The sequence below is a fragment of the Oncorhynchus masou genome, chromosome 17, assembly GCF_036934945.1.
Source record: "Oncorhynchus masou masou isolate Uvic2021 chromosome 17, UVic_Omas_1.1, whole genome shotgun sequence".
Taxonomy (NCBI): Eukaryota; Metazoa; Chordata; class Actinopteri; order Salmoniformes; family Salmonidae; genus Oncorhynchus; species Oncorhynchus masou.
In genome coordinates, this window is record NC_088228.1 from 9120618 (window position 1) to 9264459 (window position 143842).

The 143842-nt window shown below is 44.3% G+C and overlaps 5 protein-coding genes, 1 long non-coding RNA gene and 1 pseudogene across 11 annotated transcripts; 4 read left to right on the forward strand and 3 right to left on the reverse strand.

Moving 5' to 3' along the window:
- The first annotated feature begins 13862 nt into the window (after positions 1-13862).
- Positions 13863-29656, forward strand: LOC135558398 (presenilin-associated rhomboid-like protein A, mitochondrial). The gene is made up of 10 exons (XM_064992176.1): positions 13863-13982; positions 17966-18194; positions 20831-20935; positions 23898-24030; positions 24617-24712; positions 24910-25059; positions 25172-25242; positions 25508-25609; positions 25862-25959; positions 27649-29656. The coding sequence occupies exons 1-10, from the start codon at positions 13903-13905 to the stop codon at positions 27797-27799; spliced, it is 1215 nt and encodes a 404-aa protein (XP_064848248.1). The 5' UTR covers positions 13863-13902; the 3' UTR covers positions 27800-29656.
- A 13530-nt stretch (positions 29657-43186) lies between these two features.
- Positions 43187-56934, forward strand: LOC135558400 (vascular cell adhesion protein 1-like). 2 transcript variants are annotated; one of them, XM_064992177.1, is made up of 10 exons: positions 43187-43386; positions 43480-43770; positions 48270-48566; positions 49105-49365; positions 49734-50066; positions 50395-50655; positions 51011-51343; positions 51672-51932; positions 53140-53406; positions 54574-56934. In XM_064992177.1, exons 1-10 carry the CDS (start codon positions 43344-43346, stop codon positions 54708-54710), a joined length of 2484 nt encoding a protein of 827 aa, XP_064848249.1. In that variant the 5' UTR covers positions 43187-43343; the 3' UTR covers positions 54711-56934. The 2 variants fall into 2 exon arrangements, with proteins under 2 accessions (XP_064848249.1, XP_064848250.1); XM_064992178.1 differs by lacking the exon at positions 53140-53406 and having other exon boundaries at positions 43192-43386; positions 54574-56921.
- A 6512-nt stretch (positions 56935-63446) lies between these two features.
- On the reverse strand, positions 63447-71105 carry extl2 (exostosin-like glycosyltransferase 2). Its single transcript, XM_064992179.1, has 6 exons — positions 70968-71105; positions 69926-70380; positions 68325-68395; positions 67338-67453; positions 64981-65427; positions 63447-64542 (listed from the first exon to the last, which is right to left on the reverse strand). Exons 1-5 carry the CDS (start codon positions 70970-70972, stop codon positions 65028-65030), a joined length of 1047 nt encoding a protein of 348 aa, XP_064848251.1. The 5' UTR covers positions 70973-71105; the 3' UTR covers positions 63447-64542; positions 64981-65027.
- A 95-nt stretch (positions 71106-71200) lies between these two features.
- zgc:110366 (uncharacterized protein LOC550476 homolog) lies at positions 71201-78661 on the forward strand. 2 transcript variants are annotated; one of them, XM_064992182.1, is made up of 8 exons: positions 71201-71369; positions 72210-72458; positions 74125-74226; positions 74339-74430; positions 74730-74912; positions 77573-77632; positions 78012-78110; positions 78532-78661. In XM_064992182.1, exons 1-7 carry the CDS (start codon positions 71297-71299, stop codon positions 78105-78107), a joined length of 855 nt encoding a protein of 284 aa, XP_064848254.1. In that variant the 5' UTR covers positions 71201-71296; the 3' UTR covers positions 78108-78110; positions 78532-78661. The 2 variants fall into 2 exon arrangements, with proteins under 2 accessions (XP_064848254.1, XP_064848253.1); XM_064992181.1 differs by lacking the exon at positions 78012-78110.
- Positions 78662-79464: 803 nt separating this feature from the next.
- LOC135558403 (gastrula zinc finger protein xFG20-1-like) lies at positions 79465-85070 on the reverse strand. Of its 3 annotated transcripts, none has more exons than XM_064992185.1 (7): positions 84958-85070; positions 83884-84086; positions 83153-83257; positions 82970-83065; positions 82745-82855; positions 82395-82521; positions 79465-82244 (listed from the first exon to the last, which is right to left on the reverse strand). In XM_064992185.1, the coding sequence occupies exons 1-7, from the start codon at positions 84986-84988 to the stop codon at positions 79747-79749; spliced, it is 3171 nt and encodes a 1056-aa protein (XP_064848257.1). In that variant the 5' UTR covers positions 84989-85070; the 3' UTR covers positions 79465-79746. The 3 variants fall into 3 exon arrangements, with proteins under 3 accessions (XP_064848257.1, XP_064848256.1, XP_064848255.1); XM_064992184.1 differs by having other exon boundaries at positions 79465-82298; XM_064992183.1 differs by having other exon boundaries at positions 79465-82521.
- Positions 85071-85371: 301 nt separating this feature from the next.
- On the forward strand, positions 85372-91119 carry LOC135558136 (uncharacterized). Of its 2 annotated transcripts, XR_010458312.1 has the most exons (4): positions 85372-85469; positions 87993-88131; positions 88566-88618; positions 90388-91119. It is a non-coding gene; the product is annotated as an uncharacterized LOC135558136 (long non-coding RNA). The 2 variants fall into 2 exon arrangements; XR_010458311.1 differs by lacking the exon at positions 90388-91119 and having other exon boundaries at positions 88566-88748.
- Positions 91120-133805: 42686 nt separating this feature from the next.
- LOC135558097 (piggyBac transposable element-derived protein 4-like) lies at positions 133806-136186 on the reverse strand (annotated as a pseudogene).
- Positions 136187-143842: the final 7656 nt, after the last annotated feature.

Below are 143842 nucleotides of genomic sequence, written 5' to 3' on the forward strand. Positions count from 1 at the left end.
GAGAGAGAGAGGCAATGAGAAGAGCCGAGCTAGGGTATATTTTGCTGCAGGCTGGAATAGTATAACCCGCCATAGGATACTGCAGGCCAGCCATCAGTCAGAAACCTTTCCCTCAGGTATATGCTGCAGTTCCGCGGAGGTATGGAGGTTTATAAAATAAAGAATATGGACGAGGTTTAAAATACTTGTCTCAGAAAGTGGAGTAGTTTAACAATGCCAGAAAGCTGCAGATATGCTACCCCCTCCTCATTTGCGGTGTATGAACAACAATATACGCTAAAAATCAACAGTCTGCAATGGTGCGAATCAATGTGCAGTATGGGAGCACATTCAGCGAATTTATTTTTATCATACTTTTGGCTAGAGGGCTTCAGAAAATGCAAGTCCAACCCTTACAACAACAACAAACATGTAAAATGTGCTGTTTCACATGTGGGAAAAAAATGTAATTTGCAGGTTCACTGTGTAAGAAAACAACATGTAAAAATCCCAATTCTGCACGTGAAAGTTTTTCACATATGAAACTGCAAATTAGATTTTTACATTATGATTGTTTTTCACATGTCAACTTGCAATTTACATGTGAGAGTGAACATCTAATTGCAGTTTCACATGTAAGAAAACTCCACATTGTTCAAAGTAAATGTAAACAGACACTGTATAGTCTAAAAACATTGTTAAAACTATAATTTTGATATCATGGATGGTCAGTCCTTAGCAGTTTAGTCTATGGATTTGAGAGTGGTTGCATTTCTGCAGCCCCATCCCTCAGCTTTTTAACGAAACTGTGGCGGGGACTGCACTTTGTTAAATGTTTCAAATATGATTGCTGCTTTAAACATATCTATTATAGTAATAGTGTTATTATATGGTGAAATTCTCTAGTAAGTTGAGTTACTTTTGTGCCATTAAATATTAAGCACAACTTCTGAAGTCTAGATCAAAATGATTTCATATTGCAATAAAAAATAATGATAGTAACCACGTTTACTGACAGTTTTTATGCGAGTAAAGTCATACTGACTTTTTTTTAAAATCATGACAGCTGTGATGGAAACAGGACGTTTCGGTACAATTAATTTTAATTAGTAATTTGTTCGTCGGACATGGTGGGATCTTTTTGTGATGGTGATATTCATTATGCGAGAAATTGCGTTTGAAACGCATCTATGAGCATCTATTGATATAAAAACCAGCATATCAAAGTCACACGATTATATGGTGTGTGGTCCTCCCACTATGACTCGGGAAACCTTACACTTTATTTGGTTACAGATTAAATAAAAGATGATGAACTTCACAGGATGGTGAAAGTGCCCTGTGATCTTGATGCACCTTTCAAATAAATAACGAGGGTCTGATTCTGGTGACATGGTGATCGATGCTTGAGTACAAATATTGTAGACTAGCCTACCCTCACAGTCTATCCACACTGTATCTGAGAGCTGTTGGATAGAGCACACGTGTCAAGACCAGAGTAGACACATTTACTATATAATGCAACAGTTTGTGACAAAACTGTTGGTAGGGTTGAAAATGCGATGAAAACACGTGCAAAAAAAGTATATTTTGTGTGCACGACTTCATCACGAAATGATTTTTATGTGCAACAAGTCCGTTTGGTGGAACACTCCATGATGGGAAAATTCTCATATTTTCTTTATGTATGAAAATCTGTTGCTAATTGGATGGAAAACTAGCTACTGAAAACCAAACATAAAACCCAAAGAATTGATAACAAAACAATATATTGCAAGGAAATACTTTTTACATGCAAGAGCTAATGAATTGTAAATGTATGCAACAAAAATCATTTCTGTGAAACATTTCTCATGATAACGCAATCAGCTACAACTCCTCCCTCTTGCCCTATCTTCGTTTATGTTATCCTGCTGGTCTTTGCTTTCGCTGCCTTTTTTCTTCTTCCAGTTTTGGCCCTTTTCATTTCAGCAACATGGCACCCTGCATCCCACTTCTGCATGGCTTGCCTCTAACATGGACTTGCTCCACAACATTAAGTATTCAAACCATAGGTTCACATACTGGCGGAGCAGTGAATGGAAACTGGAGGTTCCAGTATGAAGAACAACACTTGCCCAGTCGGCATTTTCTGTAAAAGCTGTTCACCACTGGAACCAACTAAAATGGTTGGCTAGTGTTTGTGAGCTCACACAATAAGTGAAAACGTAAAATGTGTGGCTAGTGTTTGTGAGCTCACACAATAAGTGAAAACGTAAAATGTGTGGCTAGTGTTTGTGAGCTCACACAATAAGTGAAAATGTAAAATGTGTGGCTCGTGTTTGTGAGCTCACACAATAAGCGAAAACGTTTAATGAACAGCAATATTGTATACACTTTTATTAACCCTTTATGTTTGCTGTTTGTAATATTTCATTGATTTGGTATTTTCTACTACTTAATTGTTTGTATTTTACTGTGTTTTCTTTTTGACAATTATTATTTGTTATTCAAATTATTTTTAACTTTCTTTTTTGTGTGTGTGAAAAGTTTGTGATTCTAAATGTTTTTATCTATCTTCCTAGGGACTATCTATCCTCGTCCTAGGGACTACAGATGAAAACTAGACAGCTGGCTAAATCTAGCACATTTATAGAAATGTTAATTAATTTGCATTGTCTCTGTCAAATAAATACATTTATAAATAAACTTTGATGCATGTTGTTCTTTCTCTGCTCAGGATTCATTTACAAAGGTGATGTTTGGGGTCACCATGACCTGTCAGATGTGCAAAATTATCATTATCTGGCTAATAGTCATCAACTGAACCCCTTCCTCTGTTGATATGCATTTCCTTTGCCCTGGATCCTATCTTTAACCTGTTAGAACACGGTCTTACTACAGTCATCTGCTAGGATCAGGAAGTCTTTAGTTAACCTGTCTCTATGTGATCCATCTTGAATGGCAGATGATGCATTTATGACAACGTTAGTCAATTAATAGCCTAGCAAAAGAGAACGTTTTGTCAGAACGATATCAATATTTGATGAATGAGGATCAATAACATTGTCTCAAGTCTATGGTCCCCATTACTCAACAGTAACATAGCACTGGAATGAAAAACTATTAGCAGATAAATGTACCGCACATTTTATCAAAGGACCTCCGTTTAAATGTGTGACCTTTAACCCCCTCTTGACCCCACTTCCCACCCTGAAAGAACATTAGTCTAATGTGTGTGCAGGGATCTCTTCCAGTGCACTGTACCGCAGTGTTTTTTATTTTTTATTTATTTTTACAATTCATCTTTTTCCTTTTACGTAATCCACATTCTCTGGTCTAATTGGTTGGATCTATCTTTCCGACCTCTGCCCACTACAGGCTCAACAACAAGACCAGCTCGGGATCCATTTTTTTAAAAACAACATTTTTTTTAAGGACTTCTGAAGTAGCCATACACATCAGCTATCCCTCAAGATCTTTATTTATTCATGTATTAAAACGAGTCACCACGTGAGGTATTAACTAACCGGCTCATTGATCAATGTCTGAGAAACCACCGCGTCAGCTCTATGTTAGGACACCAGGATAACAGATTGTGTTTCCTGATGGTATAAAAATACGTTTATTTCCAGACTGCTGAAATAGGTGGCCGAATCAAAACTCAAACAGGGCCTCAGTCTTTGACTACAGACCCTTCATGTTATGTACACTGAACAAAAATATAAACGCATCATGTAAAGTGTTGGTCCCATGTTTCATGAGCTGAAATATTCCATACGCACAAAAAGTCTATTTCTCTCAGATTATTTCTGTCAGTAATAAAACCCTGTTGTGGGGAAAACTCATTCTGATTGGCTGGGCCTGGCTTCCCCATGGCTGCACCCCTGCCAATAATAAAACCCTGTTGTGGGGAAAACTCATTCTGATTGGCTGGGCCTGGCTTCCCCATGGCTGCACCCCTGCCAATCATGAAATCCATAGATTATGGCCTAATGCATTTAGTTCAATTGACTGATTTCCTTATATAAACTGTAACTCAGTAAAATCTTTTACATTGTTGTTCAGTCTGTATAAAATATACATACAAATATATTATTTGCGTGAAAGAAATTGGTTTAGTATGTAGATTGGTCCAGAATAATGCAAAAAGAGCCTGATCCAAAGCAAGAAAAGTTCAGGAAGATATGGATTAACAATGTCGTATGTTGTGAATAGGTTCAGGTTGGTGCATAATGAACGACTAACACAGTCTGTCACTGGACATCATCACCCGTTACCATAGTAATGGACAAACTCTTGAAAAGGGTGGGGAGTTAGTGAAACAGTAGATGAAACAACAGTTGTTCCGGATCTGCCTCCTGTGGTCATTGTCACGCCAAACAGACTGGCCACAAGGCAAGGGACACACAGCCTTTATTGAACTTGGGTCTTGGGTGGGAGTGTCTGTCAGTCTGGTGGTGGGTGGGAGTGTCTCTCAATCTGGTGGTGGGTGGGAGTGTCTGTCAGTATGGTGGTGGGTGGGAGTGTCTGTCAGTCTGGTGGTGGGTGGGAGTGTCTGTCAGTCTGGTGGTGGGTGGGAGTGTCTGTCAGTCTGGTGGTGGGTGGGAGTGTCTGTCAGTCTGGTGGTGGGTGGGAGTGTCTGTCAGTCTGGTGGAAGGTGGGAGTGTCTCTCAGTCTGGTGGTGGGTGGGAGTGTCTGTCAGTCTGGTGGAAGGGGGGAGTGTCTGTCAGTATGGTGGAAGGTGGGAGTGTCTGTCAGTCTGGTGGAAGGTGGGAGTGTCTCTCAGTCTGGTGGTGGGTGGGAGTGTCTGTCAGTCTGGTGGTGGGTGGGAGTGTCTGTCAGTCTGGTGGTGGGGGGAGTGTCTGTCAGTCTGGTGGTGGGTGGGAGTGTCTGTCAGTCTGGTGGTGGGGGGAGTGTCTGTCAGTCTGGTGGTGGGTGGGAGTGTCTGTCAGTATGGTGGTGGGTGGGAGTGTCTGTCAGAATGGTGGTGGGTGGGTGGGAGTGTTTGTCAGTCTGGTGGTGGGTGGTAGTGTCTGTCAGTATGGTGGAAGGTGGGAGTGTCTGTCAGTATGGTGGAAGGTGGGAGTGTCTGTCAGTATGGTGGTGGGTGGGAGTGTCTGTCAGTATGGTGGTGGGTGGGAGTGTCTGTCAGTCTGGTGGTGGGTGGGAGTGTCTGTCAGTATGGTGGTGGGTGGGAGTGTCTGTCAGTATGGTGGTGGGTGGGAGTGTCTGTCAGTATGGTGGTGGGTGGGAGTGTCTGTGAGTCTGGTGGTGGGTGGGAGTGTCTGTCAGTCTGGTGGTGGGTGGGAGTGTCTGTCAGTATGGTGGTGGGTGGGAGTGTCTGTCAGTATGGTGGTGGGTGGGAGTGTCTGTTAGTCTGGTGGTGGGTGGGAGTGTCTGTCAGTATGGTGGTGGGTGGGAGTGTCTGTTAGTCTGGTGGTGGGTGGGAGTGTCTGTCAGTCTGGTGGTGGGTGGGAGTGTCTGTCAGTCTGGTGGAAGGTGGGAGTGTCTGTCAGTCTGGTGGAAGGTGGGAGTGTCTGTCAGTCTGGTGGAAGGTGGGAGTGTCTGTCAGTCTGGTGGTGGGTGGGAGTGTCTGTCAGTCTGGTGGAAGGTGGGAGTGTCTGTCAGTCTGGTGGTGGGTGGGAGTGTCTGTCAGTCTGGTGGTGGGTGGGAGTGTCTGTCAGTCTGGTGGTGGGTGGGAGTGTCTGTCAGTCTGGTGGAAGGTGGGAGTGTCTGTCAGTCTGGTGGTGGGTGGGAGTGTCTGTCAGTCTGGTGGTGGGTGGGAGTGTCTGTCAGTCTGGTGGTGGGTGGGAGTGTCTGTCAGTATGGTGGAAGGTGGGAGTGTCTGTCAGTCTGGTGGTGGGTGGGAGTGTCTGTCAGTCTGGTGGTGGGTGGGAGTGTCTGTCAGTCTGGTGGTGGGTGGGAGTGTCTGTCAGTCTGGTGGAAGGTGGGAGTGTCTGTCAGTATAGTGGTGGGTGGGAGTGTCTGTCAGTCTGGTGGTGGGTGGGAGTGTCTGTCAGTCTGGTGGTGGGTGGGAGTGTCTGTCAGTCTGGTGGTGGGTGGGAGTGTCTGTCAGTATGGTGGAAGGGGGGAGTGTCTCTCAGTCTGGTGGTGGGTGGGAGTGTCTGTCAGTCTGGTGGTGGGTGGGAGTGTCTGTCAGTCTGGTGGTGGGTGGGAGTGTCTGTCAGTCTGGTGGAAGGTGGGAGTGTCTGTCAGTCTGGTGGTGGGTGGGAGTGTCTGTCAGTCTGGTGGTGGGTGGGAGTGTCTGTCAGTCTGGTGGTGGGTGGGTGGGAGTGTCTGTCAGTCTGGTGGAAGGTGGGAGTGTCTGTCAGTATGGTGGTGGGTGGGAGTGTCTGTCAGTCTGGTGGTGGGTGGGAGTGTCTGTCAGTCTGGTGGTGGGTGGGAGTGTCTGTCAGTATGGTGGAAGGTGGGAGTGTCTGTCAGTCTGGTGGTGGGTGGGTGGGAGTGTCTGTCAGTCTGGTGGAAGGTGGGAGTGTCTGTCAGTATGGTGGTGGGTGGGAGTGTCTGTCAGTCTGGTGGTGGGTGGGAGTGTCTGTCAGTCTGGTGGTGGGTGGGAGTGTCTGTCAGTATGGTGGAAGGTGGGAGTGTCTGTCAGTCTGGTGGTGGGTGGGTGGGAGTGTCTGTCAGTCTGGTGGAAGGTGGGAGTGTCTGTCAGTATGGTGGTGGGTGGGAGTGTCTGTCAGTCTGGTGGTGGGTGGGAGTGTCTGTCAGTCTGGTGGTGGGTGGGAGTGTCTGTCAGTCTGGTGGTGGGTGGGAGTGTCTGTCAGTCTGGTGGTGGGTGGGAGTGTCTGTCAGTATGGTGGAAGGTGGGAGTGTCTGTCAGTCTGGTGGAAGGTGGGAGTGTCTGTCAGTCTGGTGGAAGGTGGGAGTGTCTGTCAGTCTGGTGGAAGGTGGGAGTGTCTGTCAGTCTGGTGGTGGGTGTGAGTGTCTGTCAGTCTGGTGGAAGGTGGGAGTGTCTGTCAGTCTGGTGGTGGGTGGGAGTGTCTGTTAGTCTGGTGGTGGGTGGGAGTGTCTGTCAGTCTGGTGGTGGGTGGGAGTGTCTGTCAGTCTGGTGGAAGGTGGGAGTGTCTGTCAGTCTGGTGGAAGGTGGGAGTGTCTGTCAGTATGGTGGTGGGTGGGAGTGTCTGTCAGTCTGGTGGAAGGTGGGAGTGTCTGTCAGTCTGGTGGTGGGTGGGAGTGTCTGTCAGTCTGGTGGTGGGTGGGAGTGTCTGTCAGTCTGGTGGTGGGTGGGAGTGTCTGTCAGTATGGTGGAAGGTGGGAGTGTCTGTCAGTCTGGTGGTGGGTGGGAGTGTCTGTCAGTCTGGTGGTGGGTGGGAGTGTCTGTCAGTCTGGTGGTGGGTGGGAGTGTCTGTCAGTCTGGTGGAAGGTGGGAGTGTCTGTCAGTATAGTGGTGGGTGGGAGTGTCTGTCAGTCTGGTGGTGGGTGGGAGTGTCTGTCAGTCTGGTGGTGGGTGGGAGTGTCTCTCAGTCTGGTGGTGGGTGGGAGTGTCTGTCAGTATGGTGGAAGGTGTGAGTGTCTGTCAGTATAGTGGTGGGTGGGAGTGTCTGTCAGTATAGTGGTGGGTGGGAGTGTCTCTCAGTATAGTGGTGGGTGGGAGTGTCTGTCAGTCTGGTGGTGGGTGGGAGTGTTGTCAGTCTGGTGGTGGGTGGGAGTGTTTGTTAGTCTGGTGGTGGGTGGGAGTGTCTGTCAGTCTGGTGGTGGTGGGAGTGTCTTTCAGTATGGTGGTGGGTGGGAGTGTCTGTCAGTCTGGTGGTGGATGGGAGTGTCTGTCAGTCTCGTGGAAGATGGGTGGGAGTGTTTGTCAGTCTGGTGGTGGGTGGGTGGGAGTGTCTGTCAGTCTGGTGGTGGTTGGGAGTGTCTGTCAGTCTGGTGGAAGGTTGGTGGGAGTGTTTGTCAGTCTGGTGGTGGGGGGGAGTGTCTGTCAGTCTGGTGGTGGGTGGGAGTGTCTGTCAGTCTGGTGGTGGGTGGGAGTGTCTGTCAGTCTGGTGGTGGGGGGGAGTGTCTGTCAGTCTGGTGGTGGGTGGGAGTGTCTGTCAGTCTGGTGGTGGGTGGGAGTGTCTGTCAGTATGGTGGAAGGGGGAGTGTCTGTCAGTCTGGTGGTGGGTGGGAGTGTCTGTCAGTCTGGTGGAAGGTGGGAGTGTCTGTCAGTATGGTGGTGGGTGGGAGTGTCTGTCAGTCTGGTGGTGGGTGTGAGTGTCTGTCAGTATGGTGGTGGGTGGGAGTGTCTGTCAGTCTGGTGGTGGGTGGGAGTGTCTGTCAGTCTGGTGGTGGGTGGGAGTGTCTGTCAGTCTGGTGGAAGGTGGAAGTGTTTGTCAGTATGGTGGTGGGTGGAAGTGTCTGTCAGTATGGTGGAAGGTGGGAGTGTCTGTCAGTCTGGTGGTGGGTGGGAGTGTCTGTCAGTCTGGTGGTGGGTGGGAGTGTCTGTCAGTCTGGTGGTGGGTGGGAGTGTCTGTCAGTCTGGTGGTGGGTGGGAGTGTCTGTCAGTCTGGTGGTGGGTGGGTGGGAGTGTCTGTCAGTATGGTGGAAGGTGGGAGTGTCTGTCAGTCTGGTGGTGGGTGGGAGTGTCTGTCAGTATGGTGGAAGGTGGGAGTGTCTGTCAGTCTGGTGGTGGGTGGGAGTGTCTGTCAGTCTGGTGGTGGGTGGGAGTGTCTGTCAGTCTGGTGGTGGGTGGGAGTGTCTGTCAGTCTGGTGGTGGGTGGGAGTGTCTGTCAGTCTGGTGGTGGGTGGGAGTGTCTGTCAGTCTGGTGGTGGGTGGGAGTGTCTGTCAGTCTGGTGGTGGGTGGGAGTGTCTGTCAGTCTGGTGGTGGGTGGGAGTGTCTGTCAGTCTGGTGGTGGGTGGGAGTGTCTGTCAGTCTGGTGGTGGGTGGGAGTGTCTGTCAGTATGGTGGTGGGTGGGAGTGTCTGTCAGTCTGGTGGTGGGTGGGAGTGTCTGTCAGTCTGGTGGTGGGTGGGAGTGTCTGTCAGTCTGGTGGTGGGTGGGAGTGTCTGTCAGTATGGTGGTGGGTGGGAGTGTCTGTCAGTCTGGTGGTGGGTGGGAGTGTCTGTCAGTATGGTGGAAGGGGGGAGTGTCTGTCAGTATGGTGGAAGGGGGGAGTGTCTGTCAGTATGGTGGTGGGCGGTATCCTCCTGATTCCTGCTTACAAGCAAAAACTCAAACAGGAAGTACCGCTCAATACGGAAGTGGTCCAATGAAGCGGATGCTAAGCTACAGGACTGTTTCACTAGCACATACTGGAATATGTTCTGGGATTCATCCGATGGCATTGAAGAGTATACCACATCTGTCACCGGCTTCATTAATAAGTGCATCGACGACATCCCCCCCACAGTGACCTATCCCAACCAGAAGTAATGGTTTACAGGTAACATTCACACTGCGCTAAAGGCTAGACCTGCTGCTGTCAAGGAGCGGGACACTAATCCCGCGGTTTATAAAAAATCCAGCTATGCCCTCAGATGAACCATCAACCCGGCAAAGCATTAATACAGGACTAAGATCAAATCCTAATACTCTGACGCTCTTCGGACGTGGCAGGGCTTGCAAACTATCATGTATTACAAAGGGAAACCCATACCCTAGCTGCCCAGTGACGCGGAGCCTACCAGACAAGCTAATTGCCTTCTATGCTCGCTTCGAGGCAAGCAAAACTGAACCATGAATGAAAGCACCAGCTGTTCCGAACGACTGTGTCATCATGCTCTCCGTAGTCGATGTGAGTAAGACCTTTAAACAGGTTAACATTCACAAGGCTGCAGGGCTAGATGGATTACCATGACGCGTACTCAGAGCATGCGCTGACCATCTGACAAGTGTCTTCACTAATATTTTCAACCTCTCTAATACCTACATGTTTCAAGCAGACCACCATAGTCCCTGTGCCCAAGAACGCCACGGTAACCTGCCTAAATGACTACCGCCCTGTAGCACTCACATCTATAGACATGAAATGCTTTGAAAGTCAACACCACCATCCCAGAAACCATGGACCCACTCAAATTCGCATACCACCTGAACAGATCCACAGACAATGAAATCTCTATTGCACTCACACACTGCCCATTCCCACCTACGTTAGAATGCTGTTCAGCGTTCAACACCATAGTAGCCTCATTGCTCATCACTAAGCTAAGGACCCTGGGACTGAACACCTCCCTCTGCATCTGGATCCTGGAATTCCTGACGGGCTGCCCCGAGGTGGTAAGGGTAGGCAACAACACATCCACCACACTAACCCTCAACACGGGGCCCCTCAGGGGTGCGTGCTTAGTCCCCTTGGCCTCCTGGCCAAGCACAACTCCAACATAAGCTAAGGATCCTGGGACTTAAACACCTCCCTCTGCAACTGGATCCTGGACTTCCTGACAGGCCGCCCCCAGGTGGTGAGGGTAGGTAGCAACACATCTGCCACGCTAATCCTCAACAGTGGAGCTCCCCAGGGGTGCGTGCTCAGTCCCCTCCTGTACTTCCTGTTCACCCACGACTGCATGCCAGGCACAACTCCAACATTATCATTAAGTTTGCTGACGACATGACGGTGGTAGGCCTGATCACCGACAACGACGATAAGACAGCCTATAGGGAGGAGGTCAGAGACCTGGCAGTGTGGTGCTAGGACAACAACCTCTCCCTCAACGTGATCAAGACATGGGAGATGATCGTGAAATACAGGAAAAGGAGGGCCGAGCACGCCCCCATTTGCATCGACGGGGCTGTAGTGGAGCAGGTTGAGAGCTTCAAGTTACTTGGTGTCCAAATCACTAAGGACCTATCATGGTCCAAACACACCAACACAGTCATGAAGAGGGCACAACAAAGCCTATTCCCCCTCTGAAAACGTATAGATCTTCAAAAGGTTCTACAGCTGCAACATCGAGAGCATTTGATTGCATCACTGCCTGTTGCGGCAACTGCTCAGCCTCCGACCGCAAGGCACTACAGAGGGTAGTGCGTACGGCCCAGTACATCATTGGGGCTAAGCTGCCTGCCATCCAGGACCTCTATACCAGGCTGTGTCAGAGGAAGGCCCTAAAAATGGTCAAATACCCCAGCCACCCCAGCCAGACTGTTCTCTCTACTACCGCATGGCAAGCGGTACCGAAACACCAAGTCTAGGACCTAAAGGCTTAGAGCCTGTAAGTAAGCATTTCACTGTAAGGTCTACTACACCTGTTGTATTCAGCTCACGTGACAAATAAACGTTGATTTGATTTGCTGAACAGTTAATCAAATGGCCATCAGGATTATTTACCCCCTCATTTTACTCGTATTTATTATGATTTTTTTTTGCACTTGATGTACTCTACCCACACACTCATTCATACTACACTGACACTCCAACACACACACAGACAAACACACACGGACACACACATGTATATTGATGCTACACACACACTGCTGCTACTCTATTTTTATTATCTATGTACCCCTTCCTACATGTACATATTACCTCAATTACCTCAACTAACCCGTACCCCTGCACATTGACTCGGTACCAGTATCCGTACCCCTTGTATATACTGTAGCCTTGTTATTGTTATTTTATTGTGTTACTATTTTTCCTTTAGATCATTCAGCACATTTTTCTTACTTGCTTTTTTAAAACTCTGCATTGTTGGTTAAGGGCTCTTAAAGTCAGCATTTCATGGAAAGGTCTACCTACAGCTGTTGTATTTACATACTGTATATATACTTTTTTTCTACTGTATTATTGACTGTATGTTTGCTTATTCCATGTGTATCTTTGTGTTGTTGTATGTGTCGAACTGCTTTATCTTGGCCAAGTTGTTGCAAATGAGAACTTGTTCTCAACTAGCTGACCTGGTTAAATAAAGGTGAAATATATATATTTTTTAATAAAAGTACTCGGCCATGTGACAAATAAAATTTGATTTGATACCCTCCCTGACCTTCAAACTAGACACCGTCTGTACCCTTGTGGGGATTATTGGGATGTGAGGGAGAGAAAGAAGCTAGAGATAGAAGTGGTGGCAAGCTATATCCATCCATTCCAGACACACAGGCTGTGTTTATACAGGCAGACTATTTTTGATCTTTAGCCACTATTTGGCCTTTTGACAAATCAGATATTTTTTCCAATAGTTGGGAAAAATAATAGAATTGGGTTACCTGTTTAAATGCAGCCACAGAGACACACCCAGACAAGACACTTCCTGTCACATGACTGATGCCATTGCCGGCCCTTATGCAGACAGAAGAGGACCCTGGTTGGCGTCTGTTGATGGCAGATCGATAAGAGGACCTGAAAGAAGACACCAGACCACTGCTGGGATAAATGCACTGTATCGATCAGGGAGGAGCCCAGAGTCCTCTACAGACTTTTCCACCACAGGGGGAGAGAGAGTGAAAGAGAGTGTGTGTGTCTGTTGTTGCAGTGCTGAAGGGTTGACTTGTGCGGTATAGTAATGCAGTGGTTCTCAAACCTCTCCACGGGGGATGGTTCACAATTTTGTTGTAACTCTGGACCAGCTCACCTGATTCACCTATTGAAGGGCTTGATGATTAGTTGCCAAGTTGAATCAGAATAGCTGTAGAATAGATCAAATACATGGAATGGCCGGGGGTCCCTGGGGAGAGGTTTGAGAACCATTGCACTAATGTAATCATGCATGCTTAATAGAGTTTAACAGCCAACCCTAAACCACCAACAGCTTTTACCTAAGTCTACTTCTGGGGCCTCTCAAATATTTATGCCTCTCCCCTCTGTTCTTTTCTTCTTCTCCTTTCCATCTTGACTTCTCCACTCTTTCTGTCGTTTCTCCTCCCCTGTACCTTCTCTCCTCTTTCCTCACCATCTCGCCTCTTTCCCTCTCTTCCCCTCTCCTCTCTTCAGGCCGAGACCTGCAGAATATCATCTAACTTGGCAGCGTGTCCTTGGGGTTTACACTCTCTGGCAAAGTTAGACTCTATCTCTCTCTACCCCTCGCTTTCTGTTTTTCATTTTCCTCTCTCACTGTCTCTGTCTTAAAGTATCTCACTGTCTCTTTTGTATCTGTCCGATTCGTTTCCAAACACAACAACGTTCCAACATCAACTCCTCTCGTCTTTCTTTCCTGTGTCTTTCCCCCTCTCAATTGCCTCGTATGTTCTTGTTCTCTCCCTATTCTCTTTCCTGTCCACAACAAACGAATACTAAATGGGGTACATTAAAGGTCAGCAGAGTGAAAGGATGCAATGTACAGTTAGTTACAGTAGCAAGCTCTGAGCAAGTCAAGCATGTGATGTGCAAGTTGTGGGGCGGCACAATGGTGTGGGGCAGTTCCTTTTTTCAAAGACTGCAGTGCAGCTATTCTCGAGGTAAATTCCACCTTCTTTCGCCTACCTATTTCTGGGATCTTTGGCAAGCTTTGTGAAAACTTTGTGGAGTCTGTCCAGGTGGCAATAATCAAGCCCAGGGCGGTCGATACTCTTAACCTCGTCTCAGTCGAGACAACACTCCTCTCCTGGTGATCCTATGAATAAAGCCTATACATTCACCCCCCCCTCTTTCTCACATATCTTTGGTCCTCAGCCAGATGCTGCACAGTCGTTAGAACATTTCCCACTAGGGGGCAGTAAAATATTATAAATATTACTAACATTAGGTGGTTAGACAGTCTACTACTCTTAGTTCTGTTTTCAAATGTTTTGGGGGAAATGCACAAAGATTTCACATTTGCACATGTCTGATTTCTACACGCAGGAAATGAATTATACTGTAAAGTGTAGCTCTCTTTTCAAGATAGACCAACTTACTCAGCACTGAATCCGAACAAAGATATTATAGAATTCTAAGATAACCTACCCTTCTACGCTACCGTCGAACGTAGGCTAAACTGTGTCTGTAATCTCGGTAAGCATAGAATCTTTATCCCAACCCGGCAGTGACCGTTGTGCGACGTTCAGTTGGGGTCATAAACATGGCGTGGAGAGGATATTTTGTCAAATGGACCAAAACAGAATGTATAAATTCTGTCGCCACAGTTTCGAGAGGTAGCAGGTGAGCAATGGAGAGACCCGGTTGCGCGATATATTCACTTTGGAACATTGTTGCGAACAACGACGAAGTTTCGACATTGGTTGTTGCACTGGTTACCTAACCATCTTCTGACTGTCATTTTTAGATAACTTTACTGCATTAATTGCGGTAGTTAAGTGTGTAAATACTATTGCTACAATTGTAGCTTTGTTCAATATCAAAGCTGTACGGTTGTCTCGTCATTTATTTTGAATGACACTGGCCGTGTTCGAGAGCATCAAATCCATGATGAATAATGGGTAAATGGTCACTGACTGACTGACCTACACACACAGAGTAGTTATTTATGATGCATGGAGATTTGTAGATCATTCAGTCGGCAGTCTCCTACACTGTCGGCTGTGATGTCGAACAAGCCCAATGACAGTCGCATTCAAATCTATTCAGCATAACGACACTTCACTGTATTTGGCATGGAAGGTTTCGCTATTGCTTTGCAAAATAGGCCTCGTCCGTCACAACGCTATTATTATGTATCCACGCTTTTTGATGAATAAATTAATGGTAAACCGTAAAGAAATATCTGCAACATAGGCTATGGAAAGATCTCAATTGCACACACCTCCCTTCCTCTCTCCTTCTCAAAACCCATTGGATGAGAAAGCCAGAGATCCCGCCCCTCTGACTTTCTCCTCCAATGGGTTTTGAGAAGGAGAGAGAACGCCAGGAGTAAGCAATAGTGGTGAGAAGGAGGAGTCTCCAGCTGTGTTGAATGCTTATACTAACCATACTATTTGTGACGTGAATTGAGTATAAAGTATGCTTATTTGTCATAGTATGGATATAGTTAGTATGCCAGAAGTTCCCAGATGTCGTACTAAATTTGCCAAAATATGAAGTATACAATCAGAGGACACTATTGCCATACTTTAAAAGGCCCATAATGCAATTCTTAATCATTATGGGCGTGGCTTCACATCGTTTTCAGATTTGAAGAAAATGGTGGAAAATATTCAACGAGTACAACGAGAGCGATACAAAATCCTTGCTTTAACTAATTAGGACAAATGTTGAGCAGTGTAATAAAGTAATGACTCCCTCCATCACAAAATCCTTCTGAGCCTGTGTAGGGACCTGATTAAAACAGAAAAGTAGGCTGATTTGAGATTTTCTATTGATAGTTTGAATTGATAAATTATATATATATATATATATATATATATATATATATATATATATATATATATATATATATATATATATATATATATATATATAATCATACAGTTTGTCCGCCACCTACTGTACAGGTGGGTAATAAAGATCCCAAAAGGAAAAAATGCAGGGTAAAAAACAAAACAAAATGTAATTATAATAATAGTAGTTTTTTTTATTATTAATTCAAACTATCAATTACAAAATTCAAATCAGGTGCCTACATAGGCTCAGAAGAATTTTTTGATGGCGGGACATTTCCTGGCGACAGTAGTAATTGTAGTGAAAAAATGTAATAAAATAAGTCCTTGCAGTGCTTCTGCCTGTGAAGTCTTGGAGGCCCAAAAGCTTATCGGCTGCAGATATGTTGTTTATTTGACTTGTGTGCAGTACAATTAATAACTGTGGCTATAAATGCTACAAAATCTATCTTCTTCACAATAAGTGTCTCCAGATCACTTGATTTTTGTTCCATTCTTGGACTTCACTGTTGTCCACTCATCTTTCTCGACAACTGTACTCGACATGCTTTCAGCTTCAAACGATACTTCTGCTTCCACCATTTCCACTCTTCCCTTACCTCACACTTGGACGGAGATGGATTGTAGTTTTTATGGCTTGATATCAGGAGATGGCAACAAAAAGTTTGATTAAACAATTCAGACTGAAACGAATAACTCAGAATAATTATTTAAGGTGAGCAAATCGATATACAATCCCGAAATCAGCTGTAACTGTCAATTGTAAAAAAACAAAGCTTAAAACGATGCTTCAATTAATCTGAAATCAGAATATGAATGGTGAATTCGCTTCCAGACACAGAAGCTGTGTTCGAATACTAACATGCTGTATACTACATACTTAATGAGTATATACTACATACTATTAGTTGATTTTAGTATACCGTAAACAAACAGTATGCCTTCAGTTGAGCGTACTAGCTCTTTGCCTGTCTACCGGAAGTTGATGCTGTTGCTATGCAACCTCTTGCTAGCTAGTTAGCATAACATAGTTGTTGGGAACACCATTATACCAAAGAAGACTATCCATCTCCTGAATTAGCCCAGCTGGTGCACATGCGCAGTAGGCCTTAGCTCGTTTTCCCTGGCTAAACTATGCTAGTTTTTGTCCTCATTGCCAAACTTCAGAAATACTGCACCCTCAACTTCAAAACTCTTTTGTTAGTTATACAATCCTCCTCACCACTCCATGGTGAACGTGCAAAAAAATAACAGAATTCAGATATGAGGTCCTTGTTTTAGCACTATCCACCCAGTTTTTAAACAAAGGCTCGCAACATTTTTTTTTCAAATTCTTTCAGTTTATTTCAACAAGTAGGCCAGTTGAGAACAAGTTCTCATTTACAACTGCGACTTAGCCAAGATAAAGCAAAGCAGTGTGACAAAAACAACACAGAGTTACACATAAACAAACGTACAGTCAATAACACAAAATAAAGATTTTTCTATTTGTGTACAGTGTGTGCAAATGTAGAAGAGTAGGGAGGTAGGCAATAAATAGGCCCTAGAGGCTAAATATTTACAATTTAGCATTAATGCTGGAGTGACAAATGTGCAGATGAAGATGTGCAAGTAGAGATATTGGGGTGCAAAAGAGCAAGAGTGTAAGTAATAATCTGGGGATGAGGTAGTTGGATGGGCTATTTACAGATTGGCTTTGTACAGGTACAGTGATCAGTAAGCTGCTCAGACAGCTGGTGCTTAAAGTTAGAGGGCGATATAAGACTCCAGCTTCAGAGATTTTTGCAATTCGTTCCAGTCATTGGCAGCAGAGAACTGGAAGGAAAGGCGGCCAATGTAAGTTTTGGCTTTGGGGATGACCAGTGCAATGTACCAGCTGGAGCGCGTTTTACGGGTGGGTGTTGCTATGATGACCAGTGAGCTGAGATAAGGTGGGGCTTTACCTAGCAAAGACTTATAGATGAAATTATTGGCATCTTGAAGATAAAATTGGTATCATGTATACTCTACTAATTAACATACAAAATAAGAGTGACGGAGAGAAATGTACAATACGGCAAACTTGGCAAAACTAGGAATTTGTGGTAAGTGCATGGGGGCCTCCATCTTTTTGCACCTCAGCTATAGAGCTCACAGCTGGTAGTTCCAAAACCTGGAAATGAGTAACCTCTGGTTCGTTCAGCCATCCGTATGGGGGAAAATGTTTTGGGATAAATGCTGAAGAAGTTTTGTATGAGATTTTGTTTAAAAAAAAATATCAGTCAGTTAACCTTTTATGAATTTGTGCTTTGTGCTTGTTTTGATTACATAAATGCTTCAAAATTCACAAAAAGTAATATTAGCTGATGTCATAGAACAAAACGTATAAGATCTCCTAAGCCTGTGTGTACCACAGACATTACTCATTTTACCATAAACATTATTCTCAGTGTTTTCCAAAAACCCTACAAAAACGGCATTCATTTCCCCATAGGCTTTGTCCAACAAACCATGGCAGAGTTAGTGCCTACAAAAAGACGCCATTACTATTTCCCTAGGTCTTAACGTTCATCCGCATTGTGGCTGCCAGGAACTTACCAAACGGGGGCATTAGCAGTAGAGACCTGAAGTACAATGAGATATAGTATTCTTGCAAAACGCATTTTGTCAGCGTTCGATGAGCTGTGACCTATGACCTACTCATCTGGATGAAACCAAGGAAAAGATTAATGAAAACATCCACACATCCGCATAATCTGTAGATCTATGGATCATCTGTTCCCAACCAATGTGTGTTAACAAGTTGTCTTCCTGTTTACCCTTCTAAAGGTTCACCCTCCACCCCCAGCAGAGGTGTGGTTTCCGGAAAGAAGCAAGGAAACCAGAGACATGGAAGAGGGACCGGGGCATCCCAGAAGAAACAGGCCCTCCCCCCTCTGAGGCTGCCGATGCGGTGGTGTCTCGGAAAGCGGTGGCCCCTAAATCAGGACCCCCACCCCCTGGCGCGGCTCCCAGGCGTACTGGGAAGCTGTTCAAGCCCTTTATGTTCACAATAGGGGTAGGTTCTAGCCTTTTTTATTCCCCAAAAATTGTCATATGGGAAGTCACCGTTCTATAGTTTTCATGCATTTGATTCATATGTATTCATTGAGTATTCATATTACACTTCCCGAATCATATACAGTTGAAGTCGGAAGTTTACATTTCACTTAGGTTGGAGTCATTAAAACTAGTTTTTTAAACCACTCCACAAATTTCTTGTTAACAAACTATAGTTTTGACAAGTCGGTTAGGACACTTAATTTGTGCATGACACAAGTAATTTTTCCAATAATTGTTTACAGACAGATTATTTCACTTATAATTCACTGTATCACAATTCCAGTGGGTCGGAAGTGTACAATAACTAAGTTGACTGTGCCTTTAAACAGCTTGGAAAATTCCCAAAAATGATGTCATGGCTTTAGAAGCTTCTAATAGGCTAATTTACATAATTTGAGTCAATTGGAGGTATACCTGTAGATGTATTTTGATTGACATCATGGGAAAATCCCCAAAAATTGTAGACCTCCAAAAGTCTGGTTCATCCTTGGGAGCAATTTCCAAACACCTGAAGGTACCACATTCATCTGTACAAACAATAGTATGCCAGTATAAACATCATGGGACCACTCAGCTGCCATACCGCTCAGGAAGGAGACTCCTTCTGTCTCCTAGAGATGAACGTACTTTGCTGCGAAAAGTGCAAATCAAACCCAGAATAACAGCAAAGGACCTTGTGATGATGCTGGAGGAAACAGGTACAAAAGTATCTATATCCACATAACCTGAAAGGCCGCTCAGCAAGGAAGAAGCCGCTGCTCCAAAATCACCATAAAAAAGCCAGACTACGATTTGCAACTGCACATGGGGACAAAGATCATACTTTTTGGAGAAATGATGAAACAAAAATAGAACTGTTTGGCCATAATGACCACCGTTATCTTTGGAGGAAAAAGGGGGAGGCTTGCAAGCTGAAGAACACCATTCCAACCGTGAAGCACGGGGGTGGCAGCATCATGTTGTGGGGGTGCTTTGCTGCAGGAGGGACTGGTGCACTTCACAAAATAGATGGCATCATGAGGGGAAAAATGATGTGGTTATATTGAAGATACATCTCAAGACATCAGTCAGGAGGTTAAAGCTTGGTCGCAAACGGACAATGACCCTAAGCATACTTCCAAAGTTGTGGCAAAATGGCTTAAGGACAACAAAGTCAAGGTACTGGAGTGGCCATCACAAAGCCCTGACCTCAATCCTATAGAAAATATGTGGTCAGAACTGAAGAAGTGTGTGTGAGCAAGGAGGTCTACAAACCTGACTCAGTTACACCAGCTCTGTCTGGAGAAATGGGCCAAAATTCAACCAACTTATTGTGGAAGGCTACCCAAAACGTTTGACCCAAGTTAAACAATTTAAAGGCATTGCTACCAAATACTAATTGAGTGTATGTAAACTTCTGACCCACTGGGAATGTGATGAAAGAAATAAAAGCTGAAATAAATCATTCTCTCTACTGTTATCCTGACATTTCACATTCTTAAAATAAAGTGGTGATCCTAACTGACCTAAAACAGACCTAAAACTAGGATTAAATGTCAGGAATTGTGAAAAATGTATTTAGCTACGGTGTACGTAAACTTCCGACTTCAACTGTATAACATTCAACTCGATGTCTTTAAAACTTCTTACGGCTGAAATCCCGTTAACGGGATTGATATGACAACAGCCAGTGAAAGCTTCAGTCCACCAAAATCTCATAATTAAAATTCCTCAAACATACAAGTATTATACACCATTTGAAAGATAAACTTGTTGTTAATCCCACCACAGTGTCTGATTTCAAAAAGGCTTTACGACGAAAGCATACCATGCGATTATGTTAGGTCAGTACCTAGTCACAATTTTTCCAGCCAAAGAGAGGAGTCACAAAAAGCAGAAATAGAGACCTTTGATGATCTTCATCAGATGACACTCATAGTACTTCATGCTACACAATACATGTATGTTTTGTTCGATAAAGTTCATATTTATATCCAAAAATCTCAGTTTACATTGGCGCGTTATATTCAGTAATGTTTTGCTTCCAAAACATCCGGTGATTTTTCAGAGAGCCACATCAATTTAAAGAAATAGTCATAATAAACATTGATAAAATATACGTGTTATGCATGGAATTATAGATAAACTTCTCCTTAATGCAACCGCTTTGTCACAGTAGAAGCCTGAAACAAGGTTCTAAAGACTGTTGAGATCTAGTGGAAGCCTTAGGACGTGCAATCGGACCAAATTGTACACTGTATATTGGATAGGCAAAGACTTGAAAACCTACAAACCTCAGATTTCCCACTTCCTGGTTGAATTTTTTCTCAGGTTTTTGGCTGCCATGTGAGTTCTGTTATACTCACAGACATCATTCAAAAAGTTTTAGAAACTTCTGAGTGTTGTCTATCCAAATCTACTAATCATATGCATATCCTAGCTTCTGGGCCTCAGAAGCAGGCAGTTTACTCTGGGCACCTTATTCATCCATGCTACTCAATACTGCCCACAGCCATAACAAGTAACTTAGAAGTAAATGTTAATCCAGTGAACAAAGCTGCACGGTGGGCAGTCCAAGAAAAAGGAAGGTAAGCTTGTCTGACTCCATGTTAGTTTACAGGGTGCTCCTTTGGTGCGGCCGCCATCTTGCAATACGAGTCCTTGAAGTCACGAGTGAAGACGGCCAAGGACGAGGCTGAGCAGGAGAAAAACGGAAAGGTAAGAGTGTGATGTAGATGTAGTATTTGTGTGACAAAATGCAGGGTTTTGTACAGGATGCTTGAGGTGCTTGAATTTGGAACTTAAATGCCTCAAATTTGACATTTTCTCAAGTTGGTACTTGAAAAGTACTTGAATTAAAAGAGGAGAACAGAAAATTGTCAAATATGTTAATTTGGAAAATATTAGAACAATTTAGTGGTTTTGCTAATTAATTTCCAGGCAGACTACTGAGTTTTATTTCCTCGTGTGTTTTGCACTCTGGTTGGGTTGCCAGGAGTGCTCATTCCCCCCACACTTCCACTCAACCAGGCAGGTACAGGACTGACTGATTAGGTGCCGCCAAAACTTCTCATCGATAGCTAGAATGTTGGGCAAATGTAGATTCCAATATTTTTTTTCTCGTCTTTAAAAAATATAATATTTTACCCCTATTTCTCCCTAAGTTATAGTCTTGTCCCTTCGCTGCAACTCCCGTATAGACTCGGGAGAGGCGAAGGTCGAGAGCTATGCGTCCTCCGAAACACGATCCAACCAAGCCGAACTGCTTCTTGACACACTGTTCGTTTAACCCGGAAGCCAGCCGCACCAATGTGTCGGAGGAAACACCATACACCTGGTGACCGTGTCATTGCGCCCGGCCCGCCACAGGAGTCGCTAGTGTGTGATGGGACAAGAACATCGCTGCCGGCCAAACCCTCCCCTAACCCGGACGATGCTGGGCCAATTGTGCACTGCCCCATGAGTCTCCTGGTCACGACAGAGCCTGGACCTCTAGTGGCACAACTAGCACTGCGATGCAGTGCCTTAGACCACTGTGCCACTCGCCAGGCCCCATAGATTCAAACCTGCCTGGCAGGATATTGATGTTTATGAATGGGTTTTGCCAGAACCAACCAGGGATGTAGTTGGAGGGTGAACATCGTTTACGCACCTTTTTATTTGTGAAATAGCGTTTAATCACCTTTTCTTTTCTTTTGTTCATTATCGTTTATCCACTTATTATTGATTTTCCCAGTGTTGATCATCGCTCAGAAGGATTCTGGAGCTGAGTTCTCGTTGCATCCCCTACCTCTACAAATGATTCATGTATTCTCGTTATGTTCGCCTGCTCCCTCCGGATTTTCTTTATTTTGAGCAGCACCTTCATTCTCCACTCTGTCCAAAGGGAAACTCTGCCCACGACATTGGTCAAGAGGTGAAATGAACTACCTCAGCCCAGACCTACAGTGGGCAAGTAGCAGAGAGACGCCGCTGACAATGGGAATTATTTTAACATCCCTCGACTCCAGCCGTCTCAACAGACATCCTTCAAACAACCCCCCTACAACTGGCAAATAGTTGCTGATATTTCAGTCAGATGTCTAGCTTGCTCAAGGGCTCTGTCTTTTAGCCAGCTAACTAGCTATAACTAGCTGGCTAGAAGGATGAAGTTGGAAGCTAACGGTGAACGGAGCCTGACCTCAGCAGGAGCAGTTGACTGAAATTAAGATAAATTAAGATAAGTCGAAAGATGGGCTGCTAGACGTTCTCACAACAAAATAGAGAGTAGTGAGACAAGACAGTGGTGAGTCAGGCTGCAATGAAGGAGGCAAAGGAGAGAGAGGAAGCATTGAAGCCAGCAGGCAGAGAGGTTAGTAGTACAGTGATTCCCAAACTAGAGGGCCAGGACCCATGTGGGGTCCCCTAAAATTTAAATAGGGTCCTCTGAGAGAATCTTTAATCTTATCAAACACATGACCTTGTTTCTCTTCAAATGGGTATAGAACACAACATTTCAGAGTCAACTAAGATACATTTTATACTGTCAGAATTCACTTTTATGTCATTATTGTGTTGGGACAGCCTGTGGGACCTAAAATGTAGTGAAATTTTAAGACTATTTAGACAATTGAATATGTACACTGAACAAAAATATAAACGCAACATGCAACAATTTTAAAGATTTTACTGAGTTTACAGTTCATATGAGAAAATCCGTCAACATCATCAGTTCTGACTTACCAGTCATATATGTAGTGAAACACGTATTATTGAGCAGTGGTGTAAAGTACTTAAGTAAAAATACTTTAAAGTACTACATAAATCATTTTTTCAGACTATCTTGACTTTACTATTTATATTTTGGACAACTTTTACTTCACTACATTCCTTAAGAAAATAATGTACTTTTTATCCCATACGTTTTCCCTGACACCCAGAAGTACTAGCGCCATTTTGAATGCTTAGCAGGACAGGAAAATGGTCCAAATCACGCACTTATCAAGAGAACTTCCCTGCTGCCTCTGATCTGGTTGACTAACTAAACACACGCTTCATTTGTAAATTATGTCTGAGTATTGGAGTGTGCCTCTGGCTATCTGTAAATAAAGAAAAATTAAATTGTGCAGTCTGATTTGCATAATAAAGAATTTGAAATGATTTATACTTTTATTTTTCATACTTAAGTATATTTTAGCAAATACATTTTTTGATACTTAATTATATCTAAAACCAAATACTTGTCGACTTTTACTCAAGTAGTATTTTACTGGGTGACTGTTACTTTCACTTGAGTCATTTTATGTTAAGGTATCTTTACTTTTACTCAAGTATGACGCTTGGGGACCTTTTCCTGCTGGCTTTTTCCTGCGCTTACTGACTTTTTTTTACTGGGTGACTCTCTCTTTTACTTGAGTCATTTTATGTTAATGTATCTTTACTTTTACTCAAGTATGACGCTTGGGGACTTTTTCCACCACTGTTATTGAGTCGAACTTGTTAGGTAGTGATGAATAGTAAACTTTTTTTTGTGGTGATATACTGCCATCTGTGGCGACTAGAAACAATTGCATAATGGGAACATTAAATACATTGATGGTCCTTGAAAATGTATTTGAAAGTCCTTGAATTTAACTTGCCACTGTCTGTACGAACCATGAAAATGACAAATGTGTGTCTCCTCTTGTATTTGGATCCTAAGGCATCACAAGACATGACATACTGGCACAACTGGTGGAATCAGCTAACAGACTTGCAGAAACAGGTCATCCTGCTCATGTCCTTTGTAGACGATTTCTGGAGCAGCCTGACTGAGGGTCAGCAGATGGCCACTGGTAAGGATCCCTGAAAGGGTGATGGATAACGGGGAGGAATGGGCGACTACGGCCCAGGAGGACCACAGTGTGTGCTTCAGATGTCGTTCCAGCCCAGCTCTAACACTCCTAATTTAAAGTGGACTATGGTTTAAATTTTAAAGGCCATGATTAGTTGATTTGTAGTGTGTTAGAGCAGGGATGGAGCAAAAGCTTGCACACACTGTGGCGGCTGGTGCTTACCCCTGAATTGAGGGTATTACGGTCAACAAGTGAGGCTGCCTTAGGACCAGCAAAGGCATAAATGTTCAAAGCATGAGTTGAAATTTAGTTGCATCATGACATGGAATCAAGGTAGTGTTCATTAGCACACAGCGTAGAACGAAAATTGACAATGAGCGTTTCTCATTGGACATGTTCAGATAGTAAAACGTTTGACATCGTTTTCTTCCATTTCGTTGCCTACCAAAACATGACCCTGTGCATTATACAGTCTGTGCTAGCCTATATCCATAAGTGTTCTCTCTGTCCAGATGTGACCCGTTCTCTGTTAGCTACCTTTTTTAATACCCTCTAACCCTTTGTTCCCATCATCTCTCTGTGATAGGGATCATAGCGGTCAATGCTGTGGTGCTCTGCTGTTGGCGAATACCCTCCATGCAACGATTCATGGTCAAGTACTTTACTGCCAACCCAGCCTCCAGTAAGTACTGTTTCTGTGTGTGAGTGTGGTGGTTGAGTCCTGGACTGCAGGCTGAAAGCCTGCATTATCAACACACATCAGGGGATACATTATCCTGGAGAGAAAGAGCAGATCTGTGCAAAAACATAATGTTAGCCTCCATTTTAATTTTGCTCAATGATAAGACTGACTCGCTTCTCACTTCCTGTTCCTCCCAGAGACGCGGTGCCTTCCCATGCTCCTCTCCACCTTCAGCCATTACTCTATAATCCACATGGCGGCCAACATGTACGTCCTGTGGACCTTCTCCTCCAGCATCGTCTCTCTCCTGGGGAAGGAGCAGTTCCTCGCTGTCTATCTCTCTGCTGGTACCAGCCTACATAGTGTGCGTGTGATGTCTGTTCATTTGCGTGTGTTTGAGTGTATATGTTAGGTTATTTTCAGAGACTGCTGTTGACTCTCATCTCTCTACATTGTCAGGCGTGATCTCCACTATGGTGAGCTACTTGTGTAAGACCAGCACGGGACGCCTGCATCCCTCTCTTGGGGCGGTAAGAGTCCTCACATGTCCCCCATTTGTGGTACACTTTACTATACAATACTGTCCACTTGTTCATTACTGTAGGACCAAAGAATATCGTACTGTGATTTCTTTAAACCAGGAAACATACACACATTATTACATTGCTGTTATGATTATTACATGACAAAATGGGAGTTGGTGGTTTAGTGATAATCAACATTACTCACGTCTCCTCTGTTTATTACCGTGGTCGGTCCTGGCTCTGACGTCACTTCCTGTGATTTGACTTCCAGTCAGGGGCCATCATGACGGTCCTGGCCGCGGTCTGCACCAAGATGCCCGAGGCCAAACTGGGAATCATCCTCCTGCCCATGGTCAGCTTCACTGCAGGCAACGTGAGTGATGTCATGTGTTTGTGGCAGGGATGCCTGCGTATGAACACGTCAAGCAAAGCAGTGGTAACGACATTCCATTCATCTTCACTGAGGGAAACAGGAGAGCAATAACAAGTGTCTGTGAAAGCAGTGTATATAACATAGTTAATCTGCGCTCAACACGTCTATTCATTGTAATTCAAGGTGTGTGTATAACATATATGTAGGGTTGTGGGAGGCAGAGTCTTACCGCGCGCATTGCTCTTTTTTTAGGCCTTGAAAGCGATCGTTGCCATGGATGCAGCGGGGCTCATTATGGGGTGGAGGCTGTTTGATCATGCTGCTCACCTTGGAGGAGCCCTCTTCGGAGTGTGAGTATTTGATCACTGCAGAAATGGGCGACTGGACTCACCAGAGGCCAAATGGCATATCTGTATCTGTAAAATATCTGTTAAGCAACTGATTTCAAGTATCATGCATAGCTGTATCCCCAAGCCAATATTAGTGAGGTGATTCATATCCTCAAGTGAGAGATGGGGAAAATGTGATTTCTGTTTGACTGTGAAATTACATATTACGTTTTGTATCCTTTTTCAATTACGACAACAATTTACACAAATAGGTGCACATTCAAAGACTGTTAAGACAGTGATTTCTGGACCTTTTAGGATGTAGATCTGGTCAAATTAGATGGGGGAATTATGAGGCTCTATGACACCAGACACCATATAATACCATAATATCCCTATGACACCTTATAATACCATAATACCCCTATGACACCATATAATACCATAATACCCCTATGACACCTTATAATACCATAATACCCCTATGACACCAGACACCATATAATACCATAATACCCCTATGACACCATATAATACCATAATTCCCCTATGACACCATATAATACCATAATACCCCTATGACACCATACACCTTATAATACCATAATACCCCTATGACACCTTATAATACCATAATACCCCTATGACACCATACACCTTATAATACCATAATACCCCTATGACACCTTATAATACCATAATACCCCTATGACACCATACACCTTATAATACCATAATACCCCTATGACACCTTATAATACCATAATACCCCTATGACACCTTATAATACCATAATTCCCCTATGACACCATATAATACCATAATACCCCTATGACACCTTATAATACCATAATATCCCTATGACACCATACACCATATAATACCATAATATCCCTATGACACCATACACCTTATAATACCATAATACCCCTATGACACCTTATAATACCATAATACCCCTATGACACCATATAATACCATAATACCCCTATGACACCTTATAATACCATACCATAATACCCCTATGACACCATATAATACCATAATTCCCCAATGACACCTTATAATACCATAATACCCCTATGACACCTTATAATACCATAATACCCCTATGACACCTTATAATACCATAATTCCCCTATGACACCTTATAATACCATAATACCCCTATGACACCAGACACCTTATAATACCATAATACCCCTATGACACCTTATAATACCATAATACCCCTATGACACCTTATAATACCATAATACCCCTATGACACCTTATAATACCATAATACCCCTATGACACCATATAATACCATAATACCCCTATGACACCATATAATACCATAATACCCCTTTGACACCTTATAATACCATAATACCCCTTTGACACTGGCCACCTCATTCATGATATCTCCATATTATCCTCCATGATTAGACTAGTTGTTTTGTGTTCATTTCAAGCCATCTAAATTAGACTGAATTTCACTGAATATAATACATTTCTAATAGTAATTAATAAAAATAGTCGTAAGTAATATAGATGTCCTGTGTGGCTCAGTTGGAACTTGCAACGTCAAGATTACGGGTTCGATCCCCAGGGCCACCCATACGTAAAACGCATGACTGTAAGTCGCTTTGATGAAAAGCATCCGTTATTATTATATTTTAAATAATATTGATGAATTAAATATAATCCATACTGTCTCTCCTGCAGGTGGTATGTAGCATACGGCCACAAGCTGATGTGGAGGAAGAGGGAGCCACTGGTCAAGGCATGGCACAGCATGAGATCTCAGGCCCCTGGTGGACAGGGCAGGCCTAGGGGTTCGGGCGGGGACGGGGGCAGACCTGGACCCCCAACATAGCACTCTGGGAAGTTGGCCCATAACCACTGATCAGGTGTCAGATATTCCTCACACCCCCCCAATTGGTTAGGATTGGCTGTAGGGGGTATCTGAACCTAAATCTGTGGTTAGGGGGAATCTTCTACCTCAAGAAGCCTTTTTTTGGTACTTATGCCTGGTGATATCCAGCTGACAGCTGTGGAGGGCGGGACCCAGCAACCCAAACCTCTTCTAATTGGCGCGTTCCTCTGCCCAGGCGTTGCTGATGCATGCCTTATCTGACGTCTGGATAGGTATTTTAAGTATCAGCCAACCACATCATATGTTATAGCAATCTGGAGCCCGACGGCAGTCAATGACGTGGCACGCAACCATTGGTTGATGCATGCAACATCTGAGCAGAGGAACGCAACCAATCTAATCAGAGAGAGTGGACATATTTGCGACTTAAGATGGCAGTCTTGTTTTAGGAGGATTTCAGACAGTACTCTATTGTAACTAAGTCCTAAGGGATGAATGATTAATTTGGTTTGATAACAGTGACTGTACTCTAGTACAGATGTTGGCTTTATCATTATGGGGTAGTTTCTATGAAGATGTGAGATGTTACCATAGAGATATTGTATTACATAATGTATTCATATTCTATGTCTATGGTTGATACAGTGACTGCTTCCTGTTCTCTGAACCTGACTTCCTGTTTGTAAGGAAGTGGTTAACGGAGAATGACCATCCTGGACTAAAACAACAAACTTCCTCATTGACCATAAGAACTTCAACTTCCTTGTAGTTTGTAGGTGTGCTGGCGTTGCCAGAGGTTTCTGAAAGGTTGAGATGCTTATCTTGGTAAAACATTTTGTAAATCCTGAACCTTACAAAAAAGGTACATAACACGCCAAAAATGTCATCAACACTGCGGTACTCTTTTATTGAAAAGGTCACCTTCATCCTCACTGGGGTAGTACATTTGGGTTTTTAAGGGATACTTCAGGATTTTCCCAGAGTCAAGATGAACTCATGGATATCATGTTTATATCTGCATGCAGTAGAGGTAGTTTTGCTGCACGCAGCGCTGGCACAAGGCAGTTTCTCTGGACCCCTGTAAGGTCGGAGTTCGTCCCCCTCCTCCCTAAAATAAAAATCCATTCACAAAGTATAGACTACAGATTGCTGTCCGTGGTGCTGAAATTGCGACGTGTCTATGCAGCGGGCCGATCGAATCAACCTGGTCTCGGAGCATTTCGTATTGTTCTGTATGTAAATCCAAGACACTCCATTTAGTATGATATGTTACGAATTTGCAGACGTACAATGTTAAAAATGAGTTAAGAATTCTAGCTAGGTGGCTAACATTAGCTAGGCTAGGGGTTAGGGTTAAGTTCAAGAGTTAATTTAAAGGGTTGGGAGAAGGGTTAGCTAACATGCTAAGTGGTTTCTAAGCAGTTGCAAAGTAGCAAGTAGTTAAAGTTGCTAAAATGCTAAAGATCTCCTCGATGAGATTTGAGCTCACAACCTTTGGGTTGGTAGACATTCGCGTTATACTCCAAGTAACCATCTTATGTAACCATACGAAACGGAGTGTCCTTAGATTTACGTACAGAATAATATGAAATTCTCTGAGACCAGGCTGATGGAATTGATGATAGGGTTTCTATTGTGCCCCAGCATGTAGCCTATAGCGTTGCTTCAGCTAATGGATATGTTTATTAGGCCTATTTGGTTGTCATTTTTCCATATTTGGTTGTCATTTTCTCATGTTAAGCCTAACATTTCACTAAGCTATACAGGGTGTTACAAGGCTGCCATGGTTTAGACTGATGGCTGGCGGCAATAATGTAATGACTTGTTCTGTAATTAAAGTTAGAATTTCAAACATTGCAGATTGGTCAAATACATTTTCGGTACAACAGAATACTAATCGGCAACCAATTGATTGAATAATAATAATAATAATACAATTGTATAGCCTATCTGAGCCTGCATGACATGAGGGTCCCTGGTTCGAGCCCAGGTAGGGGTGAGGAGAGGGTCCCTGGTTCGAGTCCAGGTAGGGGTGAGGTGAGGGTCCCTGGTTCGAGTCCAGGTAGGGGTGAGGTGAGGGTCCCTGGTTCGGGGCGAGGTGAGGGTCCCTGGTTCGAGCCCAGGTAGGGGTGAGGAGAGGGTCCCTGGTTCGAGTCCAGGTAGGGGTGAGGTGAGGGTCCCTGGTTCGGGGCGAGGTGAGGGTCCCTGGTTCGAGCCCAGGTAGGGGTGAGGAGAGGGTCCCTGGTTCGAGTCCAGGTAGGGGCGAAGTGAGGGTCCCTGGTTCGAGCCCAGGTAGGTGCTAGGAGAGGGACGGAAGCTATACTGTTACATACATACTTTTCCTCCTCCTCCACAGTGATCAGGGGGCTCTAGGACTTTTCAGAGGGCCCCCGCAACACATCAACCTCCTGACTTTTCTGGCTTAAGCATAATAAGAGTAGAAAATAAATGAACGACTGGCATAATGTGGGCATGCAGGACACGACAGAACAGTAACGCGCAGTAAAATGTCTTTTAACAATTAAAAAATACTGAAAATGTCTGATCGTCTCACCATTACTTACCATGGAGCACACCCAAATGGAGCACACCCAAATGGAGCACACCCAAATGGAGCACACCCAAATGGTAACAAAGACATGTTGTCTCCTCGGTCCCGTCATGTTAGGTATATGTATATATATATATATTTCACCTTTATTTAACCAGGTAGGCCAGTTGAGAACAAGTTCTCATTTACAACTGCGACCTGGACAAGATAAAGCAAAGCAGTGCAACACAAACAAACGTACAGTCAATAACACAATAGAAAAATCTATATACAGTGTGTGCAAATGGCATGAGGAGGTAAGGCAATAAATAGGCCATAGTAGCGAAGTAATTACAATTTAGCAAATTAACATTGGAGTGATAGATGTGCAAAAAAGTTAATAAAAACAATCTGGGGATGAGGTAGGTAGTTGGATGGGCTATTTACAGATGGGCTATGTACAGCTGCAGCGATCGGTAAACTGCTCAGATAGCTGATGCTTAACGTTAGTGAGGGAGATATAAGTCTCCAACTTCAGCAATTTTTGCAATTCATTCTAGTCATTGGCAGCAGAGAACTGGAAGGAAAGGCGGCCAAAGGTGTTGGCTTTGGGGATGACCAGTGAGATATACCTGCTGGAGCGCTTGCTACGGTTGGGTGTTGTTATGGTGACCAGTGAGCTGAGATAAGGCGGAGCTTTACCTAGAAAAGACTTATAGATGACCTGGAGCCAGTGGGTCTGGTGACGAATATGTAGTGAGGGCCAGCCAACGAGAGCATACAGGTCGCAGTGGTGGGTGGTATATGGGGCTTTGGTGACAAAACGGATGGCACTGTGATAGACTGAATCCAGTTGCTGAGTAGAGTGTTGGTTGCTATTTTGTAAATGATATCGCCAAAGTCGAGGATCGGTAGGATAGTCAGTTTTACAAGGGTATGTTTGGCAGCGTGAGTGAAGGAGGCTTTGTTGCGAAATAGGAAGCCAAGTCTAGATTTAATTTTGGATTGGAGATGCTTAATATGTTATGTACTTGAGTGAAGACCCAAAAGCGGTTTAACAGAAACAGAGTTCTTTTAATGAAAAAACAGGAATGGCATAGATCCTCTTCCGACGTTGTCAATGGCACAATAGAATACCCGCAGAGAGGGTGACAAATGAAACATAAAGTCCCTCTGATGAATAGCTGGGTAGCGGCGACAGGCTGCAGGTCGCTCTGGGTCGGTGCGGGTCACAGAGGAACGGTGGTAGCTGATCACACGTAGCATATGATGAACTGGACACGGTGCAAACAAAAGATAGTTAGTAGAGTACAGGATGCACCTGCCAGGCAGACTCCGACAGGATAGGACTAGGAGGAAGCAAACGAGACGATAGCTTGCTTCTGGCATGAGAAACCCAAACGAGAATCTGACACCGAAAGTAGCAGGAACAGAGAGAGAAATAGAGACCTAATCAGAGGGAAAAAAGGGAACAGGTGGGGAAAGGGTGAACGAGCTAGTTAGGGGAGATGGGGAACAGCTGGAGAAGGAGAGAAAGAGAAGGTAACCTAATAAGACCAGCAGAGAGAGACAGAGTGAAGAGAAAGGACAGGAACAGACATAATAAGACATGACATAATATGAGTCTGGAAGGAGAGTTTACAGTCTAGCCAGACACCTAGGCATTTGTAGTTGTCCACATATTCTAAGTCAGAACCGTCCAGAGTAGTGATGCGGGCCAGTGCGGGCAGCAATCGGTTGAGGAGCATGCATTTAGTTTTACTAACTTTTAAGAGCAGTTGGAGGCCACGGAAGGAGTGTTGTATGGCATTGAAGCTTGTTTGGATGTTTGTTGACACAGTGTCCAAAGAAGGGCCAGATGTATACAGAATGGTGTCGTCTGCGTAGAGGTGGATCAAGGAATCACCCGCAGCAAGAGCGACATCATTGATATATACAGAGATAAGAGTCGGCCCGAGAATTGAACCCTGTGGTATACTCGTAGAGACTGCCAGAGGTCCGGACAACAGGCCTTCCGATTTGACACACTGAACTCTGTCTGAGGAGTAGTTGGTGAACCAGGCAAGGAAATCATTTGAGAAACCAAGGCGGTTGAATCTGCCGATAAGAATACGGTGACTGATGGAGTCATAATCCTTGGCCAGGTCGATGAATACGACTGCAGAGTACTGTCTTTTATCGATGGCAGTTATGATACCGTTTAGTACCTTGAGCGTCGCTGAGGTGCACCCGTGACCAGCTCGGAATCCGGATTGCACAGCGGAGAAGGTACGGTGGGATTCGAAATGGTCAGTGATCTGTTTGTTAACTTGGCTTTTGAAGACTTTAGAAGAGCAGTGCAGGATGGATATAGGTCTGTAACAGTTTGGGTCTATAGTGTCTCCCCCTTAGAAGAGGGGGATGACCACGGCAGCTTTCCAATCTTTAGGAATCTCGGACGATACAAAAGAGGTTGAACAGACTAGTAATAGGGGTTGCAACAATGGCGGCGGATAATTTTAGAAAGAGAGGGTCCAGATTGTCTAGCACAGCTGATTTGTACGGGTCCAGGTTTTGCAGCTCTTTCAGAATATCTGCTATCTGGATCTGGGTGAAGGAGAAGCTGGGGAGACTTGGGCAAGTAGCCAGGAGGAAGCATGGCCAGCTGCAGAGAAATGCTTATTGAAATTCTTAATTATCGTGGATTTATCGGTGGTGACAGTGTTACCTAGCCTCAGTGCAGTGGGCAGCTGAGAGGATGTGCTCTTATTTTCCATGGACTTTACAGTGTCCCAAAACTTTTTGGAGTTAGAGCTATAGGATGCACATTTCTGTTTGAGAAAGCTAGCCTTTGCATATTGGTTCCTGACTTCCCTGAAAAGTTGCATATCGCGGGGACTATTCGATGCTCGTGCAGTACGCCACAGAATGTTTTTGTGCTGGTCGAGGGCAGTCAGGTCTGGGGTGAATCAAGGGCTATATCTGTTCTACATTTTTTGAAAGGGTCATGCTTATTTAAAATGGTGAGGAAATGACTTTAAAAGAACAACCAGACACACTCTACTGTTGGGATGAGGTCAATATCCTTCCAGGATATCCGGGCCAGGTCGATTAGAAAGGCCTGCTCGCTGAAGTGTTTTAGGGAGCGTTTGACAGTGATGAGGGGTGGCCGATTGACCGCGGACCCATAACGGATGCAGGCAATGAGGCAGGGATCGCTGAGATCCTGATTGAAAACAGCTGAGGTATATTTGGAGGGCAAGTTGGTCAGGATAATATCCTGCTGTTAAAAATAATCCATAGGCCTAAATGTTCAAACTCACACACTTCTGATAGATTTAAAGGGGCAATCTGTAGTTGCTACATCAATTTATATATCCATTGATTCTTGAAGAATATAACTTAAATGCCTCATGAGCTTAGTTCAACTGTCACACCCCATCAAAACCCAAAATATAAGCTTGTTTTACTCCAATATTTGTAAACATAAAACAACACTGTATAGCCTCATAACATGGTAAAATAATTTTGATATCATGGATGGACAGACATTTCTCCAGGCACATCCCTCAGCATTTTACCAAAACGGAGACCGGGTGGCCCGTTTTGTTATTGTTTCATCTGTGGATTTGCCTTTGAAACAGCTGCATATTATCAAGATATGAAAGTGTCACCAACTAAAAGGTAAACAATAGGACTATAGCAAATGCAGCATATGGTATTCATTTATCACATGTAAATAGCACTTTTCAGTAGTGCTCAACGCATGCCATTCCATGAGTGCAGCATTTATTTTTCAACTTGACTCAATGAACCCAGTCAGTCCTCCATGACTACAAAATCATAAACAACAGAGTAGGGCTGGCAAATAAGATATAATTTAATCGTATTATTATGTGTAGTAGAAAGCGATGGGTTAGAAGAAGCCTGCATAACCAACCCATAAAGTACAATTGAACATCCATATATGGCCAGCTAGGTACACTTTAAGATTGATTTGTCCTGCAATAGTCCTGCAACCAATTGTCGTTCAATTGGTAACATACATTTTTGTCTTCTTCTAATGCCTCTTTTGGTTGTCATCTAAAAGTAAGTGAATGTAATCAGATTACATTAGAGTTTGGGTAATCAAAGATACATTTCTGATTACAAAAGGACAGGTAACTAGAAACTAACGGATTACATTTAGAAAGTAACCTATCCAGCCCTGGTTGTCTGTGAATAGCCGTATATATGACACCTGCTGGGACTGCCCCAGCAGAGCTTCTGACAGATATTCACTATGGTGCATTAAGTTTGTTGAAACCTCTCCAGCGCACTGACAATAAACAATGATTCATTGACTTTGAGTGTCCCTGTCTAAGAATTTCCACGACAAACCCATTTTGGTTCCATGTAGAACCCTCTGTGGAAAGGGTTCTACATTGGCGACAGCCGTTGAAACCTTTTAGGTTCTAGATAGCACCTTTTTATCGAAGAGTGTATGATCAGGCAGCCATGGGCAGCTGGTAACATATCTCTTGGAGAATCCAGTCAGACTTGATGCAGAGAAAAAAATGCTGATCACAATAACTTTAGAAAACACTGTCATTGTGTCAACATTTGGTCATGCTAGCTGTGTGTGAGAGAGAGAAAAAAGAGAGAGAATGGTTGATGAATAGACATGTAGGAAACATTGATTGTGTGTGAGAGATACATTTTAAGCTAGCCTAATTCTTGAAACATGTGTCCCCCAATATGGATGTGAATTTGTTTCCTGATTCATCAGGGATCTTTGTATTTTTTGGTATTTTCTATTTGACAATACGATAAATGTTGCCTACCCCCCCAACACTCATTCTAACGTTACACCTGTCATCTGCAGTTTTCAATTCTTGATTCTCTTTTTTTTTCAGGAATCTTCTAGCTTGGATGGAAGAATCGAACAAAGGGAAGGATGACAGTTATCCTGCTGACTAAGAAATGGACATCTCTCTCCGTATGTCTGCCAGATTGCTGAGGGGCGACAAAGTCAATGTACTTGCTAGGCTAAGTCTAACTTAGGGAAGACCTTAGGTAATGGTTAAACACGATCTGTCTGTCTTTAAAGCTCCTGAAACATGTCAATGATCTGATGCATGGCCTCTACAGCAGTGCTTGGCCCCACACTCAGTTACCAGCGATCTATTCTGCCACATCCCAGGGAAAGGAGGGAGCGGAACCACCCATCCTTAAATCCATAGTCATTGGCAGTAAGTTATGTGTGCAAAATGTTTTGTTTTTTTCTTCTGTTTGATACTCGGATCTTCAATGTCTATTGATTCCTACTAACCAGCTTGGTAAGACCTAGGTTTGTACTAGCTATGCTGATGAACATTCAGGAGGGCTTCTTAAAGAAAAACTAACAGGTCTGTGAGAGCCGGGATTCTTACTGGTTGGTAGGTGATCAAATACTTATGTCATGCAATAAAATGCAAATGAATGACTTAAAAATCATGATATTTTCTGGATTTTTGTTTTAGATTCTGTCTCTCACAGTTGAAGTGTACCTATGATAAAAATTACAGACCTCTACATGCTTTGTAAGTAGGAAAACCTGCAAAATCGGCAGTGTATCAAATACTTGTTCTCCCCACTGTACATGCACAATACCCAACAATGCATTGCAAAACAGTTGCCAATTACCATAATAGCACTTCTCCATGCCAATAGAATGTATTTCCAATCGCGGTGTCACGCCCTGGCCTTAGTATTTTGTGTTTTCTTTATTATTATGGTCAGGCCAGGGTGTGACATGGGTATTTATGTGGTGTGTTTTGTCTAGGGTTTTTTTTGTAGGTTATGGGATTGTGGTTTAGTGAAGTAGTCTAGGTAAGTCTATGGTTGCCTAGAGTGGTTCTCAATCAGAGGCAGGTGTTTATAGTTGTCTCTGATTGGGAACCTTATTTAGGCAGCCATATTCTTTGAGTGTTTCGTGGGTGACTGTTCCTGTCTCTGTGTTTGTTGCACCAGATAGGGCTGTTTTGGGTTTTCACGTTTATTGTTTTTGTATACTATTCGTATTTTCATCTTTATTAAAGATGTTTATGAATAACCACACTGCATTTTGGTCCTCCTCTCCTTCGACAGAAATAAATTGTAACACGCGGAAAGCAAACAATAATGTACAATGCAGCGTGGACACAGCTGCCAAGCTGTCTTCCCACAAGAGTGCAGTACTACGCTGCGTATGATAAGAGAAATTAGTATTCAATAGCAACGAGTTGTTTATGGCAACACTGTAGCTACGTCACTACTCAACCATTGGTCAAGGTCTGCCCAACCTCATCAATGTAATGCAAAGCACCTCTTCTATCACATTAGACAACATTAAAAACAATAAAATTATATTATAAACCAAACACTTTCAATCACATCACAGAAATCAAGCAGTAGACTTGGCAGCAACGCCAATATAGAAAATCACATCAATGCCTATTGCTGACATTTGCCACGCATTTCTAAAAGCTAGAAAATAACAAAATGATACAAGCCCAGCCAGGCTGCCTGTTCTTACCCAGATTCAAGAGTTTCTGCCGCCTTGATGCTGTGTTGAACCTCCTCAGCGGTCTCTCGCTCCACCCACGGAATTTGCTTGTAAGATCCCTCTCAAATGCCAGTTGAATCCTCTACTCTTTCCTCCTGTGCAACATGCTCTGTCTGTGCTCACGGAATACGTTTTTCAATGATGAAAAAAGAGTTCTCGCAAGTTGCCGTGGATACTCCAAATGTTTAATCCCAGTTTCAATGCCATCATCACAGTAGGCGTTGCTGTTAGAGGCCCGGAGTTTGTTTCCAAAATACTCTGTAGTCCATTTTTCTTTTCCAGATCGGGCGATTTCAGTCTGTAGAAACTGGCATCTGCCAGTAAACTCAGCCTCCACCAAGTCCAGCAGTGGTTTCACCTTTTCCACATCCATAAAGGTTTCATTCTCTGGGTGCAAGGCACACAGGGCCTCAACAAGTTGGCTCTTTCATTCGTTAAATCTCGCTGACATTTCTCCCAGTACAGCATCCAGAGTGCTGAAAAACAATCTTTTGCACTCCCTCTCATGATCCTCTTCTTGCTGGCCCATTGTTGTTTCGACCACATATTCTTTCAGATTACTACTCACTACTCTTTGTTGCTTGGAGTGGGGGTGTCCGTGTGCTTGTATTTCTCCCATAACTCATCAAACTCGCGTAGCAGTTTTTCCACACAATTGGCCTTGGCCTCTGGAGCAGATTACTCTCCCTCCCCGCCACTTTGATCTGATGCTGCCGGTGTGCCCTGGCCAATTTCTAATATCCATCATGCTGTCAGCTACTTACCTAACTGTTATCATTAGCTAAATTCTGTCCAGCTGCACGTTGAAACGGTTTATTATTATGATTTTTTTTTTTACGTAGTACGTAACTTTGAAAGTAAACTTAAAACGGTCAAATTGACCCCACCATTCTACTGTGAAGGCCAATTGTTTTTTTTTCAACTGGTAGGATGTGTATGACGTTCGTATGCTGCATGCAAGGCAGTTGCATGAATGAAGCATACACAACAAATCGGTTGGGCATGACGGAGGGGGCAGATTGTGGGACAGAATAGGGATACACAGAACTGAGGGGGCATTGCCCCCTTTTGCCTCTTCGTGGCGCCGGGCCTGGATGGGTGACCGGTACACCAGTGCACGCAGAGACATAAAAGTGATATCCACAAGTTCTTTAGGGAAGTAGCGAGTTCTTTAGTGCTAGTAACCAAAAGGACGCTGGTTCGAATACCCAAGCCGGCAAGGCGAATCGATGTGTCATATTTTCGGCTATCTGGTATTAGTACATAAACCTAAATGTAGGGTTTAACTGTACGCATGCAAAATAGCCTATTCATCCAAATAATGCTTTTGGCTGATAACATTAACACCAATCCACAGAGGTAAAAAGGACATTGTCGAAGTTGAATTCAATAAGATAAAAGCTGCAAAAGGAGAGTTGAAAATAAAGAGGGGGAGGGTGGGGTGGGGGGGGGGGGCAGAAAAGTAATGTTTGGGAAAGATGGTAAACGAGGATGATAGCAGTGCCGGCGATGTCACGTGACGATTGTGAGGCGCTACACAAGTTCAACAGTCAAAAGATGGAACTTCAAATGGCATATCAAGGCAGCTGTACGGAAACTGAAACGTGGACACTGTAGATCTATAACCGCTCACATAGACTTAATAATAAGCATTTCTTGCAGTAAAATTATACACCCAATGTAGGGAAACAGGAGTGAATAAACATTTATTTATATCTGCATCTTGAGAGAACGCAATGCTCAGATACAATCTATTTAGGTGCTGTCTTCATCATAAAAGCTAATAGTATTTTAACCACATAAAATATTCATCAAAGCCGAACTGCAATCTTATCAGAGACCCTTTGGGTCCTTTTCACAGTTTTCTTTTTCCTTACAACCGGTCAAACTGATGTCATTTGGAAATTCTGCAGAAAATCTTTCACATTTTTTGCTGTTGCGTTTTTGTATTTGTAAATGTCTTTAGGGGGACTGGGGAGAAAGATAACATAAAAAAGCATTACCGATGTCAACTAGATTGAAGCATTCCTTCTATCGATCTATTACACTATTCTGTTGAGAAAGGATTTATTTAGTCGTCTAGGGCAACATATAATGACAAAAGAGAAGATGCATGTATCTAATTATATTGACTAACAAATGCCCTACCAAAATGTCAGAAATTATAAGCAGAAACATATCTAAATCAGGTTAAAAAAATGTATCCTTTAGCCCCTGTCAAAAAAATCGCTCTGCCATATTTGACTGCCAATATCTGCGGGTTAGGGTTGGGTGCCTTAGATTTTCACTTTATCACATATAGTCGGGCGGTGGCGGATGGGTTATATACAATTGCATGCTGGTGAGGGTGAAGAAAGAGCTGACCCAAGGACCACTTGTAGTGGACACCGGTACACAGTCTTCACTCCCTGCCTGCCGAACACTGTTTTCCCACAGTTCTGTTAACGTTACCACAGCATGTAGTAACCACAGCATGTAGTAACCACAGCAGGTAGTAGTAACCACAGCAGGTAGTAGTAACCACAGCAGGTAGTAGTAACCACAGCAGGTAGTAGTAACCACAGCAGGTAGTAGTAACCGCAGCAGGTAGTAGTAACCACAGCATATAATAACCACAGCATGTAGTAACCACAGCATGTAGTAACTACAGCAGGTAGTAGTAACCACAGCAGGTAGTAGTAACCACAGCAGGTAGTAGTAACCACAGCAGGTAGTAGTAACCACAGCATGTAGTAACCACAGCATGTGATGGTAACCACAGCAGGTAGTAGTAACCACAGCATGTGATAGTAACGGCAGCATGTGATAGTAACGGCAGCATGTGATAGTAACGGCAGCATGTGATAGTAACGGCAGCATGTGATAGTAACGGCAGCATGTGATAGTAACGGCAGCATGTGATAGGAACGGCAGCATGTAGTAGTAACGGCAGCATGTGATAGTAACGGCAGTAGGGGTGTTAAACCCGGTGTCCTGGCTAAATTCCCAATCTGGCCCTCGAACCATCATGGTCACCTAATAATCTCCAGTTTACAATTGGCTCATTCATGCCCCTCCTCTCCCCTGTAACTATTCCCCAGGTCGTTGCTGCAAATGAGAACGTGTTCTCAGTCAATTTACCTGGTAAAATTACGGATAAATAAATATATATATTTTTTAAATGGTGATAGTAACGGCAGCATGTGATAGTAACCGCGGTCTGCAGATGGACCCTACTCGTCTAGTGAGATGTTCTATAACACACTGGAATTTATCCTTAAAATGATCCCTGCCATAGGAAATCATTATGTGAAATCTCTATTTCCCTTCCTATGTGGAAAATCCCACCCCCCGAAACCAGTCCTTTTTACTTTCTGCAGGGAATTCAGAGAGTTTACTTGAAATAACTGGAGCTTGTCTCCAAATGAGACAATGCAACGTATAAACATGGGGAAAACCCTAATGTTCCGTGATACTTTGAATGTGCCAGAACGAAAGTGAAAGCTGCGAATGTAGGGCAGAGGGTGGGGGAATATGGTACAAACACATGTTTTACTAGTAGCCTGTAACCTTAAAATCATAGCCTTTTACATTGAAATAATACTTCTCCCACAGTCTCCCTCTGTATATGTGTTGCACAAGGCTGCTACCAAGACATTAAAACCCTGGCATGTAGAAGAGCCTTCTATCTAAACAGTAGCTGTACAGAATAATACATTTCAATAAAATGATAACCTTCCTGGGGCTAATAACACTGCTGTATAGTAGCAAGGTAGGACTGGCATGTGGAGTGTGACCCGGCTGTCGTCGTCGATGATGATGATAGATAGAGAGAGAACTTATCCATAGGACCTCAAACGACCAGTCTTCCTGATAGGTGTCTCTGTGACCCCCCCGAGCTTATCTTCATCCCTGGATGACTTGACATCAGTTCATTAACTAATATAAAGACGATATGTGGTTCCAAAACTAAAGGACGAGCCCCATATGAAAATGGGGTCGTGGGAGAATTTCCAAAATCCTGAACAAACAAAAAACTATATTATAATAGTGTCTTTGTATCTCAAAATCGTTGTAATATGGTTAACTTTAAAAATCTAAATGAAGATGATTCAAATTAAAACGATAAAATACAACAGGGAAAAGGCCGCTGTCACGCCCTGACCTTAGTTATCAACCAACCTAAAGCTGTTAATGTAACGTTACCTAGTAAGCTAACGTATCTACAGTTGAAGTCGGAAATGTACATTCACCTTAGCCAACTACATTTAAACTCAGTTTTTCACAATTCCTGACATTTTATCCTAGTAAAAATTCCCTGTCTTAGGTCAATTAGGATCACCACTTTATTTTAAGAATGTGAAATGTCAGAATAATATTAGAGAGAATGATTTATTTGAGCTTTTATTTCTTTCATCAAATTCCCAGTGGGTCAGAAGTTTACATACACTCAATTAGTATTTGGTAGTATTGCCTTTAAATTGTTTAACTTGGGTCAAATGTTTTGGGTAGCCTTCCACAAGCTTCCCACAATAAGTTGGGTGAATTTTGGCCCATTCCTCCTGACAGAGCTGATGTAACTGAGTCAGGTTTATAGGTCTACTTGCTCGCACACGCTTTTTCAGTTCTGCCCACAAATTTTCTATGGGCTTGAGGTCAGGGCTTTGTGATGGCCACTCCAATACCTTGACTTTGTTGTCCTTAAGCCATTTTGCCACAACTTCGGAAGTATGCTTGGGGTCATTGTCCATTTGGAAGACCCATTTGCAACCAAGCTTTAACTTCCTGACTGATGTCTTGTGGTGTTGCTTCAATATATCCACATCATTTTCCTCCCTCATGAAAGCCATCTATTTTGTGAAGAGCACCAGTCCCTCCTGCAGCAAAGCACCCTCACAACATGATGCTGCCACCCCTGTGCTTCACGGTTGGGATGGTGTTCTTCGGGTTGCAAGCCTCCCCCTTTTTTCTCCAAACACAATGATGGTCATTATGGCTAAACAGTTATTTTTTTGTTTCATCAGACCAGAGGACATTTCTCAAAAAAGTATGATCCCATGTGCAGTTGCAAACCGTAGTCTGGCTTTTTTATGGAGGTTGTGGAGCAGTGGCTTCTTCCTTGCTGAGCGGCCTTTCAGGTTATGTCAATATAGGACTCATTTTACTGTGGATATAGATACTTTTGTACCTGTTTCCTCTAGCATCTTCACAAGGGCCTTTGCTGTTGTTCTGGGTTTGATTTGCACTTTTCGCATAAAAGTATGTTCATCTCTAGGAGACAGAACGTGTCTCCTTCCTGAGCGGTATGACGGCTGCGTGGTCCCATGGTGTTTATACTTGCGTACTATTGTTTGTACAGATGAACGTGATACCTTCAGGCATTTGGAAATTGCTCCCAAGGATGAACCAGACTTGTGGAGGTCTTCACTGATTTCTTTTGATTTTCCCATGATGTCAATCAAAGAGGCACTGAGTTTGAAGGTAGGCCTTGAAATACATCCACAGGTACACCTCCAATTGACTCAAATGATGTCAATTAGCCTATCAGAAGCTTCTAAAGCCATGACTTCATTATCTGGAATTTTCCAAGTTGTTTAAATGCACAGTCAATTTAGTGTATGTAAAATTCTGATCCACTGGAATTGTGTTAGTGAATTATAAGTGAAATAATCTGTCTGTAAACAATTGTTGGAAAAATTACTTGTGTCATGCACAAAGTAGATGTCCTAACCCACTTACCAAAACTATAGTTTATTAACAAGAAATTTGTGGAGTGGTTGAAAAACAAGTTTTAACGACTCCAACCTAAGTGTGTGTAAACTTCCGACTTCAATTGTAGCTAGCACTCCTGTCAGGTAGCTAGCAACAATTACCCATAGCTGGCTAGCTAGTTTTATAGTTTGGTCATTTATTCCAATAAATTTCAGTTGCAAAAAAATTGTTAATGAATCTAGCAACGTTTTATAGGCTCCTCACCACGAGACGAAGCCAAATTGCCAATGCAAAAATCAATGTGTATATATATATTTTTTTTTAAAGCGAGCTGGCTTCATACTTTTCTGACATGCTGAAAATGCAGCCTTTTTTAAATTAAAATGTACGCTTCGCAGGCACCAGTTTGACATATAACTACAGTTTGCATTGAATTGTAGGTCATATCAACCCCGCAAGTGACCAAAATTGTTCACTCGCCGAGAGGACAAAGTTAGTAAATTTGACCACTTAAGATGCCAATCAAACTGCATCCGATTTCTATGGGGATTTTCGGAGGGAAATTGGCTTGGGCAAGGGTTCAGGACTGCAGGCCTCGCCTATGAGACAAGGGCGCATGGAATAATGGGCTACAAAACTTCTAAGGGGAGTCTGCAACGGGAACCCCCCCAATAAAATGACACGTATAAATATCAACATGGGCCAAGGACAGAAGGCAATGTCTCTCAACGTTTCTTCAAGAGAAGAACTAATTTAGCTGTAATTTATCAAAACAGATCATGACTGCGTTCGCGCTTTGGATAGTATTGCTGCCTACTGCAGGTAAGAACTTAACATTTTTCCTAAAATGCTGCAGTTAAGTTTTATATAAGGTCAAATATGTTTAATTTTGACAAATTATTATCTCTTTTAAAGCGTCGAAATTTGTCCTAAACCTCACACCGAAGCATCCCATGGCTCGAGTCGGCGACAGTCTGGTCCTGACGTGCAAAGCCAGTGGTTGCGCTGAAGCCGTCACGTTCACCTGGTCTTCATTGATTGACCGGTCACTCTACGGTAAAACGGAGACCAACGGGACAGTGTCCCTGCAAATATTTAACCCGTTGGAAATTCATCACATTAACACGGTCGTCTGTAAGGCCACATGCAGAACCAAAGGAGAAGATACACAAAACGCGCAAACGTCTACTAAGGTGAACGTCTACGGTAAGTTTTGTGCGTCTTTGTTTATTGTAGGCTTTTATAGTAGAACGTCTTCATGAACAGTAGCTTTTTGTTTATTGTAGGCTTTTATAGTAGAACGTCTTCATGAACAGTAGCTTTTTGTTTATTGTAGGCTTTTATAGTAGAACGTCTTCATGAACAGTAGCTTTTTGTTTATTGTAGGCTTTTATAGTAGAACGGCTTCATTAGCAGTAGTTTATAACGTCTTCAGATCATGCGCAATTGCTTTGAAGTTTATAATATTAAATTAATCCACTAATATACACACTCTCGGGTTCCTCCCAAATAAAACAACATTCCAATTCATCTAAAGTGTTTTAAGCAGGGCTACTGTATGTCGATAGGCATCCAACCTACTGTATGTAGACTATAAGTGGCGTGGATTCATGGGGGCCAAGGGAAGCCAGGATTCCTCGACAAATGTATCTTTGGTCTCTTTGTGTTTTAATAATTGTCCTTCAATTCGCAAGGGGCTGAATGTATCTCACAGGAGAAAGCATCCGAGCGAGCGAAACAGGGGTACTCCCTCTCTGTGTATAGGCCATGTATCTGATGCTGTCTGGTCATAAAGAGTATGACATTGTTGCCGCCCGTAGCATTGGATGCAAGGGAAGCCAGAGAGCATTTTGGGCTCCTTCGAAAATAAAAAGAATAAAAACATTTGCCAATAAGCGTTGAGCTAAACTGTGAATGGTCCTGGAAGCGTAAAACAAAGTGTAAATGGAAGCCTGCTTGGATTTGGCGTCTCCTATCAAATCGCTTTGAGAGCATAATTTACATCATTAACAGAAACAACTTGAATTGTTGCATCTCGTTGTGTTGTTGTCCTCCTGTGTCGAGCTAGCTAAAACGGTCCCTTTCCTAAATTAGCCATGGATGGAGATAGGGATTTGGACTTGTGGTTTTACTTAATTCTATGTACTGTACAATGATCATAAAGGCGATTCTGATGTTGAAATTTTGAAGTTGAAATGGTCTTGGAATAGGGAGGCAGCTCCTGCGGTAACTCTACGTGGTTCCGATGGGAGAATTATGCTGTCCAGGTACATCACCCAATTTAATTATATTACTCTGTCTGCAAACCAGAATGTGTAAGATCCTGGTAGAATGAAATAGACGGAGGCCCAGCGAAATGGTCAAAAAGGTTTATTCACGGAACGTTCTGAATTCAAGAATACAAATCGATTCATTTTATACTGACTTCTCACGCCCACACATACACACAAACGTAAGCACACACATGTCCTCAAATCAAATCAACATTTATTTGTCACATACACATGGTTAGCAGATGTTAATGCGAGTGTAGCGAAATGCTTGTGCTTCTATTTTTGACAATGCAGTAATAACCAACAAGTAATCTAACTAACAATTCCAAAACTACTGTCTTAAACACAGTGTAAGGGGATAAAGAATATGTACATAAAGATATATGAATGAGTGATGGTACAGAGAAGCATAGGCAAGATACAGTAGATGGTATCGAGTACAGTATATACATATGAGATGAGTATGTAAACAAAGTGGCATAGTTAAAGTGGCTAGTGATACATGTATTACATAAGGATGCAGTAGATGATATAGAGTACAGTATATACTTATACATATGAGATGAATAATGTAGGGTATGTAAACATTATATTAGGTAGCATTGTTTTGTAACGTCGTTCTTCGTTTGTCGAAAGAAAGTCGGACCGAAATGCAGCGTGGTGGTTACTCATGTCTTTAATGAATGAATCGCGGTACATGAAATAACTGATACAAATACAAAAACAACAAAACAGAACGTGAAACCTAATTACAGCCTATCTGGTGAAACTACACAGAGACAGGAACAATCACCCACGAAACACACAGTGAAACCCAGGCTACCTAAATACGGTTCCCCATCAGAGACAACAAGAATCACCTGACTCTGATTGAGAACCGCCTCAGGCAGCCAAACCTAAACTAAACACACCCCTAATAAACTACAATCCCAATGCCTACAAAAACCCCAATACGACAACACAATAACATAAACCCATGTCACACCCTGGCCTGACCAACTAATTAACTAAAACACAAAATACTAAGACCAAGGCGTGACATGTTTAAAGTGGCTAGTGATATATTTTACATCATTTCCCATCAATTCCCATTATTAAAGTGGCTGGAGTTGAGTCAGTGTGTTGGCAGCAGCCACTCAATGTTAGTGGTTGCTGTTTAACAGTCTGATGGCCTTGAGATAGAAGCTGTTTTTCAGTCTCTCGGTCCCAGCTTTGATGCACCTGTACTGACCTCGCCTTCTGGATGATAGCGGGGTGAACAGGCAGTGGCTCGGGTGGTTGATGTCCTTGATGATCTTTATGGCCTTCCTGTAACATCGGGTGGTGTAAGTGTCCTGGAGGGCAGGTAGTTGGCCCCGGGTGATGCGTTGTGCAGACCTCACTACCCTCTGGAGAGCCTTACGGTTGTGGGCGGAGCAGTTGCCGTACCAGGCGGTGATACAGCCCGCCAGGATGCTCTCGATTGTGCATCTGTAGAAGTTTGTGAGTGCTTTTGGTGACAAGCCAAATTTCTTCAGCCTCCTGAGGTTGAAGAGGCGCTGCTGCGCCTTCTTCACGATGCTGTCTGTGTGAGTGGACCAATTCAGTTTGTCTGTGATGTGTATGTCGAGGAACTTAAAACTTACTACCCTCTCCACTACTGTTCCATCGATGTGGATAGGGGAGTGTTCCCTCTGCTGTTTCCTGAAGTCCACAATCATCTCCTTAGTTTTGTTGACGTTGAGTGTGAGGTTATTTTCCTGACATCACACTCCGAGGGCCCTCACCTCCTCCCTGTAGGCCGTCTCGTCGTTGTTGGTAATCAAGCCTACCACTGTTGTGTCGTCCGCAAACTTGATGATTGAGTTGGAGGTGTGCGTGGCCACGCAGTCGTGGGTGAACAGGGAGTACAGGAGAGGGCTCAGAACGCACCCTTGTGGGGCCCCAGTGTTGAGGATCAGCGGGGTGGAGATGTTGTTGCCTACCCTCACCACCTGGGGGCGGCCCGTCAGGAAGTCCAGTACCCAGTTGCACAGGGAGGGGTCGAGACCCAGGGTCCCGAGCTTGATGACGAGCTTGGAGGGTACTATGGTGTTAAATGCCGAGCTGTAGTCGAGGAACAGCATTCTCACATAGGTATTCCTCTTGTCCAGATGGGTTAGGGCAGTGTGCAGTGTGGTTGAGATTGCATCGTCTGTGGACCTATTTGGGCGGTAAGCAAATTGGAGTGGGTCTAGGGTGTCAGGTAGGGTGGAGGTGATATGGTCCTTGACTAGTCTCTCAAAGCACTTCATGATGACGGAAGTGAGTGGTACGGGGCGGTAGTCGTTTAGCTCAGTTACCTTAGCTTTCTTGGGAACAGGAACAATGGTGGCCCTCTTGAAGCATATGGGAACAGCAGACTGGTATAGGGATTGATTGAATATGTCCGTAAACACACCAGCCAGCTGGTCTGCGCATGCTCTGAGGGCGCGGCTGGGGATGCCGTCTGGTCCTGCAGCCTTGCGAGGGTTAACACGTTTAAATGTTTTACTCACCTCGGCTGCAGTGAAGGAGAGTCCGCATGTTGTCGTTGCAGGCCGTGTCAGTGTATTGTCCTCAAAGCGGGCAAAAAAGTTATTTAGTCTGCTGGGAGCAAGACATCCTGGTCCGTGACTGGGCTGGTTTTCTTTTTGTAGTCCGTGATTGACTGTAGACCCTGCCATATACCTCTTGTTTCTGAGCCGTTGAATTGCAACACACCCACTGTCTATCTCACTTCCCAGCCGACAGAGATAGTGACTTTGTCCTTGAGACGTACTCCCCGTTCTCTCCCAAATCTCTAGTCAGGTCGGCACCAAGCTCAGACAGTCTGTGTTTAAAATACCATAAAGACATATTGTTTTACCCTAATTCTGACTAGGACTACACATTCATTGATTATGATTTCATACATTCTTATCAATTCCATTCAATTATATGTTTCAGGGCGGAATATTATAATCATTCAATTAACAGACAATTCTCACCTATCAAATTCTAAATCAATAGTTGTTTAGTGGTCCAAAAATGTCAGAAACATTGACTTGCTTCACCGGACAGAGGCTGCTATCCGGTTTTGTAATAAAACAAAGGTGTGGTTGAATTTATTCTTCCACTGTGTCTTCTTATTGCCTCTTTACCCGTGTAACGCTACTGATACCTATATGAAATGGGCCTGACAGATCAAGATGGACTTGATCATTTGATTAAAACATGTATGAATGAATTGATAAATAAATAGCTAAATTAATTGTTACAGTAGTGGGTTAAAATGCAACTTGGACACAAGTTAGTTTGTCTGTAGCTGTATAGATCTTCTCATTGGCTACTATCTGTAGGTCTTATTGCAAATTACTGCTACAAAACATTGGGTTGTAGCATTCCAGAAGACAATGTGTTTTGATTAACCATTAATTGATTTGTCATTGACAGCCTTACCAAAGGATCCCACCATATCAAGAAGTGACCTTTTGACTGAGGGTCAGGAGAGTAACCTCACCTGTACAGTTCCAGATGTGTACCCAGCTAAACGTCTAATCATTGAGTGGCTACTGGGAGATGAAGTTCTCCTCAAACAAGATGAACATCTGGAAGTCCAGACTGTCACCTCAGTGTTGAAATACAGACCGACAGCCCAGAACAATGGACAGAATGTTACCTGCAGAGCCACGCTGGACATTGGGATTGACAAGAGAACCAGAGAGACTGTCGCATCAATGACCGTTCAATGTAAATACATATCTGTCAAGAGTTGTTCAATCATTCTCATCGGACAATGTTTCAAAATACAGTTTTGGGTACAAGTTAAAGAAGCTATACAGAACGTATGCCTCTGGGGTGCTCTTGAGACAAAAGGGGTCTCCTAATATTGTATTTTTATTTAACCAGGCAAGACAGTTAAGAACAAATTCTTATTTCCAATGACAGCCTAGGAACAGTGGGTTAACTGCCTTGTTCAGGGGCAGAATGACAGATTTTTACCTTGTCAGCTCAGGGATTTGATCTAGCAACCTTTTGGTTTCTGGCCCAATGCTCTAACCACTAGGCTGCCTGCCGTCCTCAGAACGGACAGAAATATTCTCCAGAAATTACCTCATTGGACAGAAAGGAGCATACCCATGAGCAAAATAATACATTCTTTGCATAAAACTAAGGGTTTGTTTAATATTATGTAATAGGTATATCAACCATACAGCCGTCATTTGACATGAGCAATTAGCAACTAATCATAATGTGTATCTAACAACCATTATTTTCCCCAATGTAGATTCCCCCAGAAATATCACTATCTCAGAGAACACTCAGGTGAAAATCGGAGACAGTTTTACACTGACGTGTCGTGCTGAGGGGAACCCTGAACCTACAGTGTTGTGGAGAAAACTGGACCAAGATGGCCGCTCAGTCGTGGCAGGAGAGGGTGCGACCCTATTGGTGGAAGAAGCGTCATGGTCCCACGGTGGAGAGTATGAATGTGTGGCCCACAACGTCGTAGGAAACCTTACAGCTCACATGACTGTTAATGTTCAAGGTGAGTCAAATAAAAGCAAACTATATCTGCTTGTGATTTGTAGTTATAAAAAGGTATATCCCATTGCGATCCCATTTCCAGTTGACAAATACTGACTGTAAGACACAGAATAGCCAAGTAGGATTATAATTCAATAGGACAAAAAAGCGTGCTTAATATTGTGTCAGCGTTGGAACCATGTAGTTAATTTTACTTTGTGAAATACCTTATTAACATAGTTTACCATAATTATTATTCCCCTTTTATGTTGACATTTTCCTATTTATATAACATTATTGATTTTTTTTATTGATTTTTTTTACCTTTATTTAACCAGGCAAGTCAGTTAAGAACAAAAATATGATTATGTTACTCATTGCCCCTGGCAGGTCCTCCAGAGAAGCCTGTTCTTTACCTGAGCCCATCTGGTAAGCTGAAAGCGGGGGACAGTGTGACCATTACCTGCCAATCAGAGAGTGGGCCGCAGGGGCGTGTGGCGTTACGTCAGTTGTCCGGCACTCAGGGGGCGGAGCTACAGTCCAACCAGGGCCACACCTCCATCACTGTCCAATCGCTGACAGCTAGAGACTCGGGACTGTACGAATGTCAGGCTACCAATCCCTATGGGAAACAAACATCTTCCATTAACATCACAGTCTTCGATGAGCTTTATACAGAGACCCAGAGAACCACAGCGACTGTCGCATCAATGACTGTTCAATGTAAGTACATTTCTGTCAAGAGTTGTTCAATCATTCTCATTAGACAATGTTTCAAATACAATTTGGGTACAAGTTAATGAGGCTATACATTACTTTTGCCTCTGGGGTGCTCGAGATAAAAGGGGTCCCATAAATGGACAGAAATATTGTCCAGAAATTACCTCATTGGACAAAAAGGAGCACATTGTTTGCCTAAAACTAAAGGTTTGTTTCATATTATGTCATAGGTATATGAACTATACAGCAAACAAGCCAATATTTCATGTAAACCATTTGCAACTTAACTTCCATAATGTATATCTAACAGCCATTATTTTCCCCAATATAGATTCCCCCAGAAATATCACTATCTCAGAGAACACTCAGGTGAAAATCGGAGACAGTTTTACACTGACGTGTCGTGCTGAGGGGAACCCTGAACCTACAGTGTTGTGGAGAAAACTGGACCAAGATGGCCGCTCAGTCGTGGCAGGAGAGGGTGCGACCCTATTGGTGGAAGAAGCGTCATGGTCCCACGGTGGAGAGTATGAATGTGTGGCCCACAACGTCGTAGGAAACCTTACAGCTCACATGACTGTTAATGTTCAAGGTGAGTCAAATAAAAGCAAACTATATCTGCTTGTGATTTGTAGTTATAAAAAGGTATATCCCATTGCGATCCCATTTCCAGTTGACAAATACTGACTGTAAGACACAGAATAGCCAAGTAGGATTATAATTCAATAGGACAAAAAAGCGTGCTTAATATTGTGTCAGCGTTGGAACCATGTAGTTAATTTTACTTTGTGAAATACCTTATTAACATAGTTTACCATAATTATTATTCCCCTTTTATGTTGACATTTTCCTATTTATATAACATTATTGATTTTTTTTACCTTTATTTAACCAGGCAAGTCAGTTAAGAACAAAAATATGATTATGTTACTCATTGCCCCTGGCAGGTCCTCCAGAGAAGCCTGTTCTTTACCTGAGCCCATCTGGTGAGCTGAAAGCGGGGGACAGTGTGACCATTACCTGCCAATCAGAGAGTGGGCCGCAGGGGCGTGTGGCGTTACGTCAGTTGTCCGGCACTCAGGGGGCGGAGCTACAGTCCAACCAGGGCCACACCTCCATCACTGTCCAATCGCTGACAGCTAGAGACTCGGGACTGTACGAATGTCAGGCTACCAATCCCTATGGGAAACAAACATCTTCCATTAACATCACAGTCTTCGATGAGCTTTATACAGAGACCCAGAGAACCACAGCGACTGTCGCATCAATGACTGTTCAATGTAAGTACATTTCTGTCAAGAGTTGTTCAATCATTCTCATTAGACAATGTTTCAAATACAATTTGGGTACAAGTTAATGAGGCTATACATTACTTTTGCCTCTGGGGTGCTCGAGATAAAAGGGGTCCCATAAATGGACAGAAATATTGTCCAGAAATTACCTCATTGGACAAAAAGGAGCACATTGTTTGCCTAAAACTAAAGGTTTGTTTCATATTATGTCATAGGTATATGAACTATACAGCAAACAAGCCAATATTTCATGTAAACCATTTGCAACTTAACTTCCATAATGTATATCTAACAGCCATTATTTTCCCCAATATAGATTCCCCCAGAAATATCACTATCTCAGAGAACACTCAGGTGAAAATCGGAGACAGTTTTACACTGACGTGTCGTGCTGAGGGGAACCCTGAACCTACAGTGTTGTGGAGAAAACTGGACCAAGATGGCCGCTCAGTCGTGGCAGGAGAGGGTGCGACCCTATTGGTGGAAGAAGCGTCATGGTCCCACGGTGGAGAGTATGAATGTGTGGCCCACAACGTCGTAGGAAACCTTACAGCTCACATGACTGTTAATGTTCAAGGTGAGTCAAATAAAAGCAAACTATATCAGCTTGTGGTTTGTAGTTATAAAAAGGTATATCCCATTGCGATCCCATTTCCAGTTGACAAATACTGACTGTAAGACACAGAATAGCCAAGTAAGATTATAATTCAATAGGACAAAAAAGCGTGCTTAATATTGTGTCAGCGTTGGCACCAGCGACAGTTGCTTCAATGAGTTTACCATTGCTCATGTAAGTACACAAGGCATTCCTAGTGGGAAAAACTGGTTGCAATGTCATTGAAACACATCAACCTTTATTTGTCACATGATACTTTACCGTGAAATGCTTACTTACAAGCCCTCAACCAACAACGCAGTTCAAGATCTAGAGTTAAAGTATTTACTAAATAAACTAAAGAAAAAACAAATATGTAAAATGTTTTAACTGGTTGTAAAAAGGATGTTTTCGTCTTTTTAGCTGCAAAGTGAAAAATATGTCTCAATCAATTTAATTTAGCAGACACACTTATCCAGAGTGACTTACAGTTAGTTAGTGCATTCATCTGTCATGGTGAGGTGGGACAACCACATCTCAGTCATAGCTAGGTGGGACAACCACATCTCTCAGTCATAGGTAGGTGGGACAACCACATCTCTCAGTCATAGCGAGGTGGGACAACCACGTCTCAGTCATAGCGAGGTGGGACAACCACGTCTCAGTCATAGCGAGGTGGGACAACCACATCTCAGTCATAGCGAGGTGGGACAACCACGTCTCAGTCATAGTGAGGTGGAACAACCACATCTCTCAGTCATAGTGAGGTGGGACAACCACATTTCAGTCATAGCTAGGTGGGACAACCACATCTCTCAGTCATATCGAGGTGGGACAACCACATCTGTCAGTCATAGTGAGGTGAGACAACCACATCTCTCAGTCATAGTGAGCACATCAATAAAGAAGTTAGCAGCAAAGTCAGTGCTAGTAGTAAAATAGTTATATTCTGGTTATCACCAGTCTGACCAGATAACAACCAGAATGTTTCCATGACGTCTTGATGTCATGAAGTGTAGGTCAAACTGGTTGTAATGTGATATGACGTCTTTTCAACCATATAATCAGTTTACAAATAGCATACGACGTCACGTGCCAAATATTTTCATGTCAACCTAGAGGCTGTGTGTATAGGGAACATACGGCAATCCTTCATTTCAATTTGCTACCTTCCCCCCCCCCCCCGAAGCGCCGCCCACAAACCTGTCTGTGGAGGTGTTCCCGTCTGCTGAGTTTGAGAAGGGGCAGAACGTGACCATCTGGAGCTGGGCTGTGGGCGTTCCCACCCCCTCCGCCACCCTGGTGAGGCTGCGGGATGGGGTGGAGCTGCACTCCTCTGACGGAACCTTCCACCTGGTCCACCTGGGCCCGGAGCACGCTGGGCTCTACCTGCTCAATGTCACCAATGTAGTGGGACACCAGAGCCTCAGCTTCAGCCTCAGCGTCAGCATCCAGGGTGAGACCACTGAGAGATACTGGGTATTCGAACTAGCAACCTTTCCGTTACTGTCCTAACGCCTTAACCACTAGGCTATACACACATACAAAGGCATCTGAGTGTACACCAAGACTCGGGCATTGCAACAAATCTCAAGCTCCTACACACGGACCAAAAATAGAAACGCAACATACAACAAAATCTGTCAATTGAAATAAATTCATTATGCCCTAATCTATGGATTTCACAGATATGCATCTGTTGATCATAGATACTGTAAAAATGGGCATAAAAATGGACCTCAGGATCTCATCACGGTACAGTGCCTTGCGAAAGTATTCGGCCCCCTTGAACTTTGCGACCTTTTCCACATTTCAGGCTTCAAACATAAAGATATAAAACTGTATTTTTTTGTGAAGAATCAACAAAAAGTGGGACACAATCATGAAGTGGAACGACATTTATTGGATATTTCAAACTTTTTTAACAAATCAAAAACTGAAAAATTGGGCGTGCAAAATGTTTGAGCAGACACATGCACATTTATGGCCTGCTGGAGGTCATTTTGCAGGGCTCTGGCGGTGCTCCTCCTTGCACAAAGGCGGAGGTAGCGGTCCTGCTGCTGGGTTGTTGCCCTCCTACGGCCTCCTCCACGTCTCCTGATGTACTGGCCTGTCTCCTGGTAGCGTCTCCATGCTCTGGACACTACGCTGACAGACACAGCAAACCTTCTTGCCACAGCTCGCATTGATGTACCATCCTGGATGAGCTGCACTGCCTAAGCCACTTGTGTGGGTTGTAGACTCCGTCTCATGCTACCACTAGAGTGAAAGCACCGCCAGTATTCAAAAGGGACCAAAACATCAGCCAGGAAGCATAGGAACTGAGAAGTGGTCTGTGGTCTCCACCTGCAGAACCACTCCTTTATTGTGGGTGTCTTACTAATTGCCTATCTTTTCCACCTGCTGTCTATTCCATTTACACAACAGCATGTGAAATGTATTGTCAATCAGTGTTGCTTCCTAAGTGGACAGTTTGATTTCACAGAAGTGTGATTGACTTGGAGTTACATTGTGTTGTTTAAGTGTTCCCTTTATTTTTTTTGTGTATGAAAAGAACTAAATTTTAAAAAAAGTATGAAAAAATGGATATGGAGTCTGCTAACTTTAAATCTCATCCCTCCAGATAAATCCGTCAATCCAAAGACGGTCATCATACCTGCAGCGTGCTTCGTTTTCATGACCGCTGCTGCCACGACTCTGGTGCGATTCCTGAAGAGAGCAAAACAGGCAAGTTCATATGAACTTGCAAGGACAGTTTAGACTCCCCCCATGGAGGGAAGAGAGATGGACTCAACATCAGTCTGCAATTGAGCACTGTAACAGTCCACTTCTAGCACAGAGGGGGTGTTTTCCTCAGAGGTGGACAGAGCTGTGCTTTCGGCATGTAAGAGACTGTATTCTTCGTTGCTATTGGTCAAGTGAAGCTCAAACACGCATGCACTGAAATCATGGTCTCGATTCAATCCGTATCTTGGAAGTTGATTGAAATGTAAATGTTTTCCAGTTGAGCCGACAAATGCAGCGGTTACCGTGAATGCAGTCTACGGGAACATTGCCTTTTAAAATTAAATTGCGCTACAGCGATGAACCTTCCGCGATACGGATTGTATTGAGGCCTAATTGTTTGTTTATGCGTGTTCTCTACTGGTGGATGTACAAAGCCATGAATGTAACTGATGATTTGCACAGGTATGACTTCAAGCATCTTGTAATACCTTTAGTCAACCACCAGCCCAGGACATTGCGTCACTGTAGCATCAGACCTTCTTTCACTGGAGTTTATATTATTGTTGTATATAATTTAAAAAAAAAGTGAATGAATATGTTTTGTACAGACTTATTGTAATAAAGATGACAATGAAAAGGTGTACCCTGCCTCCTGTTTGAACAGACACACATGGTGTTACAGGGTTTAGGTAAGAGTTGGAGGGTGCGGAAGAAACAAGGAAACAACAGGCATACCTCCAAAACAAACAAAGACCAAATAGACTTGACTGAGGATATGGCACTCCGTATCAAGGAAACCATCTCAGAATCAAACACCCACGTTCCACAAACTCTTCTGGGAAGTGTGAGACTGATCTTCCAGTTGAGATTGTGTTTGTCGAGAAAAAAATACATAAGTACAATACCATATTTGTCCCAAGGGCTCAGTGAATGGGAGGAGCAATTTGGAGTTCATTGTGCTTACAGACACCAGTCCCAAATTATCCCTGATTGGCTTCCCCTTTAAAAGCTTTCAGCCAAATCTGTGAAAAGACACACACAAAACTGAGGAAATCTTAGGGGGACAAACAGTGAAATCGAAATTATTGCGTTTTCTTTTTGTTCAGTATACATATCATGAAATTAGATGCTTCTGTTATATTTTTTGAGTCATTAAATTGACAAATAAATTAGGCCCTAATCTATGGATTTCACGTGAATGGGCAGGGGCACACTCATGGATGGGCCTGGTAGGGCGTAGGCCCACCCACTGAGGAGCCAGGCCCAGCCAGTCAGGATGAGTTTTTCTCCACAAAAGGGCTTTATTACAGACAGAAATAGTCCTCAGTTTCGTCAACTGTCCGGGTGGCTGGACTCAGACGATCCCACAGGTGAAGAAGTCAGATGTGAAGGTCCTGGGCTGGTGTGGTTACATGTGGTCTGCGTTTTTGAGGTCGGTTGGACGTACTGCCATATTCTCTAAAATGATATTGGAGGCGGCTTATGGTAGAGATTAACATTCAATTATCTGCCAACAGCTCTGGTGGACATCCCTGCAGTCAGCATGCCAATTTCACACTCCCTCAAATCTGTGGCATTGTGTTTCGTGACAAAACGGACCATTTTAGAGTGGTCTTTGTCTCCAACACAAGGTGCACCTGTGTAATGATCATGCTGTTTAATGAGCTTCTTGATATGCCACACCTGTAAGGTGGATGGATTATCTTGGTAAAGGAGAAATGCTCACTAACAGGGAGGTAAACAAATTTGTGCAAAACATTTGAGAAGCTTTTTGTGTGTATGGAACATTTCTGGGATCTTTATTTCAGCTCATAAAACCAACACTATACATAATGTGTTTATATTGTTGCTCAGTGTAGTAGGGAAAGTGTTGTGGGTATTGGGTAATGATGATGTAGCAGGAACAACATGCATCCCACTATCAGTAACACTTCTCGTCTGGGTCTAGAGATTAATAGTCAGGTTGACCTCATCGCCATCCTCGGGTCATAGGTCACATATACGGATCAAAGTAGAGACATATTTCCACCTACAGCCTTAGACCAGATGCCTAATATCCAAATACTTTTACACACGTTGAGTCATGGGATGTTTTTACCCACGTCTTCTCAGGGCACAAACAAGTTAAAAGTGACAAGGACAGTGTTTTTTTTTAAAGGAAACAGCTAAGTAATGCCCTTTTTGTATTGGCTGAGCTCATCTAAGAAGCACTGTGGAGTCTGTGAAGGGGTTTGTTTGTTTTACCGTCTCCAGTGATGGACAAGTGTTGGTTCGCCCCTCTTCACAGTTAATAAGGTATGTCCTCCAGTCAGAAGTAATCAGATGTCTTTGCTGTGACCTGTAGATCTGTGCGTCAGGATGTTTGTGTGTTAGGGTGATTGTGTGTTAGGGTGTTTGTGTGTTAGGGTGATTGTGTGTTAGGGTGATTGTGTGTTAGGGTGATTGTGTGTTAGGGTGTTTGTGTGTTAGGGTGATTGTGTGTTAGGGTGTTTGTGTGTTAGGGTGATTGTGTGTTAGGGTGTTTGTGTGTTAGGGTGATTGTGTGTTAGGGTGATTGTGTGTTAGGGTGATTGTGTGTTAGGGTGATTGTGTGTTAGGGTGATTGTGTGTTAGGGTGATTGTGTGTCAGGATGTTTGTGTGTTAGGGTGATTGTGTGTTAGGGTGATTGTGTGTTAGGGTGATTGTGTGTTAGGGTGATTGTGTGTTAGGGTGATTGTGTATAATATATGTGTAGAGGCATCAGTTCAGATAAAAATTAATACTCATTTGCAAAACCTAACCCGTGTCTTTCATGAGAGGAACATTTATTTTGGGGTCAAAACTGCGATGTTCATCACATAGTCGTTCTGATATTATGATTAAATCTTTCAATACACAATTAACTTCATACAGTGGTTTAGAACTTCCTTCCTCTACTGGATAGAATTCAAACTGGTCATAAACCAACCGGAGAGAGAGGTAGTCTAATCTAGTCTATTACAGGCACATTGTGTCTCTTCCTTTTTGTTCCCAGTAAGTTCCCCTTGAAAATTACAACTTCCCTGCCAATACACACACACTTTTGTAAACCGTGCAATATGGTTGACAAAGATAACATAAAAAGCTGTTTTTCTAAACTGCCCCCTACTGTTAGAAACCAAATGCTATATGTTCTCAAACCGAGGTGACATGAGGAAATAAGAGGGACGATACGGGCTGCATTGTGCAACAGTAATGCAAAGATGGATTCTGAAGTTGGTTGGTTCGTATTCAATCAATAAAAAACAAACTAGAACAGGAAGGGGCTAGTTGGACTTGTCTAATAAGAAAGGCTCATTTTAGTTTTCCATTACAACATGTTTTTCCATGTGTGCCCCAATGACCCTGGTCTATTGGAAGTTCCAGGGAGTGGGTTTGTTATGTTTAAATTTCCTCAGATGTGCCTCATTACAGAGATTAAATGATGATTACAATCTTAAAAGGTCTGAACTAAAATGATGATTTTAGTCCTGGGAATTTCCAGAATGTGTTGAAGTATGGGGCAAAGAGGAAACAAAACGGAACCAGCATTTTGTTTGATTATTCAGCCTGGGATCCATTAGACCAGGTGTTCTTCAACTTATTCAGCCTGGGATCCATTAGACCAGGTGTTCTTCAACTTATTCAGCCTTGGATCCATTAGACCAGGTGTTCTTCAACTTATTCAGCCTTGGATCCATTAGACCAGGTGTTCTTCAACTTATTCAGCCTGGGATCCATTAGACCAGGTGTTCTTCAACTTATTCAGCCTGGGATCCATTAGACCAGGTGTTCTTCAACTTATTCAGCCTTGGATCCATTAGACCAGGTGTTCTTCAACTTATTCAGCCTGGGATCCATTAGACCAGGTGTTCTTCAACTTATTCAGCCTGGGATCCATTAGACCAGGTGTTCTTCAACTTATTCAGCCTGGGATCCATTAGACCAGGTGTTCTTCAACTTATTCAGCCTGGGATCCATTAGACCAGGTGTTCTTCAACTTATTCAGCCTGGGATCCATTAGACCAGGTGTTCTTCAACTTATTCAGCCTTGGATCCATTAGACCAGGTGTTCTTCAACTTATTCAGCCTGGGATCCATTAGACCAGGTGTTCTTCAACTTTTTCAGCCTGGGATCCATTAGACCAGGTGTTCTTCAACTTTTTCAGCCTGGGATCCATTAGACCAGGTGTTCTTCAACTTATTCAGCCTGGGATCCATTAGACCAGGTGTTCTTCAACTTTTTCAGCCTGGGATCCATTAGACCAGGTGTTCTTCAACTTATTCAGCCTGGGATCCATTAGACCAGGTGTTCTTCAACTTTTTCAGCCTGGGATCCATTAGACCAGGTGTTCTTCAACTTATTCAGCCTGGGATCCATTAGACCAGGTGTTCTTCAACTTTTTCAGCCTTGGATCCATTAGACCAGGTGTTCTTCAACTTATTCAGCCTGGGATCCATTAGACCAGGTGTTCTTCAACTTATTCAGCCTGGGATCCATTAGACCAGGTGTTCTTCAACTTATTCAGCCTGGGATCCATTAGACCAGGTGTTCTTCAACTTTTTCAGCCTTGGATCCATTAGACCAGGTGTTCTTCAACTTATTCAGCCTGGGATCCATTAGACCAGGTGTTCTTCAACTTTTTCAGCCTTGGATCCATTAGACCAGGTGTTCTTCAACTTTTTCAGCCTGGGATCCATTAGACCAGGTGTTCTTCAACTTATTCAGCCTTGGATCCATTAGACCAGGTGTTCTTCAACTTATTCAGCCTGGGATCCATTAGACCAGGTGTTCTTCAACTTATTCAGCCTGGGATCCATTAGACCAGGTGTTCTTCAACTTTTTCAGCCTGGGACCCAAATGAGAAATTCTGTGTTTTCCTGGGACCCAAACTTAGGAAAATATGCAACTATACATAAATATCGGTACATTTAATTGCCCTTATGCCTTAAAACAAATGTAATATAGACAAAAACAAATAATGAAATTAAATATCCATATAAATATCTATGAATGTTATTTTCCCCCATTAAAACACTTACATATCTGTATGGGTTGGAACTGTTGCTGTTAAAATACAGTAAATAATTTTCATTCTGAACTGGAATAAACTGATTGATCACATCACACAGATGAATAACAGAACAGCACACGCTGTCCTTTTCTGGTCTATATCTGTGTGAAGTGATCAATCCATTTATTCCAGTTCAGAATAAAAAAATATGTATTGTATTTTAACAGCAACATGTCTATTCTGGTCTCTGTTTTAACAGTGTAACACTGAGGTGATGCTCAGCCTTGAAACTGTTTCTGTACTTGTTTTTGAAGTATGTCAGAGTTGAGAACCCCGACTCACATCAGTATGTGGTGCCAAACTGGACCAGAACATCTACTGCTTTCTCAGTCAGGCAGGAGACAGCTTCCTGCTGCAGATGAACAACCCAGAACTATGTGGGTTTACCTCGAAAAGCATCTTGCTTCAATCAGTTTATTCCAGTTAAGTATAACAATTATTATTGTATTTTAACAGCAACAGTTCCAACCTAGACTAGTTCTCAACAATCATTTCTACAGTAAGATGTACAGTGGGCCTGATCATTTCTACAGTAAGATGTACAGTGGGCCTGATCATTTCTACAGTAAGATGTACAGTGGGCCTGATCGTTTCTACAGTAAGATGTACAGTGGGCCTGATCGTTTCTACAGTAAGATGTACAGTGGGCCTGATCATTTCTACAGTAAGATGTACAGTGGGCCTGATCATTTCTACAGTAAGATGTACAGTGGGCCTGATCATTTCTACAGTAAGATGTACAGTGGGCCTGATCATTTCTACAGTAAGATGTACAGTGGGCCTGATCATTTCTACGGTAAGATGTACAGTGGGCCTGATCATTTCTACAGTAAGATGTACAGTGGGCCTGATCATTTCTACAGTAAGATGTACAGTGGGCCTGATCATTTCTACAGTAAGATGTACAGTGGGCCTGATCATTTCTACAGTAAGATGTACAGTGGGCCTGATCATTTCTACGGTAAGATGTACAGTGGGCCTGATCATTTCTACAGTAAGATGTACAGTGGGCCTGATCATTTCTACAGTAAGATGTACAGTGGGCCTGATCATTGTTCACCTTCATCTGTACTGTTACTTAGGGTTGCACTATCAGTAGCTTGCTTGCTTTAACTAACATTAGCTATTAGCTGTGTACAAAGCCAGGGGATTGTTTGAAAGAGAAACTCACATCTACTATGAGAGTTAGTACTCCCTTATTTCTGCTGATCATCACCTGTTATATAATGACTGTCTTGCTAGTGGATTTATTTTTCCACTGTCGAGGCACTGTTTCCTGAAACATTCTGCCCTGTTCTGAAAGAACTTCCTGGGTTTACCATCATGCTGTGGATGTTTGGTCAGGACGTGTTGTTTTATTACATTTGTTTGTTTTGCGAGATTCATTACTAAGCACTTCCATACACAAAACACATTGTGGGCGCTCCTCGTTATGAGTGTGTGTGAAACAGAGAAACTCATCGCTGTATATGTGTTTCATGACAATTGAGCTCAGTCAGAACTTGTCGCTAGCATTAGTCCAATTGATGACAGCGGTGAATGGTGGCAAGTGGGAATGACAAGTCAGTGACTGACAGCACATCATCTACAAAGGGAAGCACAGCCGCGAGTTGCCGCAAGCTGCCCAGTGACATGAGCAATCCTGCTATGCCCTCTGATGAACCATCAAACAGGCAAAAAGTCAATACAGGGCTAAGATTGAATCATACTACACAGACGTTCGTCTTATGTGGCAGGGCTTGCAAACTGTTACAGGTTACAAAGGGAAGCACAGCCACGAGCTGCACCAGTGACACAAACCTACCAGATGAGCTAAATCACTTCCATGTTTGCTTCGAGGCAAGCAACACTGAGGCATGCATGAGAGCATCAGCTGTTCCGGATGACTGTGTGATCACGCTCTCCGTAGCCGACGTGAGTAAGCCCTTTAAACAGGTCAGCATTCACAGCATTCACAGGGCCAGACGGATTACCAGGACGTGTGCTCCGGGCATGTGCTGACCAACTGGCAGGTGTCTTCACTGACATTTTCAACATGTCCCTGATTGAGTCTGTAATACACACATGCTTCAAGCAGACCACCATAGTCACTGTGCCCAAGAACACAAATGCAACCTGCCTAAATGACTACAGACCCGTAGCACTCACATTCGTAGCCATGAAGTGCTTTGAAAGGCTGGTCATGGCTCACATCAACACCATTATCCCAGAAACCCTAGACCCAGTCCAATTTGCATACCGCCCAAACAGATCCACAGATGATGCAATCTCTATTGCACTCCACACTGCCCTTTCCCACCTGGACGACCCATACTTTAAGAAAGTGGTTTAATAGAGCCTTTCTAATTTTTTACATTTGATATATTTCACCTTTATTTTACCAGGTAGGCTAGTTGAGAACAAGTTCTCATTTGCAACTGCGACCTGGCCAAGATAAAGCGTAGCAATTCGACACATACAACAACACAGAGTTACACATGGAATAAACAAAACATAGTCAATAATACAGTAGAACAAAAGAAAACACAACGTCTATATACAGTGAGTGCAAATGAGGTAAGTTAAAGCAATAAATAGGCCATGGTGGCCATTACAATATAGATATTAAACACTGGAATGGTAGATCGGCAGAAGATGAATGTGCAGGTAGAGATACTGGGGTGCAAAGGAGCAAAATAAACAAATACCAGTATGGGGATGAGGTAGGTAGATAGATGGGCTGTTTACAGATGAGCTATGTACAGGTGCAGTGATCTGTAAGCTTCTCTGACAGCTGGTGCTGGATAGATGGAGATGCTTCATGTGAGTCTGGAAGGAGAGTTTACAGTCTAACCAGACACCCAGGTATTTGTAGTTGTCCACGTATTCTAAGTCAGAGCCGTCCATAGTAGTGATGCTGGACGGGCGAGCAGTGATTGATTGAATAGCATGCATTTAGTTTTACTTGCGTTTAAGAGCAGTTCGAGGTTATGGAAGGAGAGTTGTATGGCATTGACGCTTGTCTGGAGGTTAGTTAACAGTGTCCAAGGAGGGGCCAGAAGTATACAGAATGGTGTCGTCTGCATAGAGGTGGATCAGAGAATCACCAGCAGCAAGAGCAACATCATTGATGTATACAGAAAAGAGAGTCGGCCCGAGAATTGAACCCTGTGGCACACCCATAGAGACTGTCAGAGGTCCGGACAACAGGCCCTCCGATTTGACAAACTGAACTCTATCAGAGAAGTAGTTGGTAAACCAGTCGAGGCAGTCATTTGAGAAACCAAGGCTGTCGAGTCTGCCAATAAGAATGTGGTGATTGACCGAGTCGAAAGCCTTGGCCAGGTCGGTGAATACGGCTGCACAGTAATGTCTTTTATCGATGGTGGTTATGATGTCGTTTAGAACCTTGAGCGTGGCTGAGGTGCACCCATGACCAGCTCTGAAACCAGATTGCATAGCGGAGAAGGTATGGTGAGATTCGAAATGGTCGGTAATCTGTTTGTTGACTTGGCTTTCGAAGACCTTAGAAAGGCATGGTAGGATACGGTGGGATTCGAAATGGTCAGTAATCAATCTAATCAGAATCATAGCCTGTTCAAAAGGAGTGCAATGTAAGAGAATGTTCAGATAGACAGCCAGCCGGTTGTCTAACATAATAGTCCATATGCTGACATAAACCCTTTTATTTTATAACATAAAAAAATAAACACAAAATGCATATTAAAACCTTTAATTGTTCGGGCTTAGTGTGCTGTGCAACAAATGATTTGCAACAAAGCTCTACCAACAGCATTTGCAAACGAAGCCACAATCACAAACAAAACAACAAATCAATGAGAGAATAAATGTTCCAGTGGTCTACATGTCATGTAGAAAAGAAACATTGTTTTTCCGTTTGAGATGCACAATAGTAGATTTTTTTGGCAGACAAACCATTTTAAGGGAGATAATATGAAATCTGATTGAAGGACAAACAGTTTGAAGTGACAGCCTTTTTTTCAATGCATTCAGGCTCTCAATGCAACAGAAATGGTAAAAAAAGAGAGAGGATACTTGCTACAAGTCCTGTAGATATTCACCCTGAAACAGTCATGTCAGGGAGGCGATCGCCAGAAACAGCACCAGTTCTCACCAGAACAAAGGCAGCGTAACATTCACATAATTCCAGTAAGTACCGTTTAACGCTGCAAAGTTTGAGCCGAGCAAGAGCAAAAAGCATCCATTATTCAAGTCATGACGTCATAATAAATGTTTAAACCAGTAGATATAAAAAAATATATAAAAAATAAATGTTCACTTGATCTTCCAATGCTATGCATCTCAGAATCAAAAGGAATATTCTCAGTTGTCTTGTGATTGTATGAGCACCTATGTATGTGTCTCTCATCACATGTAATCATTTAATCAAATGCACATCTGAATACCTGGCAAGTTAAGCCTGTCATGGGAGTGCAAGTACTGACACAAAATAAGGCAAAAGTAAAATTGGACTTTTGAACAGTTACAGTACAATGTGCATTTTGCAATGCTGACATCAGCTGGCAGTAAAAGCCATTGCACTAACTAAAGTCTATCTATCTACAGTGCCACGTAATATCCTATGATTTTGGCAACAGCAAAAGTCCTCTGGTTTAATACTGATATCTTGTCTGTCAGATTGTCAAGAACAGGATTAACGTAAAGAGTCCATCTTTAGTAAGGCCCCGCTTGTTGGACCATCTGCCGTGTTGTCAGTGTTTTTGGTCCTGGGAGGTCACCGTCTCAGAGATCTAGTCCCGATGAGGTCATAATAAGGAATCCCTTCGCTCTCCTACAAAAAGACAATGGAATGAGAACCTTACTTTAGGGTATCCCAAAAACCGAACCATTACCCAAGCAAAATCCTCACATTTTACAGTAAGTGGGGAGGCAGTGTAGCCTAGTGGTTAGAGCATTGGACTAGTAACCGAAAGGTTGCAAGTTCAACTCCCCGAACTGACAAGGTACAAAATCTGTCGTTCTGCCCCTGAACAGGCAGTTAACCCACTGTTCCTAGGCCGTCATTGAAAATAAGAATTTGTTCTTAACCGACTTGCCTAGTAAAATAAATAAAGGTAAAAAAAAAAAACTCCTCGTACTTCAATTCAGCTTTACAGTATTAAAGTATTATTAGCTATTCTATTCCATTAACCTTGGCATGCAATCTACTCTGTTTCCTCACCCAAAACACTCATCAAATCCACATCCCAACACCTGTACATTAACCTACCTGAATGCCTGCTGTGTTCGACACCAGTCCGTGCCTCCCTGTGCCAGTCAGCCCCTGCCCTTGTGGTTGGCATAGCTTGGGAAGCCAAACTGGCACAGCATCATGTTCGAGTACCTCAGGGGCATTGCGCCGTAGATCTGTGCCAGCCGGTTCAGGCAGTAGGAGCGCTGGAGCAGGTGTTCGGGACGGTGCCACATGCCTAGGTACCCACTGCTGGCGTCCCTCTCCAGATTGCGCATATCCACGGGCTTCACAAAGATGCCAGAGGGTCTACTTTTTATGGTCCCAGAACCTCGCCGTAGCTCCGCTGCCACGACGAAGTTCACGGCGATGTCGTCGCAGTTCTGCGTGTCATCCACCAGGGCGTGCACTTCGGGCGGCTGCTCCTGGAAGAGCTGCAGGTAGCGGTGGTGGAAGAAGGCGGCGCCGATCAGGACCATAGAGTACCTGCAGCAGTTTGGAAAGCAGGGCCCACATTCAGATTGTTTAAAAAAACAATGCATCAGGGCACAAGACACAGATGAACATGATTTAGAGCAACAATGTCTACATCTAGGCCTTCAGTGTCTAGATATGGCAAATTTCTATAGTTAGTTATGCAGTTATAGTGTCTTCAGAAAGTATTCACACCCCTTGACCCAGATTGTGTGTGTTACAGCCTGAATTCAACATGGATTACATAGATTTTCTCTCTCTCACCCATCTACACCCAATACCCCATAATGACAAAGTGAAAATATGTTTAGACATTTTTTCTAATTTATTGAAAAAAGTATTCACACCCCTGAATCACCTTTAACAACTGTGCTTATTTCTGGATAGGTCTAAGAGCTTTGCACACCTGAATTGTACAATATTTGCCCATTATTATTTTCAAAATTCTTCAAGCCCTTTCAAATTGATTGTTTATCATTGCTAGACAACCGTTTAAGTCTTGCCATAGACTTTCAAGTAGATGTAAGTCAAAACTGTAACTACAGTTGGCCACTCAGGAGCATTTAATGTATTCTTGGTAAGCAACTCCAGTGTATATTTGGCCTTGTGTTTTAAGTTATTGTACTTACCAAAAGGGGAATTTGTCTCCCAGTGTCTGGTGGAAAGCAGACAACCAGGTTTTCCTCTAGGATTTTACCTGTGCTTAGCTCTATTCTGTTTCTTTTTATCATAAAACAACTCCCTAGTCCTTGCCGATGACAAGCATACCCATAACATGATGCAGCCACCACCATGCTTGCAAATATGGAGTGGTACTCAGTGATGTGTTGTGGTGGATTTGCCCCAACATAACACTTTGTATTCAGGACAAAAAGTAAATTTCTTTCCCACCTTTTTTGCAGTTTTACTTTAGTGCCTTATTGCAAACAGGATGCATGTTTTGGAATATTTGTATTCCGTACAGGTTTCCTTCGGTCATTTAGGTTAGTATTGTGGAGTAACTACAATGTTGATCCATCTTCAGTTTTCCCCACATCCATTAAACTCTAACTGTTTTAAAAATCACCATTGAGCGGTTTATTTCCTCTCTGGCAACTGAGTTAGGAAGGACACCTGTATATTTGTAGTGACTGGGTGTTTTTTTTTATTTCACCTTTATTTAACCAGGTAGGCTAGTTGAGAACAAGTTCTCATTTGCAACTGTGACCTGGCCAAGATAAAGCATAGCAGTGTGAACAGACAACAACAGAGTTACACATGGAGTAAACAATAAACAAGTCAATAACATAGTAGACAAAATATCTATATACATTGTGTGCAAAAGGCATGAGGTGGTAGGCAATAAATAGGCCATAGGAGTGAATAATTACAATTTAGCAGATTAACACTGGAGTGATAAATGATCAGATGAACATGTGCAGGTAGAGATACTGGTGTGCAAAATAGCAGAAAAGTAAATAAAATAAAAACAGTATGGGGATGAGGTAGGCAAATTGGGTGGGCTATATACCGATGGACTATGTACAGCTGCAGAGTGTATTGGTACACCATCCAAAGTGTAATTAATAACAAAACCATGCTCAAAAGGGATAGATAATTGTATGTATGTGTGGGGTACAGAGATGAGGTAGTCATTAAAAATTATGTTAAACACTATTATTGAACACAGAGAGGGTCACATTTTTACTACTGAACTTATTTAGGCTTGCCATAACAAAAGGGTTCAATACTTATTGATCCAAATATTTTAGCTTTTCGTTAATTAATTAGTAAAAATGTCTAAAAACATAATTGCATTTTGACAATATGGGCTATTGTGTGTAGGCCAGTGACACAAAATCTCAATTTAATACATTTTAAATTCAGGCTGCAACACAAGAACATGTGGAAAAAGGGGTGTGAATACTTTGAAGACACTGTACCTGTCACCTCCTCCCATCTCTGGGTCCTGGAGTTCAAAGCTGCCGTAGCTGTAGACCCCCGTCACCGTGGTAACGTGTTTACGGGGGACAAATCCAACTATCTGATCTGGGAATTGCTGTTGGAGGATGAGAGTAGGGGACAACATTGAGGAACATTCCAATAGTAATACAGTATAAGCTATTATGTAGAAGAGGGCACAACAAAACCTATTCCCCTCAGGAGTCTGAAAAGATTTTGCATGGGTCCTCAGATCCTCCAAAGGTTCTACAGCTGCACCATCGAGAGCATCCCGACTGGTTGCATCACTGCCTGGTATGGCAACTGCTCGGCCTCCGACCGCAAGGCACGACAGAGGGTAGTGCGAACAGCCCAGTACATCACAGGGGCCAAGCTTCCTGCCATCCAGGACCTCTACACCAGGCGGTGTCAGAGGAAGGCCTAAAACATGTCAGAGACTCCAGCCACCCTAGTCACAGACTGTTCTCTCTGCTATCGCACGGCAAGAGGTACCGGAGCGCCAAAGTCTAGGTCCAAGAGGCTTCTAAACAGCTTCTACCCCCAAGCCAGAAGACTACTGAACATTTAGTCAAATGGCTACCCAGACTATTAGCATTACCCCCCCACCGTTTACACCGCTGCTACTCTCTGTTATTATACATTTAAGTCATTTAGCAGACGCTCTTTAATGGTTTTATCTATGTATAGTCACTTTAATAACTCTACATTTACATATGACCTCAATTACCTCGACTAATCGGTGCCCCCGCACATTGACTCTGCACCAGTACCCCCCTGTATATAGTTACGCTATTGTTTTTACTGTTGCTCTTTAAATTACTTACTTGTTACTTTTATTTCTATTCATATTTTTTTAAATGCATTGTTGGTTAGGGGCTTGTAAGTAAGCATTTCACTGTAAGGTTGTATTCGGCACGTGACTAATAACATTTGATTTGATTTCAATGTGTATTGTTGGAAGTACATACCTTCCACACAGAGAAGGCAAAACTGATATCTGGAACGCTGACCAATGTGTCATCATCCAGCATCAACACAGCTGAGGAGAGAAGTTGAACACAGAGTATACCATTAAATGATGAAATACTTTCAATACACAGCGTTGTTGTGCCTGTATAGTCGACTGGCCAATTTTGCGACGTAGCTGAGTAAAGGAGACGAGGAAAGGAGACGAAGAAAGGAGACGGGGAAAGGAGACAAGGAAAGGAGACAAGGGAAGGAGACAAGGAGAGTGTCTGTCAGTCTGTGTCTCAGTGGAGGCTGCTGAAGGAAAGGACGGCCATAATAATGGCTAGAATGGAGTCAATGGAATGGTATCAACCACATGGAAACCACATCCTCAATGTGTTTGATGTCATTATTATTAGTGGTCCTCCCCTAAGCAGCCTCCACTGGTCTGTCTGTGTCTCTCTTTCACACTCAACACCTCACAGTCAGTATCTATCTTCGGTTGAACGGCTAAGTGAGGTAGACACTTTGGAAAGCCACCTTAATACCATCTGTCTGACCCACTCACTCACTCACTCACCTACCTCACTCACCTCACCTATCTACTACCTCACTCACTCACTCACTCACCTATCTACTACCTCACTCACTCACCTATCTACTACCTCACTCACTCACCTACCTACTACCTCACCTACCTACCTACCTACCTACTACCTCACTCACCTACCTACTACCTCACTCACCTACCTACCTACCTACTACCTCACTCACCTACCTACCTACCTACTACCTCACTCACCTACCTACCTACCTACTACCTCACTCACCTACCTACCTCACCTACCTACTACCTCACTCACTCACCTACCTACTACCTCACTCACCTACCTACCTACTACCTCATTCACCTACCTACCACCTCACTCACCTACCTACCACCTCACCTACCTACCTACTACCTCACTCACCTACCTACTACCACCTCACTCCCCTACCTACTTACCTCACTCCCCTACCTACTTACCTCACTCCCCTACCTACTTACCTCACTCACCTACCTAACTACCTACCTACTACCTCACTCACCTACCTACCTACTACCTCATTCACCTACCTACCACCTCACTCACCTACCTACCTACCTACCTACCTACCTACCTACCTACCTACCTACCACCTCACCTACCTACCTACTACCTCACTCCCCTACCTACTTACCTCACTCCCCTACCTACTTACCTCACTCCCCTACCTACTTACCTCACTCACCTACCTAACTACCTACCTACCTACCTCACTCACCTACCTACCTACTACCTCACTCACCTACCTACTACCTCACTCACCTACCTACCCACCTACCTACTACCTCACTCACCTACCTACCTACCTACCTACCTACCTACCTACTACCTCACTCACCTACCTACCTACCTACCTACCTACCTACCTACTACCTCATTCACCTACCTACCTACCTCACTCACCTACCTACCTACCTACCTACCTACCTACCTACCTACCTACCTACCTACCTACCTACCTACTACCTCACTCACCTACCTACCTACTACCTCACCTACCTACCTACCTACACACACACACACACACACCTCACCGTCGGTATCGATCTCAGCAAATGGCTGCAGGCGGTTGCGCATGCGGTTGACGCTCTGCTCTTTGAACACCACGGGGATGGGATGGGGCCCCAGGTTGTCCCAGAGCTCTTGGGGGGTCCGCTCCCCAATGTTGTTCCACACGATGATGACCCGCCGCAGGTGTGGCACCGCCTGGTAATGGTTGAGCAGTTTCAGCAGGACGTCGGTGCGGTTATACGTCTGTATGACTATGGTAAATGCGGTGGCGTCCTCCTCTTCCGCGTGGCGCCCGGGAATGGCGTTGGCATTGCTGCCGGCGGTGGCTCTATGGCGAAGGGCTCCCATGGCCCCGGCATGGCCCCGGTCCTCGATGGAAGGGAGGAGGGCAGTCAAGGCAGCACCGACCAAGAGAAGGAGTAGTATGGGAGCAACAAGATAGGACCGCCGAAGGCCTTTGCAGCCACGGAGAAGGACTCTGCACTCAGGAGAAAGACAACAATGGACATATATACTGATTCCCAAATCAACCCCTAGCCCATACTCCCTATGCGCTTGTGGAGATCTGAGATGATTAGATAGACATAAACAATATGGACATAGGTCTACCTTGCCCTCTGTAATAGGTCAGGGGGAATTTTCGCTATATTGCTAATCCACACAGATCACAGACCTTCAGTGTTCAGGGTGCTGCAGCTAGGGGTCGATTGGAGGAGCCATATTTTACAGACTAGGCTTGGGAACTAAGAAACTATTTCACAGAATAGGCTTTTTAAAAAGATGGACTATTTGTCAAGCGCATACATTGTAAACCACGACATCCCAATCACAACACCCTCCATGATAATAATCGACGACAACATGTTGCGCGCATGCATATGCAAAATTAATTTGATTGGGCCTATTAGGCTATGGCATCATCAAAAAGTAAACTTTATTAAACTGTACTTTAACGGCGTTAGTGACTTTTAAAGTAACCCAATGAAAATGGGTTACAAACCTCGGCCTACAATAGACTAGGCCACTTAACAGTACAACAGTGAGGAAAAACACTAAGCTACCTACCTCATTGTTGTATCCTTATAACGCACATTCCAAAACAATTAATGAATCTACTTTAGTTGTTTTCTCCCTCTTTTCCCATTCCACCCAGAGTTCTGATGATTTACGTAGACGCAACGTAGACTTGCAGGAAAGTATTTGTAGGCAAATTCGGGAAAGTCAGGAAAACTACAATGACGCACAACTGTACTGCTTTATGGCGAGGGTTTTCGCCGCAACGCTTTTAGTTTTACGACGTATTTGGAAAATTGGATACGAGCGGCACCCTGGAAACGTCCTATTGAATATAATAAAACGCATTAGTTGGTTTTACAAGTCACAGTTGAACAAAAATGAATTCTATTGTAACGAAATGTCCGAAAGTTTCTCTTTCCAATGGCCTGCAAATTCCAATTCTTGGACTGGGTAAGATAAAAGACAAACAAATCGATGATACTGTTCAAAGCTTGTCACCTTTTAAAGAGAAATGTAAAATTATTTGCATAAGGTGACGATTTTGGAACAATGTTTGACTCATCCTTAATACAGTCGTAAACATTGATGCAAAATCGTCCCCTTATGCAAATACCTTTACATTTCTCTTTAATATATATATATATATATCACACACACACACACACACACACTGTATGGAACTACTCCGATGAATTTCTGCTGAAACATCGCCACATTGTGTCAAACTAGCCTACATAGAGGACTGACTGTTGTAGCATGAATTCCACCAAGAACACAACCTCGAACTTTTGAACTGAACATGAAAACACAGACCAGTGTGAAAGTAGTGGGCTTCTCAATAGTGGCTAACCAAAAGGTTTTGTAGACCAGTCATCAGTGTGAATGAAGAGACACAGTATCAGTAGTCCACAGAGGCATCCTCTCTGATTCCCCTGTAACTTTTCTGCTCTGTGGATTGGTAGGCCAATCCTCCAAATTGCTTATTTTATGTTGTTATAGGAGTGCAGATGAAGGAGAAGATTCTAGAAAAGATTGGGGCGGCAGGGTAGCCTAGTGGTTAGAGAGTTGGACTAGTAACTGAAAGGTTGCAAGTTCGAATCCCCGAGCTGTCGTTCTGCACCTCGTTCTGTTCCTAGGCCGTTATTAACTGACTTGCTTGTAAAATAAGGGTAAAAAAAATAATTAAAAAGGAGAGTGAAACACCTCAGACTATTGAGATGGCCCCATTGAAAGGAAGAAGTTTGAAATTCTAAATCAGGGAAAGTGATGCATCTTTCTTTTCTTCCCAAGGAACATCGCATAACGGCGGGTACTCACATGACGCCGTGTTGTATGCACTCCGCGAGTGTGGCGTGCGGCACATCGACACAGCGAAGCGTTACGGCTGTGAGGAGCAGCTGAGGATAGCCGTGCAGGAGAGCGGAGTACCGCGGCAAGACCTATGGCTTACAACCAAACTGTGGCCTGGAGAATACGGCTATACCGCTGCCAAAAAGGCCTGCCGCGACTCGTGTTCCCGCCTTGGGGTGGAATACCTTGGTAAGGCTCAAGACAATATGGTCTGAGTACTTTTTACTTATCTGATAGATAAAAAGTATTCAGTCCTTTTTGAAATAATAGATAAGGGAAACCTATTCAGACTTTATTGAACCTGGTCAATTGAAAACCGGTTCTCATTTCCAAGAGACAAAGTCCACAACAAGATGATCACCCCCAACTCATACCAAAGCTCTTCCACTATAGGTAATAAAAAAAATGTTTTCCTCTCTTTTTACTCTCACCCACCTTGGTGGGATGTCTACCGTCTCCTTGGTGTGGTGGGATGTCTACCGTCTCCTTGGTGTGGTGGGATGTCTACCGACTCCTTGGTGTGGTGGGATGTCTACCGACTCCTTGGTGTGGTGGGATGTCTACCGACTCCTTGGTGTGGTGGGATGTCTACCGTCTCCTTGGTGTGGTGGAATGTCTACCGTCTCCTTGGTGTGGTGGGATGTCTACCGTCTCCTTGGTGTGGTGGGATGTCTACCGTCTCCTTGGTGTGGTGGGATGTCTACCGTCTCCTTGGTGTGGTGGAATGTCTACCGACTCCTTGGTGTGGTGGAATGTCTACCGACTCCTTGGTGTGGTGGGATGTCTACCGTCTCCTTGGTGTGGTGGGATGTCTACCGTCTCCTTGGTGTGGTGGGATGTCTACCGACTCCTTGGTGTGGTGGGATGTCTACCGTCTCCTTGGTGTGGTGGAATGTCTACCGACTCCTTGGTGTGGTGGAATGTCTACCGTCTCCTTGGTGTGGTGGGATGTCTACCGTCTCCTTGGTGTGGTGGAATGTCTACCGTCTCCTTGGTGTGGTGGGATGTCTACCGACTCCTTGGTGTGGTGGGATGTCTACCGTCTCCTGGTGTGGTGGAATGTCTACCGTCTCCTTGGTGTGGTGGAATGTCTACCGTCTCCTTGGTGTGGTAGAATGTCTACCGACTCCTTGGTGTGGTGGAATGTCTACCGTCTCCTTGGTGTGGTGTAATGTCTACCGTCTCCTTGGTGTGGTGTAATGTCTACCGTCTCCTTGGTGTGGTGGAATGTCTACCGTCTCCTTGGTGTGGTGGGATGTCTACCGTCTCCTTGGTGTGGTGGGATGTCTACCGTCTCCTTGGTGTGGTGGGATGTCTACCGTCTCCTTGGTGTGGTGGGATGTCTACCGTCTCCTTGGTGTGGTGGGATGTCTACCGTCTCCTTGGTGTGGTGGGATGTCTACCGTCTCCTTGGTGTGGTGGAATGTCTACCGTCTCCTTGGTGTGGTGGAATGTCTACCGTCTCCTTGGTGTGGTGGAATGTCTACCGTCTCCTTGGTGTGGTGGAATGTCTACCGTCTCCTTGGTGTGGTGGAATGTCTACCGTCTCCTTGGTGTGGTGGAATGTCTACCGTCTCCTTGGTGTGGTGGAATGTCTACCGACTCCTTGGTGTGGTGGAATGTCTACCGTCTCCTTGGTGTGGTGGAATGTCTACCGTCTCCTTGGTGTGGTGGAATGTCTACCGTCTCCTTGGTGTGGTGGAATGTCTACCGACTCCTTGGTGTGGTGGAATGTCTACCGACTCCTTGCTCTCCCTCTAATTGTATCAATCCTCTTTTTTCCCTTTCCCTCCCCGCTCACTCCCTCTTCCACTCTCCCCTCTCACAACCTCTCTCACCCTTCTCCCTCTCTCAGATTTGTACCTGATGCACTGGCCAGATGCCATGGTCCAAGGAAGGTCCAATAGGGAGGTCAGGGTGGAGACCTGGAGGGCCTTGGAGGAGCTGTATAATGAAGGTGACACAGAAAAGTATTTCTTATAGTCACACATCGTGCTATAAGCCTATAGGATTCTGCATAGGTCTCTTATCTAGAGCCCTCTGTTTCTGTCTCGGTGAACGCGGGGCAGGCGTGTGTCGTGCCATCGGCGTGAGTAACTTCCTCGTCTCCCATCTGAAGGAGCTGAAGGAGGACTGTAGTGTGGTGCCTCACGTCAACCAGGTGAGTGATGCATTGGGCTTCGTTTCATTCCAGTCTTTCCTGGCCTAGTTCACTCCCTGAAGGGACTGGATGGGTGATTGCAACATGGATAAAACGAGTTGTAGCTTCCTGTCCAGTGACCACCTAGTCATCTTAGATCTGTGACGGGGACTGAATGAGGGCAGAGGGTAGGCGATTGATATTTGGAATGGAAATGCGGCCAGTGTGTCTGTGGGACATGACCTATTACCTACATTTGCCCACCAGTTATAAGCGACAGGAAAGGACAGACCGAGTGATGTCCCTTTCCCACCTCTCAGGTGGAGTACCACCCGTTCCAGCAGCCAGAGGAGCTGGTGGAGTACTGTCGCCAGGAGGGCATCGTGTTCGAGGGCTATTGCCCCCTGGCCAAGGGTCAAGCTCTCAGCCACCCCACCATCCTCCAGCTGGCACACAAGTACGCCCGCACGCCCTCTCAGATCTGCATCCGGTGGAGCATACAGGTACCCCCATCTCTCCTGATGCCTACCTACAGTGGGTTACAGCCTTTAGATTTTGTGTCACTGATCTGCACACAATACCAATATGATATCAGGGGAATTCAGTGTCAGTGCGTGGGTAAAATCACTGGGGAAGCCAAGCCATTAAAAAAAGCCATATTACAACCTGTGTGTTTTGATAATTGCGTCATCTGCTCTATTACCTGTTCGTTCGTATGCCTTGCGACCGTGATATATAGGCCTCAAGGCCAAGACAATAAAGACAGTGGCAGAATAAATTCAACCACACCTTTTGTTTTATCACAAAACCTGATAGCAACCTCTATCTAGTGAAGTCCACAACGCGCATTGCATGTAACAGACAGTTACATGAACTAGATGCAGTGTTTCACAAACCCTGGTCCTCCAGTAGCCCCAACAGCCCAACCCTGGTCCTCCAGTAGCCCCAACAGCCCAACCCTGGTCCTCCAGTAGCCCCAACAGCCCAACCATGGTCCTCCAGTAGCCCCAACAGCCCAACCCTGGTCCTCCAGTAGCCATAACAGCCCATCCCTGGTCCTCCAGTAGCCCCAACAGCCCAACCCTGGTCCTCCAGTAGCCATAACAGCCCATCCCTGGTCCTCCAGTAGCCATAACAGCCCATCCCTGGTCCTCCAGTAGCCATAACAGCCCATCCCTGGTCCTCCAGTAGCCATAACAGCCCATCCCTGGTCCTCCAGTAGCCATAACAGCCCATCCCTGGTCCTCCAGTAGCCATAACAGCCCATCCCTGGTCCTCCAGTAGCCCCAACAGCCCAACCCTGGTCCTCCAGTAGCCATAACAGCCCATCCCTGGTCCTCCAGTAGCCATAACAGCCCAACCCTGGTCCTCCAGTACCCCCCAACAGTACAGTTTTGTTGTAGCCCTTGACAAACATACCTCATTCAACTCATTGAGGGCTTGATGATTAGTTGACAAGTTGAATCAAGTGTGCTCGTCTTTGGCTAACACTGAGAATTAAGTAAAACCACAAGGCCAAATTCCGATCTCCATCAATGGCTAATTTAGGAAAGGGCCAATTTTAGCTAGCTAGACACCGGGGGACAACGATATATAACAAATCCTAATTGCTAAATCGTCCATAAATATTGCCAATAAAATAAAGTAATTTAATATTGATTTATTCAAGTGTAATATCAACTGGTTCCATTATATGGTGGAACAGAATCTTAATAAAGGCAGTATCCTCAGCGGTGGTCCTTGTAGAAACCTATGGCTGTTTAATGGCATAGTTCTGTTTATTTAACAGACAAGACGCTCTTATCCCTTATCACAGTCAAGACATACCTATTTTATAGTAAAAAAAATCATGATGTAATATAACAAAATGGAACAGAATATAGACCTGTTTTAGCATATTTTCAGTTTGGAACCTCTCTATGTTCAATCAACCAGTCCATTTGGAGTCCTCATTTGGCAAGGAATGTAGCTTGTGTATCCCATCAGTTACACTGAACAAAAACATAAACTCAACATGTAAAGTGTTGGTCCCATGTTCCACGAGCTGAAATAAAAGATCCCAGAAATGTTCCATATGCAGAAAAAGCTTATTTCTCTTTGCCAAGATAACCCATTTACCCAACAGGTGTGGCATATCAATATGCTGATTAAACAGTATGATCATTACACAGGTACACCTTGTGCTGGGGACAATAAGGCCACTCTAAAATGTGAAGTTGTCATACAACACAATGCCACAGATGTCTCAAGTTTTGAGAGAGAGCGTGCAATCTGCAGGAATGTCCACCAGGCACAGCCAGAAGAGGACTGGTCACCCCTCATAGCCTGGTTTCTTCCTAGGTTCTGGCCTTTCTTGGGAGTTTTTCCTAGCCACCGTGCTTCTACACCTGCATTGCTTTCTGTTTGGAGTTTTAGGCTGGGTTTCTATATAGCACTTTGTGACATCAGCTGATATAAGGGCTTTATAAATACATTTGATTGATTGAGCTGTGTTCAGAGAATTGAGTGTTCATTTATTTACCATAAGCTGCCTCCAATGTTTTTTCGGAAAATTTAGTAGTACATCCAACTGGCCTCACAACCGCAGACCCCGTTTATAGCGTTGTGTGGGCGAGCGGTTTGCTGATGTCAATGTTTTGAACAGACTGCCCTATGGTTGCCTACCTTCACCACCTGGGTGGCCCGTCAGAAAGTCCAGGACCCCAGTTGCATAGGGAGGAGTTCAGTCCCAGGGCCGTGAGTTTAGAGGCACTATGGTATTGAAAGCCGAGCTGTAGTCGATGAACAGCATTCTCACATTCATTCCTCTTCTACAGGTGGGCGAGGGCAGTGTGCAGTGTCGTCCGTGGACATATTTTTTAATAAAAATTAGCTCAAAAATATTTATAATCACTGAAAATGACAAATTACCCAATGGATCATGATACTTTTCTAGTAAAAAAGTGGGGTTGCAAAAACATAGGTCTGCTTCATTGCTCAGGCTGGATATGATTGGTAAAGGGGATGTTTGAGAGTGTTGATTACTTTTCAAAGTTCCATACAGTTACTCATTCTTATGGAAAAAGATATTCCTTAGTACACTGTCATAGTTATACATTTACATTAAGACACTGAAAATGCAAATCTTTATTTAACAGTGTGCTTTGTCCCCCTTCCCTCTCAGAATGGAGTTGTCACCATTCCCAAGTCCACCAAAAACGAGAGGATCCTGGAAAACTGTCAAGTGAGTTGGAAGGGAATTGTGTGCATGTTTTTAGTGGAGTTCTGTTTGAGCATGTGTTGAAGTAGATCTAGCTCCACCTAATATTAAAAAGACAGTTCACCCAAATCGTCCAACTGAGTTGAAATAGGCTCTAAGAGAACCCCATTGTTTTAGGGTAATCAATGCCAACGTGAGTCTGTGAAGGCTGAAAAGGGACATTTGGGTGTACTGTCACTTTAAGACTCAATAAATGTCAAATGATCATCACAAGTTCTAGAATGGATCCTGTCCAGAGTCCTGCCCCCAGCTAAAAGGACGTATCATCTCTATCAAACCACCATGTTTGCCCTCTCAACTTCCACCCCCCCCCCTTGCTGGTCCTGGCTCCTCCCACTCCTAGGTCTTTGGGTTCCAAATGGAGGGGAAAGACATGAAGGTATTGGGCAAGTTGCATGATGGGAGACACGTGAGCTGGGATCCCACATGTGTGGAGTGACAGGTGCAGCATGTGTTCACCATCACGCCTTGCCTCTATGGATAGAATAGTAAAGAGCTGAAGCTCTGCTAACTAAATCATTCTCAGCCACTCACACCCCCCCCTCTCTTCCTTTCTGGTCTTTTTCCCTGGCTTGCAGTCTTCCACCCTACAAAATTCATCCCCGGTCTTTGATTATCATGAATCATATTTGCATACAACGTATTCGCTTTTCTCCTTTTGTTTCACAAACCCTTTCATCTGATTTCGTGTGTATATTTGGCTGCCCCTATATCTTGGCTTGCTTTTAGTTGGTGTGAATGGCTGCTTAGTTAAGAGGTAACTAAGCAGAAAATGAATGGCCGTGCCTCAATTTAAAATACCATTGAGATCTGGGGAGGACTGTTTTCTCTGAGAGTGATGTCACTCATAAGTGTCTCCTCAGGTCTTCGGGTTCTCCCTCTCAGTTGAGGACGTGGATCGCGTCAGGAGACTCCACAGTGACATGAAGCTCATTCATCTCAGCTGGCCACTCTGGAAATGATTATCATCTTAAATAAAATACAAAACTTTTAGAGATGAGATCTGTGTGTGTTTATGGCTGTGAATAGGAATGGTGGGTGACTCCGGTGCTTCAACCAGAATTGTGAAACCATAGTTGCTGCTAGCCTCACCCAACTGCCTTACTTTGAGCTATTAGTGCCTATCCTCCAAGTTGATGTGACTGGTAGGATACTTGTTAACATTGATTTTTAGAAAATCAGCCATTACTGTATGCCTAGACACAACATTGCCTTAATCCACTGGTCCTTAAAGAATTTTAGGGAGGCTATGCTGCTTAGATCAATGCTATTTTTGTACTCAACTATTGCTAATGCTAAACTGGAGCAAAGTAAACTAAATAGTCGAACACCGAGGTTAAGATTATTTTAAATTGTAAAAAAAAAGGATCCTTCCTCCAGGATATTAATTGTAATTAACAGATCATGTCGTTGGTTAAAATAATTTTAAAAAGAGGAACACTGAGTTCTGCTCAAATGCGGTTTTATTCATCTCAATTTCAGTTTGCTTTTATCATTTTATTCTCAAGGTTCCGTAATATGTTCTGCAATGATTACATTTTTATTTTAATCTATACTCTTGAGAAACATTCCGAATTTGAACCAGAAGGGCATTATAAAATCATGAACACTGCATTGATTATTTTTCTTGGGGTGTAAGTGAACAAAAACCATCCTGAACTTAAAGACAACTATATATCGGATGCTCATATGGGGTAGAAACTTTATAGCTAAACATAGCTGGGTATACCATGGTGCTCTTTGAATAAGATCAGCTGAATCACTTGGAGAAAAAAAGGGGGGTAAACAACAGCCACTCGTAATAATTGCACCGTTTATTTTCAACATATATTTGCCACTTTTATAAAGGATTTTCACAATGGGCTGCTGTGCTAATCAATACTTAATGAAAAAAAAATCCTGCATATTTGACATGTTCTTTAACGTGTACATTCAAAAGGTGAAGGCTACAGTCTGGATTAGAACCTACACCTCGTTACGAGCTAGTAATGTGGAGAATCTTGACAAAAAAATATATTTAAAAAAAAATCGAACACTTAAACGTGTACATCCTGGAAAAAAAAGGGAGTCAAAGACAACTAAGAACATGAAGCTAACTGATGTTTTCTCAACAAAAGTTTCAGTTGAAAAGTCTTCCCACAAGCCAAACACTTATGAGGCCTCTCCCCTGTGTGAGTTAAAATATGTACTTTTAGTTGCGACTTAATGCGACAGCGTACTTTACAGAGAGGGCACGCAAATGGACGTTCTCCTGTATGACTCTGTTGATGGGCCTTCAGATTACCCTTCGAAGAACATCTTTTGCCACAATCTGGGCAAGAGAACGGTCGTTCTCCCGTGTGTACACGTGTGTGTACTTTCAATGCATACTTAGTTCTGAAATCCTTACCACATGCATCACATAGATGAGGTCTGTCAATATGCGAACGAACATGGATGTATAATTTATATTGTTTAGCAAACATCTTGCCGCAAAATCTACATGTGAACCCTTCCCCTGTGTGACATAGCATGTGTGTCTCCAGTTTATTTTCACTCGTGAACCCTTCCTGACAATGGGGGCAAGAGAAGACCGGTTTAACTTCGGTAGGAGCATTCTCATGTACAACGAGATTACGGTGCATTGAGCCACAACCTGTTTTCCTGGCCTGATGTCTTGTCAAATCGAAAGCTCGACCAAAGCTCCTTGAACATATGGTACATGTGTGGGGTCCCTGACCCTGTGAGTGACGTCTCCGATGTTGAAGCAAACTTGCTCTGTTAAAGAATGTCTTATAGCACACCAGACATGTTCTAGAATTTAAAATCACGCCAGTGGGAGGAGCTTTGGAAGTTGTTGGGTTCTCGGGTGACGTGCGATGGCTGTGGAGAATCTCTGTCCCATCCTCCCTTGGAACCAGACAACTACTTCTGTGTGCTGGATCAACTGCCTCACTCCAGTCTTGCTGTCCTCTCTGAAAGTTAATCTCACACTCCTTTGGCTTACATTGCTGCAAGTCATTTGAGTAGTCAACATCTGTGTTGCAGGACTGCGGGATCGCCATCTCGTTTTCTGCTGCAACTAGTGGCCTATCTGTCTGGTGTCTAAGGTTCACTTCCTGACTTGTCTTTAACTGCTGCGGTGTCCTATTCCTGCACCCCGGACACTTTCTGGAGTCTGGAATGTTTTGACCTGAACACTTGTGTATCCGCAGATCCGATATGCTTGGGAAACTTTCCCCACAATTGATGCATGGGTAAGGATGTACATCATGTTGACATTTTAGGTGTATTCTCATGTTCGCTGCAGTATCGAAAGTTTCATTACACAGAAGACATGTTCTGTAATTACTGGAGGACTGTATCAGAGCACTGAAGGGCAGAGCACTGAAGGCTGTTGCATTATGGGGTATCGCTGTACCATTTTCTATGAACTGCTTTTGGTTCCCCTCCGAACACTCATTTGGCTCAAAGGTCACACCGCACAGAGAGCAAGGGTGGCGTTTCGTCTTCTTCAAGCACTCTTTTACGTGTTTTTTCAAACTAGGATTATTCCCAAAACTTGCCTCACAGTTGTAGCACTTGTAGGGGAGCAGACCATGAACGGATTTCAGGTGCCTTCTCAGCATAAATACATTACAAAGAGTCTTGTGACACACATGGCATATTTGTCTGGCTTTGGAAGGCTGGAAGGCTTTTGGAGTGTGATGAACATAGGGACCTCTTTTGTTCTGAGGTAAAGTGTCATGGGGGTGGGATATCTCTGTCCTATCTCTGTCATCCTCCACAGATGTCATAGACATGTTATCCTCCTTAAAAGATGCCGTAGACATGTTGTCGTCTTCTGGTTGAGCTGCCCCCTCACACACATTCTGCTGATGTTTCTGTAAGTCCTCATGGTGTTCAAAGTCTTGTCCACACTGGGTGCACTTGTAAGGGCTCTGCTCATTGTGACATCTCATGTGTGCCGTCAAATCCTTTGATTCGCTGAAAGTCTTTCCACACAAGGAGCATTTTTTGACACGCTTGCTTCTTTTAGGCTGCCCTGTGGTAAGGGATGGGTCAGGGGCCAGAGAATACCGAGGTTGACCATCAGAGGGCTCTTCATTCATATTCCTTTCACTCTTTTGTGATATGACCTGTCCTCTTCTCTGTCCTTGGGATCCTACTTTGTCAATCTGAAGCCTCTCTCTCCTCGGTGTTGAAGAGACCTCCGTCATAGGTAACAGCATATCACTAATGTCAAGTCTGTGTAGCAGCACTTTGGGCTGACGGAGCCGACAGGAAGTAGATAAACTAGAAATGTCCTGCACTTCCTGTTGGCTGCTGTGGGCTTTTCCTTGGATTTTCAGCCCACTGTCATTGTGAAAGTGGTGAAAAGATGTATTGTTTTTCGCTGTTGTTTTCTTGTGTCGACATGCTACCTCCAAAATAGCAGGCTTCATCTCTTTATTCAAAGGCAACAGTTCACTCTCCATGTGTTCCAACAAAGAGGCCATCTTTGGCTCATTGTCAGATGAGACAGGGCTCATACATTCCTGCTCAGGTTCTGATTGGACCTCTGGGTCAGCTTGGTCAGTGAAGGCTTCATCTATCACTAAGGAAGAGAGAGACATTGAAGCGAGGATCTGATTGTCCCCATAAGACAGAGCTAGAGACAGTTGAAGAAGAAAAGTCAATATTAAAACCAAACATGTTATAGGCTTTCTGATAACATTATTTCCTGTCAAAAGTCTATTTCTCCTACCATTGGTGTCTACATGTCCACATGTGTTGTTGTGGTGCTGGAGAAGGGTCTTCAAAGGCTGAGGGTGGGATACACACTGCACACACTCCTCCAGGACAGAGGGGTCAGGTAGGAACCAAGATGCAGTCTAATGGGAAGAGAGAGAATGGCTTTTAAAAAGACCAATGTATCCATTTTGTATTATAACATATGCAATTGTTAAACAACATGTATGACAGTATGCTGATGAAGGTAATTAGATGTTAGCATGGTCCCCGATGAAGGTAATAAGATGATAGCATGGTCCCCGATGAAGGTAATAAGATGTTAGCATGGTCCCCGATGAAGGTAATAAGATGTTAGCATGGTACCTGTTGAAGGGTTGGTGCTGGAAGCAGCTTCTCCAGCCTGGAGAGGAACTCCCACACCAGAGTCTGCAGTGCTGAGTTATACTTGGGGCCAAATTCCTCTGGAAAAATATTCTAAGAAACAAGTACAGGATATTCAGTACTTTCTGATTTACAGAATTATTTACACCTGCCTCATAAAATAAATCGCCCCTTAGTTATAAGCAGCTCCTTCGTTACAACACTGACCTGAAAGAAGTGTTCCTTCTCGACTGGGTCTTCCAGCAGAGTTTGAATCAGCTTCAGGAAGTTTGATTCTGACGCTTCCACCTCCGGATCAGAAATCTACAGCAAGTATGGATAGCTCAGTCATAATAAATTCAACTAAGTAGCAGCGTTACAAGTCTTGATCTGTTACTGGGTAGTACTCACCTCCTTGTCCCTATGAGTGATCATACAGGTCTTCATCCTGTTCAGGTGTGGCTGGATGGTCTCAGGGTTGGCTAGGTGATCAGAGCGACACAACTCCAGAACCAGCTGAATGAGTAAAAGTTAAATTTGTTATGAATGCAAATAAAATTGGACTTGTGGGTGGGCCAACAAAAATAGAAACAGTATATTGACATCGGGAGTGTATTCACTAGGAAGCAAATGGGCTGAAACAGGGAGGGACCCATAAGAATGTGTCCAATAAGAAAGTTGATTTTGTTGCAAAAAACATTTAGCTAAAATAAGATTGTGGGATGAATAAAGTACTGAGGGGAAATTTCATTGCACAAGCCAACACATCACCAATAAATACACACTAAAAGTAGCACATCAATGATTAATATAATAATAATTATTAGGGTGTGTGTGTGTGTATATAGACCTGTTCCACTGTACAAGAGGGTAACCTGTACAAGTGTGAAATGGAAATGTGTTTTTTTGCATATCCCACTGAGACACCCCCTTAGGGTTAATTGCCTTGCTGATTCAGTTACTGGCCCAAAGCCCCTATAACCCGCCAGGCTACCTGTTGCCCGTAAGGGTTTGTGTTTAAAAAGCCTCAATAGAATATGGTAAGGTACTATGGTGTACACACTAATGAATACACCTCAGGAGATGAGAGTTGAAGAACTCTGGCCACTCCCTCATCTCCACCAATCAGCACCATCTCTCACCTGTGCTCGCAGCCCCATGATGAGTTGGACTCTCTCCCTGTAACTCATCATATCAGGAACTATCTCCAACACAGTGGTGACAAACTCCTCCACCAACCCGTAGTCCATTACGTCTCTCTGCTGAACAACTTGCCATAGAGCTGCAGACACCAGCCGCAGTGGAGGAATCAACAGACGCAGAGATGATAGGGGGAGAGGGAGACCTACAGCAGACACACATTCAGTTAGTTAACAGAGATGATAGGGGGAGAGGGAGACCTACAGCGGACACACATTCAGTTAACAGAGATGATAGGGGGAGAGGGAGACCTACAGCAGACACAAATTCAGTTAGTTGGATAACAGATGATAGGGGGAGAGGGAGACCTACAGCAGACACACATTCAGTTAGTTGGATAACAGATGATAGGGGGAGTGGGAGACCTACAGCAGACACAAATTCAGTTAGTTAACAGAGATGATAGGGGGAGAGGGAGACCTACAGCAGACACACATTCAGTTAGTTAACAGAGATGATAGGGGGAGAGGGAGACCTACTGCAGACACAAATTCAGTTAGTTAACAGAGATGATAGGGGGAGAGGGAGACCTACAGCAGACACACATTCAGTTAGCTGGATAACAGAGATGACTGGGGGACCTACAGCAGACAACAATTCACTTATTTGGATAACATATATGATAGGGGCAGAGAGGGACTTACAACAGGCACACATTGTTATTTGGATAACAAAAGCCATGTCCTCTTTGATAACACTGACAAGTATCCTTGCTATTCTATAGCTTCCAACGTTTTAGCAAAGTATTATTGTTTTTCTTCATATAATGTCATTCCTTGAAAACGAGCTACAATATTACATAGAAAATCAAGTGCTATTTCCATGTGAAAATGCAATTACTTCGTTCAGCAAACAAGCTACGTTTTTGTTTGTGGCACATCTTTTACAACGTGTGGCTAAACTGTCTAATAGCTTGCCTAGCTAGCTAGCTAGTCCCTCACGTTTTTAATTAAATACACCAGCTAACTAGCCTAGAAATGTTGACAACGCCAAAGAGAAGGCCACTGCAACCATACCTTCTTCAATCAGGATATGGTGTTTTCGCATTTCGAGCTTTCAGTGCCAGTATACTTGGATTCAAAATAAAATAATGTGAGCTTTGTTCGTGGATGTGTTTCCTTCCGTCTTCCTTTTTTTAAACGTCACTTCCGGTAATCAAATAAGAAACCCTTTTATTTTTAAGGTTACATTTGAGTAAGGTTTCTAAACGTCTCTGGTTTGGTTTGCACAGTCATAAAATCCCAAAGAAGAGGAACAAGAAAAAAACTGACATTTCTAGTCACTGACATTTTTAGAATAAATAAATGTAGTTAATTAAGTAATGAGTGTAGTTAATCATTAATTAATGAGGGGAAAAATTATAATAAAGACCTCTTCGGACCAATAACCACAAAACACAATATTGTAAAGATTCCGCAGAGAAGTTACCTATCCGTCACACACAGACATTCACACATTATCTTGTGTCTTTCGTAATTCCACGTGTACAAGTGTCAGCCATAGAAGACAAAAGAACAGCGTAAACAAGGTAACTAAAGAAATGTTATATTTCAGTTGCCTCAGGCCTGTAGTGTGATTTAAAATGTACATGTTTAGTAATTTACAGGATAAATTAAGGTTAAGAGCCTTGCTCAAGGACACATTGACAGATTTTTCACCCAGTCGGCTCAGGGACTCAAACCAGCAACCGTTCAATTACTGGCTCAATGCTGTTAACCGCTAGGCTACCTGCCGGCGAAAGTACCTTGACACCACAATGACATTGACGTTTGATTTTGATACTGTATGTTCATTCATACTCTGGGGCGCGTTCAGGAGGACACGTTTGGACAGTTCATATATAAATATGTTACATAGAACAAACATGCCCCTCTGACATGGACATATAAATCATGTAGGCTCTATTTATGACATTTCTATCTGCAACGTTAGAGAACATTTGAACGTGGCCCTGATCTGTCTACTGCAGTGTTTCTTGATCTTGGGGACACAAAAGGGGTGCACATTTTAGTTTTTTTGCCCTAGCAAAATATGCACCCCTTTGGGGTCCCGAGGACCAGGATTAAGAAACACTGCTCTCATGTTGCCTAACAACTAAAGCTTTACTGTCACCTATTGGCTGTTTTAACACACCGGTACAATGAATAGCCCATATTCTCTTCACCGTTCTTTGATTTGAGTCAAAGGTGAAGTAAGATGTTCATCTCCAGCCCAAAAAGCTGTGCGCTTGACAATACTGCGTTAAGCAGACCGAATGGGGATGTTTGTTTTTGTATGGGAATCTATGAGTGTCAAATTTGATCTACCAACAAAAATGTAATTGCTAATTTTCTATGTGAGGCTTATTTGATTGAACAGAAGTTTCGTAATGATTAGGGTGTTAGAAATGTAATGATATAAGTGGACACACGTGGCATTCCAGCAACTTTGAGAAAAACTTTTCATGTCTAAGTTGTGTCAGTTGTTCACGCACTTATCTGCTCTCTCTCATTGGCTAGAATGTTCCCACCTGATTTAGCCTTGTCCACCTTTGCAGACATGTATTTCCATTATTAGAACCCACTGGGCACACACCTGGTTGAATCAACATTGTTTCTGTGTAATTTGAACGAAATGACCTTGAACCAACGTGGAATAGACGTTGAATTGACTTCTGTGCACAGTGGGAAAGGTTAGTCAACTATCTTGTCAATATAATAGATCATCTTTGTTTGAGTGTATGGAGTACCCTGCCCTGAACCTTAGACACTGTCACTAGTGGGCTACCACCCGGTACTCTACCTACCCTTCACCATAGAGACTCCTGCCCTATGTACATACAGTCATTGAACAAATGGTCATTTAAAAAATGTTTACATTCTGTTTTACCCACTGTAGGTTTTCACTCCAACTCCAGTTGTAACTAACCTGATTCTTATCATCAACTAGCTAATTATTAGAAATCAGGTGCGCTACATCAGAGTGGAGCAAAAACGGTAGCTCTCCAGGAACAGGGTTGAAGAGCCCTGGTCTATACACACCTCTATATTCATATACTGTCTGTACACAAATTTTCTATTCATATACTGTCTATACACACCTTTCACATACTGTACATATTTATATTCCGGTTTCAGATATGTCTAAATTTCTTGTTCTTTCTTTTTGGTTTATGTGTGTATTGTTATTGTATTGCTACATTGTTGGCGCTAGAAACATAAGCATTTCCCTGAACCTGCGATAACGTCTGTAAATATCTTTGTTGTTTTTACACTGCTGCTACTCGCTGTCTATTATCTATGCATAGTCTGACTCAGTACTGGTATCTCCATACACTATATAGCCTTGTTATTGTTATGTAATGTTCTTGTTACATTTTTTACTTTAGTTTATTTAGGGCTCGTAATTAAATTGTAATTAAGCATTTCACGGTAAGGTATTTTCCGGTTGTATTCGGCGCATGTGACAATGTGCGTGCTAACACAGCCACTAGGTGGCAGTAGAGCGTTTACTTGTTAGGATACAGATTGGAGAATGAATTAACATGTATTTGCAGAACTATCATGCCAACTATCAAACTGTCATGTACTTTCAGGTACATTCAAATCGCACTTAACACACTACATAGACTGAACTTCTTGTCTTCCTAAAATGAAAAGAGGATAGCAACCTTAGGAGTTCCTAAGGAAGGATTCACATCGAGTCTTTTTTTTTAGAGGGGATGAGGGGGAGTTTGTGAGAGAGGGAGGATAAAGTTAGAGAGAGAGAGCCACACACATCTTGCATTTCTCACAATATATGCTAACTAATAAAATAATCTCTAACTAATAAACTAATATCTCTAATAAAAGGTTACACAGCCAGTCTCAGTTCTTGTATAGCAGGGAGACATAACGGCAGAACCCTGACCTGCTGTGCAGTCTACGGTTCCAGTCATTAGAGAGTTCCAGAAATAATAATTAGTACAACAGCAGCGGAGCATTAAGATTTGATTAATGCGTCACTGCTGACATATGCTTGTCACCGACACTTTAATGTCGTCCATAATGACGATTTATTTCTCTCTCGGCAGGGCAGCAGAGCGGACAAAGACAGGATGTCACAAAAAAAAAAATAGACACGGCTATCTTTTGGCTTGCTGTAGAAATCAGGATGCACTCGACTAAAAGTCGTATTTCGGGAGTGAGGTGAGAGCCTTCTCTTGGTTACGGGTAATTATCACTAATTGTTCTACCCTTTTAGTGTGTGTGTGTGTGTGTCTCATGCATGCAGGCCTGTGTGTCTGTATTATAACATACAGTGGGGAGAACAAGTATTTGATAACCTGCAAAATCAGCAGTGTTTCCTACTTACAAAGCATGTAGAGGTCTATAATTTGTATCATAGGTGCACTTCAACTGTGAGAAACGGAATCTAAAACAAAAATCCAGAAAATCACATTGTATGATTTTTAAGTAATTAATTTGCATGTTATTGCATTATGCACAGTACATGAACATTTTACAGTATCATGTCTTTTTTTTAAAGAGCCTTATTAATCCTAATGGCACAAATACATGTTATGCGTATAACTTTCATCAAGAGGAAAAACATTTCATATTAAACAAAAGCAATACATTTACTAAATGGTCCATTCCTTCTCTAGGTTCATGTGTACTGGATCATGGTCTGTGTGTGCATGGAGGGAAAAGGCATGAGGTGTGACTGGATTTCAAGTCCAATAGGTGCCATGGCACTGTCTGATTTTGTTTATCGTCAAGCATTGTAATCGCCCCATGGCAAAATGATGTGCATAAACTCAGCAAAAAAAGAAATGTCCTGTCACTGTCGACTGCGTTTATTTTTCAGCAAACTTAACATGTGTAAATATATTTGTATGAACATAAGATTCAACAGACAAACTGAACAAGTTCCACAGACATGCAACTAACAGAAATTGAATAATGTGTCCCTGAACAAAGGGGGGGGGTCAAAATCAAAAGTGACAGTCAGTATCTGGTGTGGCCACCAGCTGCATTAAGTACTGCAGTGCATCTCCTCCTCATGGACTGCACCAGATTTGCCAGTTCTTGCTGTGAGATGCTACCCCACTCTTCCACCAAGGCACCTGCAAGTTCCAGGACATTTCTGGGGGGAATGGCCCTTGCCCTCACCCTCCAATCTAACAGGTCCCAGACATGCTAAATGGGATTGAGATCCGGGCTCTTCGCTGGCCATGGTAGAACGCTGACATTCCTGTCTTGCAGGAATTCACGCACAGAACGAGCAGTATGGTTGGCTTTCATAAATTAGGCGCATTACCGCCACCGACCTTATTCGTCTTTCAGTCACCCACGTGGGTATAACCAATGAGGAGATGGCACGTGGGTACCTGCTTCTATAAACCAATGTGGAGATGGGAGAGGCAGGACTTGCAGCATAATCTGCGTCACAAATAGAACTGACTTCTATTTTAGCCCAAGGCAACGCAGATGCTCGTTGACGCGCGCGAGCAGTGTGGGTGAAATAATTGAATAATAGATTACATTTACACGCGTGCGGTGTAGTCAGCCTGTTAGGCACGTTCACGCAGATGAGCAGGGACCCTGGGCATCTTTCTTTTGGTGTTTTTCCAGAGTCAGTAGAAAGGCCTCTTTAGTGTCCTAAGTTTTCATAACTGTGACCTTAATTGCCTACCGTCTGTAAGCTGTAGTGTCTTAACGACTTAACGACTGTTCCACAGGTGCATGTTCATTAATTGTTTATGGTTCATTGTTTAAACCCTTTACAATGAAGATCTGTGAAGTTATTTGGAATTATCTTTGAAAGACAGGGTCCTGAAAAAGGGACGTTTCTTTATTTTTCTGAGTTTAGCTTTTAATTAAGGTGTAATACACGGCAGAGATAAGTCGACCACATCATTGATTAATAACATACAATTTGGCAGGTAGATTGTTAAGTCCCTTAATAATTTCATGAAAAATTACTCTGGTAAATTTCACCCAAACGTTTCTGAAAATGATTTGTCTAACGGAGAACAGCTTTTAGGATTTCATACATTTTCTTTTCATTAGACAATTGTCTTATACATTCCTATTCTCATCAGTAACAGTTTCTCCATTCACATTTCTTTTGGCTTTAGTCCTTTATTTTATATTTTATATATTTATAAATAAAATTTATATATTTTATATTTATATTCCTGGGGAAAATCGGTCTTTTCTCATTGAATTTAAAGTTAAATTGAGAATACAACACCGTATCACTCTCGTGATTATTTCTCCCCTGTTTTCAGGGGTGTAACATATACACATATATTTATAATAATATATATATATATATATATATATATATATATATATTTATAATATATATATTTTATTATGTGCTTTATTTAACTCTTTGCACTTGAATTTAAATAATTATGTTATTCTGGGATTACAATTTCCCTCGATGTCAGATTTCCTATTATGTCTCCACCTCTGCAGCCTGTTTGGTGTCTTCAGGCCCTTCCCAGCTGGCCCCACTAAGTCTGAGCACACTTGATTGGCGCCGTGCTGCTGGGTGTCCTCAGGCCCTTCCTGGCTGGCCCCACTGTGTCTTGAGTACACCTCCCAGGGACAGCGGCACACTTTGAACTGTCTTTCCTGATCGCTGCACTTAAAGGAAAGAGTTACAGCTCTTGGAACAGCTGGGGAAATCACCCGAAAAGAGAACGTCTGACGCTTTCTCAGTAAGGCTTGTAGAAAACAAGTCAAACTTTATAGGTTTCTGGATATGTCTGAATGAATCAGACATCAGTTTGGCTTTCATCATTAACTCTGCTATGGTGGATAACTCATTAAAACAAATGGATTTAGGTCTCAGACCAGTTTTAAGTGTCAGTGCCTATCTGATGAAGTAAGATGAGGGGGTAAAACCATAGCTCTGGTGACATTAATCACACGTGGGGATGATGATGACAAGTGTAATTTCAGACAAAAGAGAAGACCGTTAATAACTGTAGTCAGTGGAAGAGAAATCACTTAGTTCCTACTGAAAGGCAGGCAGAATCATTAGCCTGTATATCATACGTAATTTAACTCATTAAGTTCATGAATAATAAACAAGGCAACATGCAGAGAATTTTTTATACTTCAAAGGTATGATGCTGTGTATGTTCAAGTAATGTGTGTGTATAGTGTATTTATTGGTGAATGTCTATATTATAAAACCGTAAGCCTCAGACTAGGTGTATTTGCATTCATTTTTGGGCAGATTTAAAAAATAAAATTTGCCCCCCAAAAAGTGAGCACCTGGGAGAGGCCAAAGATTCACCTGTGTTTTGTATCTTTGTTTATTTTCCTGATTTTCTTTTTGGGTGGCCGGTAACCTTGGGCTCTCTAAAGCTTCAGGTGGATGGTAACCTTGGGCTCTCTAAAGCGTTGGGTGGACGGTAACCTTGGGCTCTCCAAAGCTTGGGGTGGCCGGCAGTAGCGGACTGGTCACCGGGAGAAACCCCCCCTTTCCCTCAGGCCCGTTGGTCTATTCCAAAGGAACGTCTATGCAACCCTTTGTCCCGCCCCCTTTGTCTCGCTCACACTTGCAGTCAAAAGTCTTTAAGTCTTAGAGTAGACGTAGAGGACAGCAAAGCCAAAGATAGTGCAGCCGAAGCAGTAGATATGTGCCTAAATGTGTTACAAATAACATGTATCAGAATTTACGAGTGAAATACAAATATTATTGGTCAAACATTTTAATTAGCAAATCTTATTTCATGTCTATACAGCCATTGGTTTTACAATATGTATACTATTTGCCACCAATCAAGTCCTTTCCCTCAAAATTCCTATTTTGTGCGGGAGAATATGGCTACAGTGATTTGCTAGCTATGATCCTCATCGCCATGGTTCCTACCACTTTGCCTCTTACTAGACAATGCATTGAAACTCATCACCATGCCAACAGTCCTATGTGAACGGTGAGTAAATCCACACAAAAAAAACGTGTTGTCATTCATTCACTTGATATGAAATAGTGGGGCTGCTGCTGTGTTTTTGTAGTTTAAGAATTGGGCCTTTATGAGTTAATTGATATATTATTTTATTCATATCCAGGTTGATGATAGGTTCAGTCCAGTGTCAGTGGAAGAGAGTCAGGGAAGGCCAGGATGCCAGACCAACTTTTGATTATTTCAAGAGACTCAAGTCAATTTGTATGGCATTTGTGAAGCCTACTGACAGCAGTATATTTATGAGTGGAATGGCGGATTGGAAACATGTTCCCCAAAGGGTAGAAGAGCAACATGCACAGAAGTAGTGCTGAGACATACTTTTTAAGGTCCTCCCAAGCAGACATTCAAAGTCTGCTCAGTGGCAGTCAAGTGTCTGCCCACAGAGAGCAGGTACGCAGGAGAAGGCAGGTGCTGGAACGTGTCGTAACGTATCATTGGCAAGATAGAGCTCAGTTACAGGCGGATACAGTCTGAGGCAGCGTATACATTAGAGGACACCAGTATCAATCACAGTCATTTGTTGGAGATGATAACACTGCTGGGAAAGTATGACGTCTGCTTGTGCATTGAGAAAAGCAAGAACCCACATCAGTCTGGGGCAAGAGGCAGAGGTTCTCTAATCATACTCCTCTCAAAAATACTGTCAACACCGTCATTCACACAGTTCAGAGCGTTATCCAAAAAGACCATGTCAAGTGAAATGGAGCAAGCTGTAATGTTCCCTGTCCAGATCGACACAACTCAGGACACAACTCCTCAAGGCCAGTGCTCTGTCATTGAGATATGTGACAGATGTGTTATGTTACATATGAAATATGTGACAGATGTTGTACAAGAGAAGCTTGTGGCTGTTGTGAAGTGTAAGGCATCCACTGGACAGTACTTTGTCCAGTTGTTGACAGATGGAGTGGATAAATTAAAATGAGACATGAGCAAATGCATTGGCAATGCTACGGATGGAGCATCCAATATGCAGGACAAATATAAGGGCTTCATAAGGGCTTCTCTACTCTGTTAACATCAAAGTCCCCCAATCAAATGCCCCCAATCAAATGCATGTATGGTGCTATACATGTGTCCATAATCTGGTTTGTCTGACAACAACTGAAATTGTCTTAGCAATATTGCATTTTCATCATGTGCTTTAAGACCCAAACAGCGTTCCATATCTCTCCAATCGGAGAAACACGCTGGTGGGCTAAGGATAGTGCTTTAAAGAAGGTCTTTGGATCACCAGACCAGGGTCTCTATGTTGAAGTGCTCCTCACACGATCAGCCATACAAGGACAGGCCAACCTGAAGACAACTGTTCGGGTGAAGGCAAGAGGATTTACTGAGGCTCTGTCCAAATACCTGCAGACAAGTGGGATGGACATCTGTCTGCCCAACGAATGGTTGTGTCTACACAGGATACCCTGAAAGGCATGTCAAGAGTGACACCATTAAGGCAGCTACAGACATTTGTTCAGTTTGCAAATAAGAAGATCAGAGAACAGGATGAGGACACAGAACTGGAGGAGGTGGAAGCCACTCTCCCACAGAAAAGGGAAAGAAAGAAGAAAATCATGTCTGGAGAGATGGCTGAAGATGAAGCTTTGACAGAGGCAGAGAGTGTGTCTATAAAGTTCACAATCAAATTATGGATACAGTCACAGATAGTATATACAGGCGATTTCTGTCTCATGGCATTCTATATTCTGACCTAGCCCCTTCTGGACCCAATAAACTTTGCCCAAATAACATCCAATGGTCTTCCAGAGACAGCCCTTCAAGAGCTCAGCTTGTTTTGATTTGATAGCCGAGCAACTGTTGGCAATTTGCAGTGAGCTGAGGAGCCTCGCTGTACAGTGGAAAAGACTGAAAAGTTCAGGATTGAAGGAATACATGACCAGGACAGTAGAGGATGGCCTGATAGAAATTAAGAGTAAATGCTGCTCATTCTGCAAAGAATGTCCACTGTATTGTTACCAGACGCTGAGACGGTACAACCTGCTGACTAATGTATACCATATCCTTGGATACATGTTCCTACTCAACCCCTCAGTTACCCAGCTAGCTTGTGAGCGAAGTTTCTCTACCTTAAAATACATCAAGAGCACCTAGAGGCCTTCTTGCTGATTGCCACCGAGAAGGACATCCTAATGCTCCTGGATACTGACATGGTGATCCATAGTGTTGCAGAGAAAAGTGAGCTGTTGAGAAAATTGCTCCTCTAACTTGCTTACTTAACATTATTTTACTCCTACAGTTCCATTTTTTCCCCCCCAATATAATATTGCTGTCCAGTACTTTGACAGAGTGAAGCCAGCCAGCTGGCCCTGGGCAGCAGTTAGACAATTCTATGTTTCAGTGAGTACTGTGGATATTATAGCATCTTTTTTTACTCTAGGCTTCAGGTGATGTACAGTTGAAGTTGTGTTCCCCAGTTTCAGCCCCATTGCCAATTGGAGCTGACCCCGCCCTCTCGTCAGGGGATACAGCTGTATCCCTTTAGACTCCTCCTCCAGCTAATAAAAGCCAGTGTTCCTTTGTTAGAGGGCGGATGGTTATGTTCTGTGTTGGTTGCGCAGACAGAGTATGTCCTGTGTTGGTTGTTGCTGAGAGAGAGAGAGCTGATTAGTATGTCAAGAGGATGCAGTTTTTTTTTATTCACATTGTATTATTCTGTTTTTGTTCCAAGGGGGAAGGGGAAGGAACCCAGGGAGTGCTTAGGCAAGAGGCCTGCGGGCCTACATAATCTTTTATTTACTGTCTATACACACTAGGTAAGACCTGGGTGGACCACCCCCTGTATTTTGGTTATCGCACCAGGTGGGGCTAAAAGGTTAGGTAAGTAGTAGGAAAGTAGTAGGTAAGTAGTAGGTAAGTAGTAGGAAAGGGGGCTTTGACATTTACTTTTTGGTTCCGTTCAGACCCTTTCCCCAAATTTACCGTGTGAAGGAAAATAAATTCCCAGTAAACTGTAAATCCTCTGCTTTTGTCATCCTTACTCGCACCTACAATCCCATACCTCTTTCACTCCACGGGGAGTTGAGTTGTAGCAAGGCGTTGCGTTACCTCTTCCGAGAGACGTACGTAACATAATGGGGGCTCATCCAGGATAATCCATTACACCCACCGGACCCTGCTGCACTGAACTCTGATTGGTGATTGAGGTGTGATTTGTTTAGGTTGCAGTGTACAAAATGGCTGCCTCAGCCATCTAAGTTTATTGAAGCTCCCTCTTGATTGTTTGGTGGGGTTGCGGAAAGTAGACCTTTTAACTGACCATTATGGACTCCGTCCCTTACAAAGCCCTAAAGGCTGAGCTTGTGGTGCTAGTCAGGGAGGGTTTAACGAGAAAACAAATTCTCGTTGAAAGATGACGAGAGGGAGGCTTCAGGAGAAGAGATGGGTAGACCTTCCTATGCCAAGTTTGAGGACGGTGAGGAGGAAGGGGTTGCTCGTACCCCTTTTACCCCGATTTGACCCTTTATCTTCTGCGTCGGGTCGTTCAGACGGGACCGCTAGGCTGAAGGTGAGGCTGGCCCGTTTAGAAATGGAGCAAAAAGAAAGATTAAGTTTGATCTAGAAATGAGGAGAATGGAAAATCGACAAGGTGAGGATCTGACAACTGGAGCTAGATGCTGGCTCCAGTGCGACTCCACAACCTGCTTATCATCAAGCCCACTTCGATTTGAGTAAAAATATAGCTTTAGTCCCTCCATTCCGGAAGTCGGACGTTGATTCCTATTTCTTTGTGTTTGAGCGTGTGGGAATGTAAATTGTCTGTGAAAGCCCAGGAAGTAGTAGCTGCTCTCTCCCTGGAAGACAATTTACACTATGATACAGTTAAAACTGTGTTGCGGGCTTATGAGTTGGTGCCTGAAGCTTATGGGCAGCGCTTCAGGAACCACAAACGTACGGTGAGAGGGTTTTTTGAGTTTATAAAATGCACAAAGAGTCTGTTTAGTTGATGTTGTTCAGCCAGCAAAACTAACATCTTTGCTGATATTTGGGAGTTGATGCTGTTGGAGGTTTGTAAAAGCAACATCCCTGATCAAATTGTAGTTCATTTAAGTGAACAGAAAGTGGCTCAGGCAGCAGTTTTGGCAGATAAGTATGCTTTGACACAAGACTGGTCTTTGGTGCGCCTCGTTTTGAAGGCCAACTGATTACGTCAACAGTGCCTCGTTCAGTCGCTTTTCCTCCAACGACCCTAAGCCTTCACACAAAATCCGTGAATGTTTTTACTGTCACCAAAAAGGGTCATGTGATTGGACTGTCCGATTTTGAAAAAATAAACCAAAAAAGTCCCCAAAATTGAAAGTGTGGTTTTAGTCAAGTCTTTGGCTCGTCCATTGGACCGAGTTAATGATTCAGCATTTGGGAAACCTGATCCTATCTATGCTCCGTTTATCTCTGCCGGTTGTGTTTCCTTAACTGGAAAACAAGCTGATCAAAAGCCTATACAAATCTTACGAGACACACGTGCGGCGCAGGCAGTAACCATTACTGATGCTGTACCCTGGTCTCCTGAAATGTATTGTGGCTCACATCATATTACAGGGGATAGAGACAAAAACAATACCTGTACCGTCAGACTTGGTATCAGGACGTTTCCGTGTTGGTGTCGTGTCTACACTACCAGTAAAAGGAGTCACATTGCTACTAGGGAATGATATCACTGGTGGTAACGTCACTCCTGTGTTATTCTCATTAAAGTTTCAGCGCAGCTTACTTCCACCCCATGTACACGGACACCTGACATACCGGAACACACACACACAAACCGGAACACACACACACAAACCGGAACACACACACACACAAACCGGAACACACACACACAAACCGGAACACACACACACAAACCGGAACACACACACACACACACACACACACACACCAACCGGAACATACACACACACCAACCGGAACACACACACACAAACCGGAACACACACAAACCAGAACGCACACACACCATGCATCACTAGCCACTTTAACTATGCCACTGTGTTTACATACTCATCTCATATGTATATACTGTACTCTATACCATCTACTGCATCTTGCCTATGCTGCTCTGTACCATCACTCATCAATATATCCTTATGTACATATTCTTTATCCCCTTACACTGTGTATAAGACAGTAGTTTAGGAATTGTTAGTTAGATTACTTGTTGGTTATTACTGCATTGTCGGAACTAGAAGCACAAGCATTTCGCTACACTCGCATTAACATCTACTAACCATGTGTATGTGACAAATAAAATTTATGTAAAAGTCAGGATGGAAACACACTTTTCATAAACCCTTAAAACATTGGAAAGAACTTCAAAACAACTATTCTTTTGCGTGGGTGGTATTACCAACATAAATGATTACACAATATAATAATATAACACAATGAGTTCTGGTTCCTCCAGAAATGTCCTGTACCTCGGGCCTAAAGAGTCCAGCCTGGTAAAGAAGTTCAGGGAACTCAAGTGACCTTAGTCACGCAATGTCTGTCCGTTCATAGTGTAACGTACACCCAGTATCAAAATCATACAATCAATATAACAATTATTTTACCACACAACTATAAAGTGTATCAACTCTTACTACATAAATCACAGTATACATCACATCAAAACAAATGAAATACCGTATACAATAAGGTTGTCGTCAGTCGGTCAGTCAGACAATCCAATCCCCAACAGATCTCCAGCTGAGAAAAGCCACAAAGAATAGAGAGGTGTAGTCCACGGACGATGCAAAGAGTGGATCCGATTCTGGGTAAACTCTATTAGGCAACAAAACAAACGGAATAGAGAAGCTTCGGAACTGAGGGTTGAACACATCCTCATTCACGTCTCCATCACAACCCCACTTTTGCACAGCTGATGCTGGCTATTTAATTGGGAATTAAAGGGAAAGCGCCCTATTGGTAGGAGAAGCACTATTTAATTGGGAATTAAAGGGAAAGCGCCCTATTGGAAGGAGAAGCACTGAGACGGTTCAGAAAAATTCAGGGCCGTCACAATATGTGAGTGATTCTCCAAACTGTTCCTCAGGTAAGCCGGTCCAGCCCGCCGTCACCAGTGTGGCTGTGGTGGTGCTGAAGCTGGGACCTAGAGGAGGATAAGGAGGACGGGTTGGAGTTACGCCATACTTTACAGCAGTGTGAACACTTATGTAATTCAGAGATGGTGAAAAAGTTATCCAAATGTTCTATTTGAGAGGGTAACGATCAAACTAATGATCTTACCCTATTGATAAATAGTTCTCAATGTGTTTTGGGACGTTCCAAGTCACACGTGCGTTTTGGGACGTTCCAAGTCACACGATGTGGATGTGGGGAATGCTGCTCCCATACGTCAGCATCTGTACCGAGGTAGCTTATTTATTACAGAATGAGTTTCCCGTGTATTCTCGTTCCTAAGGCAGACAGTACGCTCCACTTATGTACAGACTGTCATCATGTAAATCCTGTTACAAAGTCCGATTATTTCTCTCTACCTCGCTGAGATGACTGCATTGATAGAATTGGCTCTGCTGCTTACGTTAGTAAGTCAGATTTGCTAAAAGGATATTGGCAGGTGCCTCGGACATCCCGGCTTTCGTTATGCCTGATCATTTCGTACAATGCACTGATGACCTTTGGAATGTGTAATACACTTGCTACTTGTCAGCGTCTAGTAAACATTGTGTTCGGATGTGCCAAATTGTACCGCTTACCTTGACAATGTGGTCATTAATTTGTCTAATCATCTTGCCACCTTGAGTGTTTCAGTGGTTGGAGAATGCTTATTTAACCCTCAATTTGGCCAAGTGTGAGTTTGGGAAGGCTACTGTAACTTACTTAGGGAAACAAGTGGGACGAGGTCAAATGCACCCAGGAACTGGCAAAGTGGAAGCAATTGTTGCTTTTTCTGCTCCCACGACTCGCTGCCAATTGCGCAGATTCCTAGAGATGGTAGGGTACTATTGTACATACACATTAGGTTGGAGTCATTAAACTATAGTTTTGGCAAGTCGGTTAGGACATCTACTTTGTGCATGACAAGTAATTTTCCCAACAATTGTTTACAAACAGATTATCATGCACTAAGTTGACTGTGCCTTTTAAAATGGCTTTAGAAGCTTCTGATAGGCTAATTGACATCATTTGAGTCAACTGGAAGTGTGGATGTATTTCAGTGCCTCTTTGCTTGACATGGGAAAATCAGTCAAGACCTCAAAAAAAGTTGTAGATCTCCACAAGTCTGGTTCATCCTTGGGAGCAAGTTAAACACCTGAAGGTAAGACGTTCATCTGTACAAACAATAGTAGGCAAGTGTAAACACCATGGGACCACGCAGCCGTCCTACCGCTCAGGAAGGAGTTCTGTCTCCTAGAGATGATCGCAGTTTGGTGCGAGAAGTGAAATTCCAGAACAGCGAAGGATTCTGTTTAATATCCCCCCACACTCACATACACATTACTGTCAAGTTTGGGGTGGCAGGTAGCCTAGTGGCAGGTAGCCTAGTGGCAGGTAGCCTAGTGGCAGGTAGCCTTTTGGCAGGTAGCCTTTTGGCAGGTAGCCTAGTGGCTAGAGCGTGAGATCAAATCCCCAAGCTGACAAGGTAAAAATCTGTCATTCTGCCACTGAACTTGGTAGTTAACCCACTGTTCCTAGGCTGTCATTGAAAATAAGAATGTCTTAATTGACTTGCCTAGGTAAAATAAAAGTTCAACAAATCTTTGGGCTACACTGCACATTACATTGTACACTTTGCCTGTGGACATCTGTTCTACAATGTGCCAGCACGTTCATCTGTTTGTACAGTGGTACGTGGTACCTTCAGGCATTTGGAAATTGCTCCCAAGGACGAACCATATTTGGAGATTATTTTTTTTGGGCTGATTTCTTCATGATGTCAAGCAAAGAAACACTGAGTTAAGGTAGGCCTTGAAATACATCCGCAACTCCAATTGACTCAAATTATGTCAATTAGCCTTTTCAGAATCTTCTAAAGATATTACATAAAATTCTGGAATTTTCCAAGTTGTTTAAAGGCACAGTCAACTTAGTGTATGCATACTTTTGACCCACTGGAATTGTGATAGTGAATTAATCTGTCTGTAAACAATTGTTGGAAAAATGACTTGTGTCATGCACAAAGTAGATGTCCTAACCGACTTTCCAAAACTATAGTTTGATAACAAGACATGTGTGGAGTGCAAAACGATTTTTAATAACTAAGTGTATGTAAACTTCCGACTTCAACTGTAGGTCCTGGATAGCAGGAAGCTTGGCCCCAGTGATATACACTGCTCAAAAAAATAAAGGGAACACTAAAATAACACATCCTAGATCTGAATTAATGAAATATTCTTAAATACTTTTTTCTTTACATAGTTGAATGTGCTGACAACAAAATCACACAAATTATCAATGGAAATCAAATTTATCAACCCATGGATGTCTGGATTTGGAGTAACACTCAAAATTAAAGTGGAAAACCACACTACAGGCTGATCCAAATTTGATGTAATGTCCTTAAAACAAGTCAAAATGAGGCTCAGTAGTGTGTGTGGCCTCCACATGCCTGTATGACCTCCCTACAACGCCTGGGCATGCTCCTGATGAGGTGGCGGATGGTCTCCTGAGGGATCTCCTCCCAGACCTGGACTAAAGAATCCGCCAACTCCTGGACAGTATGTGGGGCAACGTGGCGTTGGTGGATGGAGCGAGACATGATGTCCCAGATGTGCTCAATTGGATTCAGGTCTGGGGAACGGGCGGGCCAGTCCATAGCATCAATGCCTTCCTCTTGCAGGAACAGCTGACACACTCCAGCCACATGAGGTCTAGCATTGTTTAGCATTGTCTTGCATTAGGAGGAACCCAGGGCCAACCGCACCAGCATATGATCTCACAAGGGGTCTGAGGATCTTATCTCGGTACCTAATGGCAGTCAGGCTACCTCTGGCGAGCAAATAGAGGGCTGTGTGGCCCCCCAAAGAAATGCCACCCCACACCATGACTGACCCACCGCCAAACCGGTCATGCTGGAGGATGTTGCAGGCAGCAGAACGTTCTCCACGGCGTCTCCAGACTCTGTCACGTCCGTCACATGTGCTCGGTGTGAACCTGCTTTCATCTGTGAAGTGCACAGGGCGCCAGTGGCAAATTTGCCAATCTTGGTGTTCTATGGCAAATGCCAAACATCCTGCACAGTGTTGGGCTGTAAGCACAACCCCCACCTGTGGACGTCGGGCCCTCATACCACCATCATGGAGTCTGTTTCTGACCGTTTGAGCAGACACATGCACATTTGTGGCTTGCTGGAGGTCATTTTGCAGGGCTCTGGCAGTGCTCCTCCTGCTCCTCCTTGCACAAAGGCGGAGGTAGCGGTCCTGCTGCTGGGTTGTTGCCCTCCTACGGCCTCCTCCACTTCTCCTGGTAGCGTCTCCATGCTCTGGACACTACGCTGACAGACACAGCAAACCTTCTTGCCACAGCTCGCATTGATGTTCCATCCTGGATGAGCTGCACTACCTGAGCCACTTGTGTGGGTTGTAGACTGTCTCATGCTACCACTAGAGTGAAAGCACCGCCAGCATTCAAAAGTGACCAAAACATCAGCCAGGAAGCATAGGAACTGAGAAGTGGTCTGTGGTTACCACCTGCAGAACCACTCCTTTATTGGGGGTGTCTTGCTAATTGCCTATAATTTCCACCTGTTGTCTATTCCATTTGCACAACAGCATGTGAAATGTGTGTTGCTTGCTAAGTGGACAGTTTGATTTCACAGAAGTGTGATTGACATTGTTGTTTAAGTGGAGGAGACTCTCCATGCAGGCACACTTAAGAATTTGTTTGCCTTGGCACCGTTCAACACCCCGCGTTATCACATTGCTGCATGTGTTGGTGTTTCATACTGGAGAGGGAATGCAAAACAACGACACTGGACAGAGTGGAATCAGGTGTATCAAAAAGGCCATTTATTGGTCAAAGATATCCTGTCCTGCCGTTTATCGTGCACGGACCTAACCAATGCGACTCTGTGAAGAGTCAGAATAATTAGGCTGCTCAGCCAGAGTTTACAGCAGAATGTATACACAGAATAATGTAGGTGGAGTCTCGTCGTGTTGGTCTTCTGACTGGTCCTGAAGAGTTGGAGGCGGGCCTTGCTCTAGCCAGAGCGGGCCCCATTGGTGCACAGCAAAGTCCTTTGCTCTTGGCACCCGACCAGTAGGGGGGTAGAGTGTGAGTGTACAGTGCTTCATTAGATGTATGTGTGTCCAGGAAGCGTGGATATTGGTAATGTCTGCTTTAGTCTCAGGTGTTTCCTGTCTTTGCAGGAGTGCATGCAGGGTTCAATGTCAGTGAGATAGCTTGGCACTTCTAAGCTCGTTATTGTTGCAGGCTGCTCTTTGTAGTTTTACAGGGGAGTATATTTGCGTGATGGCAGCTGTGTGTCCTTCGGATAATCATGTTATTGCACACAGGCTCTAGACTTGGCTGAAGACACTGGGCCCAGAGTTATGAGGGCATCCGGTTTAACCAGAGCTTTGGTCTGCTAGTAACGCTTTATATTAGATTTATATAACACATGCAAACGTTTACACGCACCATTGTTAATTGTATTTAGTTTATTTAATAAATATATTTTGATATTCCTTGACTCCACGTCTCCCTTTTGTTACGAACTTTGAGCCGGTTCATGAGGGGGGCTCGTCTGGGATCATAAGGTTGGGTCCTAGACACTTGTGTATAGCACTTTGTTGCATTATGAAGGACTAATTCTAGTGTCATTTGGCTTACTGTCACGCCTTGGTCTTAGTATTTTGGGTTTTAGATAATTAGTCGGTCAGGCCAGGGTGTGACATGGGTTTATGTTATTGTGTTGTCGTATTGGGGTTTTTGTAGGCATTGGGATTGTGGTTGATTAGGGGTGTGTTTAGTTTAGGTTTGGCTGCCTGAGGCGGTTCTCAGAGTCAGGTGATTCTTGTTGTCTCTGATAGGGAACCGTATTTAGGTAGCCTGGGTTTCACTGTGTCACGGTTTTCATATGGTGAAGGAGAGTCGGACCAAACTGCAGCGTGTCTATTGTGATCCATGTTTAATAAAACAAACGTAACACGAATCAATACAAAACAAATAAACGAAAATGAAAACAGCCTAAACTAGTGTCAACTAACCCACAAAATACAAAGTGAAACCCAGGCTACCTAAATACGGATCCCAATCAGAGACAACGAGAATCACCTGACTGAGAACCGCCTCAGGCAGCCAAACCTATGCAACACACACCCCTAATCAGCCACAATCCCAATAACTAAAAAAACCCCACTAAGAAACACAACATACATAAACCCATGTCACACCCTGGCCTGACCAACTAATAAACTAAAACACAAAATACTAAGACCAAGGCGTGACACACTGTGTATTTCGTGGGTGATTGTTCCTGTCTCTGTGTAGTGTTCACCAGATAGGCTGTAATAGGTTTCACGTTCCGTTTGTTGTTTTTTTGTATTTAGTCATTTCATGTATCGTTCCGTTTTTCTTCATTAAAGACATGAGTAACCACCACGCTGCATTTCGGTCCGACTCTCATTCAACAAACGAAGAACATCGTTACACTTACTAGTATGAGTGTTGTGTTTGGGAGAAAATGTGGAGTTAAATGTTTGTTTGGTTGGTAAATTTGCCACTGCGGTGGATAGTTTGTGTGCTGCGTTGGAGAAAGTACTTTGGTTGGTTTCCAGGCCCCTGCCCAGCCTGGAAACTCTTGCTCCTCTCGCTGTTGGGACATCGGTCTGAGGTGTTGAATACAATCAGCTGTGTACCTCAGTGGGAGATTTGGGTAGGGTAGTGACACTAACAGACGTGTTTCACTTTGGAATACGTTGGGCATGGTTATTTTTGTGTGGTGTCTGGACTGAGCAGTTGTCTTGGGGGGCACATCCGTGGCTTGGGGTAATCTGCCAGTGGGCTACAGTGCGTAATTACCCAACAGCAAATCCGCACGAATACTAGGGTTGAGTTACTGTAGGTTTTGGGGAAACTCCATATATATCTCTGCTCAGCAGAGGGGAAGAACAAGATTTTTTTTTGTGACTATGGCGCCTTACGTAGATCATTCGTTTTCCATCAGAGGAACTGTTAGAATTATGTACTAAAGAATGGTTGCTGAACACTACAAGGTTGATATTGAAGGCACCACTGTGGCAGCGCAGTCTTCCCTTAAAGATACAATGACCACTCCATCGGTTAGTCCTAGTAGTCTTTTTGAACAGCAGAAAGAACTGCTTCTGTTACAGCTAGAGCATGATCGTGTAAAATATGAAAAATAATTGGAGTTTAAAACAGGATTTGGAGCATGCTGATCGGCTAAAGTATGAAAAGGAATTGGAATTTAAACAGGGTTTGGAGAGCGCAGATCGGTTAAAATATGAAAAAGAATAGGAGCGTACAACAAGAGCGGCTAGGGAATGAAAGCTCTCAGGGGAGAGATCTCTGGGAAGGTGACCCAGATTTACCTAGGCATCATGCCCCGGACACATTTGATATTGTTGGAAACTTACGGTTGTTGTTTGAGCGTGTTTCTGACGCTAGGAGTTGGCCTGATTCTGACCGGTAAAGCGCAGGAAGCATATTCTGCTCTTGGTGTAGCCGACAGTTAATGTTAAAATGGCTGTTACACATTTACGAATTGGTTCCTGATGCTTACCGCCAGCGATTTAGAACTTTAAAAAGAGATAAGCAGACTCATGTTGAGTTTGCGTGAGAATTATCTTCAGCTTAAATCGCTGGCGTTCTGCCTCTACAGTTATGACTTTCCAAGGACGGTGTGATTTGATTGTTAGAGCAATTTAAACTCTGGGATATGTGGGACGCTAGCCCACCTGGCCAAACGCTAGTGAAAATGCAGAGCGCAAAAATCAAACTTTCAGGAAATCACATGTAAGTTACCAAATTAAAGCTACACTTGTGAATCCAGCCAACATGTCAGATTTCAAAAAGGCTTTTCGGCGAAAGCAAACAATGCTATTATCTGAGGATAGCACTTCCGTAAACAAAGGGAAAAGCATATTTCAACCCTGCAGGCGCGACACAAAATGCAGAAATAAAAATATAATTAATGCCTTATCTTTGTCGAGCTTCTTTTGTTGGCACTCCAATATGGTACTTTTGTTTGATTAATTCCATCGATATATATCCAAAATGTCCATTTGATCCAGAAAAACACCGGTTCCAACTTGCGCAACGTGACTACAAAATATCTCAAGTTACCTGTAAACATTTCACACTACTTTTGTAATACAACTTTAGGTATTTAACATAAATAATCAATAAAATTGAAGACGGGATGATCTGTGTTCAATACAGGAGGAAAACAAACTGTAGCATGCTTTCTGGTCACGTGCCTCGATCTGGCCGTACTTCATTACACAAAGGAAAAACCTCAACCAATTTCTAAAGACTTGACATCCAGTGGAAGCGATAGCAACTGCAAGAAGGTCCCTTAGAAATCTGGATTCCCAATGGAGACCCATTGAAAAGAGTGACCTCAAAATTAAACCTGAATGGTTTTGCCTGCTAAATAAGTTCTGTTATACTCAGACATAATTCAGAGTGTTTTCTATGCATATCGTCTGGGGATGAGTAGCAGGCAGTTGAATTTGGGCATGCATTTCATCCGGGTGTGAAAATACTGCCCCCTGTCACCAAGAAGTTAATGACACAATCCCTGATCGTATAGCCATGTACATTAATGAACGAAAAGTAAAGACGGTCGCTGCGGTTTTGGCGGATGAGTATGTTTTGACTCACAAAAGTGCCTTTGCAGAGCCCCGTTTTCAGAGTGAGTGGGGGCGTTCGGAGAGATTTGTGCCTCGCTCACCGAGATTCTTTGGTTCATGAGTTTCATTCAACGAGGGTTGAGCCTGACTCCTGTGGTGAAGCTGACTTTGGTCAAGAGTGTCACTACTGTCAAGGTTCAGGTCATTGGAGAAACGAATGTCCGGTTCTCAGGGCTATAGGGTTAAATTCAGTACATGTGCTTACGATAAATCTAAGCCTACGGTGTTAACTGTTCCACCTCAGTTCACTCCTGACACATTGTCTCATGCCCAAGGGCATGTGAAAGTCCATATTGACCCAGACTATTTACCTTTCATTACAGAGGGTTGTGTGTCTATATTAGGAAGTGAGAACCTAGTGCCAGTGAAGAGCCTGAGAGACACCGGTGCCTCTGAATCGTTTGTGTTGGAATCTGTGTTCCCCTTCTCTGCCCGAGACTGATTCGGGGAATAGGTTTGAACACGGTCTGTTGGATTGTGGACTGGTGAAAGGTGAGGTTGTTGTGGGAGTGCGTCCTTCGTTGCCTATTGAGGGTATCAACGTTATCCTTGGGAATAACTTGGCTGGTGAGCGTGTATGACCTGTCGTGGTTACCACTAAGCCATAATTTGTAGGGATTCCTGATGAGTGCGCAGAGATTCCCAGAGGTGTTCTCTGGGTGTTCTCAGACTTGAACTGCACAGACAATTGGGAAGTGCTTGGGGAATTTTGTCCGGGTCAGAAATGTCCCAAAAATTATTTAAATTGTCCACGAAAGTAAAAATGACTGAATGAATGTGTCACGCCCTGACCATAGTAAGCTGTTTATTCTGTGTTGGTTGGGGCGTGATAGTGACTTGGGTGAATTATCTAGGTGGAGTGTATTTCTAGTGGCCTGATATGGTTCCCAATCAGAGGCAGCTGTTTATCGTGTTCTCTGATTGGGGATCTTGTCTACATTTAGTTGCCTGAGTGCACACCAGTAGCTTCACGTTTTGTTTGTGCTTTATTGTTTTGTTGAGTTTGTTGATTTAAATATGTGGAACTCTACTCCTTTCAACGATCGTGACAGAATGAGGTGGAACACACCTAAATTCAAACGGTTAGAAAATCATTTGAAATTGAAACAGGCCAAATTCCTTGGTTTGAGGGTTAAATTGACCTGTTAAAGGGCTAGTAAAATCTCTGCCTTTATTACACCCTCTGGTCTGTACTCTTATTCAGTTATGAGTGTCGGCCTGCATAATGCACCTGCAACTTTTCAGCGACTTATGAACAGGGTTGTCGCCGGTATGGCCGGGTGTGCTGTTTATCTGGACAATATGATCTATGCAGATACTTGGAAGGAACATCTATGCCTTGTTTGACCTAGCTGCGGGTTGCCTCACGATCAATCTGGCTAAATGTGAGTTTGCTCAGGCGACCGTTACATACCTTGGAAAGGTGGTTGGGCAGGGTGAAGTGCGTCCTGTTCGGGCTAAAGTGGTGGCTATTGATGCTTTTCCAAAACACTACTAAAAATGGAACTGATGCGATTTTTGGGAATGATTGGTTATTACTGTAGGTTTTGTAGGAACTTCTCTACTGTGGTCGCCCTTGACAGATTTGCTGAAAGCGAAGGCTGTTCACGTATGGTCTTGTTGTCAACAGGCTTTTGAAGATGCAAAGTGGTTGCTTACCTCAACTCTGGTGCTGGCTGCTCCTCGCGTGTCATTTACCTTGAAGGTGCAGTTTTTCTGCAAGCACATGTGTCAGGGGTTGAGAGGCCTGAGTTTATTTTCCAAAAAGTTTAACCACTCGGTCATTGAAAAAGAGGCGCTAGCACTCATATGGGCGCTACCACACTTCGAGGTTTATGTCAGGAGTAGTACCTATTGTGGTCTACACCAACCATAACCCTCACCTGTTTGAGGTCCACGTGTCCTAATCAGAGGATAATGAGATGGTGTTTATTTTTTACAAGCATTTCATTTCGATGTGCGGCACATCCGGGGGATTGCTGACGAGCTCTCTCGTGCGCCCGGTTCCTGAATGACCACTGTTATTGTGTTTGGTATTGTCCTCTGTTGCTCCTGTCTGTTCCCTTCAGGTCTCGTTTTCTTTCCTCCTAAAGGTTGCTTCCTGTCCAAAGGTTGCTGAGGTCTGGGGAGGACAAGGTTGGCAGGGGCAAAGGGACACAACGGCTTTATTAATTTGTTGTGTGACTGGTATCGTGTCCCGTGATATTTGTTGGACCCCGGTTTTAATGGGGGGGTGACGACCATGCCAAATTTGCTCTTGTTCTCCTTAGTCGGTGGGCGGAGCTGGGAGGGTCGTCAGCGAAATACCTGGGCTTGGGTGTGTCCCAGGATAAATGCACCTCTTCCCCATTAATTGAGGAGACTCTCCATGCAGACACACTGTTAAGAGTTTGGTTGTGGCCATTTAATTTGTTTGCTTTGGCACCTTTCAACATGCAAACACTGATTACATGCACCATTGTTAATTGTAGTTTATTTAATAAATATACACTGCTCAAAAAAATAAAGGGAACACTTAAACAACACAATGTAACTCCAAGTCAATCACACTTCTGTGAAATCAAACTGTCCACTTAGGAAGCAACACTGACAAATTTCACATGCTGTTTTGCAAATGGTATAAACAGGTGGAAATTATAGGCAATTAGCAAGTCACCCAATAAAGGAGTGGTTCTGTAGGTGGTGACTACAGACCAGTTCCTATGCTTCCTGGCTGATGTTTTGGTCACTTCTGAATGCTGGCGGTGCTTTCCCTCTAGTGGTAGCATGAGACGGAGTCTACAACCCACACAAGTGGCTCAGGTAGTGCAGCTCATCCAGGATGGAACATCAATGCGAGCTGTGGCAACAAGGTTTGCTGTGCCTGTCAGCGTAGTGGCCAGAGCATGGAGACAGGCCAGTACATCATGAGACGTGGAGGAGGCCGTAGGAGGGCAACAACCCAGCAGCAAGACCGCTACCTCCGCCTTTGTGCAAGGAGGAGCACTGCCAGAGCCCTACAAAATGACCTCCAGCAGGCCACAAATGTGCATGTGTTTGCTCAAACGGTCAGAAACAGACTCCATGAGGGTGGTATGAGGGCCCGATGTCCACAGGTGGGGGTTGTGCTTACAGCTCAACATGGTGCAGGAGGTTTAGCATTTGTCAGAGAAGACCAAGATTGGCAAATTCGCCACTGGCGCCCTGGTGTCTTCAGATGAAAGCAGGTTCGCACATGTGACAGACGTAACAGAGTCTGAAGACGCCGTGGCGTTGGTGGATGGAGCGAGACATGTCGCAGAATCCTCAGACCCCTTGTGAGACCTCATGTGGCTGGAGTGTGGTTTGTGTGGTTTTCCACTTGAGTGTGACTCAAAATCCAGACCTCCATGGGTTGATAAATTTGATTTCCATTGATTGTGCTGACAACAAAATCACACTTTCAACTATGTAAAGAAAAAAGGATTTAATAAGGATTTCATTCATTCAGATCTAGGATGTGTTATTTTAGTGTTCCCTTTATTTTTTTGAGCAGTGTATTTTGTTATTCCTGGTCTCCCTTTTGTTTCGAACTTTGAGCCGCTTTGAGATACAGGAGGGGACTAAGTACACACCCGAGGGGCCCCAGTGCTGTTGCCTCCTCTTACCACCTGGGGGCGGCCCATCATGAAGTCCAGGATCCAGTTGCAGGTGTTTAGTCCCAGAGTAGTTATGAGCTTCATGGGCTATGGTGTTGTACACTGAGCTGTAATCAATGAACAGCATTTTCGTCCAGGTGGGAATGGGCAGTGTGGAGTGCGTCTAGGGTGTCCGGGAGGATGCTGTTGATGTGAGCCGTGACCAGCCTTTCAAAGCACTTCATGAGTTCCACGGGGCGGTAATCATTTATGCAGGTTACCTTCGCTTCCCTGGGCACAGGGACTATGGTGGTCTGCTTGAAACATGTAGGTATGACAGACTCGGTCGAAAATATCAGTGAAGGTACTTGAGTTGGTTTAAGGCAAGCATTGAGTACACGTCCTGGTAATCCGTCTGGCCCAGCGGCTTTGTGAATGTTGACCTGTTTAAAAAAGGTTTTTCACACAGTCATCCAGAACAGCTGGTGCTCTCGTGCATGCTTCAATGTTGCTTGCCTCAAAGCGAGCATAAAAAGGCATTTAGCTCTTCGGGTAGGTTTGAATCTGGGTTTCATTTTATAGTCTAATAGTTTACAAGCCCTGCCACATCCAACGATCGTCGGAGCCGGTGTAGTAGGATTCAATCTTAATCCTGTATTGACGCTTTGCTTGTTTAATGGTTCGTCTGAGTGCATAGCGGGATTTCTTATAAGCGTCCAGATTAGCAAGGCGGTAGCTCTAGCCTTTATCTGGATAATGCTTTTGCCTGTAATCCATGGCTTCTGGTTAGGATATGTATGTGCAGTCACTGTGGGGACGACATCATCGATGAAGCCAATGACTGAGGTGGTGTACTCCTCAATGCCATCGGAAGAATCCCGGAACATAACCCAGTCTGTGCTAGCAAAACAGTCCGTAGTGTAGCATCAGCGTCATCTGATCACTTCCGTATTGATTGAGTCACTGGTGTACTGCCTGCTTTAGTTTTTGCTTGTAAGCAGGAATCAGCAGGATAGAATTATGGTCAGATTTGCCAAATGGAGGGCGGGGGAGAGGTGTGTGGACTAAAGGTGGTCTAGGAATTTTTTGCCCCCTGGTTGCATCATAAGGTACTCTACCTCAAGACTTCGTTGACATTGCGCACCAGCAGTTGACAAAAAGACCCCCCCCACCCCTCGTCTTAAAGGTAAGCGCCTCTGTTCTGCTGGTGCATGGAAAATCCGGCTAGCTCGATGTTGTCCGTATCATCATTCAGCCACTTCTGGGTGAAACATAAGATGTTACAGTTAATGTCCCGTTGGTAGGATAATCTTAAATTGTAGGTCATAAATGTTATTTTCTAATGACTGCACATTAGCAAGAACAGGTGGGAGTTCACTCGCTGGCCTCCGGATTCTCAGATGGCTGCCCGATCTGTGGCCCCTTGTCTTCACTGAAAACATATCCTGCCTTGCGAAAGTATTCGGCCCCCTTGAACTTTGCGACCTTTTGCCACATTTCAGGCTTTAAACATAAAGATATAAAACTGTATTTTTTTGTGAAGAATCAACAACAAGTGGGACACAATCATGAAGTGGAACGATATTATTGGATATTTCAAACTTTAACAAATCAAAAACTGAAAAATTGGGCGTGCAAAATTATTCAGCCCCTTTACTTTCAGTGCAGCAAACTCTCTCCAGAAGTTCAGTGAGGATCTCTGAATGATCCAATGTTGACCTAAATGACTAATGATAAATACAATCCACCTGTGTGTAATCAAGTCTCCGTATAAATGCACCTGCACTGTAATAGTCTCAGAGGTCCGTTAAAAGCGCAGAGAGCATCATGAAGAACAAGGAACACACCAGGCAGGTCCGAGATACTGTTGTGAAGAAGTTTAAAGCCGGATTTGGATACAAAAAGATTTCAAGCTTTAAACATCCCAAGGAGCACTGTGCAAGCGATAATATTGAAATGGAAGGAGTATCAGACCACTGCAAATCAACCAAGACCTGGCCGTCCCTCTAAACTTTCAGCTCATAGAAGGAGAAGACTGATCAGAGATGCAGCCAAGAGGCCCATGATCACTCTGGATGAACTGCAGAGATCTACAGCTGAGGTGGGAGACTGTCCATAGGACAACAATCAGTCGTATATTGCACAAATCTGGCCTTTATTGAAGAGTGGCAAGAAGAAAGCCATTTCTTAAAAGATAAATAAAAAGTGTCATAAAAAGTGTCGTTTAAAGTTTGCCACAAGCCACCTGGGAGACACACCAAACATGTGGAAGGTGCTCTGGTCAGATGAAACCAAAATTGAACTTTTTGGCAACAATGCAAAACGTTATGTTTGGTGTAAAAGCAACACAGCTCATCACCCTGAACACACCATCCCCACTATCAAACATGGTGGTGGCAGCATCATGGTTTGGGCCTGCTTTTTTTCAGCAGGGACAGGGAAGATGGTTAAAATTGATGGGAAGATGGATGGAGCCAAATACAGGACCAACTTGCAGACCTGTTTTCGAGTTGCTGTGCTGTGCGTTTTGTTGCCAACCTATTTTGCTACCTGACAATTTTACGGTTTTTACTTTTTAATTACTGTTGTTATACACACACACACACACACACACACACATATATATATATATATATATATATATATATATTTTTTTTTCCACCCACAACTTTTTCACTCCGGACGCTTTATCTGGACACGATTCGTCAGGACCTCCAACACCCGAAGCTAAGTAGTAACATTAACATGATGCCTTCTAATTGCAGTCGCTGTACTCGCCTTACGGCGAGGATAGCTGTGCTACAAGCCCGGCTTCAGACGCAATCGTTAGGCAAGGGTAATTTCAGTGTAGGAAAGGATGAAACAGCGTCTGTGCCACCAGCAAGTACAGATAGTAGTATAAATCCCCTGGCACAGTCCCCGCAGCCGGACAACTTTCTCACGGTTTCTGGAAGGAAATGCTGTAGGAACGCTCAACCGGTGTCGCTCATTCAGCCGACAGAAACTTTCAACCGGTTTTCCCCATTAAGTAGCGAGTCGGAGTCAGAGGCCGAGCCTTCTCTGGTCTATACTCCTCCCGTTACGGGGTCTGAGACGCCGAAGCTTCCCACCATTAGCTCTGACAAATTGAAAACTCTAGTCATTGGCGACTCCATTACCCGCAGTATTAGACTTAAAACGAATCATCCAGCGATCATACACTGTTTACCGGGGGGCAGGGCTACCGACGTTAAGGCTAATCTGAAGATGGTGCTGGCTAAAGCTAAAACTGGCGAGTGTAGAGAGTATAGAGATAGTTATCCACGTCGGCACCAACGATGTTAGGATGAAACAGTCAGAGATCACCAAGCGCAACATAGCTTCTGCGTGTAAATCAGCTAGAAAGATGTGTCGGCATCGAGTAATTGTCTCTGGCCCCCTCCCAGTTAGGGGGAGTGATGAGCTCTACAGCAGAGTCTCACAACTCAATCGCTGGTTGAAAACTGTTTTCTGCCCCTCCGAAAAGTTAGAATTTGTAGATAATTGGCCCTCTTTTTGGGACTCACCCACAAACAGGACCAAGCCTGACCTGCTGAGGAGTGACGGACTCCATCCAAGCTGGAGGGGTGCTCTCATCTTATCTACCAACATAGACAGGGCTCTAACTCCTCTAGCTCCACAATGAAATAGGGTGCAGGCCAGGCAGCAGGCTGTTAGCCAGCCTGCCAGCATAGTGGAGTCTGCCACTAGCATAGTCAGTGTAGTCAGCTCAGCTATCACCATTGAGACCGTGTCTGTGCCTCGACCTAGGTTGCGCAAAACTAAACATGGCGGTGTTCGCCTTAGCAATCTCACTAGGATAAAGACCACCTCCATTCCTGTCATTATTGAAAGAGATCATGATACCTCACATCTCAAAATAGGGCTACTTAATGTTAGATCCCTTACTTCAAAGGCAATTATAGTCAATGAACTAATCACTGATCATAATCTTGATGTGATTGGCCTGACTGAAACATGGCTTAAGCCTGATGAATTTACTGTGTTAAATGAGGCCTCACCTCCTGGCTACACTAGTGACCATATCCCCCGTGCATCCCGCAAAGGCGGAGGTGTTGCTAACATTTACGATAGCAAAATTCAATTTACAAAAAAAAATTGACGTTTTCGTCTTTTGAGCTTCTAGTCATGAAATCTATGCAGCCTACTCAATCACTTTTTATAGCTACTGTTTACAGGCCTCCTGGGTCATATACAGCGTTCCTCACTGAGTTCCCTGAATTCCTATCGGACCTTGTAGTCATAGCAGATAATATTCTAATCTTTGGTGACTTTAATATTCACATGGAAAAGTCCACAGACCCACTCCAAAAGGCTTTCGGAGCCATCATCGACTCAGTGGGTTTTGTCCAACATGTCTCTGGACCCACTCACTGTCACAGTCATACGCTGGACCTAGTTTTGTCCCATGGAATAAATGTTGTGGATCTTAATGTTTTTCCTCATAATCCAGGACTATCGGACCACCATTTTATTACGTTTGCAATTGCAACAAATAATCTGCTCAGACCCCAACCAAGGAACATCAAAAGTCGTGCTATAAATTCACAGACAACACAAAGATTCCTTGATGTCCTTCCAGATTCCCTCTGTCTACCCAATGACACCAGAGGACAAAAATCAGTTAACCACCTAACTGAGGAACTCAATTTAACCTTGCGCAATACCCTAGATGCAGTTGCACCCCTAAAAACTAAAAACATTTCTCATAAGAAACTAGCTCCCTGGTACACAGAAAATACCCGAGCTCTGAAGCAAGCTTCCAGAAAATTGGAACGGAAATGGCGCCACACCAAACTGGAAGTCTTCCGTCTAGCTTGGAAAGACAGTACCGTGCAGTACCGAAGAGCCCTTACTGCTGCTCGATCATCCTATTTTTCTAACTTAATTGAGGACAATAAGAACAATCCAAAATTCCTTTTTGATACGGTCGCAAAGCTAACTAAAAAGCAGCATTCCCCAAGAGAGGATGACTTTCACTTTAGCAGTGATAAATTCATGAACTTTTTGAGGAAAAAATTATGATTATTAGAAAGCAAATTACAGACTCCTCTTTAAATCTGCGTATTCCTTCAAAGCTCAGTTGTCCTGAGTCTGCACAACTCTGCGTGGACCTAGGATCAAGAGAGACGCTCAAGTGTTTTAGTACTATATCTCTTGACACAATGATGAAAATAATCATGGCCTCTAAACCTTCAAGCTGCTTACTGGACCCTATTCCAACTAAACTACTGAAAGAGCTGCTTCCTGTGCTTGGCCCTCCTATGTTGAACATAATAAACGGCTCTCTATCCACCGGATGTGTACCAAACTCACTAAAAGTGGCAGTAATAAAGCCTCTCTTGAAAAAGCCAAACCTTGACCCAGAAAATATAAAAAACTATCGGCCTATATCGAATCTTCCATTCCTCTCAAAAATCTTAGAAAAGGCTGTTGCTCAGCAACTCACTGCCTTCCTGAAGACAAACAATGTATATGAAATGCTTCAGTCTGGTTTTAGACCCCATCATAGCACTGAGACGGCACTTGTGAAGGTGGTAAATGACATTTTAATGGCATCGGACCGAGGCTCTGCATCTGTCCTCGTGCTCCTAGACCTTAGTGCTGCTTTTGATACCATCGATCACCACATTCTTTTGGAGAGATTGGAAACCCAAATTGGTCTACACGGACAAGTTCTGGCCTGGTTTAGATCTTATCTGTCGGAAAGATATCAGTTTGTCTCTGTGGATGGTTTGTCCTCTGACAAATCAACTGTAAATTTCGGTGTTCCTCAAGGTTCCGTTTTAGGACCGCTGTTGTTTTCACTATATATTTTACCTCTTGGGGATGTTATTCGAAAACATAATGTTAACTTTCACTGCTATGCGGATGATACACAGCTGTACATTTCAATGAAACATGGTGAAGCCCCAAAATTGCCCTCGCTAGAAGCATGTGTTTCAGACATAAGGAAGTGGATGGCAGCAAACTTTCTACTTTTAAACTCGGATAAAACAGAGATGCTTGTTCTAGGTCCCAAGAAACAAAGAGATCTTCTGTTGAATCTGACAATTAATCTTAATGGTTGTACAGTCATCTCAAATAAAACTGTGAAGGACCTCGGCGTTACTCTGGACCCTGATCTCTCTTTTGAAGAACATATCAAGACCATTTCAAGGACAGCTTTTTTCCATCTACGTAACATTGCAAAAATCAGAAACTTTCTGTCCAAAAATGATGCAGAAAAATTAATCCATGCTTTTGTCACTTCTAGGTTAGACTACTGCAATGCTCTACTTTCCGGCCACCCGGATAAAGCACTAAATAAACTTCAGTTAGTGCTAAATACGGCTGCTAGAATCCTGACTAGAACCAAAAAATTTGATCATATTACTCCAGTGCTAGCCTCCCTACACTGGCTTCCTGTCAAAGCAAGGTTTTTTTTTTTTACTGCTAACCTACAAAGCATTGCATGGGCTTGCTCCTACCTATCTCTCTGATTTGGTCCTGCCGTACATACCTACACGTACGCTACGGTCACAAGACGCAGGCCTCCTAATTGTCCCTAGAATTTCTAAGCAAACAGCTGGAGGCAGGGCTTTCTCCTATAGAGCTCCATTTTTATGGAACGGTCTGCCTACCCATGTCAGAGACGCAAACTCGGTCTCAACCTTTAAGTCTTTACTGAAGACTCATCTCTTCAGTGGGTCATATGATTGAGTGTAGTCTGGCCCAGGGGTGGGAAGGTGAACGGAAAGGCTCTGGAGCAACGAACCACCCTTGCTGTCTCTGCCTGGCCGGTTCCCCTCTTTCCACTGGGATTCTCTGCCTCTAACCCTATTACGGGGGCTGAGTCACTGGCTTGCTGGGGCTCTCTCATGCCGTCCCTGGAGGGGGTGCGTCACCTGAGTGGGTTGATTCACTGATGTGGTCATCCTGTCTGGGTTGGCGCCCCCCTTGGGTTGTGCCGTGGCGGAGATCTTTGCGGGCTATACTCAGCTTTGTCTCAGGATGGTAAGTTGGTGGTTGAAGATATCCCTCCAGTGGTGTGGGGGCTGTGCTTTGGCAAAGTGGGTGGGGTTATATCCTTCCTGTTTGGCCCTGTCCGGGGGTGTCCTCGGGTGGGGCCACAGTGTCTCCTGACCCCTCCTGTCTCAGCCTCCAGTATTTATGCTGCAGTAGTTTATGTGTCGGGGGCTGGGGTCAGTTTGTTATATCTGGAGTACTTCTCCTGTCCAATTCGGTGTCCTGTGTGAATCTAAGTGTGCGTTCTCTAATTCTCTCCTTCTCTCTCTCGGAGGACCTGAGCCCTAGGACCATGCCCCAGGACTACCTGACATGATGACTCCTTGCTGTCCCCAGTCCACCTGGCCGTGCTGCTGCTCCAGTTTCAACTGACCTGAGCCCTAGGACCATGCCCCAGGACTACTTGACATGATGACTCCTTGCTGTCCCCAGTCCACCTGGCCGTGCTGCTGCTCCAGTTTCAACTGTTCTGCCTTATTATTATTCGACCATGCTGGTCATTTATGAACATTTGAACATCTTGGCCATGTTCTGTTATAATCTCTACCCGGCACAGCCAGAAGAGGACTGGCCACCCCACATAGCCTGGTTCCTCTCTAGGTTTCTTCCTAGGTTTTGGCTTTTCTAGGGAGTTTTTCCTAGCCACCGTGCTTCTACACCTGCATTGCTTGCTGTTTGGGGTTTTAGGCTGGGTTTCTGTACAGCACTTTGAGATATCAGCTGATGTACGAAGGGCTATATAAATAAATTTGATTTGATTTGATTTGATTCATTCTGGAAGAAAACCTGATGGAGTCTGCAAAAGACCTGAGACTGGGACGGAGATTTGTCTTCCAACAAGACAATGATCCAAAACATAAAGCAAAATCTACAATGGAATGGTTAAAAAATAAACATATCCAGGTGTTAGAATGGCCAAGTCAAAGTCCAGAATCCAATCAAGAATCTGTGGAAAGAACTGAAAACTGCTGTTCACAAATGCTCTCCATCCAACTTCACTGACCTCAAGCTGTTTTGCAAGGAGGAATGGGAAAAAATGTCAGTCTCTCGATGTGCAAAACTGATAGACATACCCCAAGCGACTTACAGCTGTAATCGCAGCAAAAGGTGGCGCTACAAAGTATTAACTTAAGGGGGCTGAATAATTTTGCATGCCCAATTTCAGTTTTTGATTTGTTAAAAAAGTTTGAAATATCCAATAAATGTCGTCCCACTTGTTGATTCTTCACAAAAAAATAGTTTTATATCTTTATGTTTGAAGCCGGAAATGTGTCAAAGGGTCGCAAAGTTCAAGGGGGCCGAATACTTTCGCAAGGCACTGTATCTTCCCGAGTTCCGAGGTCTACTCCCGAGTCTCTAGAATCCATCAACCTGTCCCGAGTTCCTGAGTGTTACCATGACCTCAAACCAGTATTTAGCAAACAGAGGGCCACCATGCTACCACCCCATAGACCTTACGATTGCCCCGTCGACCTGTTTCCGGGCACCTGCCCCCCTAGGGGTTGGATCTTTTCCCCATCTCCTCCCGAACGAGCTGCTATGGATACCTACATCAAGGATGCTCTGGCAGCAGGCCTCAGCCTTTGAGCTGCTCCAGGAAGCAGTTGTCTTCACTAAGCTTGACCTGCGGAAGGCATACCATCTTGTGCAGATCAGACCCGGTGATGAGTGGAAGACCGCTTTCAACACTGGCCACTACGAATACGTGGTACTCATAAACGATGTGCTTAGGGATATGCTTAACATATTCATTTTTGTTTACTTGGTTGACATCTTTTCGAGCTCCCTTCAAGAACACACAAAGCATGTCAGACAAGTACTCAAACGCCTCAGACAGCCATTTGTACGTTAAGCCGGAAAAATGTGAATTCCATTCATCCCGAGTACAATTCCTGGGATTTGTAGTGGAACCCGGTCAGGTCCAAATGGACTCCAGGAAGGTAGGGGCGGGAGCGGATTGCCCCACCCCCAAGTCCGTTAAGGAAGTTCAGCATTTCCTGGGCTTCAAACTTTTACCGCAAGTTCATCAAGAACTTCAGCTTGGTGGCAGCCCCTCTCTCAGCTTTAACCAAGGGTGGCAACGCAAGATTTTTGTGGGGAAATGAAGCTGAGACGGCCTTCCAAGGACTCAAACCTCTGCTCCCATCCTGACACTACCGACTGCGGATGAACCTTTTGTGGTGGAAGTAGACGCATCAGAAGCTGGTGTTGGAGCTGTCCTGTCTCAGAGGGGTGAAGACAAGAAGCTCCACCCTTGCGCTCTCTTCTCACACCGGCTTACCTCGGCCGAGAGGAACTACGATGTGGGGGATCGTGAACTCCTAGCGGTCTACTCTAAGATGGCATTGAAGGAATGGAGAGACACTGTCTCGAGGGGGCTTCTCACCCGTTTCAAGTGCTTAGGGACCACAAAAATCTGGAGTATATCCAGCAGGCGAAGAGGTTGAACTCCAGACAAGCTCGATGGTCTCTTTTCTTCAATCGATTCCAGTTTATCCTCACCTATCGGCCCGGGTCAAAGAATCTGAAACCGGATGCCTTGTCCCGAATTTGAGCTCTCCTGCCATTCGAGACGACACTGACATGCCTGTCCTTCCTGCTGCTAAGATCGTGGCCCCGATCTCGTGGCAATTTGAGGATACCGTGAGATGAGCTCCAGCTATCGAACCGGGTCCTAAAGGTGGTCCTGCCAATCGGTTGTTTGTTCCCAAGGCAGCGTGGACCCAGGTCGTTCTGTGGGTGCACTCCTCTCGCCTCACCTGTCACCCGGGCGTAGGTTGCACCTTGGAGTTCATCCAGCGAAAGTTCTGGTGGCCCACCCTAAAAGAAGACGTTGCCACTTTCGTCAAGGCCTGCCCCGCCTCGTGCCGCCAGGATTTGGCCAGGGTTGTTCCGGTTTTGGTCACTAGATGCCCCCATTGTGCTTTTTGACCCTTTTGTTTTCCCTTGTTCCCAGTTATTATTTGCACCTGTGCCTCATTTCCCTTGATTGTATTTAAACCCTTAGTTTCTCAGTTCTTTGCTCTGTGTTTGAATGTTAGCACCCAGCCCCAGTGATGCTGTTAACATTTGTTGCTCCAGTTGGACTCGTGGTACTGTTTTTGTTCTTGTTTATTTATTTTTGATTATCTTTTGAGGCTTTTTCTGCTGTACCTACCACCTTGTGGATTTACCTTTGTTCTCTTGGAATTACTTTTGACATTGTGGATTTATATTTTTGCCTGAAGAACACCATCGCAAGTACTGCTGTGTCTGCCTCATCTTCTGGGTTCTGCCGACTATTCGTGGCTCAGTTTGCTAAGTGACTGTTTCTCACGGGTTCATAACCGGGTCCTGACAGTGGGCTCTGTTCCAAGCAGAATATTGTGTGGATAGACAAACATTTCAAGTCCGCCCATGCCGTTAAGTTTGGGACTATCGCATGGAAGAAAGCTATGCTAGCTAGCCAGGATTCTACCGCAAGACAGCCGGCCGAATCAGGGCAGCACAGTGAACCACGATGGAGCAAGTCTGCGTTGGGGAGACTTCAACAAACAGTGAGAGGGATGAATTTGCTGAGTCATCCAGCATTGAGGGTGAGGGGAATGCAATTTTGACTGAATATGAGCACTTTTGTCTGGGTAAAAACCCTTCATTGAAACTAATTGATAACTCACAGTAGTGTTTCCCGAGTAAGGGGATTCCGTGTTATATCAGAGTGCTGGGCCGATGAAGGACTGTGTTCCCTGGAGAATTAGACGTGCTTCTGGGTGGTATAGCATCCACATTAAAAATGTATGGTGCCGGTGTTCGAAGTTTCCTGAAATATCTTAGAGTTTAAGCCGAAAAGTCTGTGGGCTAAAGCCAGTGCAATTAGATTGGTGTTACTCTACTTGGCAAATATGGATCGTGATTCCCGGCAGACCCAGGCAAAGTACAGAGCAGAATTTCACAGGCGCTGCAGAGATGAGGTGCTCAGTGCTGCAGTGTTAAGGTGGTTTGTTCAGCTAAGTGCTCAAGCTATTCCTTCGGTTCTCAGCAGACTGGCGTTCCGAGCAATCTGCTCTGACAGATGTAGGTTTTTGGCTCTCATGACCAGCCGGTTGGCCATATTTAAAAATAGCACTAGGCGATCCCCAGTCACCATGTTCAGTGAGAGGGATTTTACGGAAGTAACCCGGGAAAGTGTGGGTTACCAGCTGTGCGTTGCAAGCCACAAAACTAACTATAGCTTTGGGGAGTGCACAATTGTTATGTGCATAAACGCTTCCATTAGATCAGGCCTCATCCGAGTGTCATCATCTCAGGCAGAGACATTCTTTTTCACGTACTGCGGCAAAATGTACGATAATCTAAGGGAGTATGTGGGCCAGATATTTGCAGAGTTTGGCATTGGAAGTAGTGACCTTCGGTAAATTTCAACGACGCGTTGCTACAATGAACTTTAATCAAGGGTCGGTTGCGGAGCCGTGGCCATATGCGTCACTCCCTGGAAACGGCACTACTGGTACCATAATTTGCCTCGGAACACCAGCCGTGCCCAGTCACTAATTTAGGGCCAAATCAAATCCATGAGTCACTGATGAATAAAGTACATTTCTTTGAAATTCACCTGTCTGTGTGTCATGGTTAAGAATGTATGGAGGCACAGGGATCTTAATGACCAGGGTGTTATAGGGTACCAGGTGCACCGAGCTGAAGTTACAGGCTGAGAGGGCAGGCAGGCAGGCAGGGAAGAAGGAGTAAGACCAGAGGCATGGAGATCTGGAGACACCTGATAACCCGTACAATCCCCAGGTGTAGCGCTAGACTAAGTAATTTCTCAGCATGGTTCCCAGGTGCAGGGCTCCCCTATGGGGTCTCCCCCAACCCATGGGGGGGGGCTCATATAAAGACATTAAAAACCTTTTTAAAAATGTGCACCTAGTAACCTGTTCAATCACCAGGTGGATTGTCTCATGAGCGAAAGGGAAACGTGTACTTAGAATTATTTGAGACCCAGTCCACCTGGAAACCATTCCATTCCCCCTGTACTTATTTTCATCACCTTACGATTTTCTATTATAAAATTTTATTGAAAAACGGTTTTGATTACATGGAAATGTGCATCTAGTTATGCCCTTTCATGCAAAAAAATCCAGTTTGCACTTTTAGTTAACCTCTTGAATCTATAGTGGCGCTATTTATTTCATTATTGGATAAAAAAAAGTGCCCGTTTTAAGCGCAATATTTTGTCACAAAAAGATGCTCAACTATGCATATAATTGACAGCTTTGGAAAGAAAACACTCTGACGTTTCCAAAACTGCAAAGATATTATCTGAGTGCCCCAGAACTGATGCTTCAGGCAAAACCAAGATGAAACTTCAAACAGGAAATGAGCAAAATTTTTGAAGCTCTGTTTTCCAATGTCTCCTTATATGGCTGTGAATGCGACAGGAATGAGCCCACAATTTCTGCCGTTTCCCCAAGGTGTCTGGAGCATTGTGACGTATTTGTAGGCATATCATTGGAAGATTGACCATAAGAGACTACATTTGCCAGGTGTCCGCCCGGTGTCCTCCGTCGAAATTGGTGCGTCATCTTCAGCTGCAAGTATTTTTTCCATGGGATTCAGAGGAGAAAGTAGACTTTCACGAACGATATCAATGAAGAGATATGTGAAAAACACCTTGGATTGATTCTAAACAGCGATTGCCGTGTTTCAGTCGATATTATGGAGTTAATTTGGAAAAAAGTTCACCGTTTTGATGACTGAATTCGTTTTTTTTTGGTACCCAAACGTGATGTACAAAACGGAGCGATTTCTCCTACACAAAGAATCTTTCAGGAAAAACTGAACATTTGCTATGTAACAGAGTCTCCTCATTGAAAACATCCGAAGTTCTTCAAAGGTAAATGATTATTTGAATGCTTTTCTTGTTTTTGTGAAAATGTTGCTGGCTGAATTCTAGGCTTATAGCTATGCTAGCTATCAATACTCTTACACAAATGCTTGTTTAGCTCTGGTTGAAAAGCATATTTTGAAAATCTGAGATGAGTTTTGTTAAAAGTCTAAAGGTTGAGAGCAAATATATTTATTTCATTTCATTTGCGATTTTCATGAATAGTTAACGTTGCGTTATGCTAATGAGCTTGAGGCTATAAATAGGATCCCGGATCCGGGATTGCTTGAAGCAAGAAGTTAATGGTTAAAGACCAAAACTTGGGTTGGAGGATTTGACCCCACCTGGTGGAGCAACACGGTAGACCTGTCGGTGACAGGGCTTATGTCAATAATTGGCCTGTCCTGTTGTAGCCCCACTCAGTTCCAGGTGGAGTAGACACCTGGGTTTTGACAGAACCATGTCCTAGAGATCTGGGGATGGTGGCAAACTTCTACACCCGTGCGGATATTTAAAAACGGCTGTTGAGGGTTCTGGATCCTTCAGAACCACGGTCCTAACGCTCCGAAGGTGACCATCCCCTTGGTGGCCGATTGGCCCCGGGGAGGGCCTGGTTATGTTCACATGTCCCATGTCCTGGATAAATAGTCTGGGCCTTTGTCACATTTGGGTTCCCAAGCGGAAGTCCCAGTAAGAGTGCCTCTTGTCAGGCTTAATGTCAAACATTTCAGCCAGAATGTTCATAAAAAGCCAAGGGCAGAGCCAAAAAGAACATTGGGCGGGGCGGATAGCTTAACATTTCAAAGTCGCCCATGCGTTTAAGTCTGGTACAATCGAATGGAAGAATGCTATGCTAGCGAGCCGGCATTCGACAGATCGCAGCCCAAATCAGGGCAGTACATGCAGCGGAACGTGGCTGGAGCCCAGGGAGAACCCTTGGACTTTGGTGGGGGTTGACAGTGAGCAGTCAGAGGAGCAGCAGCTCCAGCATTCGGCGGTGGTGAAGCAGCAGGTGGGGAACGAGAGTGAGCAGGCAGCGGTGGTGCCGCCAACTAGTCAGAGTGATGGTGAAACACGGTCAGAGCCGAGGGAGCAAGGCTTCATCAGGGGGACTTTAATGGACAGCGAGAGTGATGAGGTCAAAGGTCAGGGACCTACCCGGAAGCGAGTTGAAAAAAGACCATTTGGCCAATTTATGAACGCTTCATTTTGGGTAAAAACTCTTCAGTGAAACACATTGACAATAGTCGCACCAGTCTAAGAGTACGGGAATTCCTACACATTATGTCAGAGGGCAAGGCCGTTGAAGGGCTATGTTCCATGGCTAATTACAGACGTGTGTCTGAGTGGTATAGCCGATGTGAAGACCGTGGTTTGGCACCATCATGTTAAATCTACTGGGCCGATGTTCTAAGTTTTCTGAAGTATCTTTTGCAGTTCCGACCGAAGAGTCTGCAGGCTAAAGCCAGTGGAATTGGAAAAGTCTTACTCTGCTTGGCAAAGACGGATCAGGATTCGTGTAGACCCAGGCAGTGCACAGGGCAAAATGTCACAAACGCTGTCGAGACGTGCTTAGCGCTGAGGCGTTAAGCTGGTTTGTTGAGCTAAGTAATCAGGCAATTCCGTCAGTTCTCAATAGAGTGGAAGTCAGAGCCACCTGCTCTGACAGACCTAGGTTTGCGGCTCTAATGGCACTAGGCGATCCCCAGTCACCATGTTCAGTGAGAGGGATTTTACGGAAGTAACCCAGGAAAGTGGGGGGCTACTAGCTGTGAGTTGTAAGCTACAAAACTAATTATAGTATCGGGGAGTGAGGAATTGTTTTGTCGGAAGAGGAATACACTTGGCTTAAAACGCTTCCATCAGATCAGGCCTCATCTGAGTGGCATCAGACAGACAAAGAGCTGCTCTTTTTCACGTTCTGCGGCAAAACGTAAAATAATCTTGGGCATTGGCAGTAAAGTGACTTTGACGAAGCGTTGCTACAATGAACTTTAATCAAGGGTCGGTTACAGACCGCAGAGCCGTGGCCGACAATGTGTCACTCCCTGGAAATGCTGGCACGGCACTACCAGTACCATCATTTGCCTCGTAACGCCAGCTGGGCCCGGTCACTAATTGAGGGACAAATCAATCCATGATTCAAGGTCAAGAGAGTAAGCCAGTCAGATTGCCTTGTCAGGCTTAATGTCAAACATATATAGTCCTGGATGGCCATAAAAGGCCAATGGCTAAGCTGGGCCTTTTAGGTCCACAGGCACATGAAAAATATTGAGCAGTTCATCCTAGGTGGGGCTTGAACCTTGGTCAGCCGTTGACTGCTACACGTTGAACCGTCGCCCGTTGATGGAAAAAGTTGCAGAAGTGAGCTACAGGTACAAACCTAATTAGTCCCATCAGGCCCTTGTTAAATAAAACAACAATCTTGAAACCCTTAGTTTAATATCAGGGAGCTCTGCTCCTATTGGTTTACCCCGCTGCCCAGGCAGCGAACAGCCTGAGAAATTATGCACATACCTGCAGCCATTGGGAGCACAGTTGTCCCTATATAATAGTATAGCTGTTATTCTAACATACCTAAGACGTTTAGCACAGTCTTTAATACATTCGATTAATAAATACTTTACACCATTATGGTAATATTTATCTCCTGAGATGGCGCCTCAGAAGCTGAGGCTAGCCCTGATGGCGTGTCTTCCAGGGGAATATCCTCCCAGAAAAATGCCCATCGCTGCTTCCGATGGATCTTTGAGGCCACTCCTGGCGTGTTGTGAACCAAAACACAAGAAACAGGGTGTGAGTCCACAGATGCCGCCATAGAGGAGCAGTAACACTGAGCTCTGAAAATAGCTTTAGGGGGTGGAAAAGCTCCTGGTGTGCTCATTGTAAGGATGACATCGGCTTGGAAATCGAAGCTCGTCATGAGTCTTCGTGGGTTCAGTCTAAGTTGCTGAAGATAATGGGAGGCATCCCTTTTATCCAGACTATTAGTCTGTCATCTTAACATTTCAACCAAGGTTTCATTTGTGTCAACCTTACACTGACAGCTCTGTATACATTTCCACTGTATACATTTTTCCAAACCTGACAAACTTGAGTTTAATTGGTGACTACGCTTATAGTTATTGGCTTCTGTAAATGTAATTTGAGTTCTGCTCAGTTCAAGCATGTTCACGTATTTAAAGCCTATGGAGAATTCCTTGACACAAATTCCATGTGCTTACACTTGTTTTTTAGTATCGAATTTTATGCAAAACGTATAAGAAAACTAGTATTAGGCAGGCTATCAATGATTAAGCCATTCTTCATGGTGCCAGTGAAGTTGAACATCACCAAAAGCATCGGTTTACCATTTCCTTGCAGATTTAGGGCTAATTATTGTGCCCTTATTTAATAAAAACCCTGGCTGGCTGTTGATGTCCTAGGTCAGATATCATAATCATTATTTTAGCTCACACTTCAATTGAAATATTACGGGGCAACCTATACATTTGGCAGCCAAGCACGAGTTAGCGTAGCCCATTATTGTCTAGAAATGACATTGAAATATCTTCACGCCTACAATAAAAACCTCCAGGCTTATGTCATGAGTCAATTAAATTTGAAAAAAAAACGTGTCAGTTCAGAAAAACTAAGCCTGTGTGAATCATCCTCTGTAATAATGCACACTTGGATAATAATTACATAACTCATGTCTCCAGTAATACCCATTCAAATAGAGCTAGATTGTGCTGCATCATCCCATGGGATCCTTTTAAGGCTGTAAACAGAAATACCACAGAAATATTCTAGTTCCTACACATCTAATATTAAATTGATGTGTAAATGGGCAGCTTCATGCTCATCTCAGTCTTCTAGAACAACAACGTAATTGTGCGCGCACATCTGTTTCAGCATGTTTTGGGAGTTGAGAAAGTCTGCTTTCAAATCCAACCATGAGTTGGAGTTGATACCAGGCACCACTGCCATAAATGTATTTTGAGCGCTCATATCTGGGCACAGCAGCGCTTCATAGTAGGTAATTAGAGCGATTACCACACTCAAGCCCCCATTTTGTTACATTCCCCAGCAAGAAACTATAGAAGGGGGAACAAAGCGGTTCTAGGAATGGTTCTGAGAGACTCATGGGGGTGTCCACTGATAGTTAACAAAACTGGGACCTGCAAGACACCCACCATGAGCACCCACTGAACTTGCCCAAGAGGCAAATAAAATGAAAACCCACATGAACATAAAAACAGGAAGCAAACCAAAAAATTAAGAGCATATGTAATGGATTGTTTAAAATAGGGAGAGCCAACTAAAGGTGTTAACCCTCCACATCTCACAAACCAACTGGAGTGCTGGCCAAGCCCCCCCCTAAATATCCCCAATGCCAGCACAGGTGAAACAGCTTTCTGACTAACGAGATGACAAGCCAGCACAGGTGTAAGACATACTAACGAGGTGACACCAATCGGTGCACCCAACACACTGAAGTCCAACCTTGAAATATAAATGGAAAAACCAAAGTCTGTAACACCTCCCATAGAATTTTCAAACCCTGGTCTGGTCTTTTTCGCTAGGCGTTCCTGGAAGTATCGGCCTGTTAGGCCTCTGGGTTTAAAAACTCTGTGCTACTATGGCAACATATAACGTCCACTTCATAGGATGCCACAGTTTACCCTCATTTTTCATTAGTCTAACTTTCCCACCCGCGAGGGAACACTGACCGCTATTAGACCCTTGGAAAATCATTATCCTGTACTAAATAATCCATGCAGCTATAAAAATATGATTTATGGTCCCTGTCTAATTTGTGATTGGGACACGCACAATATCATTTCAATGTGAAATGTGATATTCAGAATTACTAACAAGATCCCTCCAACGAGCAAACAGGACTGTCGATGTGATAATGCAATTTCAGAAAATAGAAAAGTCCTACTTATGTAATATAAACGATACTAATAAAATGCGTCAGACTTTGTGAAATTGCAAGCATGGGCTCGTCAGCGTCAAAGAGCCACATGAAGTGGGAAAGACAACGCTGCATCCTGTATCCTGTCCGCCATTTCTACATAGATGCTTTTTTTTGCCAATCGCATCATTAGGCAAATATCACTGATATTCTGCTTTATCAAGCGGCAGCCATGCTCCTGCCGTTCTAGTGGACGTTTTTCTCAGCCAACCCGCCCTTCTCCCAACCGAAAGGCAACATTAAACCCTTTTTCGTAGCTATTAAGTAGTATAATCCCAAATGCCCTTCTAAAAATAGTCATTTAGCTGGAATAGTGTCGTAATGCAAAAACTAAATGTGTGTTCACTATTAGGCATGTCCCAAAATTCGGCTCATCTCTACTCAAATTACAAAATTATCTTGTATGTAGTAAATAAGTAGTTAAACAACGTATTATTGAGTAGAAATTGTAAGATAGTGATGAATACGAAGTTCTTTTTTTTTCATGAGGTCTGGCGATATACTGTTATCAAGTGGCGACTAGAAACAATTGCACAATATTAACTATTACAAATTGATGGTCCTTGAAAATAAATATTAGTGCTTGAAAAAGTACTTAAGTCCTTAAATTTTACTTGCCACTGTCATATGGAAATCAGCCAATTGAAATAAATGAGGATATGGAGGTCCTGGGTTTGACAAGGTCACATGGTCTGAGGCTGGTTGAACGTATTGCCAAATTCCCTAAAATGATGTTGGAAGCGGTTTATGGTAGAGAAATGAACATTATCTAGCAACAGCTCTGGTGGCATTTCTGCAGTCAGCATGCCAATTGCACGCTCCCTCAAAAACTGAGACATCTGTTGTGTTGTGTGACAATAACATTACGTTTTAGAATGGCTTTTTATTTCCCCAGCAAAAGGTGCACCTGTCTAATGATCATGCTGTTAAATCAGCTTCTTGATATGCCACGTGTCAGGTGGATGGATTATCTTGGTAAAGGAGAAATGCTTACTAACAGGGATGGAAACAAATGTGTGCTCAATATTTGAGAGAAACAGCTTTTAATGAGTATGAAACATTTCTGGGATCTTTTTTTCAGCTCAGGAAACATGGGACCAACACTTTACATGTTGCGTTTATATTTTTGTTCAGTGTATGTATCTTTATTGGTTGCCAACGTTGAATTACTGCATGGTTTCTTAGCTAACCTAGCTAGTTAGCTGGTTGACACAAGCCATTTCGGTCTGCTCTAAAATTCTCAAAATATCTTGCCGTGCTAGATTTATTTGTATTGTTTTATATATTTCATGGTACTATTTTTCCTTACAGTAATACCTTTCAGCTTTCCCACTCATGGCACAGACAGGCAGAGAAGCACAAAGGGATGGGGTGTGCGGCAGGAGAGGGAACAAAATTGATACACGGTGCTATGACGTTACGGTCAACTAGCGACAAATCAAGAAGCCAACTGTTGGCAAGACTGAATGGAATTCCAGAGCTGCCAACTCTCACTCACGCATTGGCATTGGCCGAGACACGGCTTTAACCCTTGTCTCACATCCCACACCTTTTATATCACACACATTGAAAAGTACTGCCTTTAACTTTTCAAATATGCTCCAAATTGTTTTGAAATCACAGTCTCTGAGACTGCAATTTCACATCACAAACGGAACCACAGAACAGTGAACCGCAGCACATTGAAGCAGATGATTGCTCTAGTTATACAGTTGAAGTCAAAAGTTTACATACACTTTAGCCAAATACATTTAAACTCAGATTTTCACAATTCCTGATATTTAATCCTAGTAAATATTCCCTGTCTTGGGTCAGTTAGGATCACCACTTTATTTTAAGAATGTGAAATGTCAGAATAATAGTAGAGAGAATGATTTATTTATTTCATCACATTCCCATTGGGTCAGAAGTTAACATACACTCAATTAGTATTTGGTAGCATTGCCTTTAAATTGTTTAATTTGGGTCAAACGTTTCGGCTAGCCTTCGGGTAGCCTTCCACAAGCTTCCCACAATACGTTGGGTGAATTTTGTCCCATTCCTCTTGACAGAGCTGGTGTAACTGAGTCAGGTTTGTAGGCCTCCTTGCTCGCACATGCTTTTTCAGTTCTGCCCACAAATGTTCTATGGGATTGAGGTCAGGGTTTTGTGATGGCCACTCCAATACCTTGACTTTATTGTCCTTAAGCCATTTTGCCACAACTTTTGAAGAATGCTTGGGGTCATTGTCTATTTGGAAGACCCATATGCGACCAAGCTTTAACTTGGTGTCTGATGTCTTGAGATGTTGCTTCAATATATCCACATAATTTCCTTTCCTCATAATGCCATCTATTTTGTGAAGTGCACCAGTCACTCCTGCAGCAAAGCACCCCCACAACATGATGCTGCCACCCCCGTGCTTCACGGTTGGAATGGTGTTCTTTGTCTTGCAAGCATCCCCCTTTTTCATCCAAACATAACAATGGTCATTATGGCCAAACAGTTATATTTTTGTTTCATCAGACCAGAGGACATTTCTCCAAAAATGACAAACTTTGTCCTCATGTGCAGTTGCAAATCATAATCTGGCTTTTGTTATGGCGGTTTTGGAGGAGTGGCTTCTTCCTTGCTGAGCGGCCTTTCAGGTTATGTTGATATAGGACTTGTTTTACTGTGGATATAGATCATTTTGTACTTGTTTCCTCCAGCATCTTCACAAGGTCCTTTGCTGTTGTTCTGGGAATGATTTGCACTTTTTTCACCAAAGTAAGTTCATCTCTAGGAGACAGAACGCATCTTCTTCCTGAGCAGTATGACGGCTGTGTGGTCCCATGGTGTTTATACCTGCATACTATTGTTTGTACAGATGAACGTGGTACCTTAAGGCATTTGGAAATTACTCCCAAGGATAAACCAGACTTGTGGAGGTCTACAATTTTTTTTCTGAGGTCTTGGCTGATTTCTTTTGATTTACCCATGATGTCAAAGAAAGAAGCACTTAGTTTGAAGGTAGGCCTTGAAATACGTCCACAGGTACATCCACAGGTACACCTCCAATTGTCAATTAGCCTATCAGAAGCTTGTAAAGCATCACATACTTTTCTGGAATTTTCCAAGCTGTTTAAAGGCCAAAACTACAGTTCGTTAACAAGAAATTTGTGGAGTGGTTGAAAAATAAGTTTTAATGACTCCAACCTAACGTATGTAAACTTCCGACTTCAACTGTATAAGGGATCAAGGTGTTGAACTTCTTCCGTCCCCTTTCTCTTTCTTGGCTAGCCACTGACTAGAACTTAGCTAGCTAATTAGCGGAGTAGTAGATATTTTTACTTTGTATTGCCTTGATAATTGTTTGTACAGTATGTCGACTTTGGTGTCTATTTCAGACCTTGTGGCATTTTTTCAAGGATGAACAAAAATCACTTTGTTTAGACATCTTCATTGTATTGTATTTGCATGACCAGAGACAAATCTTCAAAGGCACAGTATTTATTTAGTCAGAGTGGTACATGGATTCACACAGTCTTGATTTATTGTATCCTTCCCATTGTATGATTGGCATGTCAAGTGATAGAATCCCAAGTTATCAATTAAACGTTTATGGAAAAACTGTACTTGTCCTAGTGAAAATGACAGTTTATTAAATATTATACAGCTGTAATGTTATCAAATCAAACTGTTTTATTTATATACCACATTTCTTACAACAAATGCATTTCAAGGTGTTGAAAGTCATTCACATTCTTTCCTCTTGGCAGGTCTCAATAGGTGACCAGGGGATTATCTCTACATCATGTGAATGAATGCCCTTGTGGAGCTCGTAAGTGTAGCCATGCGGCTGCATTGGCTATTTTTGGCATTCACAATATCGGCTGTATGAATGTGGAATGCAAGTGGAGGAAGCCCATCCGGGTGCAAGTCAGTGGAAGGCCTCTATCCGGCCAAAGACTGCAGCTAGCGGTGTGTCGAGTAGCCTATGTCATTGATAATTGAATACAACTAAGTAAGTAAATCATATGAATTTTTATCTATCAGGTCGCTTAACAATGTGTGTGAATGAGTAAAGGAATAGAGTGATAGAGCAGTAATGCGCCCTTGAGGTATAGGCTTTACCTTAATTTAAAGCACACTTCTGGATTTCCGATCACGAGTAAATACGATAAACTGCAAAACAGTGACAGTGTAGAATTGCAGGAAATTAACTATAAAACTTTCTCTCCGCTCTCAAGGGTGCAATAGATGTTCACTAGATGTTCACTGTAAGCAGACCGGCGAGTCACAGCGGCCCATTTTAAAGAAAGCCTCATCCAATTCAGGGATGCAAACTAATCAATCACCTTTCAGTGAAAAATCACTGTTTGGAATCCAAAATAGGTAACCTACGTGACTCGTGTAGATCCGATGACAAAGGTAGTTGTTTTTTTTTGGGGGGGGGGGGGCGGGCCTGTCTAATACTTGCGTTTGGGTCACTACTGGAGCAATATGGTCTGTTTCCAAGGCTTGTGCCTGGGCTCAGCCAGTCGTTCACATAACAACAGAATGCAGCCAGGAAACTGTTGAGAAGAGACAACCAACTTGTGAGTTACAGCATCAGCGAACGCTCTGGAAAGACAGCAGAGAGTGGTGGAAAGGCAGTTTTGAATGATATTGAAGAGGTAGGTGAGAAGCCTGGAGACGGAACTGATGATGCGTACTTTAACGCTGGGTGCAAAATTGGGGCCTGTCATGACAAATAATGTCCCCCGGCCAAATAGTGTCCCCCTCTACGGCACAATGGGATTCGATAAACTTTTAGTGTCCGTTGCTATATCAACGGTGTGATGAACTAATGATTAGAATTTTGGAGATCATTACAGCCTAAATTACGTTCTTTTCATCATTGCTATGCAAACAAGGAAGATTTCTGCGACAATTTTGATGTTTAGACAAGTTTTGTTTAGCTAATAAAATGAAAACATTAATTCTAACTGCTTTTTGGTATCTTGTTAACATTGCAACATGAAATCCATGTCTTAAACGTAGCTACGTTTCAGGAATGGCAAAGAAAACATTTAATCTCCTTGACACATTAAAATGACTAACCTTACAGATCACGAAGTAAGCTAATTTCCACTAATTTCCACTTTAATTTGCAAATCTGTTTGATTCATACACTGGCTTGTCTGGCTGTAATGTATTTATTGAAACCTGTGCCCTTGTCTACACTGAAATAATATAATTTCAGTAGTCCTCTATTATGATAAAAACGTATCTATCTCACATAGCTCATTGGTACACCCTTGTGAAATATATATGTATCTATTTTAGGTCATAGGATACAACCATGAATAATGTGGAACAAATAAATACCATCAAAGGATACCTTACAATTTACAATAATGAACACTGAAAACCGACCTGGCAATATTTAAACTTTAAAAAATGTTTGGTACAGTTGTGTCATTAATTTATTTTCACCTATACATTTTTTTGTACACTCACTCACATGGCAGTCGAACCGAAATTCTTAATTCTGGTGTGTGGAATAAAGAGGTGGGTGCTGTGTGGTTGGGAGGTTCTGCCCAGTGTTGCCAACTTAGCGACTTTGTCGCTATATTTAGCTAGTATTCAGACCCCTCTAGAGACAAATCTAGTGACTTTTTCTGGTGTTATTGGAGACTTTTGGAGACTGACGCGAAAGCACGTATCGTTCTTACTCTTCTCAACGAGCAGCGGGTACTGCCGTGGGCCCCACCCCGTCCCAAACCACGCACAAGCGGCCCAGTCCTCACTGCAGCAGTCCCTCCCAGCTGCAGTCAGCGCAGGAGATGTTCACCCCTCCACGTCCAGACTGCAAATGAATCACTGCATGCGGGAAGCCGCCGCTGGCTAATCTCACTCTGGTTTGTTTACATTCAGGGCGGGATGTAAATGTAAAATGTTCTTTGTCTAAAATAAATCACTGCACAAAAATAAATCACTGCATTTGACTCATACAGCCTCAGTCACTTACTCACCTTGTCCACTGTGTGTGCGCCTCTCTGTGACATAAGCTAAACATCTAGCTGGCTAGCTCATCATGTCTGTCTAAACTGTACATTCAAAAAGACAGAAAGGAGATGGAATCAAACCCTGAATTCAAAGGCTGGTTGAAGCTGTTTATTGGAGATTATACACCGGCATACTGCCTGTAAGGCTGATTTCTACGCCAAATTTAGTGATGTAAAAAAAAAAACACATGACAACTCAAAATTACACTCAAAAGGCAAAGCCTTATATTACAGTTCCACCCAAAACAAGCTGCCATTTATGGTTAAAAAAATGAACTGCAAAAAAGGCTGAGGCCACCATGGCATTAGCTATCGCTGAACACTGTCCATGCTGGCATGTGATCACATTGGAGAAGCATGTAAAACTTCTTTCTCCACAGTGCTGCTACCTACTTCAAAATGCACAGGACAAAGTGCACAGAAATGATTAATGATGTTCTAGCACAATACTTTCTGGATGAGTTGATCGCGGATGTGGGTGACCAGTGTTTCAGCCTCCTCCTCGATGAGTCCACGGATGTAAGGGTTTCTAAGTACCTGGGGGTTGTGATAAGGTACTACCCTCCCGTTGTCCTCCTATTATGCCTAGCACACAGTGTCCCCCCCTGGGTCACCCTGTCCCGTCTTGGCTAAAGGCCCAGTGGGCACAAGTGTGACAGTATGGGTGTGAACAGCCTTTGCAGATGTATTTCTTACACCTGCAGCACGTGGTGTGTGTCTTGGCGTCCTTCTTGGGTGGGCAGAGCTGACACCTCTTCCTCTTACTCGCCCCCAGCGGGGCGGCCGGGGTGGCGACTGCGGCGGCGGCCGGGCCGGCGGCTCGCTCCGGGGCTTGCGGACGAGCCTCGTCGGCGGATACACGCTCGCCCCGTAGGACTTTGACGAGCGCGGACGCGGCTTCGGTGCGGGGGAGACGCTGCCTTCTTTGGATCAAGGGTTTCACGAGCGCCTTTCCGAGCTGCTCCAGGAACACCCTCCTCTTGTTCCGCTTCCCAGGCATCCAGTCTGGGTTGATCTCTCGCCATATGACAAAGGCGTTGTAGGAGGACACGTCGAGGATGTTGTGGAAGATGACCAGGGGCCAGCGGGCGGTCATCCGTCTGCAGCTGTAGGTCCCGACCACCTTGTCTAGGTTGTCCACGCCGCCCTTGTTGCGGTTGTAGTCTAGGATGAGGGCCGGCTTCCGGTCTCGGCGATCGCTAACGTCGGGCTCCGCGTGCCGCGTGCTCAGAAGTAGCACGTTCTTATTTCTCTTTGCCAGGTAGGACACTAGAGTGGCGGTGGGCGTGAAGGCGAACCTGGAGGACGAGACCTGTCTGTCCTTGGACTGGAGCAGCGCGGGAGGGAGCTCGGGCTTGTTCTTTCGCACCGTGCCCACCATGGTGAGGTCCCTCTCGAGGAGCCGCTGCCCGAGTGTAGGAGGTGAAGAAATTGTCGCAGGTGACGTTGTGACCGGCCGGCAGTCCCTCGGTCAGATCGAGGACCACGCGCGCGCCCTGGTTCTTCTCGGGGCCTCCGCCGGCCGCCTTGCCGGTGTACACCTGCATCTTCCAAGCGTAGCTGGACTTGGCGTCGCAGGCCACCCACGACTTGATGCCGTATTTGGCCGGTTTGCTGGGAATGTACTGTCGGAAAGGACAGCGTCCTTTCGGTCGGGGGGGGAGATGGGAGGGAGAGGAGAGGGAGAGGAGAGGGAGAGGAGATTAGCAGCGTCATCGTTATTACTGGCTCACCATCGGGGCGCACCGCGTTTACGTTACCGCCCGTGCTACTACTGCCCGTGCTACTACTGCTCGTGCTACTACTGCCCGTGCTACTACTGCCGATTGCTACTACTGCCGATTGCTACTACTGCCCGTGCTACTACTGCCCGTGCTCTCTATGCTACACGTACAAACACAGATACATTGACCGCTACCGCGCTCTCTATGCTTACACGTACAAAACACAGATACATAAGACTGCCCGTGCTCTCTATGCGTGCTCTCTATGCTTACACGTACAAAACACAGATACATAGACGGTACCTCTGAACGGGACCAGTTGTTCGTCCACCGTCACTTCGGGCCCCGGGTTGTAGAGGGCCTGCAGCCTCTCCTCCCACAGGTCCCACACCTCTCGTACGGCCGCCAGTCTGTCGGTGGCGAGTCTCGCGGGTCTCGACTGGCGGTCGTCGAATCGCAGCAGCCTCGAGTACTTGTGAAACACCTTGAGCGGCATGGTGGCGCGGAACACGGTCCTGCCGCTCTCGGCGTCCCACAGGCTGGCCGCGGCCTCGCCTCGGGACCTGTAGACGCCGGCTAGGATCAGCAGCCCTACGTAGGCGCGCAGGTCGGTGGAGTCCATGGGTCGCCAGCCGTCGCCGTATTTTCTCACCCCCTGCAGATTCGTCATGTCCACAATTATCCTTTCTATCGCCGGTGTGACAAACAGCCGGAAGGAGGACGCGATGTCGATCGCTCGCGACTCGGCGTAGGCCGTGGGGCCCGGCGTCACGGCGGGGCCGGGCCTGCGGACGGCGCGGGGCCGGTCCGGGCCGCGATAGGCCGCGGAGGACCATTTGATTTTGCCGTTTTTTGACAGCAACGTCTCCCTTTCTCGCTCTGGCTCTCTGGCTCTGTCTCTGTCTCTGTCTCTGGCTCGCTCTCTGTCTGGCTGGATGTCTCGCACTCGGGCAGCGGCCGCGTCTCCCTCTCGCTCTTCCTCCGAAGAGGAGCACGACCGCGAGTAGTCGTCGTCGTCGTCGTCGTCTTCGTAGTCGTCGGCGTCGCGCTCGGGGTTGTATTCCTCGCCGTCTTCATCTTCCGAAACGTCCTCCTCTTCGGAATCGCAGTAGTCTTCTTTGTCTTCTTGGTGGACGCTGGAGGATATCTGTTCCAGGACCTGAGCTGCGCTGAAACCAGGACTGCGAGGCGTCGTAGGCGGAGGGCTCGCGCTCGGCGGGGTCGTATTCCTCGTCGCCGTCGTCGTCCTCGTCCTCGTCCTCATCATCGTCCTCATCTTCTTCTTCTTCTTCTTCTTCTTTTTCTTCTTCTTCCTGAAAATATTAGTAGGCTCTCTACGCCCTGCTTACAGTCGTAGGCGGAGGGCTCGCGCTCGGCGGGGTCGTATTCCTCGTCGTCGTCGTCCTCGTCGTCGTCTTCTGCTTCTGCTTCTTCTTCTTCTTCTTCTTCTTCTTCTTCTTCTTCTTCTTCTTCTTCTTCCTGACAATATTAGTAGCCTCTCTACGCCCCGCTTACGGTGGCCACGTGAATGGGACGAGGCGCGTGGTCGGCCCTGCCTGTCTGCTCCTTCGGCCCCTTCGGGTCCCATCCGGTACGCTCGGCTGGCCTCCCCGTGTGATTGCACCGAGGTCGTGCACTGAGTTGTCGGGGACAAGTGAGTGGGGCCTGACGGGGTCACTCTGACCCGTCCCAGACAGAGGGGGGGGGAACAACTCCTAACAACAGGGCCTGGGGTCACTCTGACCCAGCACCACACAGGGACAGGAGGGTTACAACATACACCTCGCTGGCTAACGCCGCCGGGGTCACTCTGACCCGTCCCAGACAGAGGGGGGGAACAACTCCTAACAACAGGGCCTGGGGTCACTCTGACCCGGCACCACACAGGGACAGGAGGGTTACAACATACACCTCGCCAACGCCGCCGGGGTCTCTCTGACCCGTCCCAGACAGAGGGGGGAACAACTCCTAACAACAGGGCCTGGGGTCACTCTGACCCGGCAGCACACAGGGACAGGAGGGTTACAACATACACCTTGCTAACGCCGCCGGGGTCTCTCTGACCCACACACACACTGGGAATCAACTCGTAAAGCTTGGCCGGGGGTAACTATGACCCGCCGAAGGCAAGGGGGGAGGTTGTGTAACAACAGCCATACCCAAAAGGCACAATTTCCACAACCAAGGGAAGGTAGTTTGAACTCGTAAAGCTTGCCGGGGGTAACTCTGACCCGCCGAAGGCAAGGGGGAAGGTTGTGTAACAACAGCCATACCCAAAAGGCACAATTTCCACAACCAAGGGAAGGTAGTTTGAAGGGGGCGTTTTTAGAATCGATACCCAAACTCACACGGGGACAGAGAGCCCAGGGCCCACTTGTGAATTCTGGGGCAGGATGTATGACTAGTATCCACCTGGTGGTAGTGTGGTACAAGTAATGAATGCAATAACCAAAAGGCACAATTTCCACAACCAAGGGAAGGTAGTTTGAAGGGGGGGCGTTTTTAGAATCGATATCCAAACTCACATGGGGACAGAGAGCCCGGCCGGGGACAGGAGGGTTACAACGTACACCTTGCTAACGCCGCCGGGGTCACTCTGACCCCTCTGACGTCACTATGACCCCGCCCACACAGGGACAGGAGTGTTACAACGTACACCTTGCTAACGCCGCCGGGGTCACTCTGACCCCTCTGACGTCACTATGACCCCGCCCACACAGGGACAGGAGTGTTACAACGTACACCTTGCTAACGCCGCCGGGGTCACTCCGACCCGCACGGACACGGGCAATACACTCGGAACTGCCCCGGGTTACTCTGACCCGCCGAGACAACGGAAGGGTTATTGCATTCATTACTTGTACCACACTACCACCAGGTGGATACTAGTCATACATCCTGCCCCAGAATTCACAAGCGCCACATTCCGGGCAAGGGCCCTGTGTGCGAAGTGACAGGCTGTCCCCTTATCAACTAACTATTTCCAAAAGTATTCTAAAAGTATTGTAAAACTATAGAAATAACATATCTGTTGGTTAGGACCACTGTGTCTGGTGAGCATGATAGTAATCCTAACCATCCTGTCACCCGGTGTGTTTCAGCATGTACCTTCCCGTCGCTCCCCCCTACAGTTGGTTTCATGTCCTTCTTCGTCCTATGTAGGTGATAGTGGCTGCACTTCTCCCCTGTCTATTATTAGTTTGTCTCTCATACACACTGTCCTAGTCTCTGGCTAAATATCTCTGTGTCTATAATAAATGCACCTGACTTAGGCTACAATATGATACTCTGTCTCAGTCTCACAGAGTGCATTCGGGAGTTGCTTGCTAGGGCTGACTAATTCACCATGTCTGTCATGGGTATGTGCTACATTTCCATCCCAATGTAAGCACTAAGTTGTACCTGAAATAGAGTTGGGCAAGTGATGCATAAGTGCTACCCCTCGTCTGTGTAAGTGCTGGGAGTGCACAGTCTATCCTATGGGGGATATGAAACACTGCGAGGTATGCCTTGCATAGTAATGACTGAAAGACAGGTGTAGGGGTAGAGATGAATAGTCAATGTAACAACAGGCACTGAACTGTGAGAAGGGCTGTTGAGCTTTTTATTCATATTCTGTGTCATCAGTACATGCTGTACAGTGAATGTGTAATGATTTGAAATGAGCCTCAGGTCTTGGTAGCTGGCAGTGGAGTCCATGTCTTGAGGGCTGGCTGTTCCATCAATGGCTGTGGAGACTGGCCACATAAGGCTATGGGGGCCATGTCCAGGTTGGATCAGTGTCTTTCCACTTGTGTGTGTGTGTAGTGTGAAAAGGATGGTGATGTTCTCTTTTTAACCTTTTCGTATCTATACTTTGCTTACTCTTCTCCTCTCCTCGCTGACTTGACGGGGGATTGTGATGCGTGATGGAGCAGCTGCACCGGTTCAATGTGAACATGTCTCACGGGATAGTCGCACAAACTTTCCACTCTCGGGGAGACGTAGCACGCCATGATGGCTAATAGGGCGTCGAGATGGTGGTAGTGCGTTAACGGCACATACATGGGTCTGGTGAAGAGACTGTCCGTTGGGCCTATAGTCACATCGCCACCTTCGGCGCTGCCGGCTCTCACGTTCACACGGTCCAGCTTTTCCTTCTCGTAATCTGTCAGGGTCCTGTCCTTCAAGAGGAGGCAGTCGTACCAGGCTGCCATAGCCTTAGTAAAGGCTGCGGTTACCTGAGGTGGATGAAGGAGTTACGAGGGTGGGATAGGATAGGGGCTAAGCTTAGGTTGTCCTAAGAGTTTGATTAGAGAGCGAAGATAGTTGTAGTTGCTGTCAGAGAGCTATTCAGAGGTTTGCAATGTCTCTGTTGAAACCTCTATAACCAACGTCGTCTTCTTTCTGTGTGTATGGCTAATGGACTGATATTACCCCCTGAGTGTGTGAGGACTGGAGGCTCCAAGTACATCTCAGCAAATTGCTTGTGTGTGTGTGTGTGTGTGGTGGGATGCTGGATATACCCCTTCTTCAAGAATGAGTTTCTTGACATTGTCTACCACTGTCCTAGCTGCAATGTTGCTCTGGTTGTAATAAAGAAGTGACGATTACCGCTAATATGAACCGGACACTGTATGGGTTCTCATCGCCATACACACCTAACATTTGACATGTGCCTATTTACAATGTATGACTTTCTTTGAACATGTGTCAATAAAAACTCACCAGACTCTCAGTACATTGTTCCCTTGTCATTTATTCACATACATAGCAAAGCTTATGAGGGGTATGGTCAAGTGAAACAGAATAGTGGGCCACTGGGTTGGACAATAGTTCCCTTGCTGTCGCCAATGTACCATTCGGGTTTCGTGATCTAATAAGGAACTAAATATAAAATAGGCCACGTGTAATATAACAAGTGTTTAGAATGGCACCTAGGGTCTATTCTTGAGGGACTGCATACAAGGTTGGTGTCATGTCTTCCCAAGGCCCAAGGACAGAGCATCTACTTCTCTCTATTGCTGGTGAGCCCTGAGGGGCTGGTGACTGCCTGTGTGGTCGAACTGCGGTACAGCTCCGCGTTCCCCTTTGCCCCTCGGCTGTATGGGCTGAAACTTTGTGGGGGAAGGCTAGAGGCCCTTAAATGAAACTCGACTGTGAATTGTAAGAGTTGATGCTTCTGCTGAAGTAGTCACGAGCTGTGGAGGGGATGGGCACGGTCTCGGGGATGTCTCGTGGAGCATCAACCGTGGTGGCTACTTCGTGCTTCCCCTTTAGCACGGTTGACGTCAGCACCATGGTCACCACGTACGTGATGTAGATTATGATGTTGAAAACTGCGATAGCGCACTCCATGTTATGCAACCTTTGTGCGTCTCTGATCATAGGTTGGTAAAGCAGCTCCATGCAGCCCGCGATCACAGCCATGAACAGCTCAATGTTCATCATGATGAGGCACGCAATCACGGTCCTGGTGCTCCTGACGACCTCTGGACGCTTGTAGGGGCCTTCGGAGTCGTCCATTTTGCGCTTGCTCTTGGAGGCGAAGTAGCTGAGTACTATGCTCACCACCATGGCAAGACAGCCGAGCGTGATGAGGGCAATCCCAGAGTGGATGTACGCGTACTCGTAGTCAGGTCTGCCTTCGGAGGAGGAAGTCGTACTCGAGGCTGAGTCCTGCCTGCATGTGGTCCTTGAACCATGCTTGTTGTTGATGAAGTAGAGAATGTTGTTGGGGATGGTAAGAAACCCCACCGTGAGAGATGTGATGACAGCAATGGAGGCTCCCAGCTTGCCCCTGAAACGGGCCACGCTCAGTATGGGGCCGTTTGGGACCCATAACTTTCTGCTGTTAAACAGCTCCTTGCTCCCGGATATCAGAGACTCGACGCCTCCCATCATTGTTTTTTTGCGATTCATATCTCTAATATCTAACAGGTGATCCCTTGATCCTTGATCCCGGTTCCCAGCTTCTGCGTTGCACTTCTTTACTTACTGACGGTGCAATACTACGGGTAACTTAGCCGTGCCACTTTCTGTTTCTCACAAAGGGACAGGGTTTTCACAGCAGCAACCTACCGCTCATAGAACATTTAATACAATGAAGCTCCAGGAGCCTGCGATCGAGTTCCGGGGCTCCGGTGGTGAGCTGTGTGCCAAGTCTACAGCCGACCACCGTTGGTACAAGGTTAAGGGAATCACCAGAACCCTAACTTCTATCATGTGCTGCAGGAAGCGCTCAGCCGGGCACAATATGATAAGCATGGATCTGTTCACCAGGGTTGTGAAGGACCTGAACGCCAACCCCGAGAGCTCGCTCGAGTGGCTGCCTGAGTACCTAAGAAACCTTAACGCGCCCGATTCCAAGGGGTCTGCGTTCAAGGAAGCGCTGCTGCAACTGTTCAGGTGTAGAGCCCTGACTCCAGACGCCTGCAGACGCCTGTGGGATAGGAGCCGTATGTCCACAGGCATAGGCGTTGCGGTAGACTCTCAGTGCAAGGGAGTGTTCAACGGAAAGAAGAGACTGTGCGACGTAGGCCCCGTATCCCGCCTCATTCTCACGCAGCTCGAGGCTCTGCGTCTTGCTCCCATTTGCGCAGGCCTCAAGGTTGCCGGTGTGCCAACGCCCGATAGGTCCCGTAAACCTGGATCCTACACGTACCACAACGGCTGTACGCGGGGCTGCAAGTCCATCCACTGCACATGGGGCTTCTACACAGAGGTGGACCTAGTGGCCCACGACGCCGTAACCGGAAACGTAGCACTGCTGGAGCTTAAGACCAGAAACAAAGACATTCTTGACCAGGCCACCTTGTGGCGATACAACACGCAACTGTGGCTTACGTGGCTGATGTTCTCGCTCACGTACCCCAGCATGGCAGAGCGGTCTGCTGCGTATCTGGTGATAGTCAGACCAGGCACCAACCAGGTTACCATACGGAGTTGTTTAAGGCCAACGATCTCTAAGACTATGCGCCGCAAGTTCCCGTGGCTGAACTGTTTCTGCTCCCAGGTGCTCAACTGTCTGGCTCCTACGTGTGTGAACATGAGAGTCGAGAGAATCGAGGCCAGCGGAGCGTCAAATGCAAGGGGAGAGTCCTCCCGATTAGACCCCACGGATCTGTGTTACAGGAACATACTTTTCAACCAAGCGAAAGTGAACACCAGGAAGAGGGTACCGGTGACAATCACCCGAGAAGTCGATTCGGTCTCTCCTGTTTGGAATCGACCAGGGTAAAGAGTACTAAACGCACATCTAGTGTCCTTGCTAGCAACGCAATAGCTCCCTTGCAAACCATCCAAACAGGGCTCGCGTGTCGCCAGCACAAGAGCGGTTAGTTGTAGCAGGGCCCATTGTCTCCAACGAGAGCCGAGAGCTCCAACCGTACAGCGTTCACCCGCTGAGGTGCACGACAAAGACTCCAACCAAGAGCGACCCAGGGCTACATATTGCCCGGTTACACTGTCCCTCTAGACAAACTTTTGACCTACTCAGTCCCGCGTCCGTTCCACTGAATAACACATTGACCGAAATGGGGTTGAAACACAAGGCCATCCACGCGATGCTCGCAAACCCTCACCTGGCGCCGTTTGAATTGATCGACAAACCGTGGCAAAAACAGGATTGGATTCTGATAGATCATCTCATGGTAATCCACAAAGTGAAGGACACTGACTATATCTGGGATGATCCTCAGACGTCCATAGTGAGCATGGCCAGAACCCTGGCGAGTTGTTACATCTCGGAAAGGACAGGCAGTCAGTGTGTAGTCCTTGTAAAGGACGGAGCGAGAGCTCCTAAACCTGCTGTGAGGGAAATGAGACTAAAACATACACCCGCACCTCACATTGACTTCTGTAAGCGTAATCTGTGCGCCATAGAATACACCATGATGAAGCTTTTGGCCGACATGGGTATGAAAAACAAGTTGTTTCTAGTGACCGGCGCCAAGGGAGACTCCTCTGAGGATCAGCTCTTAGAGGGAACCTCGGTGGTCGATAACCTGGTGTCTTTCCACCAGAAGTACCTGGAGTACCAGGAGTGCCAGGACGACTATCTATTCGCCGACGCGTTCGAAGAGCTGAACCCTCCTGAGTGTGAACTGTCAGACCTAGATGCCAGTTATGCCGACGGCTCGATAGACAGGCCTGAGGGACACGAGGGCATCTTTGTGGCAACCTTCGCGAACCCCGAGACTATACAATTGTCTACACTGAGAGACGCCTGTCTAGCGTGTACGAGCATAGAGGCCGACACGCTGCTCGTGGAGTTGGCAAACGTTCTGAAAGGTAGTGTGACCGTGTGCACAGGAGACTCGGACCTGGTGGCCGTGCTGACGGCTGGTGGCCGCGAGGGCATTACTATGAGGCTAGACAACAAGAGCTACCGCGAGGAGCGAGACATGCACATGTCGACCTTCGGGGAGCTGCTGTTTGACATTCCTGACAAGCACCCACCCAAGCTTAGGTTTATGGACTTGGCTTCAAGTGACGATAGGTTCCGAGTGCTCTGCGACATCGGCGCTGAGGACGAGTACCTGCTTCCGATGACTCGAAAGGAACACGACTCATTCGAGGTCATTCTGGACAAGCGCGGTAACGTCAACTTTAAGACAACAGTAGCTATGCACCTGTACAGTGTCGGGATAAGGGGATCTCTCTACCGCACATTCCTGTCTAGGTTTTTCCAGTCGAACGCCCGGGACAGATTGGATCAGTTGGGGCTCATGGTAGACAAGGGCTGTGTCAGTACAAAGGCGGTGTGTTACATCTTCGAAACGATATGCCCCGCATCTGACCAGAGTCCGCTATCCGGCTCCGAATCGGCTACCCCACCGTGTACCGGTGTGAAGAGGAAGAGCTTGTGTCAGCAGGAGGACGAGGTCCCCGAGCCCTACCTAGACGACTGCGCGGAATATAGCGTGGCACAGAGCAAAGACCA

What these genes read in the sequence shown, in the direction of transcription:
- extl2 (XM_064992179.1), bottom strand. An exon ending in TGCTGAGATCGATACCGACG is followed by an intron (nt 68,396 to 69,925) that starts GTGAGGTGTGTG and finishes TTCTCTCCTCAG; the next exon opens with CTGTGTTGATGCTGGATGAT. An exon ending in GAGATGGGAGGAGGTGACAG is followed by an intron (nt 65,428 to 67,337) that starts GTACAGTGTCTT and finishes AAACTGCTGCAG; the next exon opens with GTACTCTATGGTCCTGATCG.
- LOC135558400 (XM_064992177.1), top strand. Translation starts at nt 43,344, where the DNA reads ATGACTGCGTTCGCGCTTTGGATAGTATTGCTGCCTACTGCAG. An exon ending in CGCATCAATGACTGTTCAAT is followed by an intron (nt 50,067 to 50,394) that starts GTAAGTACATTT and finishes TCCCCAATATAG; the next exon opens with ATTCCCCCAGAAATATCACT. An exon ending in CCTCAGCGTCAGCATCCAGG is followed by an intron (nt 53,407 to 54,573) that starts GTGAGACCACTG and finishes TCATCCCTCCAG; the next exon opens with ATAAATCCGTCAATCCAAAG.
- LOC135558398 (XM_064992176.1), top strand. Translation starts at nt 13,903, where the DNA reads ATGGCGTGGAGAGGATATTTTGTCAAATGGACCAAAACAGAATGTATA. An exon ending in TGCATCCCTCTCTTGGGGCG is followed by an intron (nt 25,243 to 25,507) that starts GTAAGAGTCCTC and finishes TTTGACTTCCAG; the next exon opens with TCAGGGGCCATCATGACGGT. An exon ending in TCAGCTTCACTGCAGGCAAC is followed by an intron (nt 25,610 to 25,861) that starts GTGAGTGATGTC and finishes CTCTTTTTTTAG; the next exon opens with GCCTTGAAAGCGATCGTTGC.
- zgc:110366 (XM_064992181.1), top strand. Translation starts at nt 71,297, where the DNA reads ATGAATTCTATTGTAACGAAATGTCCGAAAGTTTCTCTTTCCAATGGC. An exon ending in GGAGGAGCTGTATAATGAAG is followed by an intron (nt 74,227 to 74,338) that starts GTGACACAGAAA and finishes AACGCGGGGCAG; the next exon opens with GCGTGTGTCGTGCCATCGGC. An exon ending in GGATCCTGGAAAACTGTCAA is followed by an intron (nt 77,633 to 78,531) that starts GTGAGTTGGAAG and finishes GTGTCTCCTCAG; the next exon opens with GTCTTCGGGTTCTCCCTCTC.
- LOC135558403 (XM_064992183.1), bottom strand. Translation starts at nt 84,988, where the DNA reads ATGCGAAAACACCATATCCTGATTGAAGAAG. An exon ending in TCATGGGGCTGCGAGCACAG is followed by an intron (nt 83,258 to 83,883) that starts GTGAGAGATGGT and finishes TTACTCATTCAG; the next exon opens with CTGGTTCTGGAGTTGTGTCG. An exon ending in TCACTCATAGGGACAAGGAG is followed by an intron (nt 83,066 to 83,152) that starts GTGAGTACTACC and finishes TACTTGCTGTAG; the next exon opens with ATTTCTGATCCGGAGGTGGA.